Source organism: Macaca fascicularis, chromosome 7 (genome assembly GCF_037993035.2).
Source record: "Macaca fascicularis isolate 582-1 chromosome 7, T2T-MFA8v1.1".
Taxonomy (NCBI): domain Eukaryota; kingdom Metazoa; phylum Chordata; class Mammalia; order Primates; family Cercopithecidae; genus Macaca; species Macaca fascicularis.
This window is the reverse complement of record NC_088381.1, coordinates 117,686,489-117,830,322: the sequence shown is the minus strand read 5'-3', so window position 1 is coordinate 117,830,322 and position 143,834 is coordinate 117,686,489. Positions and strand designations below refer to the sequence as shown.

The following is a 143,834-nucleotide window of genomic DNA, read 5'->3' as shown; positions in this document are numbered from 1 at the left end:
GCTCCATCTCCCAACATTCCATTTTTGTAAACTCTAATACTGAAACCTTTACTAATCCTTACCATTTGATTAAAGCAAAAGGCTAGATACTATTGAATATTATACTCCAAATATATTATGTTCAGTGACTAATCACTTAAAAATTTCTTATAATTGCTGTATGTGGTTTTACACACACAGTTTTTACCTATAAGGAAAGATACAAGACTTACCTTACTTGTAATCCTGATACATATTTGGCAAGGTATTAAGAAAATAACTTTTGGAATTTTATAAGCTCCATCACCATTCAGATTATGGCTACTGTATTTCTAAGCTTATATTAAAGCATAAAAACTCATTAATGGGGAAAATATTTTCTACTGCTAGTACTGACAAATTGATACTTTGTCACAGTATCTTAACCACAGTACTAAATACATTAATAAATATTAACATAGGAATTAAATCATACTAGAGATCACATGAAGACATTCTAAAATCAAACTATAAAAATTGCTGATATAGGATAGGCTTACAAGAATGTCTTTCAAACTCTTTTATCCAACAAGTTATTCATCGTTTTCTTTCTTCCGACCTTATCCTGTATACTACTTTACATTTAAATGAATACAATTTTGCCATTTCTATAGGACAATTTGACCTCTAAAAGAAACTTTAAAATTCAGAAGTCTATAAAGAATTAAGACCTGAATTTAAGACTCAAGGCCAATTCTTTAGACACAATTCTGTACTTCTAAAAATGCTAAGGTTGTAATTTGGAAAAAACAGCAGAATAAAGACTGCTATCGGACCTCAAATTTTAAAAACTGTTTAACTGTTGTGTCCTAAATTATCAATCAGATTAAGTTGGTGGAACTAAAACAGGGCAAACTACCTCAAATAGCCAGCATTTACAAGAACCAAATTGATCTTTTTTGTTCTTACAAAAGTCAGGTAACTTCCAAATTAAGTCACCTTTTACCATAAACCCTGGAGAATAACATGGCCCAACACACCACATGTCCCACTTATCTAGTTCAAGCGAGTAACGTAACGTGAGAAACTGCACTGTGTAATTCCTTTATTTTCTGCATATTAGTGCTTTACCAACACTACAACCATAAACACAATTCCAAGTACTGTACTTTTTAGTTTGGGGAGATCACAGTCTACAGACTCATTTACTTATATTAAACAAGATTAACCTCATTCAAAACTTACTGCAGTTTATAAATTCACAAATACAGAAACTGATGCAATTAAACAACTTCAGGATCTTATTTTTTCAATTCTTAGATTATAATTTTTTCTGCAGGCTGTAATTACCTGCTCCAGTCACCAGTGGTTATTGTTCAATTTAACTACATCAATTATAAACCTTTTATATTCTTAAAGAAAATTTTAAGCGAAAATTACAATTTCTTACCAAAAGGTTTAGGGTTTTCCAAATTTCAAATATTTGCTTCCCCCTCCCCCCTTTCCAGTCAAACATTTCAAATAAACTAAAAATAACCACATCTCACCTGCAACATTCAATAATAGCAATCACTTGATGTATAAAATTTTAACTATGCCCCCAGTTATTTTAAGACACAAAAAAATGGCTGCCTACCAATCTGTCTTCACAAGTTAGAAATACTACATTTAAGATTTAACATGAGGGTTTCAAGTTTCCTCCAGTTTAGGCATTTATACCTTTGTGCTTGTTTTGTTTCAGGATGTTACTATAGCATTGATATTGGATAACCCATATTTATATACCTTAAAATGCAATCATTTAAAACACTAAGAATTACATTTATGATGGAGCTTTGGGAATTTTAGAAAGCAACCAGTATTCTTAGATGTGTTTATCAGCCTCATTTCTAGAGCTATTTCTACTAAAGTGAAACTGAGAACTTCGTACTTTAGTTGCATCTTGAAATCAAAAATCCCTCTGCACCAACAGGAGCCTACATGAGAATACCCTTTTGCATCTGCTTTAAGTAAAACGTCTGTCAAGAGTTTTACTTTGAATAGTTCATTTTTTTTATAGTCTTACACTTCTCATACATCTTTGGTAAAAGCTCCATTACACAATATGGCCAAAGCGTGAAGGACCAATACTGTCCAACTATACCATGATATCCCGCTCAATTTTAGTTTTCAGACACCCTCATAAACAAAACCCACTCCACCTTTTCCTGTATACTGCATTTGCAGTCTACATTTCTGAAATTCCCTATTTAATTCCTTGAGGATCACTAAAATTAATCCTTAAGGTTATATAGGAACCAGATGCTGCTTTACAATTCTGCATCAAGCATTAACATTTGGTTCAAAATATTATCATAGTGGTCGCAATCCAGTTACAGGTCCTAACCAGCTAACCAAGTAATCTTGTTAGGATCTGGATATCACCAGCGAGCACACTGCTTACATATGAAGAAAAATAAGTTTACATTCATTGTCATCTGTAGGTTCTTTCTCTTCATCCTACGTCCCCTTTAATAGTCATCCCTCAAGTCTACACATCATTCATTCATCACGCTTCCTTCCTTAAAGGAGACAGTGTACTATTGAACCAACAGGATATCTTCATTATTTGCATGAGTTAATCCTACAAACAAAATTAAATACCTTTTTTATAAAACATCTTTTCCAGTGTTCTAATTGATGGAGATGTGGATCACTCATCTATAAAAATGACTTATAGCTTCAGCTTTATCAGTTGCTATAATGTGAAAACAGGAATGTGTATTTTTTTCAACTAGGTAAAAGGTGCATATAATTTGAATTGCTAAATGCTTTATTAATGAACAAAGTAAACCTTTTAGTAATTTTTAAGTTACTGGTCTCAGGCGTTTGAAACAAGGTCAAAGTATACATTCCAGTTTTGCCCAAAAGTCACTTAAAATATCTACAAATGTTTAATCTGTGTGTGGTATACACCATTATTGCTCCAATTCCTGGAGTCTATTTTTAAAGTTTAAAAAAGAGGGAAAACAGCAAAGTGACTAACTTTGCAGTGGAAAAAAAAAGTGTCCTTCATGGGTTACACTTTCATATTTTTATGCAGCGTTAAGTTAGCTACCTTGTGGGGAACTTGGGTTTTATTCCTACTCATGCATGATGTATGTTTCAGAACTTATTTGCTGACATTTCAGAGAACCTCTTACATTACCTGTTTAACATACTGAGGTGCAACTGGAACATATTACAATGATATTACTCATTACTCGCCACTGTGGGCTAAGTTTACTATACTGGTCTTAGATATAAAAGGTCACATTTGAAATTACTAAGTTAGAACTCATAAGGAAGGGGGGAAAGGCCTTAAGTATAAAAGACAAACGGCAGTTTGATTAAGCAATAATTTTCAGTTTACTAGATGAAACAGACTTGCAACATAGTCTGCATGAATGCAAAATAAGCCATCTACAGCAAGTGATAAGGAAACTGGGCAAAAAAGGAAAAAAGCATACATAGGAAAATGAAAGATTCTCTCGAAATAAAAAAATCAAACTATTATTACAAAGGACTTTACCAGGAACTGCTGTATTTCCCCCATCCCATCTGCTGGAAGTCAATAAGAGCATCTAGCAACTTTGTGTTCATGTCAAATGTCAGATCAGAGCATCCTAATGCAAAGCCAAAAAAAAAAAAAAAAAGGGAAGAAGAGAAACAAACAAAAGAGAAAACCCCCAAGCCCCCTCCCCCCAAACTGTAGAACAGTAACTCCAGAGTTCAAATTCAAAAGAAGAGAAAGTGGCAATTGAAAGAGGTGATGGTGGCGATAATCCTATGAATGGGTTTTTGATTTCTCTCCTTCCAGGGGATGGGTGGAGAATGCTCATTAAGATTTGTAGTTAGAGGTTAACCATGTGAGCCCCTCATAGAGTCCGTCCCCTGAGGTGGCACAGGAGGGCTGCACATACCAGTTCCTGTCCCGAATCCGGGTCAGGCCCAGTTTCTCCTGGATCTCGTGGGGTTTCATGGCATCAGGCAGGTCCTGCTTGTTGGCGAAGATGAGGATTATGGCGTCCCTCATCTCCCGGTCATTGATAATGCGGTGCAGCTCCTGGCGAGCCTCATCGATGCGGTCGCGGTCGGCGCAGTCCACTACGAAGATCAGACCTTGGGTCCCAGTGTAGTAATGCCGCCAGAGCGGCCGGATCTTGTCCTGGCCGCCCACATCCCATACGTTGAACTTGACATTTTTGTAAGTCACCGTCTCCACGTTGAAACCCACAGTGGGAATGGTGGTCACCGACTGGCCCAGCTTCAACTTGTACAGGATTGTTGTCTTGCCGGCCGCGTCCAGGCCCAACATGAGGATCCGCATTTCCTTGTTCCCGAAGATTTTGGATAGCACCTTCCCCATCGCGTCGGAGGAGCCGGGGCCGGGGGCATTCAGGTGTCCCGGGTCCCGTCAGCCAACAACGCCGCCGCCGCCGCGAAACCGAAACGAAGCCTCCCGGCCGCGAAGGCGCCTTTGCGGCCTGCGTGGGAGGTGCCTCCTAAGGGCAGAGGCCCAGGACTGCCGCTCACTCGGGCATCACCGACCGCACAACTTGATTCCTCCACTCGCCGCTGCCACCCGGGCCCTGAGTCTGCGCCGGGAGCCGCCGCCCTGCTGAGGCGCGGCCCGGCCCGGAACTGCCCTTCCCCCCGCAGGCGCCGCGCGAGCGCCGCCGCGGTTCCCGCTCCTCCGCCTTCCTCTCACCCCGAGGGAGAATGCGGCCCTCCGGCCCGCCAGCCGGCCTGCAAACACTGGGCTCACCACCGACCCAGGACACCCGAGAGGCAGCACGACTCCGGGGCCCCGTCAGGTCATGGATCCTCGCGGGAACTCGGTACGCTGCCTGCAGAGAAACAGAGAGGGAGAGGGGAGTTACCGCCAGAGATCCAGAGAGGAGTGAAGACAGAGGTGGCCCGCCTTTCCAGCTCGGTGCAGGGGGTTACCTCCAGCCGCCGCCCCGAGCGCGGGCTCCCTCCGGCCTCCAACTCCTCCTCCCAGTTCTGCCGCCGCCGCTGCCGGAAAAGGCGCCGAGGAAACCGCCTCACTTCCCCTCCCAACCACGCAGGCGCAGCAGAGGCCGACCGTTCGGACAAGAGCGACCTCTGTAAGGAGAGCGGCCCGCGCGCCTAGCGTCATGGGCGCCACGCGCCGGAGGGGCGGGGCTACGGCGTCTCGGAGGGCCCGCAGGTGCGGTTGGCCCAGAGACCTGCAACCTCGGACTCTGACCGGCGCCCACCTGTGGCTCTTCTAGCGTCTCGTTCCCTGTTTTTCTCTTCTGCGCTCTGCCCTCCCCTGCCCACCCGAACCAAGGGACAGATCTACTGGGGGGGCTCCACAGGGTGGGGCCCACGGGCAGCCCACTTTCTCCACGAACAGAGCTGCCTCCAGGCCTGTTCCCAGACCTCGGTGCCCGCCAGATGCTGTGCGAGTTCCCTCCGCCCGCCCCAGCCTTCGCGCACTCTCCGCGCACCCTCAACTTCCCAGAGAAGCTCTGTTCGCTTTTTTTTTTTTTTTTCCTTTTTCTCATCCCCTTCTTGGCTTTCTTTATCCCTTGAATTTTGTGTGTTTTCTGAAAGACACGTGGGAGGCCAGTGTCTCGTGTGGAATCTGCCAGTCAGTGCAGCGCTTTCGGGGAGTTGAGTTTACTCTAGCTCTTTTGAATGTTTGAGCCCTGTCTGCCTATAGGTCTCGTCAAGACCAGCCCATGTTTCTTAAAAACTGCAGTATTTATCAAGAGTTCCTGTGCCTTGCCGCGTTTTCACCTTTTTAGAATGCGACATCTGTTCATCTTTAAATATCACTTTATTTTATATGGTTAGTAGTAGCTTCTCACCCACCTACCCATTCTTTTTTTTTTTTTTTTTTTTTTTTTTTTGAGACAGTCTCGCTTTGTCGCCCAGTCTGGAGTGCAGTGGCGCGATCTCGGCTCACTGCAAGCTCCGCCTCCCGGGTTCAGGCCATTCTGCCTCAGCCTCCTGGGTAGCCCTCAGCTTCCGGAGTAGCTGGGGGTACAGGCGCCCGCCACCACGCCTGGCTAATTTTTTGTAGTTTTAGTAGAGACGGGGTTTCACCGTGTTAGCCAGGATGGTCCCTATCTCCTGACCTCTTGATCCGCTCGTCTCTGCCTCCCAAAGTGTTGGGATTACAGGCGTGAGCCACCGCGCCTGGCCTCCCATTCTTTAAGAAGCCTAGGCGGTAAAATATAGGATTTAGAATATAGAACGACCGCTTGTATGGCCTGGATCTGGCACTTAACCTTACTAAGTTTATCTCATGTGTAAACTGACCTTGCTAACTCCCCCAGTGAGGCTTAAATAATACAATGTGGAAGACTTTAGGGCACATTTTTGGTTTTTTGGTTTTTGTTTTGTTTCTGTTGCAGTCCAGTGGCACAATCTCGGCTCACTGCAGCCTTCTCATCCCGGGTTCAAGCAGTTCTCCTGCGTTAGCTTCCGGAGCAGCTGGAATTACGGGCGCCCACCACCAGGCCCGGCTAATTTTTGTATTTGTAGCAGAGACAGGATTTCACTGTGTTGGCCAGCCTGGTGTCGAAGTCCTGACCTCAGGTGATCCACCCACCTCGGCCTCCGAAAGTGCTGGAATTACAGGCGTGAGCCACTGCGCCCTGCCCAGGACACATTTTTATATCAAATGGTTAATGATAAAATTAGACTTAGAGTAAAGTAACGTGAAACCTTCAAATATCAAGAGGAGAAAAACAGGAAATGGGTATCTTTGTTTAAAAAGGAAGATGCTATAAACAGCATATGGTAACATACTATTTTTATTTCACAAATTAAGAAAATTAGATAATGGTAGATAGGGTATATGATAACCTTATAAACGTCATTTCATCCGGAAATAAACTTATTAAATATTAATATTCTAACAATTATTTCATTTACTTTCCATGTACCTTAAGATGAAGCACTGTCATAAAACTGAAAAGCTTATGAGTCTAAAGATTGGGGTTCAAGTGTCATCCCCAACCCCACCTCTCTTTTTATTTTTGGGACAGGGTCTCGCTCTGTCACCAAGGCTGCAGTGCAGTGGTGCAATGTCAGCCCACTGCAGCTTCAGCCTCCTAGGCTCAAGAGATTCTCCCACCTCAGCCTCCCGAGTATCTGGGACTAAAGGCGTGCACCACCACACCTGACTGATTTCTCTAATTTTTGTAAAAACAGGTGTTGCCACTTTGGCCAGGCCACTCTCAAACTCCTGACTCTTAAGTGATCTGCCCACCTCGGCCTCCCAAAGTGCTAGGATTACAGGCATGAGCCACCGCACCCAGCCCTTTTTTAATTTTTATTTTTATCCAGGCATCTGGGTTATGTTTTTGTGTTTTGGGTTTTTGTTTTTTTGTTTTTGTTTTGTTTTTGAGACGGAGTCGATGTATTGCCCAGGTTGGAGTGCAGTGGCTCAGTCTCGATCTCAGCTCACTGCAACCTCCACCTCCTGGTTCAAGCAACTCTCCTGCCTCAGCCTCCCAAGTAGCTGGGACTACAGACATACGCCACCATGCCCGGCCAATTTTTGTATTTTTAATGGAGACGGGGTTTCACCATATTGGCCAGGCTGGTCTCAAACTCTTAACCTCAAGCCTCAAGTGATCCACAGGCCTCGGCCTCCCACAGCGCTGAGATTAGAAGTGTGAGCCACCAGGCCTGGCCTCGGTTATGTTTTAAATTTTAAACAGATGAATGCTCCAACAGCTAAGTATAGAAAAACCTCTACTTTTTGACTCAAAGCCTGTAAATGAAGAGATTTCTGGAATTTACATGCAAACCAGCCTTCCCTAGAGAATGCCATTTCATAATTTTTAATCCCTTCAACAAGCACATATGTTTATGATATTCCTGACTAAAATAGTATAAATAAAATGCCATAATTTTTATTCATTTATTTATCATTTTTTTGTAGACACAGGACCTCACTATAACCCAGGCTGGTCTCAAACTGCTAGACTCAAGCAATCCTGCTTCAGCCTCCGAAAGTGCTGGAATTACAGGCCTGAGCCACTGCACCCAGCCAATACTCTATCTCATAAGAAATATGCTTACTTGTAAAAAATGGCTTAGACCTTGTTTTTTTGTTGTTGTTGTTTTTCTTTCAGATGGAGTCTTGCTTGATCGCCCAGGCTGGAGTTGAGTGGCGTAATCTTGACCCACCGCAACCTCCGTCTCCTGGGTTCAAGTGATTCTCCTGCCTCAGCCTCTGAGCTGCTGGGACTACAGGCATGTGCCACCATGCCCAGCTAATTTTTGTATTTTTAGTAGAGACGGGGTTTCACCATACTGGCCGTGCTGGTCTCGAACTCCTGACCTCATGATCCACCCACCTTGGCCTCCCAAAGTGCTGGGATCACAGGCATGAGCCACCGTGCCCAGCCCTCTGCTTTTAAATTGAAATTAATGTATTCTGTAACAATAGTACCATACACTGTTTACCCTAATTTCTGAATTCTTATAGCTCTTAAAAATCACTCATTCCATAAGATCCTGTCGTGTATTTCTTTTTATCCCATCAAGGAGCAAGGATGACTCTGACCACGTGACAAAGGTGGTCTGACCATGTCCTTGTTTGATGATGACTTTATCCCATTTATCATTTCAAACCCTTAGGCAGAGTGACCCAGAATTGAACAGTATTTTAAAGAAGGAATAAATCCTGGGAAATCTATTAGCAGTAGCTATAAAGTGTAAATAAAAAGTTATAAGAAAGTGTATCTTTAGAAAAATTGCTAATCCTGCCAGGAATAGTGATTCATGTCTGTAATCCCAGCTATGCAGGAGACTGAGGCAGGAGTATCCCTTGAGGCCAATAGTTCAAGGTCAGCCTGGGCAACATAGCGAGACCCAATCTCTGCCAAAAAATTTTTTTAATTAGGTCTCAAAAATAAATACAAAAATATAAATAAATAAATAAATAAAAACAGAGCCAGGCGTGGTGGCTCACACCTGTAATCCCAGCACTTTCGGAGGCTGAGGCAGGCAGATCACGAGGTCAGGAGATTGAGACCATTCTGGCTAACATGGTGAAACTCCGTCTCAACTAAAAAATACAAAAAACTAGCCGGGCGAGGTGGCGGGCGCCTGTAGTCCCAGCTACTTTGGAGGCTGAGGCAGGAGAATGGCATGAACCCGGATGGTGGAGCTTGCAGTGAGCCAAGATCGCGCCACTGCACCCAGCCTGGGCAACAGAGCGAGACTCCGTCTCAAAAAAAAAATAAAAATAAAACATAAAAACAGAGAGGCTAAGTCATTCAGACTTCTTAATTGACTGACTACTCCAAACCTTGTAATTAGTAAAAGTGCACGTAGTGTTTACAGTAACAGTGGTTGGGCCTGGAGCGCAGTGGCACAATCACGGCTCACTGCAGCCTCAACCTCCAGGGCCCAAGGGATCCTCCCACCTCAGCCTCCCAAGTAGCTGGGACTACAGGTATGAGGCATTATGCCCGGTTAATTTTGTGTGTGTGTGTGGCGACAGAGTCTCCCTTTGTCACCCAGGCTGGTCTCGAACTGCTAGCCTCATTCGATCCTTCCATCTTTACCTTCCTGAATGCTGGGATTACAAGTGTGAGCCACTGTGCTCAGCCAGTTGTGATTTTATTATACAATAACATATCGTATAGCGATGTCTTGGTATAAATGTTATGATATTCAGGAAGAAACTTAAGGGACACCAAAGATCTGAGGGCTAAAATCCTTATCCTCTCTTCATAATGATTCCAGCTTAAAATGTTCTAATCTATAGGTTTTGTCATTGGTTTCTGTTTTTGCTTGTTTTCCCCTATAGATACATGAAGGAAATGGCATATAAGCAAAACACTGACTAATTGGTGAATGGATCACAATGGTACTAAACACATTAACTAATCTAAGCCATCACGCAATATTAGCTGTCTACATTACTTTTTGCTTCTAGCACAGTATTTTGCACTGTATCTGCCTTACTTCCTAACTTGCTGTTTAGAGGTTCTGCCTCTCAAGGGAATCCTTCAGATAGCTAGCTTGATGGCAAAAGCAAGGTAGAAGAACTTTCCATGTTACAGAACCCAAAGGAAAGAATCTTCCAAATCTGAAGAAAAAGTTGGTAAGCCAGCAAATTTACAACTGTTTGTATATTAGAAACTAAATAAATAAAATAACTTTAGGCCAGTCTCGGTGGCTCATGCCTGTAATCCTAGCACTTGGGGAGGCCAAGCCTGGCAGATCACTTGAGGCCCAGGAGATCGAGACCAGGCTGGCCAACATGGTAAAACCCTGTCTCTACTAAAAATACAAAAATTAGCTGGGCATAGTGGCAGGCACCTATAATCTCAGCTGCTCGGGAAGTTGAGGCAAGAGAATCGCTTGAACCCAGGAGGTGGAGGTTGCAGTGAGCCATGATCATGCCACTGCACTCCAGCCTGGACAGCAGAGCAAGACTCCATCTCAAAAAATAATAACAGGCCGGGTGTGGTGGCTCACTCCTCTCATCCCAGCACTTTGGGAGGCCAAGGTAGGTGGATCACCTGAGATTGGGAGTTCGAGACCATCCTGACCAACATAGAGGAACCCCATCTCTACTAAAAATACAAAATTAGTTGGGTGCGGTGGCACATGCCTGTAATCCCAGCTACTCGGGAGGCTGAGGCAGGAGAATCAATGGAGCCCAGGAGGCGGAGTTTGCATTGAGCCAAGATCGTGCCACTGCACTCCACCCTGGGCAACAAGAGCGCAACTCCGTCTGAAAAATAATAACAATAATAATAATAACTTTAGATGCTACATAGTGCTATTTCAAAGAGAGAGAATAAATGAATTAATAAAAAATGAATGGGGAAGAGAAAGAAACAAGAAGAAAGGAAGAAAAGGAAGGAAGGAAAAGAAGAGAGTTGTATTGAAAAGTAGAGCTTAGAGCTTGGCAGTGTTGTAAACGGTATCTTAATCCAAAACCCAGATTTAGGTTGGAAAGGTAAAATTCCTTAGAAAATTATAAACAGGTAGGTTCATGTGAAATTTCCTGCTCCATATCCTCTTTTTAAATTTTACTTTATAAACACACATAGTATATATACCAAGAACAAACAATGGAGCAGCTTCTATGCTATTCAGAACCTTTGAACCATCAGCATTTAATTGTCTGTAGTAGCTCCTACTTTAAGATACAGTTTTGAGCACAATGACCAAGATTTATGAGTGTGGAAATGGTTGTAAAATCCTAGGTAAATGTTACAACAGTTTTACAAGGACTAAGCCGGACACAATTTATGAGTTTCAAGTAAGAAAGATTTATCTTCCAGTAGAGTTAGAAACAGACTCTGTCTCAAAAATCGATTATATGTCCACAAATAATAGTCAAATAGTATAACCTGCTGAGTTAAAGACTGGCTTCAGGCCAGGTGTGGTGGCTCCCACTTGTAATCCCAGCACTTTGGGAGGCTGCGGCAGGTGGATCATCTGAGGTCAGGAGTTCCAGCCTGGCCAACATGGTGAAACCCCATCTCTCCTAAAAATACAAAAATTAGCTGGGTGTGGTGGTGCATGCCTGTAATCCCAGCTACACAGGAGGCTGAGGCAGGAGAATCGCTTGAACCCAGGAGGCGGAGTTTGCAGTGAGCTGAAATCACGCTGTTGCACCCCAGTCCAGCCTAGGTGACAGAGTGAGACTCCATCTCGAAAAGAAAAAAAACAAGACTGGCTTCAGAGGTAACATTACAGTTTCTTAAACGTGGGTCATTGGGGCTATGCCCCTCTCTGGTGAATTAGAGCAAGAGTTCCTCTGCTGTCACACTATGGGATGAAGGTCAGCTACACTGTGTGCCGACATTCCAAATTAACTGAATTAATGCCAGAAAAGGAAAGTTCTAGAGCCTTTGAAGCAGTTTCATTTCCAAATGTAAAAATGGGTCTTTCTACTGCTTATTATGTATTTTTAGCATTACAGGAAAAACAAATCATGAATAGTTATGTTAGAAGGTTGACCTGGAACATCGTAACAATTTTGATGTGGATAAATCTTCAACAGTGTATCAAAGATTCTAGGAGTAGAGCGAGTTATTCAATGTGTTTAACACTCTTAGGATGTCTTTAGAAACTGCCACCCCCATCCACAGGAATACAAGAGTAGACTCCTAGCAGTCGTGGATTTTCTGTGGGATTCCTCAGCATGTACATCTCTGGCCATACCAACTGGACCACAGGTAGACTCATTATCCTAATTGGCTAATTGGATTTTTTTTTTTTTTAAAGACTGGGTCTTACTGTGTTGCCCAGGCTGGAGTGCAATGGCGCAATCTCGGCTCACTGCAGCCTCCACCTCCTGGGTTCGAGCGATTCTCATGCCTCAACCTCCCAAGTAGCTGGGATTACAGGCACATGCCACCACACCTGGCTAATTTTTGTAATTTTAGTAGAGATGGGGTTCCACCATGTTGGCCAGGATGGTCTCGAACTCCTGGCCTCCAATGATCCACTTGTGTTGGCCTCCCAAAGTGCTGGGATTACAGGTGTGAGCCACCATACCCAGCCTGGATTTTTATTCCTAAGAATTTAGAATCAGATCTGAAGAAATACTGTACCAGTCCTTTTTTTCCTAATGGATGCATCTTACTAACTAGAGACTGTGTCACAGCCATATTCCTGTTTTGAGTACTGGGAGGCAGACAGAGGTTAGTTTTCAGGGAGAAAGAAAGAAGCAGATGTGTGGAGAAAGCAGAGATGAAGCAGAGACTATTCCTGACGCTCCAAGCCCTTACTAGGGTCTGTCTGCATACCAATCACTGAGTTTCATGAAACACCCCAGTTTTGGGGGGTTTTTTGTTTTGTTTTGTTTTGTTTTTTGAGACAGTCTCACTTTGTGGCCCAATTGGAGTGCAGTGCAGCGATCTCGGCTCCACTGCAACCTCCACCTCCCATGGTTCAAGCGATTCTCGTGGTTCAAGCGATTCTCGTGGTTCAAGCGATTCTCATGCCTCAGCCTCCCGAGTAGCTGGGACTACAGATGCGTGCCAACACGCCCGGCTAATTTTTGTGTTTTTAGTAGAGATGGGTTTTTGTCATGTTGGCCAAGTTGGTCTCGAATTCCTGCCCTCAAGTGATCCATCCGCCTCTGCCTCCCAAAGTACTGGGATTACGGGCATGGGCCACCGAGCCAGCCACATTACTTTTCTTTTCGCTAAAGCAAGCTCTAATTGGCTTCTGTTACATATAACCAAAGGCAATCGTTTTACAAAACATGTCAAGAAAAAGTAATGTGCAAGCAAAACAAAATTTTAAAGTAAATGAATCAAAGTCATAGATGTTAATGCTTCAAGAGAATTATATGTATATGACCACCATTAGAATTAAAGGGGTAGGGTGGGCTATTGATAAATCTAATTCAGTTTATAAAGAGCACTGAAGTCCTGGATTGTTTGTTTGTTTGTTTGTTTTTGAGATAGTGTCTGGCTCTGTCAACCGGGCTGTAGTGCAGTGGCACAATCTGCTCACTGCAGCCTCTGCCTCCCAGGCTCAAAGGCTCAAGAGATCCTCCCACCTCAGCCGCCCAAGTAGGTTGGACTACAGAAGTGAGCTGCCACATCTGGCTAATCTTTGTGGTTTTTGCAGAGACAGGGTTTCACCATGTTGCCTAGTCTGGTCTGGAACTCCTGAGCTCAAGCAATCCACCCACCTTGGCCTCCCAAACTGCTAGGATTACAGGAGGATTACAGGTGTGAGCCACCACTCCCAGCCTGACTTTGCCTTTTGACCTATGCTTGAATTGCTTTATAGAGCTCTTAGAATAACTTAATGTATTCCTCATACTATAACAATAGTTGTCTTAATGTGGGAATAGGAAAAAAAAATCAGAGTCACTGGAGTTTTTCAGCCAGTATCATTTGCCCTAAACAAAAGGTAAGCATAAAATTAATACAATAGAATTCACTTCCAGGGAGATAGAGTAGGCATACTTTTTCCAATTCTTTTTCTAAGTACAACTAAAAAACCCGAGGCATTACAAAGAAAAGAAGCATAAGAAGACTTTGCCAGCTGGAGAGAAGGAGGCAGGCTGGCTAGCGACCTGGAGACCCAAGGAATGACTTAGTGGTAAGTTTCTTGCTGCTCTTTTGTCTTCATATCTTCCAAACCTGGAACTTAAGAAGTTGAAACCTTGAAATATGAAAGAAGCTCCAAGAAAAGCCTTCTCTCTTTAGCCAAATGATGAGGAAAGGGGCAGGAAGACAGACAGCCAAAGGACCAGAAGACAGCCTAGAAAGGCAGAAAACTTTTAGAAAATAACCATGTCAGCCAAACACTAAAGAAAAATCTGTGGCCCCACTTCCACCAATGGTAATAAAGGCCAGGTGGAGAGCTATCAACCTAAAGAGAAAAAAACTGAGGCAATCTTAATGTAAGTAGAGAGTTTACTTGGGTCAAGTTTGAGAACTGCAAATCAGGAGTATAGATCCAGATTTCCCTGAATATACTCCGATTAGCAGTCATTACAAGTGTGTTTCTTTTTCTTTCTTTTTTTTTTTTTTTTTTTTTGAGACGGAGTCTCACTCTGTCACTCAGGCTGGAGTGCAGTAGCTCCATCTCGGCTCCCTGCAACCTCTGCCTCCTGCCTTAGCCTCCCAAGTAGCTGAGACTACAGGCATGTGCCACCATACCCAGCTACTTTTTTGTGTGTTTTTAGGTGAGATGGGGTTTCACTATGTTGGCCAGGCTGGTCTCGAACTCCTGACCTCAAGTGATCCACCTACCTTGGCCTACCAAAGTGCTGGGATTACAGGCATGAACTACCGCGCCTGGCCACAAGTGTGTTTCTAAAGGAAATAAAAGAGGCAGTTCCTAGATTGTTTACCAAGAATTTACATTAAAATAACTTAAGCTATTGATTGGCTATACATTGTTCTTTGTATCACAAGTTCCAGGAACATGAAGACAATGGGTGAGGCAGCTAATTAGGAACAAAATGCTAGTCAGGAACAATTGCCACCAGCCAAGAGTGGTAGCTCACTTGAACTCAGGAGTTTGAGACTTGGGCAACATGGTGAAACCCTGTCTCTACAAAATACGAAAATTAGCTGGGTGTGGTGGTGCATGCCTGCAGTCCCAGCTACTCAGGAGACTAAAGTGGGAGGATTGCTTGAGCCCAGGAAGTTGAGGCTGCAGTGAACAGAGATTGTGCCACTGCTCTCCAGAGACTCAAAAAAAAAAAAAAAAAATGCCCCCAGACATGGGTGGGGAGGTGCCTGAAGGCCCATACTCAAGTCTCTGGGCCCAGTTTCTTGCACAAAACTTTTTTTTTTTGAGACAGAATCTTGCTCTGTCGCCAGGCAGGAGTGCAGTGGCATAATCTCGGCTCACTGCAACCTCTGCCTCCTGGGTTCAAGCGATTCCACTGCCTCAGCCTCCCAACTAGCTGGGACTACAGGCATGCACCGCCACGCCCAGCTAATTTTTTGTATTTTAGTAGAGACGGAGTTTCACCATGTTGGCCAGGATGGTCTTGATCTCCTGATTTCGTGATCTGCCTGCCTTGGCCTCCCAAAGTGCTGGGATTACAGGCATGAGCACCCGGCCACAAAACTTCTGAGACCCTTGAAATTTCCTGACTGATAGATGTGAGGGGAACATCTTTTGTTATTCATCACGTTAACTAAAAATGAAATCCTAAGCCCCGCAACTGACTGAATGAACCACCTCTTGGCCAAGAGAACCCTAAAGAAACCTTAAAAACTGAGTTCCCGGCTATAATAAGATGGGAGGCCATACCTGCCTCTTTGTACCCCCTCCCTGTTGCAGCTTAGACACAACTGACCAGCATTAATGTTAAAATAGAGATCATAAGATTGACAGAACAGGTTGGGCACGGAGGTTCACGTCTGTAATCCCAACACTTTGAGAGCCAGAGGCAAAGGATTGCTTGAGCTCAGGAGTTAGAGATCAGCCTGTGTAATCGCCCAATGGATTCACCTTGCCCACTGTTTAGACAGAGCCAATTTATCAAGACAGGGGAATGGCAATAGAGAAAGAGTTATTCATGCAGAGCCAGCTGTGCCGGAGACCAGAGTTTTATTGTTATTCAAATCAGTCTCCCGGAGCATTCAGGGATCAGAGTAGGATTTTTGTTGTTGTTTTTCTTTTTCTTTTTTTTTTCTTTCGAGAGGTAGTCTCACTCTGTTGCCCAGGCTGGAGTGCAGTGGTGCGATCTCACTGCAGCCTCCTCCTCCCAGCAAGGGAGGCAAGCGATTCTCCTGCTTCAGCCTCTCGAGTAACTGGGATTACAGGCGCGCCATCAGGCCATACTAATTTTTGTATTTTTAGTAGAGATGGGGTTTTGCCATGTTGGTCAGGCTGGTCTCAAACTCCTGACCTCAAGTGATCCGCCCAACTCTGCCTCCCAAAGTGCTGGGATTACAGGCGTGAACCACCGCACTGAGCCCAGGATCGGAGTTTTTAAGGACAATTTGGTGGGTGAGGGGTAGCCAGTGAGTCACAAGTGCTGATTGGTCAGGTAGGAGATGAAATGAAGGGAGTTGAAGCTTTCCTCTTGCACTGAGTCAGTTCCTGGGTGGGGGTAACAAGATCACATGAGCCAGTTTATCAGTCTGGGTGGTGCCAGTTGATCCATCAAGTTCAGAGTCTGCAAAATATCTCAAGCACTGCTCTGCATCTTTACAATGGTGATGTTAGCTCCAGGAGCAATTTGGGAAGGGTCAGAATCTTGTCGCCTCCAGCTACATGACTCCTAAACCATAATTTCTAATATTTTGGCTAGTTTATTAGTCCCACAAAGGCAGCCTAGTCTCCAGGCAAGAAGGGGGTTTGTTTTTGGAAAGGGCTGTTATCATCTTTGTTTTATTTTATTTTATTTTATTTATTTATTTTATTTTTTTTTTTTTTTGAGACGGAGTCTCGCTCTGTAGCCCAGGCTGGAGTGCAGTGGCCGGATCTCAGCTCACTGCAAGCTCCGCCTCCCGGGTTCACGCCATTCTCCGGCCTCAGCCTCCCGAGTAGCTGGGACTACAGGCGCTGCCACCTCGCCCGGCTATTTTTTGTATTTCTTAGTAGAGACGGGGTTTCACCGTGTTAGCCAGGATGGTCTCGATCTCCTGACCTCGTGATCCGCCCATCTCGGCCTCCCAAAGTGCTGGGATTACAAGCTTGAGCCACCGCGCCCGGCCATCATCTTTGTTTTAAACCATAAACTAAAAACTAAGTTCCTCCCAAAGTTACTTTGGCCTATGCCCAGGAATGAACAAGGACAGATTGGAGATTAGAAGCAAGTTGGAGTTGGTTAGGTTCAGATCTCTTTCACTGTGTCAGTTCCAATTTTGCAATGGCGGTTTCACCTGAACACCATAGGGAGACCACCCTCCCACCCTCCGCATCTACAAAAGTACAATAAAATAAAGTTAGCTGGTTATGGTGGTGCACACCTGTGGTACCAGCTACTTGGAAGGGTGAGGATTGCTTGAGCCTGGAGTTCGAGGCTGCAGTGAGCCGTGATTGTGCCCTGGCACTCCAGCTTGGGTGACAGAGCAAGACGCTGTCTCAGAAAGGCTGACAGAAGGGCGCAGTAGCTCATGGCTGTAATCCCAACACTTTGGGAGGCCAAGGCGGGCAGATCACCTGAGATCAGGAGTTTTAAGACCAGCCTGACCAACATGGAGAAACCCCGTCTCTACTAAAAATACAAAAATAGCCGGGCGTGGTGGCGCATGCCTGTAATCCCAGCTACACAGGAGGCTGAGGCAGGAGTATCACTTGAACCCGGGAGGCAGAGGTTGCGATGAGCCGAGATCTTGCCATTGCACTCCAGCCTAGGCAAAAGAGCAAAACTCCATCTCAAAAACAAAAAAGACTGACAGAATGGATTATCTTTATGGTAATAAGATACAAATTATAAACAGGACCTAAGGCCATGCCAGGCAAGCATGAAGCCATGCACTCCTACACTTAAAGAAAAACCTATGTCCTAACCACCACAAGGTTTGTCTTTTTCTCTAGCAGCTAAATAAGCACTGGCCTTGAGATAAACAATGTTGAAGCAGTTGCAGTTTACAACCACCAGATGCTGACCAACTGACTCTGTTCCATAAGCCATAACTACAGCTCTGATTGGACAAGAGACTGATTTCAGTAACTTTCTCCTGATAAGGAGACTACTGACCAAGGACTGGGTCTGGCCAGTTCACGGAGACTGCGCACTTAAAAGTCCTTTTGTGTCCTGAAAAGACCTTTGATGAATAGGACCTAACTGTAATACGTTTAAATGTTAAGTCTCTACCCCAAGGTGAACATAGTTCATATGTAACATCCATGTTTATTCAACATGCATGCACCAGGACCACCTTCATGAATATTCATAGCTCCTCCTCTAGCCTGTTAAATATGTATGTTTAGCCAACTCCTTCAGCATAAAGCTCCTACCCCAGCCCCTCCTCCTTTGAAATGCCTGTTTCCAGGTCTCTACTGGAGGCTGCGCTTCCCAGCCTCTGGGATAGCCACCTTGCAGGCTATAACGCTTTACAAGAAATAAAGTCTCCATTTCTAAATTTATAGATCTTGTGATTTTTTTTTTAAGTTAACAGTAATAACCCCATTTAACCATTCCTGAATTTATGCTAATGAGGTGACTCTTAGAGGATGGGGGTTACTTGCCAGAGGAACCAACCCTGGATGGAATGTTCAGTCCCACACCTTGAACTCCAGGGAAGGGAGAGGATCTGGGGATTCAGCTAGTCACCAATGGCTACTGATTTAATTAATCATGCCTACATAATAGAACCTCCATAAAATCCCTAACCAACAAGGTTTGGAGAGGTTCTGGGTTGGTGAACACACTGAGGTGCTAGAAGGGTGGCACCTCTAGCAAGGGCATGGAACCCTCACACAACCCATCCCTGTACCTTGCCCAATGCATCTCTTTGTTTTTTTTGTTTTTGTTTTTGTTTTTGTTTTGAGACAGTCTCACCGTGTTGCCCAGGCTGGTCTCAAACTCCTGGACTCAAGCAATCCACCCACCTCCACTTCTCAAAGTGCTGGGATTACAAACATGAGCCACTGTGCCCGGCCCCAATTCATCTCTTTCATTTTGCTATTCCTGAATTGTATTCTTTATAATAAACCAGTAATTGCAAGTAAAGTGCTTTCCTGAGTTCCTCGAGCCATCCAGCAAATTATCAAACCCCAGGAGGGAGTCATAGGAGCCCCTGATTTATAGCCAGTGGGTCAGAAGTACAAGTCACAACTTGGAATTTGAGACTGACTTCTGAACTGGGATAGTCTTGTTAGACTGAACCCTTAACCTGTGTGGTCTGTGCTAATTCTGGGTAGTTACTGTCATAATTGTAGTACACCCGACTGGGATCTAGAGAGCTGGAGAATTGCTTACTGTGAGGGAAAACTCCACACATTTGGTGTCAGAAGCGTCATGAGTGTACAGGAAAACAGGTTTTTTTCTTCTTCTTCTTCTTTTCTTTTTTTTTGAGACAGAGTTTTACTCTTTTGCCCAGGCTGGAGTGAAGTGGTGCTACCTAGGCCTACTGCAACCTCCGCTGCCCCACCCCGGGTTCAAGCGATTCTCCTGCCTCACTCTCCCGAGTAGCTGGGATTATAGGCGACTGCCACCATGCCCAGCTAATTTTTTGTATTTTTAGTAGAGACGGAGGTTTCTCCACGTTGGCCAGGCTGGTCTCAAACTCCCGACCTCAGGGATCCACCCACCTCAGCCTCCCAAAGTGCTAGTATTACAGGTGCGAGCCACCGCGGCCCGCTGGAAAACAGGTTTTTTTCTCTTACTCCCTCACCCCCAATACCAGCCTCCCTTGTGGTATAGAGTCAGTGAAAACCCCGTGGGGAGCAGTAATGTACTCCTACGCTTTCCAGTCAGGGAGATATCACTGGAGGCCTAGTGGGGAGCCAGTACTCCCACCCTCACCTTGTAGTCACAAGGAGGCACTCCTAGGTTGTCAACAGAGGCCAAATGAGGAACCTGGACATCTGCCCCCATCTGGCAGTAACAAGGTAGTGCTCCTCTTTCCTTGCTGGGGAGGTGTTAGAGGAGGCCAGCTAAAACAGAAGTTTAAATAAGATCCAGATGGGTGTGGAGGCCAGGTGGGGTGGGTCACACCTGTAATCACAGCACTTTGGGAGGCTGAGGCAGTGCAGATCACCTGAGGTCAGGAGTTCAAGACCAGCCTGGCCAGCATGTTGAAACCCCGTCTCTACAAAAAATACAAAAAATTAGCTGGGCATGGTGGTGTGCACCTGTAGTCCCAGCTACTTAGGAGGCTGAGGCAGGAGGGTCACTTCAGCCCTGGGGGTGACAGGTGGCAGCTAGCGATGATCACGTCACTGAACTCCAGCCTGGTCAACAGGTCAAGACCCTGTCTCAAAAAATAGAAAAAGAAAAAAACAAGAAAGAAAAAGATGAAAATACAACATATCAGGCTGAGGCAGGAGGATTGCTTGAAGCTAGGAGTTTGGGACCAACCTGGGTGACAAGGTGAGACCCTACCTCTATGAAAAAAAAAAAAAAGAAAAAAGGAAAAGAAAAAGAAAACACAACATATCATAATTATAGGGACACAGCTAACATACTGCTTAGAGAGAAATTTTTAGCACTAAATGCATATATTAGAAGAGGAAAACTCACAAACTAATATTCTAAGCTCCCATCTCAAGAACCTACTTTAAAAAGAGAAAAATAAATCCAAAGCATTAAAAAGAAAGAAATAATAATAATAAGAGCAGAAATCAATAAAATTGAGAAGAGAAAAGCAATAGAGAAAATCAACGGGACAAAGAGCTTGTTCTTTGGAAATATCAATTAAAGCAACAACTGCTATCACGACTAACAAAGAAAAAAAGGAAGACATAAATTACCAATAACAGAAGTGAAACATGAGATATCACTATAGACCCTGCAGATATCAAAATAATAACAGAATGCTACAAACAACTGTATACACATACACTTGACAACGCACATGAAAAGACCAATTTCTCAAAAGCGCAAAGTATCCCAACTCACCCAATATAAAGCAGATAATTTTAGTAGCCTATTATTATTATTATTTTTTTTCTTTTTTTGAGACATAGTCTCACTCTGTGGCCCAAGCTGGAGTGCAAGGATGCGATCTCGGCTCACTGCAACCTTCGCCTCCTGAGTTCAAGTGATTCTCATGCATCACCCTCCCAAATAGCTGGGATTACAGTCACCTGTCACCACACCTGGCTAATTTTTGTATTTTTAGTAGAGACGGGGTTTTGTCATATTAGCCAGGCTGGTCTCAAACTCTTGACGTCAGGTGATCCTCCTGCCTTGGCCTCCCAAATTGCTGGGATTTACAGGCATTACAGGTGTGAGCCACTGCGCCCAACCTAGTAGCCTTTAATTATTAAGGAAACTGAATTTATAATTTTAAAATTGCCAAAAAAGAAATCTCATGACCCAGATGGTTATGGGATGCACCTTTATGTTCCAGGAGATTGCTACCCAACACTTTAATAGTTTCAGGATATAGAAGAGGAGGGAATACTTCTCGGTTATTTTGTGAAGTTGATACTAAAACCAGATAATTCAGTACAAATAAGTGCACACACACACACAAAGAAAATAAAACTACAGACCTATATTTCTTTTCTTTTCTTTTTTGAGACAGAGTCTCACTCTGTTGCCCAGAATGCAGTGCAGTGGTGGGATCTCGGCTCACTGCAACCTCTGCCTCCCAGGTTCAAGCAATTCTCCTGCCTCAGCCTCCCGAGTAGCTGGGACTACATACGTACACCACCATGCCCAGCTAATTTTTGTATTTTTAGTAGAGACGGGGTTTCACTATGTTGGCCAGGCTGGTCTCAAACTCCTGACCTCATGATCTGCCTGCCTCAGCCTCCCAAAGTGCTGGGATTACAGGCTTGAGCCACCCCACCCGGCTGGACCTATATTTCTTTTTTCTTTTTTTTTTTTTGAGACAGTCTCCCTCTGTCACGATCCTGCTCACTGCAACCTCCACCTCCCAGGTTCAAGCGATTCTCCTACCTTAGCCTCCCGAGGACCTGGGACTACAGGTGTGTGCCATCATGCCTGTTTAATTTTTGTATTTATATTGTATTCTTCTTCTTATTATTATTTATTTATTGAGATGGAATCTTGCTCTGTCACCCAGGCTGAAATACAGTGGCACAATCTCTGCTCCCTGCAACCCCTGCCTCCTGGGCTCAAGCAATTCTTTTGCCTCCTGAGTAGCTGGGATTATCGGCACCCCCCAACACTCCCAACTAATTTTCGTATTTTTAGTAGAGATGGGGTTTCACCATGTTGGCCAGGCTGGTTTCGAACTCCGACCTCAAATGACCTCCCAAAGTGCTGGGATTACAAGTGTGAGCCATCTATATTAATAATTCATACAGATACAAAAATCTTAAAATCTTAGCAAATAAAATTTAGCAATATATGAATATAATCATATACCACCATGAAATGGAGTTTATTTCAGGGATGCAAGAATGTTTGAATATTTGGAAATCATGTAATCCAATCAATCAATGGGATAAAGAAGAAAATTTGCCTGTAATCCCAGCACTTTGGGAGGCTGAGGTGGACAGATCACTTGAGGTCACTAGTTCAAGACCAGCCTGGCCAACATTGCGAAACCCTGTCTCTACTAAAAATACGAAAAATAGCTGGACTTGGTGGTGCGCGCTCGTAGTCCCAGCTACTCCAGAGGCTGAGGCACTAGAATTGCTTGAACCTGGGAGGCAGATGTTGCAGTGAGCCGAGATCACACCACTGCCATGCTCCAGCCTGGGCGACAGAGTGAGACTGTCAAAAAAAAAAGAGAGAGAGAGAAAGAGAGAGATAGAGAGAAAGAAGGGAAGGAAGGAAGGAAGGAAGGAAGGAAGGAAGGAAGGAAGGAAGGAAGGAAGGAAGTAAGTTAGTTCACTTGATCATTTATATTAAGGCCGAAAAAGTATTTGACAAAATTTAGCACCTACTCACGTTATAAAATTTTATGAAAAACAGGAATACAGAATAACTTCCGCAATTTGATTTTTTTTAATCTCCAAAGAAAGAAAGAAAAGAAAAGAATATCCCTACAGCTAACATACTTAATGGTAAAAAACTGAATGCTCTCCCACTAAGATCAGAACAAGGGAAGATGTTCAACCTCACTGGTCTTGTTCAACATGGTGCTGAAAGTTCTGGCCATGCATTAGGGCTAGAAAGTGAAATATTAATAAAAGGCATATAGATTTGGAAGGAAAAAATAAAACTGTTGCTACTTATAGAAGATGTTATTTCCTACCTAGAAAATCCCAAGAAATCTGAAAACACAACCTCCCACAATAATCAACTGTATTTCGGTCAGGCATAGTGGCTCATGCCTATAATCCCAGCACTTTGTGAGGCCGAGGTGGGTGGATCATGAGGTCAGGCATTCAAAACCAGCCTGGCCAACATAGTGAAACCCTGTCTCTACTAAAAATACAAAAAATTAGCCGGGCGTGGTGGCAGGCACTTGTAATCTCAGCTACTCAGGAGGCTGAGGCAGGAGAATCACTTGAACCTGGGAGGCAGAGGTTGCAGTGAGCCGAGATTGCGCCACTGCACTCCAGCCTGGGGGACAGAGTGAAACTACATCTCAATAATAATAATAATAATAATCAACTGTATTTTATATACTGGTAATAAACACATGGACACTAAAATTTTAAATACAGTATTTGTATTCACTCAAAAAATTGAAATATACAGAATGTATATATCTATATATCAAAAACTACAAAACAAAAATAAAATAATATCTAAACATATGGAAAGATACATTATGTTCATGGATTGGAAGATTCAGCATAGCAAAAATGTCAATTTCCTCCAGGTTTAGTGCAATTCCTATCAGAATTCTAGCAAGATTTTGTAGATATAGACAAGATTATTCTAAAATTTACATGGAAATGCAAAGGAACTAAAATAGCTAGAACAATTTTCTAAAATAAAAATGGAAGGAATCAGTCTACCCAATTTTAAGATTTATTACATAGCTAGTAATCAAGACTGTGTCATCTTGATGGAGGGATAAGCAGATCAGTGATACACAATGGAGAACCCAGAAATGGACCCACACAAACATGCCTAACTGTTAAAATGTATGTAACATAATATTTGCCATTTTAACCAATTTCTTTTTTTCTTTTTTCTTTTTCTTTCTTTTCTTTCCTTTTTTTTTTTGAGACAGTCTTGCTCTGTCACCCAGGCTAGAGTGCAGTGGCGTAATCTCAGCTCACTGCCACCTTTGCCTCCTGGGTTCAAGCGATTCTCCTGTCTCAGCTTCCAAGTAGCTGGGATTATAGGTGCCTGCCACCTCGCCCAACTAATTTTTTCATTTTTAGTAGAGATGGGGTTTCACCATGTTGGCCAGGCTGGTCTCAAACTCCTGATCTCATATGATCCACTCGCTTCGGCTTCCCAAAATGCTGGCATTACAGGAGTGATCCACCGCACCCGACCCATTTTAACTATTTTCAAGTGTATAATTCAGGAGCATCAATTACACTTACAATATTGTACATCCATCACTACTATTTCCAAAACTTTTTCAACACCTCAGACAGAAATTCTATACCCATTAAGTGGTAACTCCAGCCTGGGAAACATCGTGAAACACCATCTCTATAAAAAAATGCAAAAGGTAGCCTGGTGTGGTGGCACACACCTGTAACCCCAGCTACTTGGGAGGATGGAGGTGGGAGGATCACCTGAGTCAGAGATTTCAATGCTGAATGAGCCAAGATAGTCAGTCCCACTTCCCTCCAGCCTGGGTGACAGAGTAGGACCTTGTCTCAAAAAAATGAAAAATAAGATTAAAATTCCTAACTCCCTACCCTAATTCCCAACCTCTGTCTACTTTCTATCTCTACATATTTGCCTGTTCTACAGATTCCACATAAATGGATTTATTTGTCCTTTAGTGTCTGGCTTATTTCACTTTACATGTTTTCAAGGCTCATTTATGTTGCAGCATGCGTCAGAACCTTATCCTTTTTATGGCTGATTATATTCTATAATATCACATTTTGTTTACTTATTTCTGTTGATGGACAGTTGAGTTGTTTCCACCTTTTGACTATTGTGAATAATGCTGTGACAAATATTGATGCACAAGTATCTGTTTGAGTACCTGCTTTTGCTTCTTTGGGGGGTCTATACCTAGGAGTGGAATCACTCAATCATATGGTGATTGTATGTTTAACTTTTTGAGGAACCATCAAACTGTTTTTCATAGCAGCTGCACTATTTTACATTCCCACCAGCGATGTATGAGAGTTCCAGTTTCTCCACATCCTTGCCAACACTTGTTATTTTTTTCTTTGCTGTTTTTGTTTGTTTGATTGTTTGTTTTCAGATGAGGTCTTGCTATGTTGCCCAGGCCAGCCTGGAACTCCTCGGCTCAACAGATCCTCCCATCTCAGCCTCCTGAGTAGCTGGGACTACAGACATGCACCACCTGTATTCAACTTGTTATTTTCTGTTTCACTGTTGTTATTTTAGTGATCCTAGTAGGTGTGAAATTGTATCTCTTGTGGTTTTGATTGCATTTCCCTAATGACTAATGATGTAGAGTTAATGAATGAATGAATGAATGAATGCACAAAGGGACCTACTATTTTAATAAATCTTATGCTCAAAAGGGGATAAATCACTCTTCTAGTTTATATTATTATTATAATATATAAGAACATTAATATTTGTTTTTATAATGATAATAAATCATAGTAGCATTTGTATATAATGGTTTTGATTATACAAATACTCTTGTAATATGCAATATTGTTTATCCATACATTGCCGTGACTATAGACTGTCTCTTTCAACAATATTCTAACTAATGTGTAGTGGTTTTGCCTTTATTTCTTGCCACATCCCAGGCTATACTCCCCCTTGGAAAATGAGCTGTGTCACAAAATGAATTAGAGCCTTGTCAGCAAGGGGTTTCTGTTGAACAGACACAGGCAGCTTGTGCCTTCAGTATTCTCTGTATAAATTGGACTGCTTTTCCAGTTCATTAGCCCTAAAAGCAAACCCTGAGAAAAGTGTGAATTCCTTTGGTCATAAAATATCATACACATAGGCCAGGCACAGTGGCTCACGCCTGTAATCCCAGCACTTTGAAAGGCCTAGGCAGATGGATCACCTGAGGTCAGGAGTTTGAGACTAGCCTGACCATCATGGAGAATCCCCATCTCTACTAAAAGTACAAAAAAAAAATTAGCTGGGCATGATGGCACATACCTGTAATCCAAGCTACTCGGGAGGCTGAGGCAGGAGAATCGCTTGAACCCAGGAGGCAGAGGTTGTGTTGAGCCCAGATCCCACCGCTGCACTCCAGCATGGGCAACAACAGCAAAACTCCATCTCAAAAAAGAAATGCATCATACACATAAACTGCCTGGGCATGGTGCCTCACACCTGTAATCCCAGCACTTTGGGAGGCTGAGGCAGGTGGTTCACTTGAGGTTGGGAGTTTGAGACCAGCCTGGCCAACATAGTGAAACCTCGTCTCTACTGAAAAAAAAAAAAAAAATAGCCAGGTGTCGTGGTGCATGACTGTAATCCCAGCTATTTGGGAGGCTGAGGCAGGAGAATTGCTTGAACCCAGGAGGCGGAGGTTGCAGTGGGCTGAGATTGCGTCACCACACTCCAGCCTGGGCAGCAGAGTGAGACTCCATCTCAGGAAAAAAACAAATCATACACATAAACCATAGTGTAACAGAATATATTTTTAATTATTAATAATATGAATTGTGATGACATACTGTATGTGTAAAGCATCCCCTAGCAAGTACCTGTGGTACTATTTGTTTAACCACCACATCATAAACTCTCAACAAAGTAATATTTAAAAACTATCTAAACCACACACATGAAAGCTTAAAATTTCCGCCTCCAAAATAAAAGAAGTGAAAGTAGACTGTCATTTGAACCTCAAAAGGCCATTTACAGCCTCAATGTTCTTCCGTTTGTTCATAAGGGGAGGAGGTCTAGGGAAGATATTACTCTATGTGGAGGTGGTGAGGAGAGTAATATCTTTCCCTAGATCTAGAGAAACCCTAGGATTTTTATACTAATCATGGCTGGGGCCAGAGGACATGCAAAATTAGACATTAACCCAGTCATTCTTCTACTCAGAAATTATGTCCTCTCTTCCAGGTCCAAGATGAATACACATAAACCTATATATGATTAGAATGCTTGCATCATGTCAAGCATATTGTTTCTTTCTTACACTTTTATTCTCAAAACTATTATTTTTCCCCCATATTAACTAATAGTTGACACATTGGGACACCTAGCACATAGCAGATCTCAATACTTATTTGTTGAATGAGTAAATGAGTGGTTCAGGCAAATAATGTTATCCTGATCCTCTCTTAACTTAATCAGTGAAAACTGTATGCAATTTAAAGTATTTGTTTTCCTACCACAACCTAGGCATGTTCAAATATATATATGTGTATATACATGCACACGCACACACACACACATATATATGTTTTTTTTTTTTTTTTTTTTTTTTTGAGACAGAGTTTCGCTCTTATTGCCCAGGCTGGAGTGCAATGGCGCGACCTCGGCTCACTGCAACCTCCGCCTCCTGGGTAGCTGGGATTACAGGCGCCCGCCACCACTCCCGGCTAATTTTTTGTATTTTTAGTAGAGACGGGGTTTCACCATATTGGCCATGTTGGTCTCGAACTCCTGACCTCAGGTGATCCACCCACCTCCGCCTCCCAAAATGCTGGGATTACCAGCGTGAGCCACCGCGCCTGGTCGGCCAGTTCAAATGTATTAACCCCAGCATATAATCAGTTTGGAGAATAGAAAGTCAAAGAAAGGCAAATCAATTTGCCAATTATTCTGAATGTGTGACATTAGCCTAAATCTACAGAGTCCCCAAACAAAGGAAGCACTCTTCAAAGTTAGCTAATTAAAAAGAAGTATTTAAAATATTTTCAAAATGAATACATTAAATACAACGGAAAGCTTTTACCACATTGGTGTGAAGAGATAGAATCAATAGTTGGATAAAGTGCGTTAAATATCAGGATATTAATGTATGGAGGTTTGGATTGGGGACATGATTTATTACACGTCAGATCAGAATCAATGTAATAAATAGTCGTGCTGTAATGGAGTTCTATTAAGATCTAAGATGTCAAAACATTTCGGCAGAACTGTCATATGGAAATCAAAGCATACTCAAATGGGAGAAAATAGACCCCGCAAGTTTATTTATAGGCCTAGCAGTGTAACACTGGATAAGTAACTTCAACTGTTCACTCTTAGGATTTATTCTGATATTTAAAAGCCTGTCACAAGAAATGTGTTTCTGGATCGATTAAATAGTGTGTATCAACCATATTAAAGGCTCTTCCTACACGCAGGGTGTTGTCCAGAAGAAAACGTGTTTTCTGTCAAACCGTAATTCCGGTTAATCCACTGCTCCTTTATTAAATGTAATGGAATCAGGGACACCCCACGGGGTATGTCCTGAAATGCACATAACAACCCGTGGCAAAGAAAACCCTGCCAGGAGCAGATGACTCCGCTGCAGTGAGCTGCGAAGAACAGGCAGTGTAAGGGTGGGGGAACTACGGGTGCCGTGGGAGGACGCAGACCAGGGCGGAACCAGATAACCGAGCTCGCGCTGGGTGATTTGTCCGCCGGGCCCTCTGGTGGCCCCGCCTCTTCACCGTGCCCCGCCGGCGGCCCCGCCTCCCTCCCCTCCCACTTGCTGGCGGCCCCACCTCTTCCATACCCCGCCTGTGGCCCCGCCTCCCACCCGTCCACTTGCTGGTGACCCCGCCTCTCCCACACGCCGCCGGCAGCCCAGCTTCTCCCCCACGCTTCCGCTGGCAGCCCAGTACCTTGCCCTGGGACCCCAGCCTGTCGTGTTTGGAGACCGGGGCTCCTCTTCTATTTCTCTTGATCTGGGGTCTGGCTGGCGATAGTGTCGGCGGTGCGCCCCTTTCTCTTGGTCGTCTATGACCTCCACGTCGTCTTTTCTTCAGCTGCGTTTGGCTCCCTCCTCGGGTGTTCTCTCACGGCCCAGCAATTAGGGAATGTGCAGCTCAGGTTCAGCCTCAGCCTTGTCTGGTACCCCTTCCCTGGTGAAAGCTGAGAACTGAAGGACCAGGCTCAACCTGCCCACAAGCCTTCTTTCCTTACCAGGGCAGAAAGCCTTTTCGTATGACTCCATGCTCTTTGTTTAACGTCTCCAAAGGACTAATTTACAAACTTTTTAGCTCCATGGCATGGAGTTTTTTGTAGACAGAGACTTCCCATTTGAGATGAGGTTATTACCTACTTTGTTCAGTGCCACAAAATTAACTTTCATATAGGTTACTTTTTTTTTTTTTTTTTTTTTTTTTTGAGACAGTCTTGCTCTGTTGCCCAGACTGGAGTGCAGTTACACGTCTCGGCTTACTGCAACCTCCTCTTCCCGGGTTTAAGCGATTCTCCTGCCTTAGCCTCCTGAATAACTGGGACTACAGGCGAGCGCCACCACGCCAGGCTAATTTTTGTGTTTTTAGTAGAGATGGGTTTTTGCCATGTTGGCCAGGCTGGGCTCGAACTCCTGCCCTCAAGTGACCCGCCTGTCGGCGCCTCACGAAGTGCTGGGATTACAGGCGTGAGCCACTGTGCGCAGCTGTATAGAGGTTACATTTTGAACAAGCAAAGCCCCATACAGCCGGACACGGCCTTGTCCTTTCCACTGTTAAAAAGCAAACGGCTGGCCGAGCGCGGTGGCTCACGCCTGTAATCCCAGCACTTTGGGAGGCTGAGGCTGGGGGATCACGAGGTCAGGAGATCGAGAACATCCTGCTAACACGATGAAACCCCGTCTCTACTAAAAATACAAAAAAAATTAACCAGGCGTGGTGGCGGGCGCCTGTAGTCCCAGCTACTCGGGAGGCTGAGGCAGGAGAATGGCGTGAACCCGGGAGGTGAACCTTGCAGCGAGCTGACATCGTGTCACTGCACTCCAGCTTGGGCGACGGAGCGAGACTATGTCTCAAGAAAAAGCAAACGACTGATTCGAGGTTGTGCATAGCTGACTTAGCACTGGATATTATGCCAATCACTAATTCATAAAACAATACAGGTGAAAATATAGAATGGTAAAGTGGTGATTAGTGTGACTGATAGTGGTTCAATTTAAATAGTCACAAATTATGATGTATCAAGTCAAAAGATTATAGGGCCACCTGGCCGGGAGCGGTGGCTCACACCTGTAATCCCAGCACTTTGGGAGGCCGAGGCGGGCGGATCACCTGAGACCAGGAGTTCCAGACCAGGTTGGCCAACATGGTGAAACCCCCGTCTCTACTAAAAATACAAAAATTAGCTGGGTGTGGTGACGCCTGCTTGTAGTCTCAGCTACCCAGTAGGCTGAGGCAGGAGAATCGTTTGAACCGGGAAGGTGGTGGTTGCAGTGAGCTGAGGTCGCGCTACTGCACTCCAGCCTGGGAGACACAGCGAGACTCTGTCTCAAATAATAATAATAATAATAATAACGATAAAAGATTATACTGCCACCAAAAGCATAGTGACATGTGGGAAAGAAAAGCGAAACACAAATGTTTTATTTACAACATAATTATAAAAATAGGTATGCATGGCCGGGCGTGGTGGCTCACGCCTATAAGCCCAGCACTTTGGGAGGCCGAGGCGGGTGGATCACCTGAGATCAGGAATTGGAGACCAGCCTGGCTAACACGGTGAAACTAAACTACTAAACTAAGACACTAATAAACTACTAAAAATACAAAAACTTAGCCGACTGTGGTGGCACGTGCCTGCAATCCCAGCTACTTGGGAGGCTGAGGCAGGAGAATCACTTGAACCTGGGAGGCGGAGGTTGCCTTCAGCCGAGATCACACCATTGCACTCCAGTTTGGGCAACTCGAGCAAAACTCCGTCTCATAAAATAAATAAATAAATAAACAATAAAAATAACAATAGGTATGCATATAAATACAGATTGTAGAAGAATACAGAACTCAAACTAGAAAATCAGACTCTTCTTAGAGGATACTGAGGATGGTTCATCCCATTGGGGTGCCCTGTAGATACCTGGAGCTCTTTTGGTTCCTGCTCTTTTCTGCTTATCCAGGATTTTCTTCTGTGAACCTCCCTCTATTAGAGTACAGAGTATGCTGTAATAATAAAAAGACCCCAAAATATAGTGATTTGAGATGGAAACTTATTTCTCATCTAACAGTCCAGAGGTAGGAGTGGTGGAGGCTATAGAGTGGATCAGCTTCATTAATTCTTCCATGGACTCTGCTTTCTGTCTGTTTTGGTTTTATTTTGGTTTGGTTTCGTTGGTTTTTGTTTTGTTTTTTGTTTTGTTTTCCAATCCTGCCCCTTCTTTCCTCTTGACCCTTGGTATTTTTCCTAATTTGCATGGTTAAAGGTAGGGCACTGCAGTGGATCTGCACTGGCGCCACCTAGCGCTGGAGAAGGGCAAAAGAGCGAAAGTAGAGGGCAACCGATTTCTTTTTAAGCAAGCGATGCAGAGTGCACATACAACTTTCATTCATATTCCATTGGTGAGAACTTGACCACACTTGGTTGTAAGGAAATCCGGGCAATATGGTCTCTAGCTGGCATTTCACGTGCCCAAGTAGCAATGTATTAGCGTTGTAAAAGGGGAGAACCGACTTTGGGGGACAACTTACATTTCATTATCAGCCCATTTTCTTCTGACCAACTTGCTTGAGATAACTTACTTTCTTCTGAAATTTCCTAAAGAGAGGTTCGTTTACTTCAGTTTACAGACAGTCCTCGTTTGCAATCAATGTACCTTAACCGATGCCTCATTCTTCAGGCTCTAATTTAAATGATACCTCCTAAAAGAGGCTTACCTGACTACATTCTCGAAACCTGGTGCCCCACCTGCTTCCTACCACCATTGTTTATATCTCAGTACTGTGCTTCCTTCACCAGCACTTATCACAGTTTGAAATTATAATTTTTTTGCTAAATTTTTGTCTGTCTCTTCCACCGTGTCTCTTTTCTTCACCACCACATCTCTATCACCTAGTACAGTGCCTGTCATTGGATAAGTAAAAAGTAAATATTTGGTATTAAATGAATGAAACAGTAGTCAAGGATGACTCAGAGTTCTGAAGTAAGCAACTAAACATACTGATGGGCCAGGCACGGTGGCTCACGCCTGTAATCCCAGCACTTTGGGAGGCTGAGGCAGATGGATCACGAGGTCAGAAGTTCAAGACCAGCCTGGCCAACATGGCGAAACCCCATCTTTACTGAAAATACAAAAATTAGCTGGGCGCGATGGTGGGCACCTGTAATCCCAGCTGCTGAGGAGGCTGAGGCAGGGGAATCGCTTGAACCCAGGAGGCGGAGGTTGCAGTGAGCCAAGATCGCACCACTGCACTCCAGCCTGGGCAACAGAGCAAGACTCTGTCTCAATAAATAAATAAATAAACAAACAAACATATTGATAAAAAGGAAAATTGAACAAGTTTGGAGGAAGAAGAGAAGATCAGTTTTGTTTGCAAATACTGAAGTTTTGAATGATTTCGTGACATCCAGAAGGCAACTAAAAATGTGAATCTGAAGCTCTGGAAACAGCATCAGATTGGAACTATAGATTTGAAAGCCTTGAGAATTGATTAGATCACTCATGAAGAACATGGAGAACAGAGAACATTTATGAGGGAACTGTAGGGAACAAAAACATTTGCTGGGTGGGCAGGAGAGACAGCCTGGGAGGAAATATCAGGGGCTGTGAACAAGAACCAGGTAGAAGAAATGTTCAGGGAGGAAATAGCAGTCACAAGTGACAGAGATTGGTGGTAAATTATGTCAGCCAAGTCAGAAAGGGTTCCTTAGAGCTGCCAGTTAGGAGGCTTGGGTATTGCAGCCTTAGCTAGAATAGTTTCAGTGGATTGGTGGGCTATGGACTGACGACAGAAGGTTAAGAAGCGAATGTAGTTATTGTTGAACATGGTTTGAAGAAGTGCAGCCATGAAAACAGATTTCATTTAGAAAGACAGGCAAGGTCAAAGGCGTTTTTTTAAAGAAGAAACGCGGCTTGGAATCTGTATTAAGTGAAAGAGAGAGATAGGATGGGTGAAAATGATTGATGGAAGAATTTTGACCTATTGGGTTTGAGGTAGGAGGGGAAAACAGAAGGGTGCTCTTCTCTGAAGCTGTAAAGATAAATTTAGAGCGGGGAGAGTAGCAAGGAATTGAAAAATTTTTGTCTGATGGCCTTCAATTTATCCATGAAGGAGGGAGCAAAGTTATCTGCTACAAGGACGGAGGTGGAGGGGAAAGTCTAGACTGGTTTTTAGGAGACAAGGGGTAGGGGGTGAGGGAAAGACTATAGAGAACTAATAGAAGGTCTGCTTTTGCAGATCTACTATAGTCGAAAATTTTTTCTTTCCTCCTCTCTATCCCTTCCTAAGTTTGTCTCAAAAAAGACTTCGGGCTGCCAAATCCAAATTTTTCCACCAATATACCCGATACTAGTTTTTTCTCCAAAAACAACGGGCAACTAACATGCAGGGCAGAGAAAACAAAAGTTGCCCCAGGCTTCCTTCATTCAAATAGTGAAGACTGAGCTGGCCTCGGCACCATGCAGACTCCCAACCTCTGCTACTGTGGGTTATTCTCCTTATAATGCAGTCACCTCCTAAATGCTTGCTGAAAATAATGGAAGATTTCGAGCCAAATGGTTGCCCCTTAAGTAACGCCCCCCAAAAGATGAAGCATATATTTAAGGCCTGCTGAAGCAAGCAACGCTGAGGGACCAGGTTATTGCGTTTTTCTTTCTGTCGCTGCGTGTCCGGACGCCACACTATGAGCATTAAGCGCATACTGACCAATTTCTTTTAAGCAGGAACGCGGTATTCGGATCAAAACACCGTGAGCCGTGGCAGCAACTGCGCCTGTAGCTTCCGGGGTCCCAACCCTGTAAGGCTTAACGGCTCGCCAGCTCAGATGACGCCACACTATCGTAGCCTCCAGACCGCCCAGTGTGGGTGTGTCCAAGCTACGTCGCCGGGCTTGGGCCCCCTTCAACCCCTCCCCCGATGACGTCACCGCAGTGCAGCTTCTAGTAGCTTTTCGCAGCGTTTCCAACCGCCGGGCGCGGTGGCGCGTGCCTGTAGTCCCAGCTACTAGGGAGGCTGAGGTGGGAGGATCGCTTGAGCCCAGGAGTTCTGGGCTGTAGTGCGCTATGCCGATCGGGTGTCCGCACTAAGTTCGGCATCAATATGGTGACCTCCCGGGAGCGGGGGACCACCAGGTTGCCTAAGGAGGGGTGAACCGGCCCAGGTCGGAAACGGAGCAGGTCAAAACTCCCGTGCTGATCAGTAGTGGGATCGCGCCTGTGAATAGCCACTGCACTCCAGCCTGGGCAACATAGCGAGACCCTGTCTCTTTTGCCCTCCTCGCTCACTAAGGGTACCTTTGTAAGTGGATAGTGTCAAGAAGTTTGCTTCCATACGTATTAAGAAGCATACTAATGAGCGCATTTAAAGACGAACCCAGTCTTCCTCTAAAGACAAAAATATACGGAGAGATATTACTGAGGTTTATAGTCGGATTTCTCTCTCCACGCTTCTATTTATCCACTATTTTACGTTTCCTTTAGCGTTAAAACCCACCAGTTGACGGGATGCTCGGGGACTTGCAACCACCTCATCGCTGCCCCCTACCGGCGCATCTTCAAAACGTCTCTGCGAAAAGCTGTTATTACTCTCGGAGCCAACAGGGGCTGCTCGTTTACCCACAGCCAGTCGGAAAAAATGGCCGCCGGACCACAGAGAGCAAAAAGTACGTTCTCTTTAAGAATTTCCAAGATATTCCCACGGCGGTCCAGGATGGTGCTTGCAGTTACCAACACTATTCCCCTGCACTGAGCTGACCTGAGCTTCCCTCCCTACCTCCTGTCACGGATGTCACCTTCTTTCACCTCTGTCCTGTCAAGGTTTTTGCTTTAGAATGCTATCGACCAAAGACGGGCTGATCTAGTCTTTCACACAAATCTTTCGTTCTACTTTCCTACAAGCAGGGCTAACTTTCCGACGAGGAACCCCACTACTGCCTCCTTATAAGGGAAAAACTCGTCTCAGAGGAACCCATAACATCCTGTGATGACAGAGGTGAGGGGCCAGCGTGGCAGAATGCATCACCTTGTCTCCCTGCTCGCTTCGCTCTCCGTCGGATTGCCAAAAGGTAACGGCACCTAGACTCCGAAAAGTAATTGAAGCAAAGGGAGTTTAAAGAACGCGCCCGACGGCCTGGGTCTTGAACCCAGTGTTAAAGAGAGCAAAAACCTCTGCATCCTCCACTGAGCTGTGTTGAGCATGTCTCATAATCATGCTTCATTTTTAAAAAAGAAATAAGTGAATACGCTATGAAAGAAGACAGCCTTTAAATTTTTCAAAAGTTCTTGGTGGTCTGTGATTAGAAATTTCATCTATATGAAATAACAGTTTTGGAGGACTTACTGTTAAATTCAGGCGTTTTAGGGCCAGTGGAAATTGGTTAAGCATTCACATCACTCTTAACATTAATCTGATAATCTATTGGGAGTTTAAAGACTCTAAGTACTAAACACAGATTTTCCTCACTATCTATAAAATGAAAGAGGAAAGAAACATTGTACTCAATTGTGTATAAAGCTAATTGTATTCCTTTTTTTAAATTTTTATTTATATATTTATTTTGAGGTAGTTCACTGCATTTTGAACAAGGACAACTGTCAGAGAAGATCCTGTTTGAATCGAGCAGATATCTCCCCCATGGCTGCTTCTGGGTCTGCCCTCTGCAACCACGTGGAATAAGTCTTATTCCAGTTCTAGAGGACAACTTTTCAAGAATTAAAAAAATCACCTCCAAATGAATGCATTTTTACTAAATGAAAATAGCTAGAGATGCTATTTAAAAAAAAAAAAAAAACAACTTTACCTTCTCACCAACCTTAAAATAAGAAGCAAAATAATTTTGGCATATATATATATATATATATATTTTTTTTTTCTTTTCTTTTCTTTTTTGAGACAGAGTCTTGCTCTGTCGCCCAGACTGGAGTTCTGTGGAGCCATCTCCGCTCACTGCAACCTCTGCCTCCTGAGTTTAAGCGATTCTCCTGCCTCAAGCCTCCCGAGTGGCTGGGATTACAGGCACACACTACCACACCCGGCTAATTTTTGTATCTCTTTTGTTTTTCACTAAATGGATCCTTGAATTGGACCCAGAATGACTTAGCTATGGATGTAAGAACTGCTTTTGAGTAGCTGCCTGTATTAGTCCTGGGGTTCCTACTTCCTGAGTTTCTTCTATGACCTCTGGGATAACTCAGCTTTGTGGAACTGAGGTGTGATAGGCAGCATAATGACCCCCTCCCCAATGATATCTATGTGCTACCTAACCAAGGAATGTGGACAGCCCCCCTGAAGCTGGAAAAGGCAAGGGAAGGGATTCTCTTCAAGAGCTTCCAGAAGGAATGCAGCCCTACTCACCCATTTGGTACTTCTGATCTCCAGAACTCTTAAATAATAAATTTGGCTGGGTGCAGTGGCTCACACCTGTAATTCCCAGCACTTTGAGAGGCCAAGGCAGGTGGATTGCTTGAGCTCAGGAGTTGGAGAGCAGCCTGCACAACATGGTGAAATCCTGTCTCTACAAAAAATATGAAAATTAACCATGTGTGAAAGTGTGTGCCTGTAGTCTCATCTACCAGGGAGGCTGAGGTGGGAGGATTGCCTGAGCGCAGGAGATTGAGACTGCAGTGAGTCATTAGTGTCCCACTGCATTCCAGCCAGGAGGACAGAGTGAGACCCCATCTCAAAAATAATAGTAATACATTTATGTTGTTTAAGCCTCTAAATTTGTGGTAATTTGATACAGCAAATTATCACAGAATAGGACAGTAATACATGGGGGGAATCAAGCTCAGTCTATGCCTGACAAAACTCTGAGAGGTCAGAAAGGTATCCTTTCAGTAATTGTCTTCTTGAACTCCTGAGCTCAAGTGATGCGCCTGCCTCAACCCCTCAACCTGTGCCCAGCCAGTAACTGTCTTCTTTTTTCTTTTTTTTCTTTTTTGAGACGGAGTCTCACTCTGTTGCCCAGGCTGGAGTGCACTGGCCGGATCTCAGCTCACTGCAAGCTCCACCTCCCAGGTTTAGGCCATTTTCCTGCCTCAGCCTCCCGAGTAGCTGGGATACAGGCGCCCGCCACCTCACCTGGCCAGTTTTTTGTATTTTTTAGTAGAGATAGGGTTTCACCGTGTTAGCCAGGATGGTCTTGATCTCCTGACCTCATGATCTGCCCATCTCGGCCTCCTAAAGTGCTGGGATTACAGGCTTGAGCCACCGCGCCCGGCCGTAACTGTCTTGTTTAATGTACTTGTACTTAAAAAATAAATAAATAAATAAAAACTTTTAAGTTCAACGCATTTTCACATTGATATATTTTTCCGTGTGTGTGTGTGTGTGTGTGTGTGTGTGTGTGTGTATACTACACTTTTAAGTTTTTAATTATGTTTAGGGTTAAGATTAGGGTTATGGTGGAATATTTTGATATACAATGACTTTAAACTTTTATGGGCTGGGCACAGTGGCTCAGGCCTGTAATCCTAACAATTTGGGAGGCCAAGGCGGGCAGATCACCTGAGGTCGGGAGTTCAAGACCAGACTGACCAACATGGAGAAACCCCCGTCTCTACCAAAAATACAAAATTAGCCGGGTGTGGTGGTGCATGCCTATAATCCCAGCTACTCAGGAGGCTGAGGCAGGAGAATTGCTTGAACCCGGGAGGCAGAGGCTGAGGTGAGCCAAGAGTGAGCCATTGTGCTTCAGCCTGGGCAATAAGAGTGAAACTCGGTCTCAAAAAAAAACCACACACACACATCTTGAATGTATTCAGATCTGTTAATCTAATCATTTATGTTTTCTGCTTTTAGTGTTTTGCTTTGAAGGGTCTCACCCATGGCAAGAGCATATAAATATTCACATAAATGTTTATGACTTTTATCTTTTAGAGTACATACTTCACTGATTTAAAAATAACATTCCTAGGCCAGGCGCAGTGGCTCACACCTGTAATCCCAGCACTTTGGGAAGCCGAGGCAGGCGGATCACGAGGTCAGGAGTTTGAGACCAGCCTGACCAACATGGCGAAATCCCGTCCCTACTAAAAATACAAAAATTAGCTGGGCGTGGTGGTGTGCGCCTGTAATCCCAGCTACTCAGGAGGCTGAAGCAGGATAATTACTTGGACCTGGGAGGTGGAGGTTGCAGTGAGCCGAGATTGTGCCATTGCACTCCAGTCTGGGTGACAGAGTGAGACTCTGTCTCAAAAATATATATCAATCAGTCAATCAATAAAAATAACATTCTTTGTCCAAAACAATGTTTTCTTATTCTAAAACTCTAATTTTTTTTTTTTTTTTTAAAGATGGGGTCTCGCTCCATCACCAGGCTGCGTTGCAGTGGCGTGATCATATATCATAGCTCACTGCCGCCTCACTCCTGGGCTCAAGCCTTTTGCCACAGCCTTCCAAGCAATTAGAACTATACGCACATACCACCATGCCCAGCTTAAATTTGTTTACTAGTAATATGAGAAATGTTAAAAAAAAAAATTCAGACAAATTAAATTTTTCAGAGTTTTTTTGAGCAAAGAATGATTCATGAACAGGACAGCACTCAGAACCAGAAGAGATTCAGAGAGTTCCACATTGTGGGCAGAGAATATTCACAGATAGAGAAGGGAAGTGAGATACTGAAACAGCTTGATTGGTTACAGCTCAGTGTTTGCCTTATTTGGACATGGTTGGCTCAATTAGCAGCCTATGATTAGCTGAAGCTGGGCAGCTGTGATGGCTGAGACAGCTATATGTTACAAGAATATACTCGTAAGCTTTCGATTTGTTTACGTACCAAATTGGATTGTTGTTCAGTCTTGAGGGACTCAAGGTACAGCAGCAGCCTTAGGCCAAATTTAATTTAGCAGAACTCTTCTTTTCTTTTTTTTTTTTTTGAGATGGGGTCTTTCTGTGTCACCCAGGCTAGAGTGCAGCAATCTCGGCTCACTACAACCTCCGCCTCCTGGGTTCAAGCAATTCTCCTGCCTCAGCCTCCCGAGTAATGGATTATAGGCACCTGCCACCACGCCCGGCTAATTTTTGTATTTTTATAAGCAGAGACGGGGTTTCACCATCTTGGCCAGGCTTGTCTTGAACTCCAGGCCTTGTGATCCACCCACCTCGGCCTCCCAAAGTGCTGGGATTACAGGCTTGAGCCACCTCGCCTCGGCCCTTACTTTCTTTTTCAATGTATTTGCCTAAATCTGCCTATTTTTGTGTAATTTATTGCATGTAACAAACTACTCCAACATTTAGTAGTTTGAAAATACAACTAGGTTTTATTAGGTTTCATGACTTTGAGGGTCAGGAATTTGGAGCAAAGCTCTGCTGAACAATTCTTATGCTCCAAGTGAAGTTGATTGTGGTATTCAGCTGGTGGCTGGTCTAATTTGTAGGGCCCAAGATAACTTCATTCACATGTTGTGATCTTGACTCACTGCAACCTCCACCTCCCAGGTTCAAATGATTCTCCTGCCTAAGCTTCCCCAGTAGCTGGAATTACAGGCATGCGCCACCACACCTGGCTAATTTTTGTATTTTTAGTAGAGGCGGGGTTTCACCATGTTTTCCAGGGTAGTCTCGAACTCCTGATCTCAGGTGATCTGCGCCTGCCTCAGCCTCCCAAATTGCTGGGATTACAGGTGTGAGCCACCATGCCCAGGCTCTTTAATTTCCTTTTAAAATTTAATTTGTTTTGTTTTGTTTGAGACAGGGTCTCACTCAGTCACCCAGGCTGGAGTGCAATGGCATACTCACAGCTCACTGCAGCCTCAACCTCCTGGGCTCAGGTGATCCTCTCACCTCAGCCTCCCTGGTAGCTGGGACTACAGGTGCATGCCACCACGTCTGGCTAGTTTCTTATATTTTTTGTAGAGATTGGATTTCAACATGTTGCATAGGCTGGTTTCAAACTCCTGGGCTCAAGTGGTTTACCCGCCTCAGTCTCCTAAAAGGCTGGGATTACAGGTGTGAGCCACTGCCCCTGGCTGTTTTGTTTTTTAAACTTTGTAAGCTGCGTCGTACATATGAAACTGTGCATAAGACATACACAAAATGTAAGTTTAAGGAATTTATAAAGTGAGAAACTATATAATTGGCATCTAGAAATAGAACTTTGCCTGCATCCCAGAAACCAATACCCAAATACCTTCCCTCTTAGAAATAACCACTATTCTGACTTCGTGGCATTAGCTCATTACTCTTAATGGTTTTAATGCCTGAATATATCCCTAAATAGTATTTGAACAGTCTTGACTACTAAAAAGTTCTTCCTTATATGAAGATTTAATCCATTACCCTAAAATGTTCTCATTAGTACTTTCTTTAACCCATGGGCTTATAAACAATAAATTTAGCATTATTTTTACCCAGAAGAACCACAACTATTTCTTGCATTACATGGTTTCAATTGAATTTCACTATTCTGTTTGGTCAATTTGTATATCTTTCTGGGAAAAAAAGATTCACCAGTACACAACAAAGTATTCTATCTCTGATTTACTACATAAGCATAGGACTGAAAAATCCCATCTCTCATTCTAGATCCCAGATGTCTATTGATGAGGTCAAACAATCAATTAATGCTAAGCTTATGAGAGACTAAAATATCTTATATAAGACAGTGCCTGGGGCTCAGTTTAGGGGTACTGAAAAAATAAATGGGAATGGTTTCCTTATAAAAGGAACAGTGCCTGGGGCTCAATTTAGGGCTACTGAAAAAATAAATGGGAATGGTTTCCTTATAAAAGGATGAGTTTGGTCCTCTTGTCTCTCTCATTCTCTCGTTGCCATTCCACCATGGGATGTAACACCAAGAAAACCCTTTCAAAATGCCAGTCCTTTGATCTTGGACTTCCTAGTCTCCAGAACTGTGAGGCAATAAATTTATGTTCTTTATAAATTACTCAGTTTGTGGTGTTCTGTTATAGCAGTGTAAAATGAATTATGGCAACAAATAAAATTTCCATATATTTGAAGTGCATATTTGATTTTTTTTTTTTTGAGACAGGATTTCCCTCTTGTTGCCCAGGCTAGAGTACAATGGCACAGTCTCAGCTCATTGCAGCCTCCACCTCCTGGGTTCAAGTGATTCTCCTGCCTCGGCTTCCCAAGTAGCTGGGATTACAGACGCCTGCCACCACACCCGGCTAATTTTTGTATTTTTAGTAGAGATGGGGTTTCACCATGTTGACCAGGTTGATCTCGAACTCCTGACCTCAGGTGATACACCCAACTCAGCCTCCCAAAGTGCTGGGATTACAGGTGTGAGCTACTGCACCTGGCCTTTTTTTTTTTTTTTTTTTTTTTTTTTGACAGGGTGTTACTCTGAGGCACCTGCTGCAGTGTGGTGGCACAATTATGGCCACCATGCCTTGACCTCCTGGACTGAAGGGATCCTCCTATCTCAGCCTCCCATGTAGCTGGGACCATAGGTACATGTCATCACGCCCGGCTAATTTTGTTATTTTTTTGTAGAGATCGATCAGGGGGCCTCACTTTGTTGTCTGGGCTGGTCTTCTGGGCTCAAGCCATCTGCCAGCCTTGGCCTCCCAAGGTGTTGGAATTATAGGTGTGAGCCACCCAGCCCAGCCATGTGATGTTTTGATGTATGTATACACTGTGAGATGATTACTGCAATCAAGCCAATTAACACATCCATAACCTCACAATTTGCATGTGTGTATTTGAGATCCACTTTCTTAGCAAATTTCTGTTTTTTATTTTAATTTAACTTTTATTTTAAGTTCATGGGTTATATGTGCAGGTTTGTTATATAGGTAAATTTGTGTCATGGGGTTTGTTTTACAGGTTATTTCATCACCAGGTATTAAACCTAGTACCCATTAGTTATTTTTGCTGACCCTCTCCCTCCTCCCATTCTCCACCCTCTGATAAGCCCCAGTGTGTGCTGTTCCCCTTCCATGGGTCCATGTGTTCTCATCATTCAGCTCCCATTTATAAGTGAGAACATACGGTAGTTGGTTTTCTGATCCCGTGCAAATTTCAAGCATAAAATACATTACTATGAACTATAATCAGCAAGTTGTACATTAAGTCTCTAGAACTTATTCCACTTATAACCGAAAGTTTGTGCATTTTGACCAGTATCTTCCCATTTCCCCCACCTCCCAAGTGCTGGAAACCACATTTCTACTCTCTGTTTCTATGAGAAACTTCTAGATTCCACGTATAAGTGAGATCATGCAGTATTTTTCTTTTTGTGTCTGGCTTATTTCACTTAGCATAATGTCATCCAGATTCATCCATGTTGTTAAATCCATGCCAGTTGCAAACAGCAAGATTTATTTCTTTTTAAAAAACTGAATAATATTCCACAGTATGTATGTGTGTGTGTGTACATATATATTTGCACTCATTATCCGTTCATCCATTGATGAAAAGTAGATTATCCCTATATCCTGACTATTGTGAATAAAGCTGCAATGAACATGAACATGTATCTTCAGGATAGTGATTTTGTTGCTAGATCACATGGTAATTCTTTTCCTAATTTTGTGAGGAGCCTTCATACTGTTTTGTACAATGGCTCTACTAATTTACATTCCCATCAGCAGCATACAAAAGTTCCCTTTTCTCCACATTCTCGCCAATGCTTTCATATTTTGGGCCATTCTGTATGGTTTACTGTACCGTATGACAGTAATGCTGTGCAGTATGTGCTATAGTCATTTTTGCATCCTCTGGTACCAGTTCTGAAATAGCAGCGGCGCCCTTTCTGTTTAGAGTCGCCTTCTGGTGGTAGGAATTCTGGTTGCTACCGTGTGTAACCTGCAAGCCTCTAGAGGGCAGCTCTTTGCAGCGACGCCAAGCGCCGGGCGCGGTGGCGCGTGCCTGTAGTCCCAGCTACTCGGGAGGCTGAGGCTTGAGGATCCCTTGAGTTCAGGAGTTCTGGGCTGTAGTGCGCTATGCCGATCGGGTGTCCGCACTAAGTTCGGCATCAATATGGTGACCTCCCGGGAGCGGGGGACCACCAGGTTGCCTAAGGAGGGGTGAACCGGCCCAGGTCGGAAACGGAGCAGGTCAAAACTCCCGTGCTGATCAGTAGTGGGATCGCGCCTGTGAATAGCCACTGCACTCCAGCCTGGGCAACATAGTGAGACCCTGCCTCTTTTGAGTTCTCACCTTATAAAGTATCCTTTCTTCCCATACATCTATCCTAAGACAAAATAAATGCAAAATTTACATTCTTACAAGATTATTTTCCTCACTACACTGTGAATCCCCCCTCCCACCCCACTCCCGTTGGGAATCTTATTTTTATTTTTATCGTATTCACCATTATCTAGCTAAACACTTGCATATTCATGTTGCCAAGTGTTTATGGAGCACCGGTTGTATACCAGGTACTGCGCTGCGTCTCAGGGGTACCAAGACCGAGGTTTGAAGAGAATACTGTAAACAACTGCAGAATGCCCCTTCGGAGAGCAGGACCCATCAAAATAGGAACTCCGTTTTGAGAGTTCGCCTTGATAGTTGAGGATAATCTTAGAAGGACCGAAGCGGTTCCGTTTCGTTACATTTCAAAATCTTATGTCAAAGTAAGCGCGCAGGAAGGGGTCCTTGCTCTTCTGCACTGAGCCCTACAGCCCGCCTGTGGGGAAATACTCCTGTTAATTGTCTCGAAAATTGTTTCGACCAGCAGGGGTCACTATGAAGGCTGGCTTGAGCCCGAAACACAAGGGGGCAAGGTAACCAGACTGGCCCGTGAGGGTTCCAGGAAGGAATGCACAGTTTCAGGAGAACAGTTTGGATCTTTATTCGAATTGTTTTGGTATAATGAAGAGAGTCAACTACAACTTGACAATAGAAATCTTCAGAAAAGGGACACAAATACGTTCGCCTCAAGGAATATTGGGTCTTCTGCGCGGCCGTAGATCTCCGCCAAGTGCGCCTGCGCGGAAGAGAAGCGGTGTCGAGTCCGGCCGGGCAGTAGAGGAAATTGCGGTAGTGACCCTCGGACCTCGCCATGAAGACCCGCTTTAGCACCATTGACCTCCGCGCCGTACTCGCGGAGCTGAACGCTAGGTACAGTCCCCTAAGTGACCAGGCTCGTGCGGGGATTGCAGGAGGCAGAGGCCGGGGTCCCATGGCGCAAACAGACCAGCTTGATGTGTTTCCTTATTTCTTAGTGCGTCTGTGGACCTGTCTAGGCCTGAGTGGGCAGGCGTGTGGTGTATTTCCTTTGGCCCTTAGGATACCCTGGGGGTCCCAGGCACCTCGTGCCCCGTCCCCCGCGTCCTTCCAGCTCTCTGGCTTGCCCCACTAGCGCGACGTTCTTGCATTGTTGGCCTGGGTTGTCCGGGTCGGGCAGGAAACGTTTGGTAAAACGTGAGACGCCAGAGTGGTCGTTTGCTCCAGAGGTTTCCAGACTGGAGGCTTGGTTTCTTGAACACCTCCCGCCCCTCACCCAAAAGAGAGAGAACATCGCCGTTTTAGCTGGGTTGAGCAGATTTGGACTGAGATCTGGATTCTAGTCTGGATTCTATTATTCAGCCGTGTGAGCTTTGTCATGTTTTCGAGGCCCTCTTATCTTTTTTTTCTCCCTTGTAATAAATTAATTGGATTATATTTCACTGTATTTCTCTCCCAGAATTGGGTCATTTGGAAGACGCAAGCTATAGTGTGGTGTTCCTAGAGCTGATAGACCACTTTTGTTTTAAAATCGTTACTCTTAAGCTTTGAGCTGAATGCCCAGATGGCTTTCAGACTCTGCTCCCCGGCTGACTCCGTATCCTTAGAGACTGAGATCCGCTCTTTGGAAGCTTTTATTAAATTATGTGTAGTTTTATGTTTCAAACAATAGTGTGGTATGTTACATGTTTCCTTTATCTTTGCAGCTTGCTAGGAATGAGAGTAAACAATGTTTATGATGTGGATAATAAGACATACCTTATTCGTCTTCAAAAGTAAGAACATTTTATAGGCTTATTTTCTCTTTGGCGATTAAGTGTGAGATTACTGATTTTTTTTTTTTTACCTACATTTTAAGTCTTGTTTCAGTTAGCTTTGGCGTATACCCTGAAGAAAAATTTGACTTTTTTCTTCTACAGGCCAGACTTTAAAGCTACACTTTTACTTGAATCTGGCATACGAATTCATACAACAGAATTTGAGTGGCCTAAGAATATGATGCCGTCTAGTTTTGCCATGAAGGTAAACTTGTTACACTTGAAGCTAAATTTTAAGATTGCTCAAAGTTTTTAATTGGGGTTTCCTTCACTGTTACGAATAAAGTGCAGATGAAATGAAGGTAAAGGGAGTGGTTGACAGATAATGGGTTGAATAAAGTGAATATTTATTGGTTGACTTCTCCCCATTACCTTTCACATCCTGTTCTGCTCCAGATCTTGTTTCCACAGTCACTATTAGAGTTCAAACTTTTATCACATTCAGCCTTACAGTTCCTTAACTGTAGTCCACTTTTCCGCGTCAAAACAATTCTAAATTAGACCAACGTTAATGTTTTGTTTTTGTTTGTTTGTTTTTTTGAGACGGAGTCTCGCTCTGTCACCCAGGCTGGAGTGCGGTGGCACAGTCTTGGCTCACTGCAACCTCTGCCTCCCAGGTTCAAGTGATTCTCCTGCCTCAGCCTCCTGAGTAGCTGGGATTACAGGTGCATGCCAGTAGGCCCGGCTAATTTCTGTATTTTTAGTAGAGATGGGGTTTCACCATGTTGGCCAGTCTGATCTCGAACTCCTGACCTCAGGTGATCCGCCCACCTCAGCCTCCTGAAGTGCTGGAATTACAGGCATGAGCCACCACGCCTGGCCCAACATTAATTTTTTTAAAGTATAATTTTCATTAGTTATCTTTTATGGTTTCCTAATTTCTAAATCCATATTCTATAGCCTAACATTCTTGGCTTTCTGTGTTCTTCCTCCTCCCTGCCCCACCTTTTTTTCCTAGTCTTATCTTCCAGAGCTTACTTTTGTGAATCGTATTCCTCTACCCAGGGTTTTTTTTTTTTTTTTTTGGAACACTCACTATCATTAATATGTTACTAAGTCTTTTTACTTTCCTCTTTTGTTTTTTCTATTAAAACAGATTTTTACATGTGTGGGCATGCTACCCATTCTTTTATTGATGTAACATATAGATTGAAAATTCATGTGGTACGCAAGACTTTTGAGTCAGATATACTTAACTTTGAATTAATGGCTTTGTCAGAAAGTAATTTTATAACCTGGAAAAGTTAATTAACCTCTTGGAACTTGGTTTCTTTAAATGTAAAATGTGGATTGTAGCTCCCTCATGAAATTATTGGATTAATTGAAATGACATATAAAACACCTAAAACAGGCCGAGCACGGTGGCTCATGCCTGTAATCCCAACACTTTGGGAGGCTGAGGCAGGTGGATCACTTGAGGTCAGAAGTTCAAGGCCAGCCCAGCCAACATGTTGAAACCCTGTCTCTACTAAAAATACAACATTAGCCAGGCGTGGTGGCACACACCTGTAATTCCAGCTACTTGGGAGGCTGGGGCAGGAGAACCACTTGAACCTGGGAGGTAGAGGTTGCAGTGAGCCAAGGTCACACTGTTTCACTCCAGCCTGGGCGACAGAGTGAGACTCTGTCTCAAAAAAAAAAAAAGACCTGAAACAATACCTGACGCATATTAGAATTCTATACTTGTTCATTTCCTTCTTGCTCTACTCCTTACTTTGGAAATGTATCTGTTATGGCATTGAGTTATTTCATTAGAGGCTTTACAGAGAAGAGCTTTACCCCCCCAGCAATTTATAGAGTCTGTTTTGGATTACAAATTAGGTAAGTGTTCCCATATCACAAGGGCTTTCACAAAATTCTCAGATTATTAAAGTTTAATTTATTTAATAGTAACCCAAAATAGTTCTTTTGGGATCTGTCCTTAATAATAATGACAATAATAATGCTATGTGTTGTGTAGCACTTTTAAAGGCAGATGAATACTATGTATTTCATTTAAGTTGTTTAACAACTCAGTGGAATGTGAAAACAAATACAATTTCAGTTTTGTGGTTGAGGTAACAGGCCAGTGAGATAGGACACTGGGATTGTGTAAACATCTCCAAATGAGGCTACACTAATAGGAGGTCAGTCATTTTAAAAAATACTTAGAATTCTATGGGTTAGGTGTACATGTCAATCTAAATGTATAAAAAGATTTCCTCAATGGAGCAGACAATGTTAAGCACTTTATAAATAAAACAAAGAGCTGTTACTGTTGCATGGCACAGGTAGAGTTATGTCCATTATATGGTAAATCCCAGTGGTTGTTCCAGTATTCACATTTGGGGATGACAGCTATAGCTTTGTGGCACACAGCAGAAGGTTGATTTCACCAAGCTGTTGATAGGGAAATGAAACAAGCTTTAAATATGTACTGTGTGTCCATCTGTACTCTCCATGATAAATAATCCCCTTTTTACTGTTCCTTTATGTGAACTTCTGTCCTGTCAATGATGTCTTTTATCTTTATTTTTCTTGAATAAAATTATTACTGAGGGACTCTGGAAGAACTGATTGTGATTTTCCTTTAGGGATTTAAAGATATCCCTACGTGTAGGTTACTGTTTAATCAAATCAGTATAGTTCATTCTTAAAACTACTGAGTTAAGGAGGAGCAGATTGTTTATTCTAGGAAGTTATTCTGCCTAAGTATATAAGTACATAAAATGAGAATTTCAGTTAATTCTCATTTTATTGAACTATAAGATCTGGAGAAGAACTCTTCTTAGTTATGAAAATGTTAGCATTTTAATAATGAATTTATGTGTTTCTTTTTTTTTTCCAGCCTTTGTCAAAGAGTGGATTTTTTTTTTTTAAAGGTGGTTTTAGATTAACTTACATAAAATTTGTTTTGTAGTTAAGTCCTTTTTTCTTTTTTCTTTCTTTTTTTTTTTTTTTTTGATGGAGTCTTACTCAGTCGCCAGGCTGGAGTGCAGTGGCATGGTCTTGGCTCACTACAACCTCAGTCTCCTGGGTTCAAGTGATTCTCCTGCCTCAACTTCCCAAGTAGCTGAGATTACAGGCATGTGCCATCATGCCTGGCTAATTTTTGTATTTTTAGTAGAGATGGGGTTTCACCATGTTGGCCAGGCTGGTCTTGAACTCCTGGCCTCGTGATCCACCCGCCTTGGACTCCCAAAGTGCTGGAATTACAGGTGTGAGCCACCATGCCCAGACTGTATTTGAGTGTTGAAGAAAGCATTCTTTCTTACTGGTCTTGACTAAGGGGTCTTTTATATTAAAAAATTAGAAACAATTGTAAGATATTTTAGAGGCTACAGAGTAGTCTTGTTACCAGTCCATGACATACTTAAATATTTGTACAAAAAGACGGTACATGTAATCTAAAAGAATCGGTATTGCCAAGTAAATTGTATTTGGGTTTGACATGCTGATATTATTTTAATTGTTAATAAGAAAAAGAATCTTATGTCCAGGGATAGGAGGAAGGGGATTTAATAAAGAGAGAGAGTTATTACATTGGATTGAAATAGGTTAATCAAAAGCTTAGAGACGATACCAGGAAAATTCTCTTTGGGTTATATTAGTAAAGTTTGTAGGAATAAGCTGGGCACATTGGCAGGGCACTTGTAATCCTAGCTGCTTGGGAGGCTAAGGTGGGAGGATTGCTTGAGTCCAGGAGTTTGAGCCCTGCCTGGGCAATAGAGCGAGACTCTGTCCTTTGTTTTTTTTTTGTTTTGTTTTGTTTTGTTTTTGAGACAGAGTCTCGCTCTGTTGCACAGGCTAGAGTGCAATGGCGCCATCTCGGCTCACTGCAATCTCCGCCTCCTGAGTTCAAGCGATTCTTCTGCCTCAGCCTCCTGAGTAGCTGGGATTACAGGCATATGCCAGCATGCCCAGCTAATTTTTGTATTTTTAGTAGAAATGGGGTTTCACCATATTGGCCAGGCTAGTCTTGAACTCCTGACCTCAAGTGATCCACCCACCTCGGCCTCCCAGAGTGTTGGGATTACAGGCCTGAGCCACTGCTCCCGGCAAAGACTCTCTCTCTTAAAAAGAAAAAAGAAAAGAAAAAAAAAAGGAAGAATTAGTAGGGGTAACTGGATATAAGGTAGTGGACTAATTTACAGGATACCATAAGCCATAAGCTCATGGTCCATAGTTGATATATATTGGAAGCAGAAGATTAGTGGAAACCATTATTTAATTTTGAACATAAATGAAGCACACAAAAGGGAAATTTGGCATACTTAGAAGTGTCATCAAAGAGACTTAAAAAAAAAAAAAGGGACCGGGCGTGGTGGCACACGCCTGTAATCCTAACAATTTGGGAGGCTGAGGCGAACAGCTTGCCTGAGCTCAGGAGTTCGAGACCAGCCTGGGCAACATGGTGAAACCCCATCTCTATTAAAATACAGAAAATTAGCCGGGTGTGGTAGTGGGTGCCTGTAGTCCCAACTACTTAGGAGGCTGAGGCAGGAGGATTGCTTGAACCCAGGAGGCAGAAGTTGCAGTGAGCCGAGATTGTGCCACTGTACTCCAGCCTGGGTGACAAAGTGAGACTCCGTCTCCAAAAATAAATAAATAAATAAAAATACATAAATAAAGGTTGGTGGGCGCAGTGGCTCACGCCTGTAATCCCAGCACTTTAGGAGGCTGAGGTGGGCAGATCACAAGGTCAGAAGTTGGAGCTTCAGCCTGAGCAACATGGTAAAACCCCGTCTCTACTGAAAATATAAAAATTAGCCAGGCGTGGTGGCACACACATGTCATTTCAGCTACTCGGGAGGCTGAGGCAGGAGAATTGCGTGAACTTGGGAGGCGGAGGTTGCAGTGAGCTGAGATTGTGCCACTGCATTCCAGCCTAGGTGACAGAGCGAGACACTGTCTCAAAATAAAATAAAGGTGGTGGCTTTGAGTGAGGTCATTAGGACAACAACAAGGGATTTAGCAGTGGTATAAAGCAACAAAACAAATTTTGCTATAGGCCTGTCATTCTCTACTTAAAAGTTGAAAATAAAGACCTGGCTCAGTGGCTTACCCTTGTAATCCCAGCACTTTGAGAGGCCGAGGCAGGAGGATTGCTTGTGCCCAGGAGTTTGAGATTAGCCTGGGCAACATAGTGAGACCCTGTCTGTGCAAATAATGAAAAAATTAGCTGGGGATAGTGGCATGTGCCTGTGGTCCCAATCCTTAGGAGGCTGATGCAGGAGGATCACCTGAGCCAGGGAAGTCAAGGCTGCAGTGAGCCATGATCACACCACTGGGTTCCAGTTTGGGTGACAGAGCAAGACCCTGTCTTAAAAAAATGCAAATAAAACATCGTTTTGGAGTTAGCAGTGTTTATAATGTTTTCCCTCTTTTGTTTCTTTTACTTTATGACTATACTATTATTTACAATGTTTTAGATATTCCTGATGATAATGAAAAGAAGCTTATTTATAAACCAATACCAAATGGTTAGGAATTCACTTTTACTAAATGAATGCCTTTTTCTTTCTCTTACTAGTGCCGAAAACATTTGAAGAGTCGGAGATTAGTCAGTGCAAAACAGCTTGGTGTGGATAGAATTGTAGATTTTCAGTTTGGAAGTGATGAAGCTGCTTATCATTTAATCATTGAGCTCTATGATAGGGTAAGTTAAATTTGTGGGATTTGGTGAAGGAAAATTCATTATTAATCATTTTGCAATAGTGCTATATAACATGAGTGGGGAACATTTTTTTCTGTGTCAAAGGCTATTACTACTCTGGGAAATGGGTGCCACACAAATAAAATAAAATTTTCCGGTAATAACCTTCATTTTATCTGTAGGTCTGAGTTTAGGCAGACTTTAGCCATTTAGAAATAGCCTTGTGAAAATGTAGGAGATGAAGATCTGAGAAGTAAAGTATTTGGTACTTGACATTTCAGGACTAATACCATGCAACCAGAAAATAGTCAAATACAGTCATGCACTGATGCGCTGTATGTATAATGATATTTCAGTCAACAACAGACTGCGTGTAAACGTTGGTCCCGTAAGATGCTAATGGATCTAATATACTCTTACTGCTTAGTGACATCTTGATCCTGACCCTGTGTAGGCCTAGGCTGGTATGTGTGTTTGTGTGTTAGTTTTTAACAAAAATATTAAAAGTAAAAACAAAACAAAATTTGAATGGAAAAAAGCTTATAGAATAAAGATATAAAGAAAATATTGTACAGCTGTACGATACGTGTTTTAAGCTAAGTGTTACTACAAGAGTCAAAAAGTTAGAAAGTTTAAAGTTTATAAAGTAAAAAAGTTCCAGTAAGCTAAGGTTAATTTATTATTGAAGAAAGAAAAACATCTTAAAAACAAATTTGGCTGAGCACAGTGGCTCAGGCCGGTCGCACTGGCTCACACTTGTAATCTAGCATTTTGGGAGGCTGAGGAGGGAGGATCACCTGAGGTCAGGAGTTCAAGACCAGCCTGGCCAACATGGCAAAACCCCGTCTCTACTGAAAAATACAAAAATTAGCCGGGCGTGGTGGCGGGTGCCTATAATCCCAGCTACTTGGGAGGCTGAGGCAGGAGAATCACTTGAACCTGGGAGGCGGAGGTTCCAGTGAGCTAAGATTGCGCCACTGTGCTCCAGCCTGGGCTACAGAGCAAGACTTGGTCTCATAAATAAATTAACTAACTAACTAACTAACTTAATCTGGGCCAGGTGCGGTGGCTCACACCTGTAATCCCAGCACTTTGGGAGGCTGAGGCGAGTGGATCACCTGAGGTCAGGAGTTTGAGCCTAGCCTGCCCAACGTGGCAAAACCCCATCTCTACTGAAAATACAAAAATTAGCCTGGTGTGGTGGTGCGTGCCTGTAGTCCCAGCTACTCAGGAGGCTGAGGCAGGAGAATCACTTGAACCTGGGAGGCGGTGGTTGTAGTGAGCCGAGATCACGCCTTTGCACGTCAACCCAGGTGACAGAGTGAGATTCAGTCTCAAAAAACAAAAACAAAAACAATTTATATATAGAAATAAATACATAAATTTCATCTGGTCTGAAGTAAGCATAATTTTTTTAAAAATTAAAAAATTTTAAAAAAAGCAAATTTAGTGTAGACCAAGTGTGCAGTATTTATCAAGTCTATAGTAGTATACAGTAATGTCCCAGGCCTTCATATTCACTCACCATCACTCACCCAGAGCAGTTTTCAGTCCTGCAAGCTGCATTCATGGTAAGTGCCCTGTACAGGTGTTCCATTTTTAATCTTTTATACCAGGGGTCTTCAACCCCTGTGCCGCAGACTGGAAACGGTCTGTGGAACTGGACCATGGAACCGGGCCAGATGGCAGGAGGTGAGCAGTAGGCAAGTGAGCATTACTTGCCTGAGCTCTGCCTCCTGTCGGATCAGTGGTGGCATTAGATTCTTATAGGAGCGTGAACCCTATTGTGAACTGTGCATGCAAGGAATCTAGGTTGCGTGCTTCTTGTGAGAATCTGATTCCTGATGATCTGAGGTGAAACGATTTCATCCGGAAACCATACCCCTGCACCCTCCATCCATGGAAAAATCATCTTCCATGAAACTGGTCCCGGGTGCCAAAGGTTGGGGACTGCTGTTTTTGTTTGTTTGTTTGTTGGTTTTGTTTTTTTTTTTTTTGAACCAGAGTCTCACTCTGTCGCCCAGGCTGCAGTGCAAGGGCATGATCTCAGCTCACTGCAACCTCCGCCTCCTGGGTTCAAGCAATTCTTGTGCTTCTGCCTCCCGAGTAGCTGGGATTACTGGCATGTACTACCATGCCCAGCTAATTTTTGTATTTTTAGTAGAGACGGGGTTTCACCATGTTGGCCAGACTGTTCTCAAACTCCTGACCTCAGGTGATCTGCTCGCCTCGGCCTCCCAAAGTGCTGGGATCACAGGTGTGAGTCACTGCGCCTGGCCTGGAACTGCTGTTGCAATACTATATTTTTACTGTACTTTTTGTGTATTTAGATATGCTTAGATACACAAATACTTGGCATTGTGTTACAATTGACTACAGTATTCAGTAACATGCTATACAGATTCCTAGCCTAGGAGCAATAGGTTATATTATATCCTTGGTGGATGTAGTAGGCTATACCGTCTAGGTTTGTGTAAGTATATTCTGTTATGTTCACACAACATGGAAGTTGCCTAAATGCATTTCTCGGAATGTATCCCCATTGTTAAGCAATGCATGACTGTACTGTTCATTTTTGGGTCTACCTTCTTTTATGCAATATTTTTTATTTTTTATTTTTTTGAGACAGAGTCTCGCTCTGTTGGCCAGGCTGGAATTCAGTGACATGATCAGGGCTTACTGCAAACTCGGCCTCCTGGGCTCAAGTGACCCTCTTGCCTTAGCCTTCCATGTAGCTGGTACCACAGATGTGCACCACCACGCCTGGCCAATTTTTTGATTTTTTGTAGAGACGGACTCTCACTTTGTTGCCCAGGCTGATCTTGGACCTCTGGCTCAAACGATCTTCCCACCTAAACCTCCTAAAGTGTTGGGATTACGGGGGTGAGCCACCGCACCTGACTCTTTTATTCAATATATAATGTCTGTGAGATTCATTGATGTTGAGAATTCCCTTAGCTCCACATCCTTAGCAACCTTTGATAGGATCTCTTAGAGGTCTTTTATCTAATCTGATTATGAGCCCTTTGCTGATTATTTGTGTTGTAAATGTCCTTTTCTACTCTGAGTTTTTATTCTTCTTTTCTTTTCTTTTTTTTTTTTTTTTAACTCTTTTTGAGAATAAGTCTCGCTCTGTCACCAGGCTAGAATGCAGTGGTGCGATCTCGGCTCACTGCAACCTCCGCCTCCTGGGTTCAAGTGATTCTCCTGCCTCAGCCTCCCGAGTAGCTGGGATTACAGGCGCCTGCCACCACGCCCAGCTAGTTTTTGTACTCTTAATAAGACGGTTTCACCATGTTGGCCAGGCTGGTCTTGAACTCCTGACCTCAGGTAATCTGCCCGCCTTGGCCTCCCAAAGTGCTGGGATTACAGGCATGAGCCACTGCACCTGGCCTGGTACTATTTTTTCAACACTTAGTAATTTCTAGTTATCTATCTCTCTAATCAAGGTAAATGGTGGCTACATTTACTGAAGCCACTTATGTTGCAATCTGTCATTTCAGATAAATTTGGGATTACTCCCACTGTATTCTATGACTATGTTGTAAGCAGTTGTAAGGCATTTTTGACTATTTTTGTGGATGCTTCTTTGTATTTTAATTACACCTGTAGAGTAACTCTTATCTTCACTGTAATAAATTTGGAAGGTGATATTCTTTCATTAGCTTTATTTTCATTATGTTCCCCCTTCTTTTTTATTGAAAAGGTTATCTAGCAGTATTAAATTTTAAAGTCTTTAATTCTAAATTTTTAAGAAGTAATTTCATTTTAACCTACATATGCCTTCCATTTTCTAGAATACAACTTTTTTGTGTGTCTTGCTATGTTTTACCTAACATTATTTATATTTTCCTTTTTTTTTTTTTAACATAGTTTCCATTAGGTAACCTCTTTTTACTGTTTTGTTGTGTTGATCTATCATAATTAAATTTCCCTAATTTTTACATCTAGGCTGTTTGGGTTTTTTTTTTTTTTTAAACTGTTGTAAATAAATTTCAGTGATCATCCTTAAGCATATTGCCTTTGGTTTTACTGGAGTGTTGGAGTTACTTCATTGGGCTACATTACCAAATGTGGAAATACGTGGGCAAAGGGTATAACTAACTGTATTGCTCTTGCCACGTAACTACTACTATTAAAAGACAAATTGCAAGTGAAAGGATAATATGTTCCTTGCCTGGCTGGCTTCTGAAATTGACCACATTTTCTTTCTCAATTTTTTTTTTTTTTTTTTTAAGACAGAGTTTCGCTCGTTTCCCAGGCTGGAGTGCAATGGCGGAATCTCAGCTCACTGCAATCCCCGCCTCCCAGGTTTAAGCGATTCTCCTGCCTCAGCCTCCTGAGTAGCTGGGATTACAGTCATGTGCCACCACACCTGGCTAATTTTGTATTTTCAGTAGAGACAGGGTTTCTCCATGTTGGTCAAGCTGGTTTTGAACTCCCAACCTCAGGTGATCCTCCCGCCTCAGCCTCCCAAAGTGCTGGGTTACAGGTGTGAGCCACCATGCCTGGCTTCTTTCTCAATTTTTAAGTAGTTTCAAAAATGATTTGATTTGTTTTTTTCTGTTTTGTTTGTTTTGTTATTTCCTTTTTTTTTTTTTTTTTTTTGGAGACAGAGTTTGCTCTTGCTGCCCAAGCTGGAATGCAATGGTGCGATCTTGGCTCACTACAACCTTCATCTCCCAGGTTCAAGTGATTCTCCTGCCTCAGCCTCCCAAGTAGCTGGGATTACAGGCACCTGCCACCACACCCAGCTAACTTTTGTATTTTTAGTAGAGATGGAATTTCACCATGTTGGCCAGGCTGGTCTCAAAGTCCTGACTTCAAGTGATCTGCCCCCCTTGGCCTTCCACAGTGCTGGGGTTACAGGTGTGAGCCACCGTGCCCAGCCTCAAAAATGATTTGAAAGAGCACTAAATTATATTTTATTCTATTGCAGGGGAACATTGTTCTTACAGATTATGAGTACGTAATTTTAAATATTCTAAGGTTTCGAACTGATGAGGCAGATGATGTTAAATTTGCTGTTCGTGAACGCTATCCACTTGATCATGCTAGAGCTGCTGAACCTTTGCTTACTTTGGAAAGGTAAAGTGTTTTGTTTTTAAACCCTTTTCATATTGTATTAAAATGTGCTGGGCAACATAATGAGACTCTGTCTCTTAAAAAAAAGGTAAAATGGGTCATATGTCAGAACATGAAATAAAATATTTTGTTTTACTTAGATAATGTAACTCAATTTAGACTATTTGAACTACGTAAATATGCATGTAAGCAATTAAGCCTTATTTGGGAGAGGCAAATGTATGTCTTTAGGTGCTGTTTTTTTTTTTGAGACGGAGTCTTGCCTTGTTGCTCAGGCTGGAGTGCAGTGGCATGATCTCAGCTCACTGCAACCTCTGCATCCCAGGTTCAAGTGATTCTGCTGCCTCAGCCTCCCAAGTAGCTGGGACTACAGGTACGCGCCACCATGTGCAATTAATTTTTGTATTTTTAGTAGAGATAGGGTTTCACCATGTTAGCCAGGCTGGTCTTGATCTCCTGACCTCAGGCAATCTGCCTGCCTCGGCCTCCCAAAGTGCTGGGATTATAGGCATGAGCCACCACGCTCAGTTGTCTTTAGTTTTTTTAGAGGTGGTGTCTCACTCCTCCTTCCCTGAGGCTACAGTGCAGTTGGCGTGATCATAGCTCACTGCAGTCTTGAACTCCTGGGCTCAAGCAATCCTCCTGCCTCAGCCTCCCAAGTAGGTGGGACTACAGGAGCACACCACAATGCCTGACTAATTTAAAAATGTTTTTTGTAGAGATGGGGTCTTGCTTTGTTGCCCAGACTGATCTCAAACTTGTGGCTTTAGCAATCCTTCCACTTCAGCCTTCTAAAGTGTTGGAGTTACAGGCATGAGTGATCGGGCCCAGCCAATGTCCTTCTTTTTCATTTTAATTTTTTTTAATTTTAAATTTTAAATTAAAAAATATGGAACACTTAAATTTCCTGTCATCCTTGTGCAGGGGTCGTGCTAATCTCTGTATCGTTCTAATTTTAGTATATATGCTGCTGAAGCAAGCCCAATGTGTTTTTTAGCTAAGTTTTGGGTTACTTCAAATGGTTATGATTTCTTGGTAAATTGGGGAGACTTACTAGCTACTCTGTGAGAAGACAGATGGATGTGCAGAGGACAAAGGGAGATAAATTCTGGTTTACATAAGAAAAAGGGAAGTAAGGTGAGGTAAAGTGATGATTGTACCTGTATTCATCACTTATTTTGTATTTCAGCTGTATTCCTGCTAGCTGGAAGGCCCTGCTGACTGATATTCTACAGCAGTCGTTCTTAAAGTTTAACATACATCATTTCTTTGTTCCTTCTTTACTCCCGCTGCTTCACTTAACTAGCCTACATTACATAAATAAATAAAGTTGGTCAGGCGCGGTGGCTCACGCCTGTAATCCCAGCACTTTGGGAGGCCGACGTGGGTGGATCATGAGGTCAGGAGATCGAGACCATCCTGGCTAACATGATGAAACCCCGTCTGTACTAAAAATACAAAAAATTAGCCAGGTATGGTGGCGTGCGCCTGTAGTCCTAGCTACTCAGGAGGCCAATGCAGGAGAATGGCGTGAACCTGGGAGGCGGAGCTTGCAGTGAGCCGAAATCGCACCACTGCACTCCAGCCTGGGAGACAGAGGGAGACACCGTCACAAAAACAAAAACAGAAGCAAACAAAAAAGGTTATTAGATACTTAATTAGGTAAAGCCATTTTGAATATTAAGATATGGCATGAAAATTTACAAACTTTTAACTTTTATAGAAAAATGTCAGTTTTATGTCATTTATATGTGGGCACATTGCTGATGAACAATATGTCTTGGTCAAAAAAATACTGGCTGCTTTTAGAAAACTGCTGTTCAAGAACCTGGTAATCTTGGATAAATTACTTTTATGATCCATTTTCTCACAACAGAAGAACAAATTCCTGTTACATTTCAGATTATTGTAAAGATCAGGTGAACTGGTAAGATGAAAGTAGTGTGAATATGAAGATTGCTATAAGGTTTATTTAATATATGATAGTAAGAGACATGTCAATTTTGTTTCACAGCTTGACTGAAATAGTAGCCAGCGCACCTAAGGGTGAACTGCTGAAGAGAGTGCTTAACCCATTGCTTCGTGAGTATTCCTGCGAATAGCAGTGAACTGTTTGCAAGACAGTGTGGTGTTCAGGAATGTATTGAAATCTTTTATGCTTTTATTAGAAAATTTGAACAAAAAGCTTAAAGTGATTCTGGAGTAAGTAGGAGTTTATTGTCAAATAAAGAGAAGTTAAACCACATGAAGTCTGAGCTTTATCTATTAGATTTTATTTCAAAGCAACACAGATTGTGTTATCTGGTACTTCAGTGCTAATGGTAGTATTCTAAGACATCAGATTTTTTCATTGTGAGTCTTTGATTTAATAACCACTTAGCTTAGCTTTTTTTTTTTTTTTTTTTTAATTGGTGGGCTTCAGGGCATCCCAGCATCTGACAGGTCCTTTTGATCCCAATAAGCATTTTTGATCCCAATATACTTTATACTTAAGAAGATCATCACTTAGCCCTATATTAAGGAATCTAGAGAAGACATAGAGGGAGGCAGGTACCATTGATTACTGAGCACTAGAGAGTTACTCTTCCTCTCTTATGAAATTGGAATGCATTCAAAAGTTATCTTTAGAACTTTCCAACTGTTAGTATAGCATGTATAAAATTTGTGTGTTTCATTTAAGCCAATGTCTCCCTGGCAAATGCAGATTTCTTTTTTAATTTAATTTTTTTTTATTTTAGAGGTAGGGTCTCATTATGTTGCCCAGGCTGGTCTCAAACTCCTGAGCTCAAGCAGTCCACCCACCTCGGCCACTCAGTTGCTGGGATTATAGGTGTGAGCCCCCACACTTGGCCTTCCCCTGGCAAATTTCTGTAATGTTTGAAATCAGATATTACAGGTTGAACATTCCTAATGTGAAAATCTTAAGCCTAAAATTATTATTTTTTTTGAGACAGAGTCTCTCTCTGTCACCAGGCTGGAGTGCAGTGGTGCAATCTCGGCTCACGGCAACCTCTGCCTCCCGGGTTCAAGCAATTCTCCTGCCTCAGCGTCCCGAGTAGCCGGGACTACAGGCGTGCGCCACTACGCTCAACTAATTTTTTTTGTATTTTTAGTAGAAACAGGGTTTCACCATGTTGGCCAGCATGGTCTCAATCTCTTGACCTCATGATCCACCTGCCTTGGCCTCCCAAAGTGCTGGGATTACAGGCGTGAGCCACCATGCCTGGCCTGAAGTCTGAAACTTTTTGAGCACAGACATGATGCCACAGGTGGAAAATTCCACACTGACCCTATGTGACAGCTATACAGAATTATTTAAAATATTGTATAAAATCACCTCCAGGCTATATTGTGTAAAGTTATAAATGAACTTTGTGTTTAGACTTGGGTTGCATCCCCAAGATATCTCATTATGTATATGCAGATATTCCAAAATGTGAAAAAATCTGAAATCTGGAACACTTCTATCCCAACACATCACATAAGGGATACTCAACTTATATGTCCTCTAACTGTTCACTTTTTTTTCAAAGGAGTTTTGGCATTTGGCATTTCAAAAGATCTTTTGCATTTCCCAAGTGTCTCACTCTGTTGCCCAGGCTGAAGTGCAGTGCCACAAACACTGCTCACTGCAGCTTCAACCTCCCAGGCTCAGGCCATCCTCCTGCCTCAGCCCCCCAAGTAGATGGGATTACAGGGATGCACTCCTGGCTAATTTTTCTATTTGGTAGAGACAGAGTTTTGCCATGTTGTCCAGGTTGGTCTCGAACTCCTGAACTCAAGCAATCTGCCCGCCTCAGCCTCCCAAAGTGCTGGGATTACAGGCGTGAGCAACTGCGCCCAGCCTGCATTTCCTTATAAAATTTAGAGTTGACTTGTTACTTTCTACGAAAAAAGCCTCGTAGGATTTTGATAAGGATTACGTTATTACTATTATTTGAGACAATCTCATTCTGTTGCCCAGGCTGGAGTGCAGTGGCATGATCTCAGCTCACTGCAACCTCCACCTCCTGGGTTCAAGTGATTGTCTTGCCTCACCCTCCCATGTAGCTGGGATTACAAGTGTGCGCCACCACACCCACTAAGTTTTGTATTTTTAGTGGAGATGAGGTTTCACCTTCTTGGCCAGGCTGGTCTTAATTACAGCTGTGAGCCACTGCCTGGCCTGGTAAGGATTACACTAAGTCTATGGATCAGTTTGGGGAGAATTGCCATTTTAACTACATTGAGTCTTCTATGAAGAGAGAATGTCTGACTGTTTATTTAGATCTTTAATTTCTCTCAGTTAGATTTATTCCTAAACATTCTATTCTTTTTGATGCTATTCTCAGTGGAATTGTTTTCTTAATTTCATTTTTGCATAGAAATACTATTGATTTCTATATATTGGTTTTTGTATCCTACAAACCTGATAAACTTGTTTATTCATTCTAGTAGGTTTTTTTTTTTGGGGGGTTCCTTAGGATTTTTTAACATACGGGATCATGTCATCTGTGAATAAGGATGCTTTACTTCTTCCTTTAGAATCTGAATGCTATTAATTAATTTGCCTTATTGTGCTAGCTATAGCCTCCAGTACAATGTTGAATAGCAGTGTGAGACTGAATATTCTTTCCTTGTTCCTGATCTTAGGGGGATAATATTCAGTCCTTCACCAATAATTATCATGTTAGCTATAGGTTTTTCATAGGTGTCCTTATAAGGTTGAGAATGCTCCTCTATTCCTAGTTTATTGAGAGTTTTTATTAGGAATTAGTGTTGAATTTTGTCAAATGCTTTTTCTGCATCTACTGAAATGATATATGGCCTTTTTCCTTTATTTATTAATATAGGATATTAACCAATTTTTGGTTGCTAAACCAACCTTGCATTCTGGGGATAAGTCCTCATTGTGGTTGAAGCCCATTAAATTCCTATAACTTGCACTGACTTTTGTAAGTTAATTGTAGTCTCAAATTTCTTTAAGGACTAGAACTGTCATTTCTTTTTTTGGAGGGGGGGCGGGAGGGGCGGGGAATGGAATTTCACTCTTGTTGCCCAGGCTGCAGTGCAATGGCGTGATCTTGGCTCACCACAACCTCCGCCTCCCAGGTTCAAACGATTCTCCTGCCTCAGCCTCCCTAGTAGCTGGGATTATAGGCATGCGCCACCACACCCGGCTAATTTATTATATTCTTAGTAGAAACGGGGTTTCTCCATGTTGGTCAGGCTGCTCTCGAGCTCCTGACCTCAGGTGATCCTCCTGCCTCAGCCTCCCAAAGTGCTGGGATTATAGGCGTGAGCCACCACACCCAGTCTGAGAACTAGAATTGTCATTACTAAATAACACTTCAAAATAAATAAACTTATTGTTGTTTTCGCTGGCTACTGTTATTGAGTGGATCATTGATATTGGGATATAAATTTGTGCTATATTTTGAATGTTAAATTTTAGGCTGGGTCATGGTGGCTCACACCTGTCATCTCAGCACTTTGGGAGGTCAGGGTGGGTGGATCACCTGAGGTTAGGAGTTTGAGACCAGCTTGGACAACATGGTGAAACCCCGTCCCTACTAAAAATACAAAAATTAGCTGGGCGTGGTGGTAGGTGCCTGTGATCCCAGCTACTCGGGAGGCTGAGGCGGAAGGTGGGAGGCGGAGGTTGCAGTGAGCCAAGATTGTACCATTGCACTCCAGCCTGGGTGATGGGTAAAACTCCATCTCAAAAAACAAAAACAAAAAGAAACAATTTATGGGAAAATACTAAAAGTAATATCCTCTGCATTTATAGCCTATGGACCAGCTCTCATTGAACACTGTCTTATAGAAAATGGATTCTCGGGTAATGTCAAAGTGGATGAAAAACTTGAAACTAAAGGTATGTCTGCATGGTACATTTTCATTTATTTCGTTTTTTTTTTTAACGATTTTTTGTGGGAAAAATTTTTTATGGGAAAGTAATAAGGGAGCAGGTGGTTCTAGAATGAAAAACATTTGACCAAGCACAGTGGCTCATGCCTGCAATCCCAGCACTTTGGGAGGCTAAGACAGGATAATCACTTAAGCCTGGGTGTTTCAGGCTGCAGTGGGTGGTCACTGCACCGCTGCACTCCAGCCTGAGCAACAGAGTGAGACCCCAATCTCAAAAAAAACCCCACAAAAACAAATATCACCACCCTCAAAAAAAAAAAAAATTGAATGAGATTTTAGTGAATGTTTTAGTTTTGGCAGTATATGAAATCAGTGCAGCCATAAAATGACAACAGGTGCTGGTGGTGATGTTTTGTTTTTGTTTTTATAAAATGACTCTGATGTTTGTGTGGAGCAAAAGCATGTGAAAATGTTCAGGATAACTCTGGAAAATACTAGTAATGATTTCCTATTATTACTGTCTGTGTAACCCTTCACAGATTAAAATACGAAGCTATAGTAATTAAAACTGTAAGTTTTTGAAGAAGGAATGGCATAAAGAATCCAAAAATAGTTGGAAATAATTTGGGAATTTAGTTTATGAACAAAGTTCCTTTCAGGTCATGGAGGGAAGGGTGGATGATTCAATAAAAGCTGCTTGGACAATAGTCTGGTCAAAACGTAACCATATACCCACATCTACTGATTACAAACATGAAATCACTATCTCTAATTTTCTTGAACACTACATTATTTCATAAGCACTTTCCTGTTTTTCTGCATAGTTGTTTAGCCATGATTGATTGACTTAATTGGCACTCCTTTATTCTTTTTTCCCCCACCATTAGATATTGAAAAAGTACTTGTTTCTCTGCAGAAAGCGGAAGACTATATGAAAACAACATCCAACTTCAGTGGGAAGGTAGCACCATGTATACTTACTATATATTGTGATTTATTTGGGTTTTCAGAAATTAAATGTTCATTAAAGGATCATTATATATAAATTTTATTTTAATTTGGAAGATTGTTACCTGTAATATACTTATTCCAGGATTTGTTTTGTTTTGTTTTGTTTTGTTTTGTTTTTTGAGACGGAGTCTGGCTCTGTAGCCCAGACTGGAGTGCAGTGGCCGGATCTCAGCTCACTGCAAGCTCCGCCTCCCGGGTTTACGCCATTCTCCTGCCTCAGCCTCCCGAGTAGCTGGGACTACAGGCTCCCGCCACCTCGCCTGGCTAGTTTTTTTTTGTATTTTTTTAGTAGAGACAGGGTTTCACCGTGTTAGCCAGGATGGTCTCGATCTCCTGACCTCTTGATCCGCCCGTCTCGGCCTCCCAAAGTGCTGGGATTACAGGCTTGAGCCACTGTGCCCTTGTTTTGTTTTGTTTTGAAACGGAGTCTCGCTGTGTCGCCCAGGCTGGAGTGCAGTGGCGTGATCTCGGCTCATTGCAAGCTCCGCCTCCCGGGTTCACGCCGTTTTCCTGCCTCAGCCTCCCGAGTAGCTGGGACTACAGGCGCCCGCCACCACGCCTGGCTAATTTTTTTTTTTTTTTGTATTTTTAGTAGAGACGGGGTTTCACCATGTTAGCCAGGATGGTCTCGATCTCCTGACCTTGTGACCCACCCACCTCAACCTCCCAAAGTGCTAGGATTACAGGCGTGAGCCACCGCGCCCGGCCAGGATGTTTGTTTTGTTTTGTTTTGTTTTTTGAGACAGTCTTGCTCTGTTACCCAGGCTGGAGTGCAGTGGCACGATCTTGGCTCATTGCAACCTCTACCTCCCTGGTTGAAGTGATTCTCCTGTCTCAGCCTCCCGAGGAGCTGGGACTATAGGCACGTGCCACCATGCCTGGCCAGTTTTTATATTTTCAGTAGAGATGGGGTATCACCATGTTGGCCAGGCTGGTCTCGAACTCCTGACCTCAAGTGATCTGCCCACCTCAGCCTCCCAAAGTGCTGGGATCATAGACATGGGCCACTGCACCCGACCCAGGATAGTGTTTTAAAAATTTCTGTTGGTTTGTAAGTTTTTTTCTGTTCCCTTTTATAGAAAGTACAATGACAGGTTAGTATTGGCTCTTCAGAAAAGTTGAGGAACTTACAATTATTTCTTTAGTTGTTTTAGATAGAGAAGCACATTTTCATTTGTCAGCCCTTTTCAAAAATGTTGTGATTTACAGTTCCCAGCCATTAAGCATTTTCTGAATTACCTTGGAGCTTATGATTGTTTTTCTTCCCTTTTCAAAGTATAACTCTATTTATAGAAAATTAAAATTAATACCAGTCATAGAAAGTAAACCTTTGGGCTAGGTGCAAATTAATATCAGTCACAGAAACTAAATCTTTGGGCCAGGTGCAGTGGCTCACACCTGTGATCCCAGCACTTTTGGAGGCCAAGGTGGGCGGATCACTTGAGACCAAGAGTTCAAGACCACCCTGGCCATCATGGCAAAACCTGTGTCTCTACTAAAAATACAAAAATTAGCCAGGTATGGTGGTGCACACCTGTAATCCTAGCTCCTTGGGAGGCTGAGGCATGAGAATCGCTTGAACCAGGAGGCAGAGGTTGCAGTGAGCCAAGAATACACCACTGCACTCGAGCCTGGGTGACGGAGCGAGTGAGATTCTGTATTGAAAAATAAAAAGAAAGAAAGAAAGTAAATCTTTGTTAATTATGAATAGGAATGATTTTAATACTGGATTTTTGTAGGGATATATCATTCAGAAAAGAGAAATAAAACCAAGCTTGGAAGCAGATAAACCAGTTGAAGACATACTCACGTAAGCATATAGGCATGGGTCGATTTGCTTTGGATGTTTGTTAATGTTCTTGATTGTGATATAATAAATTTGTTTTACAGGTACGAGGAATTTCATCCTTTCCTGTTTTCTCAACATTCACAATGTCCATATATAGAATTTGAATCATTTGACAAGGTGGGTTTTCCATTCTGTTTCTTTACCAGTTAGTTAGCATGATATGAGCTGTTAATATCAACTTGCTTCTATTGAGGAATTGAAACTATACTTGCTTTACATTCACTATGAATCTGGGCATTAAAGATCAGTGTAGTCACAGATACAGCTGTTGGAAATAATTGTTGCCACTTTATTTTAGGATGAAGGACCAGAGATTTGAACTTCGTTTGATTCTTGATACTGTTTAGCCAAATAATACATTTACTGGAAATCTGTTCAAGTTCTTTGAGTGGTGGTATGAAACACAATGGAATCTAAAATTCTGTGTATGCAGCTGGGCATGCTGGATCATGCCTATAATCTCAGCATTTTGGGAGGCCAAGGCAGGCAGATCACTTGAGGTCAGGAGTTCAAGACCAGACTGGCCAACACAGTGAAACCCTGTCTCAACGAAAAACTACAAAAATTAGTAGTATGTGGTGGGGTGTGCCTGTAGTCCCAGCTATTTGAGAGGCTGAGGCAGGAGAATCACTTGAACCTGGAAGGTGGAAGTTGCAGTGAGCCGAGATCGCGCCACTGCAATCCAGGCTAGGCAACAGAGCAAGACTCTGTCTCAAAAAAAAAGTAAAATAAAATTCTGTGAATGCAAGTTCAAGTAGAGATCGTGCTTTTTTTTTCAACTAGTTGTTTGTCTGTTTTTTTAATAAGGCCGTGGATGAATTTTATTCCAAGATAGAAGGCCAGAAAATTGACTTAAAAGCTTTACAACAGGTATGTATTATTAAAAACACATATTAAACCAGGTAATCTTTAGTGGTTTGATGGGTAGATGATATAGGAAAGGGTAGCCTTTCAGAAAGAGTGTAAGAAGTAGTATAGGAACTCTCTGACCTGCCTCTTTATTTGTGATAGAGGTTTATGAAGAAGGTCCATGGGGGATTTTATTGTTGAAAAGTATGTCCTCATTTGTTTCATGAGTGTTTCAGATATTATGTAAAAAAAGGAAAATACAGTGGGAAGGTGAGGCCTGTTCTTTACACCTTAATGTGGTTTGCTCAGAACAACCCAAAGCTTCTCAAAACATTGCTGTTAAGGAGATACTGTTCTAGGGAGATTTTAAATAGGCCAGAGGAGGAGATATTGTTTATCATTATATTGTTTCTTTTTTAAATGGACTTTAAAGCTAGGTCTTAATATGTTTTCTGTGTATCATGACTCCAAAAGAAGTGACGTACAGTATTTTCCCAGCATATTTAATCATGTTTTTAGAGCATTTGCTGCAGAACAGTTTCATAAATTGTTAATAGTCACTCTTGATTTGAAGGGGATTTGATTTTTTCAAAAGTAGTCTTAAAATATGTGTGCAAAAATTTCAAATTATTTGAGGCTGGGCGTGGTGGCGCACACCTGTAAATTCCAACACTTTGGCAGGCCGAGGCGGGCAGATCACTTGAGATCAGGAGTTCGAGAACAGCCTGGCCAACATGGTGAAACCCCGTCTCTACTGGAAATACGAAAATTAGCGGGGTGTGGTATGGGTGTCTGTAGTCCAGCTACTCAGGAGCCTAAGGCACGAGAATTGTTTGACCCTGGGAGGCGGAGGTTGCAATGAGCTGAGACCGTGCTACTGCACTCCAGCCTGGGCGACAGAGTGATACTCTGTCTTAAAGAAAAAAAAAAAATCAAATTGTTTGAATCCCTGTACTACTTCTCCTTCAGTTTTAAAAAATTAGTTGATCATAAGCCGGGCGCGGTGGCTCACGCTTGTAATCCCAGCACTTTGGAAGGCCGGGGTGGGTGGATCACCTGAGGTTAGGAGTTAGAGACCAACTTACCAACATGCAGAAACCCCGTCTCCGCTAAAAATACAGAAAAATTAGGCAGGCATGGTGGTGCATTCCTGTAATCTCAGCTACTCGAAAGGCTGAGGCAGGAGAATTGCTTGAACCTGGGTGGCGGAGGTTGCCGTGAGCTGAGATCGCGCCATTGCACTCCAGCCTGGGCAACAAGAGCGAAACTCCGTCTCAAAAGAGAAAAAAAAAGTTAGTTAATCATAGCACAGTTTCAAAGCAGGTAGGCCAGTCAGATGAATTATATACATCATGTAATTACCACATGGTGTCAGCACTTTGGCTAGTAAACTGAACCCCATGTTTTTATGGGTGTCTTAATAGTCACCATCCTTACTATGTAAATTTTAAAAAATATTTCGTCTAGCATTTAAATACTTCATCTAGCATTTAAATACTCATTAATTGATGATTTTTTTTTTTTTTTGAGACAGAGTCTTGCTCTGTCGCCCAGGCTGCAGTGCAGTGGCCGGATCTCGGCTCACTGCAAGCTCCGCCTCCCAGATTTACGCCATTCTCCTGCCTCAGCCTCCTGAGTAGCTGGGACTACAGGCGCCCGCCACCTTGCCTGGCTAGTTTTTTTGTATTTTTTTTAGTAGAGACGGGGTTCCACTGTGTTAGGCAGGATGGTCTCGATCTCCTGACCTCGTGATCCGCCCATCTCGGCCTCCCAAAGTGCTGGGATTACAGGCTTTAGCCACCGCTCCTGGCCTAATTGATGATATTACTAGTGTTAGAAATTTTGCCCCCAAATTGATAACCTTGAAATGTAGATTATATATGATAAAATGCCATATAGAAGGTCAAATAACTACCATGAGCCTTTGTCTTACTAATTTACGGGAAAAAGCTTCTGTAAAATACTGGAAATAGTTCTGAGAAAATCAAAAGCAGCAAAAAATAAAAGTTATTTAGTAGTTTATGCTCTTTAAGAATTCATTCCCTGCCAGGTGCTGTGGCTCAGGCCTGTAATCCCAGCACTCTGGGAGGCCGAGGTGGAAGGATTGAGCTCAGACGTTCAAGAGCAGCCTGGGCAACATAGCAGGACCTTGTCTCTGTTATTTAAAAAAAAATAAAGAATTTGTTCTCCAAAACTTTACTTTTGTGCCATAGGAAAAAATGTCTTGATTTCTGCCTGTTTGAATAATGCCAAGGGTATTAAGGGCGTATCTTATATACACAGTAACCTGTAATCAAAGTACCTTTCTATATAGGGACTGGGAGTTAGGGAGACAGGAGAAGTAATTTTGGGGCATGGAACTCGTTGTAGTGGGATCGGCCGAGGGTGGTAGACTATGGGAACTTTAGCCAGCTAGATAACAGCATAGATGGGGTCAGGATAGTGAGTGTTGGGAAGTAAAAGAGGAGTGTCATGAGGTAGGAGAAATCTAATTTTTAAAAAATCTGTTTTGCCAATAAAAGGAAAAACAAGCATTGAAGAAATTAGATAATGTTCGAAAGGATCACGAAAACAGATTGGAAGCTCTTCAGCAGGCTCAGGTATTATGTTTGGCTTTCTCAGTGCTTTTTCAAAAATGTTAACTTTAACTGACAATGTAGTAAATGTGTGTGGTTTGTTTCTTAAGGAAATAGACAAACTGAAAGGAGAGCTCATAGAAATGAACCTACAAATAGTTGACAGAGCCATTCAGGTAGTTCGAAGTGCTTTAGCTAACCAGATAGATTGGACAGAAATTGGGTTAATTGTGAAAGAAGCCCAGGCTCAAGGAGACCCTGTTGCAAGTGCAATCAAAGAATTAAAACTACAAACAAATCATGTTACAATGCTGCTAAGGTAAGTTTGACTCCTGGTCAAGCAGTTAATGCTTGTCTTTATTTTGTTAATTGTTCACTGTATTAAACATTTTTTCTTCATATTTTCAAATTCTCAGAGAAAGGGAAAAAACTAATTTAGATTAAATAATGAAACTTTCAGTACTGTAAACCATTTATAATTTTTTCAAAGAAGAAAATTGAAAATAAAGTGATGTCATTGACATTAGTGAAATACTATTGAATATTTTTAATAGAAATCCATACTTGTTATCAGAGGAGGAAGATGATGATGTTGATGGTGACGTCAATGTTGAAAAAAATGAAACTGAACCACCAAAAGGAAAAAAGAAAAAACAAAAGAATAAACAGCTGCAGAAGCCTCAGAAAAATAAGCCCTTACTTGTAGATGTTGATCTCAGCTTGTCAGCATATGCCAATGCCAAAAAGTAAGTCATTTAACTTTAAATTTTAGGCCAAGTATTATCTGCAGCAAATTAAGGATGTTAAAAAAACTTTTACATTTCACCTGTATATGCATACTTTTTTTGGGTAAAAATACTTTTTTAAACTTAGTTTTGTCAATTATACAGTTTGTTCTGATTTGTTCTGTATAATTTGAGAATTTGTAAAGTTAGAACTAAGTAGAAAACTAAAGAATAAATATTTTACTTAAAATTTAAGAGAAATGTGCTTTTCTAGGTATTATGATCACAAGAGATATGCTGCTAAGAAGACACAAAAAACAGTTGAAGCTGCTGAGAAGGTACTGAGTATTTCTTAGAGTGAATGTTAGTTGGTTTTGCCTGCTTAATTTAATGGACAATATTGTTTCTTCTGTTTAAATGAGATTTTCTAATTCAGAAGTATATTTAAAATTTAACTTTGCTTTAAATGTATGTATTTCCAGTATTTTTCCCCCCACGCCTGCTCCTCCCCCATTCTTCATCTCAGTAAATAGCACCTTCATTTTTCTGTTCACTCAGGTTAAAAACGTTTGTGATATCCTGGACTCGTTTCCCATAAATCATGCAATCCATCAGTAAATCATTTTGGTTCTTCCTTTAAAGTATAGCCAGAATCTAGCTACTGCTCATTATTTCTACTGGTCAGTCCCCTATCATCTCTTTGTTCACATGGACTATGATAGTAGTGTCTTATTGGGTCTCTCTCCTTCTCCTCTTTTCCCACTACAATCTGTTCTCCACATAACCACCATTGTGATCCCCCTTTTTTTTTTTGAGATGGAGTTTCACTCTTATTGCTCAGGCTGGAGTGCAATGGCTTGATCTCAGCTCACTGCAACTTCTGCCTCCCAGGTTCAAGCGATTCTCCCACCTCAGCCTCCTGAGTAGCTGGGTGCCCGCCACCACGCCCAGCTGCTTTTTGTAATTTTAGTAGAGACGGGGTTTCGCCATGTTGGTCAGGCTGGTCTCAAACTGCTGGCCTCAGGTGATCTGACCGCTTCGGGCCTTGACCCTTGGTCTCCCAAAATGCTGGGATTACAGGTGTGAGCCACCACACATAGGCCCGTTGTGATCCTTTCAACTGGATGTGATGGTTCACGCTTGTAATCCCAGCACTTTGAAAGGCCGAGGCCGGTGAATCACTTGAAGCCAGGAGTTTGAGACCATCCTGGCCAACATGGTGAGACCCCCATATGTATTGAAAATACAAAAATTAGCCCAACATGATGGCGGGTACCTGTAATCCCAGCTACTCAGGCGGCTGAGGTGGAAGAATCAAATGAACCCAGGAGGTGGAGGTTACAGTGAGCTGAGATCATGCCATTGCACTCTAGTCTGGGTGACAGAGCGAGACTCTGTCCCAAAAAATATATTAAAATAAATAAATCAAAAGTGAAGTCCTTTTTCTCTGGACAAAATCTTCCAGTTGCTCCCTGTCTTAATGCAATTCAGAGCCCTTCTCCTATCCTTCAAGAACAGGAGACCTGCTCCCCTCTGACCTCATCACCTGCATTCGTCCTCTCATATACTCTTTCTGGCTACACCGGGATCTTAGCTGTTCATAAAATAACGGCACATGCTCCACTCTCAGGGTCTTTGCCCTTGCTGTTCTCTCTACCTGGAATTTTCAGTTTGACGTCTCTCTTCATTTACATATCTACTTAAATGAAATTTAATCAGAGAATCCTTCCTTGACCACTCATTGCTAACAATAGTACCACCCTGAATCTCTGTCTTTATTTTGCCATATTTTTTTCTTGAAAAACACTCCCCCCAGCCCAACATATATTTATTTTTTCTGGATTCCCTCTAGAATATAGATTGCACGAAAGTAGAATCTTTGTGTGGTTCGTTGCTGCATCCCAATCCCTGGAATATTCCCTGGTACAGAATAGGCACTTTAATAGCTGTTAAATGAGTGGCCTTCATGACTTGGCCCTCTTTCTACTGCTTCAACCTCATTTCTTGACATCTTTCCCTTGATTACTGCTTGCTGGTCCTTTTATAATACCCTTTTTCCTATTCTCTGCCTGATAACCCCATTAGTCATTGAGGATTCAGCTTAAATGTCATTTCCTCAGAGATACCTTCTTTGACCATAATCCAATATAAATCGGGTTTCCTTGTTACACTCGTATAGCATCTTTAGAAGCACTTACCATTATATGTTTATTTAAAGGATTATATGATTAATAGTTGTCTCTTCTAGACCTAGTGGGGTGGGAGTGGGGGCTTTGTCCATCTTGTTCACTCTTGTATCTCTAACGGCATCTAGCCTAGAACCTAGCACATGATAGGTACTCAGTATCTAGAAAATGGCAATGTATTTATTAATTTGTAGGTCTTGGGCAAATATTTTCATATAGTAATTCTTTGGTTTGGATTATTTTAATACTTAAGGCAAAAATATTTTCATTTATTACTTTCAAATATGCATATTTGTGTGTGTGTGTGTATGTGTGTGTGTAGATTGTGCCATTTTGTGACATTTAAAAAATTTCTTGCCCCGTTATTTACTTTGGTGTTATTTAAATAAATTCTTAGCAAATTATTTTTAAAACTCTTTTCTATAAATAGGCATTCAAATCAGCAGAAAAGAAAACAAAGCAAACATTAAAAGAAGTTCAGACTGTTACTTCTATTCAAAAAGCAAGAAAAGTGTATTGGTAAGTGTTCTGTCTCTTTCAAATTTAGTTTTTGTTTTTATTAAAATTATCCGTGCACATTGTTTAGAAAAGTCAAACAGTTCTACAAAGCTTGTTACAAAACCAGTAGCTCTGCAATTTTTTGTTGGTTTGTTTGAGACAGGGTCTCTGTCACCCAGGGTGGAATACAGTGGCGTGAACATGGCTCACTGTAGCTTTGACCTCCTGGGCTCAAGCAGTTCTCCCACCTCAGCCTCCCAAGTAGCTGAGACTACAGGCACATGGCACCGTGCCCAGCTAATGTTTAAATTTTCTGTAGAGGCAGGGTCTCAGTTTGTTGCCCAGGCTGGTCTCACACTTCTAAGCTCAAGAGATTCTCCTGTCTCAGCCTCAGTGCTGGATGACAGGCATACGTTTCTGCACTCAGCTAGCTCTCTAGTTCCTCACCTTTACTCCTATTGCCTGCTCTCTGAAGGAAACTACTTTTAGCTCTTTTAGTTGATTGTTTTGATATTTGCCTTTATTTATCTTAGTAGTGTGCTTATATTGCTGCTGCTTAATTTTTCTGTTTTACACTCTTACTAACTTCCCGCTGGGAAAGATGAGGATTTCCCTCTTTCCACTTGTGTTCCATTACATACACACACAGTTGCAGCATAGTTTTGTCAAGATTAATAGCATTGGCATCATTATAAATATTTAAATTAGTCGTAATTATATTAAATTAGTCATATTATAATTTATATGTTATAGCTGACCCACATAGAATTGTTTTCTTTTTCCTTCCTTGCTCAGTTTTAAAAATCTTCCCTGAAGTTACTAATTGTCATTTCATTTGCTCTTTATTTTTGTTCTTATCACTAATTTATCTAAATATTATCTTCCAAGTGTGTTCAGACACATTGGAATTCAATCAGTATTATCTTGCAGAGGTCAGAAGTCTCTCCTGTAGCTTTTTGACTGACTTAATTTTAGATTGGTTCTCTCTAAGCATCATACAATTTCCTTTTATTGTTATCTTGGAAGTTATCTTTACCTTCTCTGTTTTGGAACCTCTTTTCTGGATCTGTTTCTTGGTTGAAAGAGTGTGTGTTCCAGAAGCTTCACAAGAAATGGTGTATAGAAAGCAAAGTTTTTGAGGTCTCCAATGTATAAAACATTTTACTCTTATAGTTTGACTGGGCTGGGCATGGTGGCCCATTCCTGTAATGTCAGCACTCTGAGAGGCTGAGGTGAGTGGATCTCTTGACCTCTGGAGTTCGAGACTAGCCTGTGCAACATGCCAAACCCCATCTCTTAAAAAAAAAAAAAAAATTAAATATAGAATTCTACTATAAAAATACGTTTTCCTCAGACATTTTTTTTTTTTTTTTTTTTGAGATAGAGTTTCACTTTTATTGCCCAGGCTGGAGTACAGTGGCGCAGTCTTGGCTCCCTGCAACCTCTGCCTTCTGGTTTCAAGTGATTCTCATGCCTCAGCCTCCCAAGTAGCTGGGATTATAGGCACCCACCACCACACCCGGCTAATTTTTGTATTTTTAGTAGAGATGGGGTTTCACCTTACTGGCCAACCCTGGTCTCGAACTCCTGACCTCGTGATCCACCCGGCTCGGCCTCCCAAAGTGTTGGGATTATAGGCGTGAGCCACCACACCCTGCCTCCTCAGACTTTTAAAGGTATTGCTTCATTATAGTAACTTGAGAAATCTGGTATTATTTTGATAGTTGATATTTTATTTTATTTTTTATTTTGTTTTTTTGAGACAGAGTCTCACTTTGTTGCCCAGGCTGGAGTGCAGTGGCATGATCTTGGCTCACTGCAACCTCCGCCTCCCAGGTTCACGTGATTCTCCTGTCTCAACCTCCTGAGTAGCTGGGATTACAGGTGCCCGCCACCATGCCCAACTAATTTTTGTATGTTTAGTAGAGAAAGGTTTCTGCCATGTTGCCCAGGCTTGTCTCTAACTCCTGGCCTCAAGTGATCCGCCCGCCTCAGCCTCCCAAAGTGCTGGGATTACAGGCATGAGCCACCACACCTGGCTGATAGTTGATATTTTACATGAAACTTGTTTTTGCCTTTCTACAAGCTTGTTGATTTTCTCCCCTCCCAATTTTTTCTCCAAATTTTTCGAAATTTTACAATTGGGGTTGGTGGTGATGTTTTAATCCATTATGTTGGATACTTTGTGGGCTATTTTAATTCAGAAACTTTCAGTTCTGAGACATTTTCTGGAAATAGTTCTTGAAAAACTGCCTGACCTCTGCTTTCTTTTTTCTTTTCCTTCTGGAAATCTTGTTTTTAAGATATGGGACCCCCTAGACCAGTCCTCCAATTTTGTTGTATTTTCTCTTATCAAATCTATCATTTTGCTCTACATCCTGGGAGTTTCCTCAGCTTTATCTTTCACCAAATCCTTCCCCTGAATTTTTTATTACTTCCTATCATGTTTTTAATTTTAAGAACTCTCTCCTCAACATAGTGTTCCTGGCAAAAAAAGAGAGGACTTTTTTTGGTTCTTGGAATATACCTTTTTAAAAAAATAAATACGTTTCTGCTTTAGTTTCTTTTAGCTCTCTGAGAATAGTTTTGATGTATTAAATTTTTTTAGTATTCTTTTTTGCAAGTCTCTGTCTTCTCTAAGTTGTTTCTTTTTAAATTTTATTTAATTATATATATTTAGGCTGGGTGCGGTGGTGCTTATGCATGTAATCCTAGCACTTTGGGAGACCAAGACAGGTAGATCACTGGAGGTTAGGAGTTCGAGACCAACCTGGCCAACATGGTGAAAACCCATCTCTACTAAAAAAATTACAAAAAACATTAGCTGAGTGTGGTGGCGGATGCCTGTAATCCAAGCTACTAGGGAGGCTCAGGAATGAGAATCACTTGAACTTGGGAGGCAGAACTTCAGTAAGCCGAGATCCAGGCACTCTAGCCTGGGTGACAGAGCAAGACTCTGTCTAAAAAAAAAAAAAAAAAAAAAAATTATCTAAGGGGACTCCAATAATGTAGACCTCTGAAAAACAAAAAGTTAAAGTCATGCAGTCCCCCTACCCCTCCAATACTGATTGGAGACCAGAAGTTAATCTGTTCAGCAGATGTACTCCCTTTCTTCACTTAACATGGCGGTAGTCTTTCCACAATCTATCACACACATAGACATTGTTATCCTTTTCATCCCTGGAGTGTGTTAATGAGAGGAAGGGAGCCACCATTACCTCTTTTTTTTTTTTTTTTTTTTTTTTTAGTAGAGATGGGATCTTTCAGTATTGCCCAGGCTGATCTCGAACTCCTGGGCTCAAGCGATCCTCCCACCTCAGCCTCCCAAAGTGCTGGGATTACAGACAAAAGCCACCATGCCTGGCCCTGCCATTATTACTTTTTTTTCTTTGAGACAGAGTCCTAGCTCTGTTGCCCACACTGGAGTACAGTGGCGCAATCTCGGCTCACTGCAGCCCTCACCTCCTGGGCTCAAGGGATTCTCCTGCCTAAGCCTCCCAAGTAGCTGGGACTACAGGTGTGCACCCCCATGCCTGGCTAACTTTTGTATTTTCAGTAGAGATGGATTTCACCGTATTGGCCAGGCTAGTCTCAAACTCCTGACCTCAGGTGATCCACTCTACTTGGCCTTCCAAAGTGCCAGGCTTATAGGCATGAGCCACCACACCCAGCCCATTATTACCTCTTGATACAATACTTTCAGAATCTGAAACAGAGAGGGTAAGGAACTTAAGCAAAGTCATGCAGTCATGCATACCAGAGGACAGCGCATAAGTGCTGACAGCTTTGAGGAATGACTCTGTCGTGGCACCAAACTCAAAAGATATTCATTAACTTTTCTTCGAGCCTTAAAAAGGATCAAATGGGCCGGGTGCGGTGGCTCAAGCCTATAATCCCAGCACTTTGGGAGGCCAAGACGGGTGGATGACGAGATCAGGAGTTCGAGACCAGCCTGGCCAATAAGGTGAAACCCCGTTTCTACTAAAAATACAAAAATTAGCCAGGTGTGGTGGCTTGTGCCTGTAGACCAAACTACTCTGGAGGCTGAGGCAGAAGAATCGCTTGAACCTGGGAGGCGGAGGTTGCAGTGAGCCAAGATCGTGCCACTGCACTCCAGTCTGGGCAATAGAGCGAGACTTTGTCTCAAAAAAAAGCAAATAGATGGCTGAAATAGCACTCTAATGCTCTGAAATCATTTCCCAAAGGTAATTAGCTAATGATTATCACAACATCCTATACCCTTGGAGCAAGTGAAGGGAGGGCACTGGACCAGATGCTCACAGACGAAAACACACAGATTTTGGGTACATGCAATTGCTCTGTCTCAGGGACATCAACATTCAGAACTCTCTGCTTTTCAAGATTTTTCTGTAAAGACAGGGTGCAGTGGCTCACTCCTGTAATCCCAGCACTTTGGGAGGCCATAGGCGGGCAGATAACCTGAGATGAGGAGTTCGAGACCAGCCTGGGCAACATGGCAAAACCCCGTCTCTACAGAAAGTACAAAAATTAGCTAGGTGTGGTTGCGCACACCTGTAGTCCCACCTACTTGAGAGGCTAAGGTGGGAGGATCACTTGAGCCTGGGAGGCATACGTTGCAGTGAGCCAAGACCGTGCCACTGCACTCCAGCCTAGACAACAGAGCGAGACTCCATCTCAAAAAAAGAAACATATATATATATATATATATATGGTTTTTTATATATATTTATATATATATTCATATATTTATATATATATAAGGTCTATAGTATGTTTTTATTATATACACATGCATAATGAAATGAAACAGTCAAGCACATTAACGTATCCATCATCTCACATACTCTCTCTATTTTTCATGTGTGTGGTAAGAACACTTAAAAAATCTACTCTCAGCAAATTTCCAATATATAATACAGTGTTATTAACTGTATTCCTTGTGCCATATATTGGATGTCTATAGTTACTCAGGTTACCGTAACTTGTTTTTGACATACCCACATCAGCCCTACCGCACCCTCTTTTTTTTTTCTTTTTTTTGGAGACAGAGCCTTGCTCTGTCGCACAGGCTGCTGAGTAGCTGGGAGTACAGGCACTTTTTAAAAAATGTTGCTTTTTATCTCCAACTTTCACATTAGAGACTTTCATTAATGTCTGGTGCTCCTTGATTGTCTGTTCAATGTTTTACATTTTATGGTAGGGTATTAAAATGCTGACTGGAAGTTCCCTGGGTGGTTGGGCTTGTGAAATGATCTGTGTTGGCCATTTTGTGTAGAATCTTCATTGTCTTTAGCCCTTTTCCTCTTGAGCTAGTCTCATTTCCCGGAAAAGATTCTTTTTCTCTCCTGCTTGTAAGGTGAAGACCTGGCTGCTGCAGCATTTGGGGAGCCCAGTGAAAATAATAGACTGAGAGTCTCAGGATCCAGTAATTCATTTACTTACTTGCTGTGTTTTACATATATTACTCCTGGTTATATAGCTGTGCCACATTTACCCTTGTCCAGAGATGATCTTTATACCCTTTCTAGATAAATTAACCTCTGGCCTTCTGTTAGGAAATGGAACAGGAATTAACTGGAAAGAACGTATGTGGAACTAACTGCTTCTTGAACAGACTCTCAGCCAGTCCTCCTGTTTTCATTCCCATCTTAAACTCTTACTTCCTTGTTTGTGCTGCCATTTGTTTAGCCTTTTATGAGTTTTACATTGTAAATTTAGTTGTTGCTTTTTTCACCGTTAGCTTAGGATTCAGCTTCTTAAGTCTGATCACTTGTCCATTTGTTTTCCACCTTTCAAAATTTGGTTGTATTTGTCTCCTCTCTCTCTCTGTTTTGTTTGACATCTCTGTTGTTGAATAGGATCATCCTGTAATTATCATTTCTTGTAATGTTCTTGTTGGGTATTGGTATCAAGGTCATATTGCGTCATAAACAAGTTGGAAAGTGTTCCTTTTTCAGTTGTTCTTTTTTTTTTTTTTTTTTTTTTTTTTGAGACGGAGTCTCGCTCTGCCGCCCAGGCTGGAGTGCAGTGGCCGGATCTCAGCTCACTGCAAGCTCCGCCTCCCGGGTTCACGCCATTCTCCTGCCTCAGCCTCCCGAGTAGTTGGGACTACAGGCGCCCGCCACCGCGCCCGGCTAGTTTTTTGTATTTTTTAGCAGAGACGGGGTTTCACCGTGTTAGCCAGGATGGTCTCGATCCCCTGACCTCGTGATCCGCCCGTCTCGGCCTCCCAAAGTGCTGGGATTACAGGCTTGAGCCACCGTGCCCGGCCAGTTGTTCTTAAATATCTGATGAAATTCACCTGTGAAGCTGAGTAGTCCTGGAGTTTTCGTTGGGGAAGCTTTTCATTGCAGATTCAAATGATTTAGTAAATGCAAGGACTGTTCAAATTTCCTAGTTTTGGTAAGCAGTGTTTTTTTTAAAGACTTTGTCTAAAGTTTAAAATATATTGGCAGAAAGTTTATAATATTCTTCTGCGAATTTGTCCATTTCTCCTTTTACTTTTGCCAGTGTTTGCTTTTTTTATATGAGACAATGTAATTCGATGATACAACTATGTAACTGTTGTATCTTTCTAATGAATTGAGCCTTCTATCAACTTTAATGAAATGTCCTTCTAACTTGTAATTATTTTTTCCTTCTTTGTCAGGTGTAACTAGTTCAGCTTTCATTTGGTTAGTGTTTACATGGTATATCTTTTTTCTTTCTTTCTTTCTTTTTGTTTTTTGTTTTTTGAGACATAGTCTTGCTCTGTCACCTAGGTTGAAGTGCAGTGGTGCAATCTTGGCTCACTGCAACTTCTGCCTCCTGGGTTCAAGCAATTCTGCCTCAGCCCTCTGAGTAGCAGAGATTACAGGCGTCCACCACCATGCCTGGCTAATTTTTCTATTTTTAGTAGAGATGAGGCTTCACCATGTTGGCCAGGCTGGTCTCAAACTCCTGACCTCAAGTGCTCCACCTGCCTTGGCCTCCCAAAGTGCTGGGATTACAGGTATAAGCCACTTTACCTGGCCTATCTTTTTTCATCATTATATTTCAGCCTTTCCATCCTTGTATTTTAAAGGAGCATCATATGTATCATTGTCATTGTTTTCCAGTCTGACAGTCTTTGCCGTTTTCCTGGGCATTTAATGCATTTATATTTAATGTAATCTCTGATATATTTGGGTTTAAATCTACCCATCTTACTATTTGCTTTTTACTTGTCCCATTTATTCTGTGTCCTCTTTTGTCTTCATTATTGCCACCTTTTGATTGACTACTTTTTATTAACTTGTTGGCTGTACATTCCTTTACTAGGATGATTACAGAATACATCTTTGATTTTTCTCTCCCATTATTTTTGTCCCTATATCTTTGTCTTTTTACAGACCTCATTACTATCAGTAGGGGAATGATTAAGTAAGTGTAGTGTGTCCATTCAGCAATGAAGAAAATGTACTTTTAGGTGAAAAAAGCAATATGCAGTACAGTTTGTGCTCTGTCTAAAAATGTATTGGGGGAACCCACCCCCAATATTTCAACATAGTTTCTTTCTATTTTCCATAAGTGCTGGCAGGCTGAGAAATAAAGAGAAAGAGTACAAAGAGAGGAATTTTACAGCTGGGCTGCCGGGGGTGACATCACATATCGGTAGGACCATGATGCCCACCTGAGCCTTAAAGCCAGCAAGTTTTATTAAGGATTTCAAAAGGGGAAGGGGTGCAAGAACAGGGAGTAGGTCACAAAGATCACATGCTTTAAAGGGCAAAACGGAGAACAAAGATCACATGCTTCTGAGGAAACAGGACAAGGGCACAATCAAAAACTCCTGATAAGGGTCTAAGAAAGATCACAAGGCAAAGGACAAAAGCAGAATTACTGATAAGGGTCTATGTTCAGCAGTGCATGTATTGTCTTGATGAACATCTGAAATGACAGAAAACAGGGTTCAAGAGCAGAGAACTGGTCTGACCACAAATTTACCAGGGCAGAGTTTTTTCCGCACCCTAATAAGCCTGAGGGTACTGCAGGAGACCAGGGCGTATTGCAGTCTTTATCTCAACTGCATAAGACAGACACTCCCAGAGTGGCCATTTATAGACCTCCCCCCTGGAATGCATTCCTTCCCCCAGGATATTAATTATTAATATTCCTTGCTAGGAAAGGAATTTAGCGATATCTTCCCTACTTGCTTGTCCATTTATAGGCTCTCTGCAAGAAGGAAAATATGACTCTATTTTGCCCGACCCTGCAGGCAGTCAGACATTATGGTTGTCTTCCCTAGTTCCCTGAATATCGCTGTTATTTTGTTCTTTTTCAAGGTGCACTGATTTCATATTGTTCAAACACACGTTTTACAATCAGTTTGTACAGTTAACACAATTATCACAGTGGTCCTGAGGTGATGTACGTCCTCAGCTTACGAAGATAACAGGATTAAGAGATTAAAGTAAGGGCTGGGTGCTGTGGCTCATGCCTGTAATCCCAGCACTTTGGGAGGCTGAGGCAGGGGGATCACGAGGTCAGGAGATCGAGACCATCCTGGTTAACATGTCTCTACTAAAAAAAATACAAAAAATTAGCTGGGCATGGTGGCAGGTGCCTGTAGCCCCAGCTATTTGGGAGGCTGAGGCAGGAGAATGGCATGAACCTGGGAGGTGGAGCTTGCAGTGAGCCAAGATTGCGCCACTGCACTCCAGCCTGGGTGACAGAGCGAGACTCTGTCTCAAAAAAAAAAAAAAAGATATTAAAGTAAGACAGGTGTAAGAAATTATGAAAGTATTGTTTGGGAACTGGTAAATGTCCATGAAATCTTAACAATTTATGTTCCTCTGCCACAGCTCCAGCTGGTCCCTCCATTCGGGGTCCCTGACTTCCCGCAACAGAAAAGAGAAGATTAGGATAAATATTTTAACTTTTCTATGTGTAAAGAATCTCGAGAGGGATGCTCAGAAAACCAATCACAATGGCTCCCTCTTTGGTGTAGTGACAGGAACTGAAGGGATGCAGGATCTCTCACTACCTTTATTTTTTATTTTTATTTTTTATTGAGACGGAGTCTCACTCTGTCGCCTGGACTGGAGTGCAGGGGCGTGATATCGGCTCACTGTAAGCTCTGCCTCACAGGTTCACGCCATTCTCCTGCCTCTGCCTCTAGTGTAGCTGAGACTACAGGACCCCGCCACCATGCCCGGCTGATTTTTCGTATTTTCAGTAGAGACGGGGTTTCACCGTGTTAACCAGGGTGGTCTAGATCTCCTGACCTTGTGATCTGCCCGCCTCAGTCTCCTGAAGTGCTGGGATTACAGGTGTGAGCCACCGTGTCCGGCTGACCTTTTTTATATAAGTAAAAAATTTTATTCAACTGTGAGTATGTGTTACCCAATAAAAAAATCAGATTAGAAAATAGTAATAAAATCCTTTCACTATTGTATTAGGGAGTTTAAGTTAAGTATCTGTGCTTAGTCTACCTTTTTTTTTTTTTTTTTTGATTTATAAAGAAAAAGAGGTTTAATAGACTCACAGTTCCAAATGGCTGGGAAGGCATCACAATCATGGTGGAAGGTGAAAGGCACGTCTTACATGGCAGCAGGCGAGAGAGAGAATGAGAGAACCAAGCGAAAGGGGTTTCCCCTTATAAAACCGTCAGCTCTCATGAGACTTATTCACTACCACAAGAACAGTATGGGGGTAATCACCCTCCCTCCTCCTGTGATTCAGTTATCTCCCACCGGGACCCTCCCACAACATCTGGGAATTATGGAAGCTACAATTCAAGATGAGATTTGGGTGGAGACACAACCAAACCATGTCAATGCCTAATCCTGCTGCATGTTAATAGTTAGCCCTCAGGACATACCTGGGCCTCATTCAGAATTCCCTCTGACTAGTTGAGGAAAAAAAATGAAAAACAAACCTCAAGTCTGGCTTACAGATGGTTCTTCATAGCATCCTGGCACCACACAAAACTGGATCGTTACGGCTCTGCTTTTACCATTTTGAGTGGTCTGGAAGGTCAATGGGAATGGAAACACCTTCAAGTGGGAAGAACTTCAATTACCATATTCCTTATCTGTTGTGTTATCTAGGGTAAATGATTCTTACTATCAAGGAGAGAGGTAGGATTGCTGACGTATGACTGGAGATAAGGAGGAGAATGTCTATCATTCAGGAAATCCTGCTAGTTCCTTCCTAGTCTGCCCACATGCAGTTGAAGGAGTGAAGGAAATAAGTCAGCATCTTATAAAGGCAGAATCCACAGTGCAAACTTCTCAGGGATAAATTTCAAATGAACTGTCAGCTCAAGAAACTTTCCAATAAAGGTGTTGGCTGAAAACAAAGGAAATATGAAATGAGTAGTTAAAACAGAAATTTAGTCTACCATTTTTAACCAAAAGTTTTAAAAATTGTGGATTAAAACATACGGAAGATAATCTCTGTAGTCATATATCATGTAGCAAGTATTTATTTTCATCTGTCTTGCATGTCATTTTCTAAATGTCCTACAAATAATATACTCTATACTTTTTATCTTGCAGGTATTAATCATGAAAACCCAAGTTACTTTGTCTTTTGAGAAAAGTTATAATTTTACCCTCCTAAAGACAATTTTTGGTCTTTTGTGTTTAAAACAATGTAAATAATATCATATATAAAGATTAATTACGTTCATTTATTGAGAACAGAGTGGGAAAACAACATTTCTTTCTTATCAGTGGTCTAAAGCCTATTCAGTACCTCACTAAAAGAAAGCTAAACTTAAGGACCATATGACATTTTATACTTTTGCTTTATGTAATTTATTGTTAGAAGTTACTAGTTTAAGAAGGCTATATGGAGTAAGAAAGTAACTTTTTTAAATATAGAATTTAATTTCTTTTTTCTAAGACTGTCTTAAGAATATCCTAGGGCAATTTGTATTATAGGTTTTTAGTCAAATTCAGCTTGATGCCTTAAAAAAAATTAAACCATCAACTTGTCTTAAACTACACAGGCAGGATAGCTTCCTGTTGTGTTTCGTTTGCAAAAAGGGTATGAATTCAGGCAGCTATAAAGAAAAATTAACTTTTTTTCTTTCATCTTGGTAGGTTTGAGAAATTTCTATGGTTCATTAGCTCAGAGAACTATCTAATTATAGGTGGACGAGATCAGCAACAGAATGAAATAATTGTGAAAAGATACTTGACACCAGGTAGGTAAGATTAAAATTTGGAAGAATTTTCTCTTAAATGATTGGATCAGTTATCTCAATATTAGGCATTCATTTTCTTGTTATACTCTTTTGTTTGATAGATTTAACTAGTAGAAAGATTTGATGCATGATGCTTTATGGTTTGTTGAATATGTGTTTTGATGCTTTTAGTTTTTAAGTGAATATTCCTAAAATGGTATTGCTGAGCTAATCTGCAGTGTTGGACTTTCAATACTCTATTACATTAGAGTATTGAATAACTTTCAGTCTTCAGAGTCATTGTAGGTCAAATTTTTAAAAGGTTACTGTTGCGGTGTTAAAGTTTGCAATCATTTTTCACACTTAGAGTTAGGACTTGGCCGGGTGTGGTGGCTCACGCCTGTAATCTCAGCCACTTTGGGAGGCTGAGGCAGGTGGATCACCTGAGGTCAGGAGTTCAAGAACAGCCTGGCCAACATGGTGAAACCCTGTCTCCACTAAAAATACCAAAAAAATTAGCTGGGCATGGTAGTGCGTGCCTGTAATCCCAGCTACTCGGGAGGCTGAGGTGGGAGAATTGCCTGAACCTCAGGGGCGGAGGTTGCAGTGAGCCGAAATTGCACCACTGCACTCCAGCCTGGGCGACAGAGTGAGACTCCATCTGAAAAAAAAGAAAAAGAAAAAGAAAAAGAGAATTAGAACTTAAAGTGTCATTTTTTTTTTTTTTTGTCTGTATTTAAGGAGACATTTATGTACACGCTGATCTTCATGGAGCTACTAGCTGTGTAATTAAGAATCCAACAGGTAACATATTTCTTTCTATTCAGAATTTTTATTCCTTTCTTTAAAATATTTTTAGTGTAAGACAAAAATTTAATAGAGGGCCAGATGTGGTGGCTCATGGCTGTAATCCCAGCACTTTGGGAGGCTGAAGTGTGAGGATTATTTGAGGCCAGGAGTTTGAGACCAGACTGGGCAAGACAGTGAAACCCCACCTCTAGAATAATTTTTAAAAATCTGGGTGCAGTGGCATGCACCTGTGGGCCCAGCTACAGAAAGTTGAGGTGGGAGGATCAGCTTGGATGAGAGAATGAGACTTCATCTCTAAAACACAGACACACACATACACACACACACACACACACGCGTGTAATAAAAAAAGATATAGTGATAAAAGGATCAGTCTATCAAGAAGATATAACAGTTATATGTGCTGCTAATAACAGAGCCCTAGAATACATGAAGCAGACCTGACAGAATTGAAGGGAGAAAGAGAGAATTCTACAATAATAATTGAGGACTTTAATACCCAACTTTCAGTCATGGAATAACTGGACGCAGAATCAGCAAGGAAATGAAGACTTGAACAACACTATAAACTAAATCTAACAGACACCTCTAGAATACTCTATCTAACAACAGCACAATACAGGCTGAGTATCCTATCTGAAATGCTTGGGACCAGAAGTGTTTTTATATTTTGAAGTATTTGCATTATACTTACCAGTTTAGCATCCCAAATCCAAAAATCAGAGATTCAAAATGCTCCAAAACATTTCTAGCAAACGCCAGTGGGCATTTTCTTTAGTCGTCATGCTGCACTAGGAAAGTTTTAGATTTTGGAGCATTTTGGATTTTCAGATTTGGGGTGCTCACCCTGTATTCTTAGGTGCACATGAAATCTTCTCTGGGGTAAACCATAGGATAGTCTCTAAAACAGGCCTTGGCGATCTAGTGGCTCACGCCTGTAATCCCAGCACTTTGGGAGGCTGAGGCAGGCAGATTATGAAGTCAGGAGGTTGAGACCAACCTGGCTAACATGGTGAAACTCTATTTCTACTAAAAATACAAAAAATAAGCTAGGTGTGGTGGCACACGCCCGTAGTCCCAGCTACTTGGGAGGCTGAGGCAGGAGAATCGCTTGAACCCAGGAGGCAGAGGTTGCAGCGAGCTGAGACAGCGCCATTGCACTCCAGCCTGGGCGACAGGGTGAGACTCCCATCTCAAAAAAAGAAACAAAAACAAGCCTCAATACATTTAAAACTCTTGAAATTAGACAAAGTAAGTTTTCTGATTATAGTGGGGTGAAATTAGAAACCAGTAGTAGAAGAAAATGTTTTAAATTCATAAGTATGTGGAAATTAAATACCACAGTTACAAATAAGCAATGGAACAAAGAGGAAATCACAAAAGATGCCACAAAACACTTTGAGATGAATGAAATGAAAATACAGTATGTCAAAACTTATGAGATGCAAGAAGAGCAGCCCTTAGGGGGTAATTTATAGCTGTAAATACCTATATTTAAAAAGGAAATTTCTGGCCGGGCGCGGTGGCTCAAGCCTGTAATCCCAGCACTTTGGGAGGCCGAGACGGGCGGATCACAAGGTCAGGAGATCGAGACCATCCTGGCTAACATGGTGAAACCCCGTCTCTACTAAAAATACAAAAAAACTAGCCGGGCGAGGTGGCGGGCGCCTGTAGTCCCAGCTACTCGGGAGGCTGAGGCAGGAGAATGGCGCAAACCCGGGAGGCGGAGCTTGCAGTGAGCTGAGATCCGGCCACTGCACTCCAGCCTGGGCGACGGAGCGAGACTCCGTCTCAAAAAAAAAAAAAAAAAAAAAAGGAAATTTCTATCTCAAATCAGTAACCTAACTTTGCACTTTAAGAACTACAAAAACAACCCAAAGCAAGGAGAAGGAAGAAAATAGTAAATATTAGAGTAGAAATGAATAAAACAGAGAATAGGAAAAAAATAGAGAAAATGAACAAAACCCAAGTTGGTTCTTTGAAAAGATAAACAAAATTGATAAACCCTTGGCTAGACTGACCAAGAAAATAGAGGACTCAAATTCCTAAAATCAGGAATGAAATAGGGTACATTACTACTGACTTTACAGATATTGAAAAGATTATAGGGCAATACCATGAACAATTATATGCCAGCAGATTATGTAACCTAGATGAAATGGACAAATTCCTACAAAGATATAAATACTAAAACTGACTCAAGAAGAAATAGAGAATTGAAATAAACTTGTAAGTGCAGAGATTGGATTAATAATAAAGAAAAATATTTAAAAAATACTCATCAAAGAAAACCCTAGGCTAGATGGATTCACTGGTGAATTATAAGGAAGGTTGAATGCCAGTTCTTCACAAACTCTTCCAAAATATGGGATCAATGGGAACACTTCCTAACTCATTCTACAAGGCCAGTATTACAAAAACCAAAGATAACACAAGAAAACTATAGACCAATACCAGTTATAAATATAGACAAAAATATTTGACAAAATATTAGCAAACTGAATCTGGCAGCATATTAAAGTGACTATATACCATGACAAAGTGTGATTTATCTCAGGAATGAAAGGTTGGTTCAGTATATGGAAATTAATGTAATACAGTCTACTAATAAAGGACAAAAAACACATAGATTATCTCAACTTACGAAGAAAAACCATTTGACAAAATTCAACATTTGTATGTGATAAAAACACTTAGCAAACTAGGAATAGAAGGGATATTCCTCAACTTGGTAAACAAGCACTTATGAAGAACCCGCAGCTAACAATCATACGTACTGCTGAAAGATTGGGTACTTTCCTCCTCCCATCAGTAATAAGACAGATATGTTTGTTTCTTGCCATTTCTATTTAACATTATACTGATGGTTCTATATAGGTCATTAGGCAATAAAAAGAAATTTAAAAATCCAAATTAGGCAAAAGTAAAACTATGTTTACAGTTGATATGATCTCACACATTTAAAAAACCTAAAGAATCCACCAGAAATTATCATAGCTAATAAACAAGTTCAGCAATGTCCAGGATATGAGATCAATAAACAAAAATCAGTTGTATTTCTATACACTACCAATTAACAATCTGAAAAGGAAATTAATAAAACAAGTCAATTTATAATAGCATTAAAAAGAATAAAATACTTAGGAATCAATTTACCAAAAGACTTAACAACACTTACAGATAATAAACTATAAAATTACTTTAAGGAATTAAAGAGCTAAATTGGACATCCCATGTGCTTGTATTGAAAGTCTTAATATTGTTGTGATAGCAGTACTCCCCAGTAATCTATGGATTCAATGTAATCCCTCAAAATTGCAGCTGCTTTTTTTGTTTGTTTGTTTTGAGACAGGGTCTCCTGTCACCCAGGCTGTAATAAAGTGGTGTGATTGGCGCCCTGCAGCCTTGACCTTCCAGGTTCAAGCGATCCTCCCATCTCAGCCTCCTGAGTAGTTGGGACCATAGACACATGCCACTGTGCCCAACTAATTTTTGTGTTTTTTGTAGAGATGAAGTTTTGCCATGTTGCCCAGACTGCTCTCGAGCTCCTGAGCTCAAGCAATCCACCCACTTTGACCTCCTCAAGTACTGGGATTACAGGCATGAGCCACTGCCCCTGGCCCAGCATTTTTTTTTTTTTTTTTTTTTTAAAGAGATGGAGAAGCTGATTCTAAAATTCATATGGTAATGCAAGGGGACTCAGATTAGCCAAAGCAGTATTGAAAATGAAGAGCAAATTTTGAAGCAAATAAAATCATATTTCCTGATTTTAAAGCTTTCTACAGAGTAACAGTAATCAGGACACTGTGGTACTGGCATGAAGATGGACAAATAGATCAAGGTATAGAATTGAGATTCCAGAAATAAACCTGTAGATTATGATCAGTTAATTTTCAGCAGTGGTGCCAAGACCAATGGGGATAGAATTTCCTGTTTCTTTTTTCTTTCTTTCTTTTTTTTTTTGTTTTTGGTTTTTTGAGATGGGGTCTTGCAGTGTCGCCCAGGCTGGAGTGCAGTGGTGCGATCTCTGCTCACTGCAAGCTCTGCCTCCCAGGTTCACACCATTCTACTGCCTCAGCCTCCTGAGTAGCTGGGACTACAGGTGCCTGCCACCACGCCCGGCTAATTTTTTGTATTTTTAGTAGAGACAGGGTTTCACCGTGTTAGCTAGGATGGTCTTGATCTCTTGACCTTCTGATCCGCCTGCCTTGGCCTCCCAAAGTGCTGGGATTACAGGCGTGAACAACTGCGTCCAGCCTCTGGCCTCTTTTTTTAAAAAGACAATTTTTTCGACCAGTTTTAGGTTCACAACAAAATTGAGCAGAATGTATAGAGATTTCCCACATACCCCCGCTGCATACATGCGTAACCTCCCCTATTATCAATATCCCCTACCAGAATGGTACATTTGTTACAACTAATGAATCTACATTGACACATCATTATGACCCAGAGTCCGTAGTTTGTATTAGGATTCACTTTTTTTTTTTTGAGATGGAGTCTTGCTCTTTTGCCCAGCTGGAGTGCAGTGGCGTAATCTTGGCTCACTGCAACCTTGCCTCCCCGGTTCAAGCGATTCTCCTGCCTCAGCCTCCAAAGTAGCTGCAATTACAGGCACACGCCATCACACCTGGCTAGTTTTTGTATTTTTAAAAGAAACAGGGTTTTACTGTGTTGGCCAGACTGGTCTCGAACTCCTGACCTCAAGTGATCTGCCCACCTCGGCCTCCCAAAGTGCTGGGATTACAGGCATGAGTCACCAAGCCCAGCCAGTATTCACTCTTGATGATGTGTAGTCTTCAAGTTTGGACAAATGTATAAAACATGTATCTGCCATTATAGTATCATACAGATTTAGTTTGCTGTGCTAAAAAAAATCCTCTGTGCCTTGCCTGTTCATCCCTCCCTTCCCCTAACCCCTGACAACCACTGATCTTTAAAGGCTGGCTTCTTCACTTAGTAGTATGCTTTTACCTTTCCTCCATGTCTCTTCATGGCTTGATAGCTCATTTCTTTTTATCCCTGAGTAATATTCAGTTGTCTGGATGAACCACAGTTTATCCATTAATCTACTGAATTTGGTTGCTTCCAAGTTTTGGCAATATGAATAAAGCTACTGTAAACATCTGCGTAGGTTTTTGTATGGATATAAGTTTTCAGTTCATTTTGATAAATACCGAACATCAAGATTGTTCAATCACATGGTAAGAGTATTTTTAGTTTTTTTTTTGAGATGGAGTCTCACTCTGTCGCCCAGGCTGGAGTGCAGTGGTGTGATCTCGGCTCACTGCAAGCTCTGCCTCCTGGGTTCATGCCATTCTCCTACTTCAGCCTTCTGAGTAGCTGGGGACTACAGGCGCCTGCCACCAGGCTGGCTAATTTTTTGTATTTTTAGTAGAGACAGGGTTTCACTGTGTTAGCCAGGATGCTCTCGATCCTGTGATCCACCTGTCTCGGCCTCCCAAAATGCTGGGATTACACGCATGAGCCACCGCACCCAGCCATATTTTTAGTTTTGTAAGAAACCACCAGACTCTCTTCTAAAGTGGCTGTATCCTTTTACATCACCACCAGCAATGGGAGTTCCTGTTGTTCCACTGCCACCAGAATTTAGTGTTGTCAGTGTTTTGGATTTTGGCCGTTATCATTGATGCATAGTGTATTTCAGTGTTGTTGTAATTTGCATTTCCTTAATGACTTATTAGATATCCATATGTATATCTTTGATGTAGTGTCTGTTAAAAGTGGCCTAGTTTTTAATTGGGCTGTTTGTGTTTTTACTGTTGAGTTCTAAGAGTTTTTTTTTTTTTTTTTTTGAGACAGAGTCTTGCTCTGTCACCCAGGCTGGAGTGCAGTGGCCGGATCTCAGCTCACTGCAGCCTCCGCCTCCCGGGTTCACGCCATTCTCCTGCCTCAGCCTCCCGAGTAGCTGGAACTACAGGCGCCCGCCACCTCGCCCGGCTAGTTTTTTGTATTTTTTAGTAGAGACGGGGTTTCACCGTGTTAGCCAGGATGGTCTCGATCTCCTGACCTTGTGATCCGCCCGCCTCGGCCTCCCAAAGTGCTGGGATTACAGGCTTGAGCCACCGCGCCCGGCCAGAGTTCTAAGAGTTTTTTGTATATTTTAGATAATAGTCTTTCATCTGCTATGTCTTTTGCAAATATTTTCTGCCAGTCTGTGGCTTAGCTTTTTAACGGTAGTGTGGACTACTAGATATCGACATGCAAAAAGATTGAGGATAGACCTGTTCATCACACTATTTATAAAAATTAACTTAAAATGCATCCAAGACCTAAATTTAAAAGCCAGAAGTATAAAGCTGCTAGAAGAAAACAAGGCATAAATTTTCATGATCTTGTATCATGCAGTAATTTCTTAGATATGATACCAGAATCATAAGTAATCAAACAAAAAACAGATAAGTTAGACATGAAATTAAAAACCTTAATTCAGCCTGGACACGGTGGCTCATGCCTGTAATCCCAGCACTTTGGAAGGCCGAGGCAGGTGGATCACCTGAGGTCAAGAGTTCAAGACCAGCCTGGCCAACGTGGTGAAACCCTGTGTCAACTAAAAAATATGAAAAATTAGCCTGGCATGGTGGCAGGCATCTGTAATCCAAGCTACTTGGGAGGCTGAGGCAGGAGAATCGCTTGAACCCAGGAGGCGGAGATTGCAGTGAGCTGAGATGGCATCATTGCATTCCAGCCTGGGCAATGAGCGAAATTCTGTCTCAAAAAATACAATAAATAAATAAAACCTTAATCCAAAGAACATTATCAAGAAAGTTAAACGACAACCCACAGAATAAGAGAACATATTTGCAAATCATTTATCTGATGAGACTAGTATCCAAATAATTCTTAAGTTTCAACAATAGAAAGGGAAGTAACCCAGCTGAAAAATGAGCAAGAGATTTGTATGGATATTTCTGCAAAGATATGTGAATGGCCAACAATCACATGGAACAATTCTCAGTATCATCAGTCATTAGGAAAATTTAAATCAAAATCACAAGATACCAGTCAGGCGCTGTGGCTCATGTATGTAATCCCAGCACTTTGGGAGGCAGAGGCAGGTAGATCATTGAGGTCAGGAGTTTGAGAACAGCCTGGCCAGTATAGTGAAACCCATCTCTAGTAAAAAAAAAAAAAAAAAAAATATATATATATATATATATATATATATATAAAATTAGCCGGGTGTAGTGGCACATGCCTGTAATCCCAGCTACTCAGGAGGCTGAGGCAGGAGAATCGCTTGAACCCAGGTGGCGGAGGTTGCAGTGAGCTGAGATCACGCCAGTGCACTCCAGCCAGGGCGAAAAGAGCACGACTCCGTCTCAAAAAAACACAAGATACCACTTTATACCCACTAACACATGTTGGTGATGATGCTGGAGAAAACAGTAACACGTGTTGGTGATGATGGTGGAGAAAATAGAATACTGCTATGGGAAATGGTTTGGCAGTTGCAAAAAATGTAAAACATAATTGACCCTGCAATTCCTCTCTTAGGTATATACCCAAGATAAGCAAAGGTATGTGTCCATACAAAACTTGTTTGCAGATACTGATAGCAGCATTATTTATAATAGCCAAGAAATGGAAACAATTCATATGTCATTCAATTAATGAATAAACAAAATGTGGTATATCCATATAATGGAATATTATTCAGGCTTACAAAGAACAGAAGTACTTATATGTGCTTTTAACATGGAATGACCTTGAAAAACATTAAGCTAAGTGAAAGAAGCCAAACCTAAAATGCCATGTATGATTACATTTGTATAAAACGTCCAAATTAGGCAAAACCATAGAGACAGAAAATAGATTAGTAATTGCCAGGGACTGGGTACAGAGGAGAAAATGGGGAGTGGCTGCTAGTGAATATAGGGTTTCTTTTCTGGGATGATGAAAATGTTCTGGAATTAAATAGTGTTGATGGTCATGGTCACACAGCATTATGAATATACAAAAAGCCATTGAATTGTGCACTTTAAAGGGGTGAATTTTATGGCAGGTGAATTATACCCCAATTTAAAAATATTTGAAATCTAACCATAAGGGACATATTATTCATGTATGCTCTTCATGTTCATGATTCCGCCAATCTATTTTAATTTTGGAAGTCTTCAAACTTTAAATGGATTTCTCTAAATTATCTTTTCTGGAGTGAAGTTAGAATTATTGATGTGAGAGGATATTTCTTCTCTGACATGTTTTATTTACATAGGTCATTTAAAAGCTTGCTCTGTAAATAGCAATATTAAAAATATATTTTTAGTAACTTTTTATAATGATGAAGTAAAAATGTATTAGTATTTAAGATATATGATTGACTGGCCGGATGCGGTGGCTTATGCCTGTAATCCCAGCATTCTGGAAGGCTGAGGTGGGTGGATCATGAGGTCAGGAGTTCAAGACCAGCCTGGCCAAGATGGTGAAACCCCGTCTCTACTAAAGATACAAACATTTAGTGGGGAATGGTGGCGGGCGCCTGTAATTGCAGCTACTCAGTAGGCTGAGGCAGAGAATTGCTTGAACCCAGGAGGTGGAGGTTGCAGTGAGCTGAGATTGTGCCACTGCACTCCAGCCTGAGTGACAGAGCAAGACTCTGTCTCAAAAAAAAAAAATATGATTGACCCTGTCATGCAGCATGTAATTTTCATCTTTGGAGAAAGTCCATACTTTGGTATTGAAACATTATGCATTGTTATTCCAGGAGAACCCATCCCCCCACGGACCTTGACTGAAGCTGGCACAATGGCACTTTGCTACAGTGCTGCTTGGGATGCACGAGTTATCACTAGTGCTTGGTGGGTGTACCATCATCAGGTAATAAGGGCTCTTGTCCTTTTTCTTATTAAGAGCTACTGTGTGTCAAATTTTGAGAGTATAGAAATAAATAAAGCAGACAAGGCTCTAATAGAGCTAACATTTTTTTGGTAGAGGAAAATATGTACATAATGTCAGGTAATAAGTGCCATAAAATATGTATTTTTTAAAGTATGAAAGGGGATAGAGAGTGATAGGGGATACCATTTTGGATGAAGTATTGGGGAAACCTTTCTAGGAAGGTAGGATTTGAGCAGAGAGGTAAATGAAGAGAGAGTGATCCATACAGTTATACAGGATAAAGAGTATTCCAATTATTATTGATTATTATTGGCATACTGACCTAAAAGGCCTTTCTCCTGTTCATCTTTGTTGGAATATTCTGAATTCTCTTGGGCCCTTCCAGAAAAGTAGGCATATCCTCATTTGTTTTTAGTAATTGCCCTTCTTGGTGGTTAATGATGATGTTGGGTTTTTTTTTTGCATTTTTTTTTTCTTTGTAGAGATGGGGTTTCACCATGTTGGCCAGGCTGGTCTCGAATTCCTGACCTCAAGTGATCCTCTTGCCTCAGCCTCCCAAAGTGCTGGGATTACAGGTGTAAGCCATGGTGCCTGGCCAGTGCTGTTTAGTTTGGTGATACTTCATTCCATATTTGACCTCACATTGCTATTGATTTCTTATCATACTTTTGAGAATTATAATTGATGATGATGTACTTTTATAAGTTCATAAAGCTGTACAGTAGGATAAAAAGAGTTCAGTTTCATTATACTCCCTTAGATTTAGTTTCATTTTTGTATCTTTTTATATTTATTATATGCTGTGCTGTGATATTGTCATTATAGGGGGATTATAAATTGCTACCTCAGTGCTGTTATAAAAGTGGTTTTAATTCTTTTATTAAGAAATTTTTTAGAATGAAATTTAGTGTGTTTTTAATCCCTTGCTGGTTTTTTGTGTTTGTTTTGTTTGTTTTGAGATGGAGTCTTGCTCTGTTGCCCAGGCTCGAGTGCAGTGGTGCAATTTCAGCTCACTGTAGCCTCCGCCTCATGAGTTCAAGCGATTCTCCTGCCTCTGCCTCCTGAGTAGCTGGGACTACAGGAGTGTGCCACCACACCTGGCTACTTTTTCTGTTTTTGTAGAGATGGGGTTTGGCCATGTTGGCCAGGCCAGGTCTCAAACTCCTGGCCTCAAGTGAACTCCTTCCGCCTCCCAAAGTGCTGGGATTACAGGTGTGAGCTAGCACACTTGGCCCCTTGCTATTTTAATAACTATGACTAATAAAGATACTCTGAAGATTTGGGGGTTTCAAAGATTTATAATTTTTTATTTATTTATGTATATATTTTTGAGATGGAGTGTTGCTCTGTCACCCAGGCTAGAATGCAGTGGCATGATCTCGGCTCACTGCAACCTCCGCCTTCTGGGTTCAAGCAGTTCTCTGCCTCAGCCTCCTGAGTAACTGGGATTATAGGTACCTGCCACCACGCCTGGCTAATTTTTGTGTTTTTAATAGGGACAGGGTTTCACTGTCTTAGCCACGCTGGTCTTGAACTCCTGACCTCATGATCCACCTGCCTTGGCTTCCCAGAGTGCTGGGATTACAGGCGTGAGCTACCACGCCTGGCCCCAAAATTTTTTTAAATTATGGGATAAGTTTACTCACTTTCTTCTGTTTGCCGAAATAGGATATATTTTTTAAAATTTTCCTATAATCTTTATTTCATATAGTGAAAAGTTACTTTTGCCTCATGCCTGTAATCCCAGCACTTTGGGAGGCCAAGGTGGGCAGATCATAAAGTCAGGAGTTCGAGGCCAGCCTGGCCAGTATGGTGAAACCCCACCTCTACTAAAAAAATACAAAAATTAGCCGGGCGTGGTGGTGCGTGCCTGTAGTCCCAGCTACTTGGGAGGCTGAGGCAGGAGAATCGCTGGAACCTGGGAGGCTGAGATTGCAGTGAGCCAAGATTGGGCCACTGCACTCCAGCCTGGGTGACAGTGCAAGACTCCGTCTCAAAAAAAAGAGAAAAAAAACTTTATTATCAAAAACAGTATCTTAGACAAGGATTTTATTTAATAAATAGAGCTTTATTTTAATAAACATAGCTTTATGATAAGCTCATTGACCTAGCATTAGTTTTCTCATTACATCTCACGCTGGAAGAGATGAGTGGACCAGTTCTGCTGTCGTCCATGGCATTTGAAAATTATTGCCGGGCATGGTGGCTCACGCCTGTAATCCCAGCACTTTGGGAGGCTGAGGCAGGTGGATCACGAGGTTAGGAGTTCAAGACCAGCCTGGCCAACATAGTGAAAGCCCGTCTCTACTAAAAATACACAAATCAGCCGGGCATGGTGGCGGGTGCCTGTAGTCCCAGCTACTCAGGAGGCTGAGGCAGGAGAATCGCTTGAACCCAGGAGGTAGAGGTTGCAGTGAGCCGAGATTGTGCCACTGCACTTCAGCTTGGGCAACAGAGTGAGACTTCGTCTCAAAAGAAAAAAGAAAGAAAATGATTGATGCTGTGGATTCTTTGTTTTTCTTTGTTACTTCCAGAGGCTTATCTGTCATGAAAGGGCTATCTTTCCCTTCAGTATTGAGAATTTATACGAAATTACAAACTTTTCAGGAGACAGTGTGGCTTACTTGACTCTGACTTTACTTTCTCAAGTGGAAAAAGAAAACCCCGGAGTATTTTTAAAATAAGAATACAATGTATTATTGTGTTCTTCAGGTATCTAAAACAGCACCAACTGGAGAATATTTGACAACAGGAAGCTTCATGATAAGAGGTAATGTCTTGACAGGAAAAATATCCCTAGACTTGTCAATAGATTATGGAGACAGGTTTGAGGACAGTTTACAGATACTCTTAGAACAGAAACTAATTACTCGGATTTCTTATATAAAGTCTGCTATGAAGTAAAGAAATTTTTGCCTTGGTGGGACAAGTTTAGTGTTTGTCATATCTTCATGTATATTTTTTTTGAGGGCAGTGCACTTTCGTGTAGTTTAGTTATAAGGTTAAGAAAGTATAGCCTGAACTTATTTCTGAAAATAGAATATTCAGGGTCTGACTGACCCAGAATATCAGAGCAAGCATGTATTTTTTTTCTTCTTAATAACTGTTCCTATACATACTGCCCAGTTCTATAAATGGGAAATGTTATTCATGACATAGTAAAAGACAAAATGGATATGACCATTCCTGTCATCTGACACTAATTTTTTTTTGTTTTGTAAGCAAAAAGTGGAGAAACCTGATTTTTAAAGCATTAATGTACGTTATCTTTTGTAGGAAAAAAGAATTTTCTTCCTCCCTCATATCTAATGATGGGGTTTAGCTTCCTTTTTAAGGTACTCTTCAGCTTCTTGGTTATTTATTTATTTTTTTCCTGATTTTCATTAGTCTTGTTTAAAGCTCCGTCACTGACAAGTAACTATTTCTTTAGGTAGATGAGTCTTGTGTTTGGAGACATCGGGGTGAACGAAAAGTCAGAGTACAGGATGAAGACATGGAGACACTGGCAAGTTGCACAAGCGAACTCATATCAGAAGAAATGGAACAATTAGGTAGTTTATAGATTTTAAGAAATTAGTTTGTGATGTTTTTTGTTACCAAGTTTTGCTTCTAAATCCTTAGAAGATCATGTCTCTTTTGGGATAATCTAAATTTCAAAAAAAAAAACCCAAAGTACTTGCTGTTTTACTGAATTTTGTTTTTGGAAATGCTAAATATACTTATTCTAGTGAATTTAAAAGTATTTATCAGGCCGGGCGTTGTGGCTCATGCTGTAATCCCAGCACTTTTGGGAGTCCGAGGCAGGTGGATTGCTTGAGCTCAGGAGTTTGAGACCAGCTCCTGGGACAACCCAAGGACGAGCCTGGGCAACATGGCAAAACCCCATCTCTACCAAAAAAATCAGCGCCTCTAGTCCCAGCTACTGAAGAGGCTGAGGTGGGAGGCTTGAACCTGGGAGGCAAAATATTTGTTTCAAGTAGAGAGTAATTATAGTTGCTAGAATAAATTTACCTGCCTACCTAAAGGAACTACGGAAAATATTTCCACTAAACTATTTTGTAGTTACTCTCTCTGCCAAGGTCATTCCTTTTTACAGGTAATATTGCATTGTTTCATTTACTATTACTGTTGTGCTGTAAGATTCTATTGATTGAGGCTCACCATTTCCCTGGGACTGTATAAAGTGCCTTATTTACATTCTTTTCTTTTTTTTTTTTAATCCCTGAGACGGAGTTTCAGTCTGTTGCCAGACTAGAGTGTAGTGGCGCGATCTTGGCTCACTGCAACCTCTGCTGCCCAGGTTCAAACAATTCTTCTGCCTCAGCCTCCTGAGTAGCTGGGATTACAGGCACCTGCCACCACGCCTGGCTAATTTTTGTATTTTTAGTAGACGGGGTTTCACCATCTTGGCCAGGCTGGTCTTGAGCTCCTGACCTCGTGATCCACCCACCTCGGCCTCCCAAAGTGCTGGGATTACAGGCGTGAGCCACTGCACCTGGCCTATTTACATTATTTTCTATTCTTGTAACCATCCTTGTCAGATGAGTGGTGGCATGTCATTTTGCAGGTGAGGCAGTAGACCCTATTACTACTATTAGTTCCTTTGCAAAAGAATGAGCACCTGTTATGTGTGTTATGTAATATGTATTTAAGTTTTATGTGCAAATTATAATAAAAGCAGCAAAAGTTATACAACTAATTTTGCTGTCTTGCTTTTTGGAAATACTCAACTAAGGCAAAGTTGTGGTTTTGTATGTTGAAAGGGTAGCAATGTCCAAGAAATTTGTTGTGGTAAAGGATCTTGGAGATCATTTAGTTCAACCTATTCATGATACAGGTTATTCTTTTGTCTAAGAGTACCCTTTGGGAACGATCAGGCATTTTTCTGGTGATTTTTTGGAGAAATATGGGAGAAACAGTCAGTGGAATATTTTTATGACGTTTTCAGGAAATGACCTGGCATGGTTGGTAGTCCCACACTGACTTTCCTTATGGTAATTCTACAGATGGAGGTGACACTAGCAGTGATGAGGATAAAGAGGAACATGAAACTCCTCCTGTAGAAGTAGAACTCATGACTCAGCTTAACCAAGAGGATATCACTGTTCAGAGTGGTAGAGATGAACTGAATGAGGAGCTCATTCAGGAAGAAAGCTCTGAAGATGAAGGAGAATATGAAGAGGTTAGAAAAGATCAGGATCCTGTTGGTGAAATGAAGGATGAAGGGGAAGAGACATTAAATTATCCTGATACTACCATTGACTTGTCCCACCTTCAACCCCAAAGGTAATTAAAAAATAAAATTTTACATATTATTGTGTAAGCCGAGAATGATGATGAGGTGTAATCCTTACCAAGAAAATACCAAGATTGACATCAGTACTTTTACCCTCCATTGTTTTACTGCTTTTTCACCATTTGATTGGGTCTCTCTGCAAAGGAATTCCCAGGACCAGGGTAGAAAAATACAGTGCATTTAGAGTGGCCAAACTAGATCCAAAGAGAAACAACTAAATGGTTATAAATGCTAAAAACATAACAAAGGCAGTTCCATCAAAGAAATGTGTTTTAGTTTACATAATGTTTTACAGATCATCAGGTAAATAGTCCACAGTTATAAATGCACAATTAACGATGTAATTCAGAACAGTCTAGGAGTCAGACAGACCAGTGTTGGGTCTTAGGGTGTGTCCTTGGTAAAGTTACTTTGTGCTTAAGCTTCAGTTTCCTTCTTGGTGAAACAGAATGGTATCCCTTTCATGGGGATTTATGCATGTATACCACCTGGCAGTGCCTGACACACAGTAAGTTTTCAGTACACGTCACCTATTTTAAAATGTATATGGAAGTGTGGAGAGAGGAGCAATTTGGTTGTATGTTTTTCTCACTTTACCAAATGTGAAAATCTGTTGGATTGCCAGTACTTAAGAGTATGGTGTGGGAACATCTGGGGGCTTTGTAAATGAGTGTCTTTTACAGGCTGGTAGAGACTCCGTTCTGTTTATTTTCATAGGTCCCTCCAGAAATTGGCTTCAAAAGAGGAATCTTCTAATTCTGTAAGCTATTTTCAGTTTTATGAAGAACATCCTATTCTCAAGGAATCATTTTCTACTTTTTAATACTTTTCAAAAAAATTAATAATAGTGATGTTTGCATTTGCCTGTTTTTTTGTTTTAATAGAGTGACAGTAAATCACAGAGCCGGAGACATTTGTCAGCCAAGGAAAGAAGGTAAACACATCTGTGTTATCTAACTACAAAGCATGATTTTCTTTTTTTTTTTTAATTGATAGCTCAGCTACCACAGATTACTTAGCTGTTTAAAGACTTCCTTCATTAAATTGACCAAGATTTAGCAGAAATTTTTCGTTGTTAATATTAAGCTCTAATACATTTTTCTGTTTAAGGGCCCTAATCTGTCACTGTAATCAATGAAATAGACCTAGTAGGGTAAGTCCTCACTTAACATTTTCTTTTCTTTTTTTTTGTTTTTTTTTTTTTGAGACAGGGTCTCGCTTTGTTGCCCAGGCTTGAGTGCTAAGGTGCAGTTGTGGCTCACTACAGCCTCAAACTCCCAGGCTCAGGCAGTCTCCTGCTTCAGCCTCCCAAGTAGCTGTAGTGGCACATGCCACTACAAAAATGTTTATATTTTTTGTAGAGATGGGGTTTCATCATGTTGCCCAGGCTGGTCTTGAACTCCTGGGCTCAAGTGATCCTCCCACCGTGGCTGCCCAAAGTGCTGGGATTACAGGCATGAACCATTGATGCCCGGCCTTCACTTAACATTTTCTTTTTTTTTTTTTGAGATGGAGTCTCACTCTGTCGCCCAGGCTGGAGTGCAGTGGCGCGATCTTAGCTCACTACAAGCCCCATCTCCCGGGTTCACGCCATTCTCCTGCCTCAGCCTCCCAAGTTGCTGGGACTACAGGCACCGGCCACCATGCCCGGCTAATTTTTTGTATTTTTAGTAGAGATGGGGTTTCACCGTGTTAACCAGGATGGTATCGATCTTCTGACCTCGTAATCCAAGCACCTTGGCCTCCCAAAGTGCTGGAATTACAGGCGTGAGCCACTGCGCCCAGCCCACTTAACATTTTCAGTAGGTTCTTGGAAACTTGGACTTAAGAGAAACAATGTGTAATGAAACCAATTTTGCCATGGGCTAATTGATATAAACAGGAGTTAAGTTCCTCTGGCATATTTTTGGTCACAAAACTATCACAAAACTTCTAAATAAAGACTGAAAACACTTCTAATACTAAACATTAAAATAAATATAAACTGTACATATATTTAAGAAAGATTAATGAAAGCAAGCACGATAATTATTTACCCAATTTTTGGTAAATCAATGAGTGATGGTAGTTGTGGTAGTGGGTTAAATCAAGGACTATTTGCAAAGTGAAAATTGTAGAGTACCTCCTACTACCATGAGGTTCAAAAACAAAAATATGGCACGTTCTTTAAGCACTTTCATACTACATTGTTTATTGTACATTTGTATGACTATTGTTTAGTTTATGAATTTTTGACAATCATTTATATTGTCATTCATTCATTCATTCGTTTTTCAACCGCTTATTCCAGTTAAGGGTCATTGGTGGCAAGAGCCTATCCTGGCAAATCAGGGCAACAGGCCAGAACCAACCCAGAACAGGATGTCATTCCATTGCAGTGCACTCATTCATGCTGGGATAATTTAGACACGCCAGTTAACCTAACATGCGCATTTTGGGATGTGAGAGAAAACCTGAGTACCTGGTGAAAACCCACACAGACATGGGGAAAACATGTAGACTCTGCACAGATGGTGGCCATGGCCAGGAATCAATTTTGTTTTTCATTCTCATCAAAGTTACAACAATGATGTTGAATTAAATTATGTTATTTGAGGACTTGCTCTAATAAGACAGAGCTTTTACTACATAAACATGTACAATAATGATTTCAGTGTATTACATAGACTAGTTCTAGGGTAATATTGTCAGGAATAAATAGGAATACCTGAAATTAGGAAAGTTTTACATAAGGCAGAAGACTTGATTTTTTATTTTTTATTTTTTTTTGAGATGGAGTCTCGCTCTGTGGCCCAGGCTGGAGTGCAGTGGTGTGATCTTGGCTCACTGCAAGCTCTGCCTCCCAGGTTCACACTATTCTCCTGCCTCAGCCTCCCGAGTAGCTGGGACTACAGGCGCCTGCCACCACGCCTGGCTAATTTTGTTTTTGTATTTTTAGTAGAGATGGGGTTTCACCATGTTAGCCAGGATGGTCTCGATCTTCTGACCTTGTGATCTGCCCGCCTCAGCCTCCCAAAGTGCTGGATTACAGACGTGAGCCACCATGCCAGGCCAATTTTTTTTTTTTTTTTTTTTTTTTAGCAGGTCTCAGGAAGCAAGTAGAAGCAAGGCAAGGGCAGAAGGGAAGGAAACGACTACTGTAGGGTGGGAAAGACTAAGACAACTAAAGCATTCCAGGAAGAGGCCCTAAATCGGAATGGACAGTAAAGCCTTTTCATTTGAGAAAGATAATCATTAAACAATTACAGAGAATTCTGAGCATATAGCACTGTGCTAGATACTTACGGAGTATACAAAGAGGTAAAGTATAAAGCTCCTGCCTTAAAGAGGCTTTTGAGTCCTGGATTCAGGAAGTAGTCATAAATATGTAAATAGTATCTGAAAGTGATAAAGTAGTTCAAGAGTAAGAGATTGCTATGAGTTCAGATGTTTGGGGAAATAACATCAGAAGTACACCTTGAAAGATATGTTAGCGGTTAAGTAAGTGAAGGAGGGAGACTCCAAGGAGAATTAGCATTAACAAAGAGGAGTGCTTCTTTGGGGTAATATGCATAGTGCTTTGGGGAAATGATAAATAGACTCAGTGGGAAGGAAGAGAAAGTTTGTTTATTAAATGGTAGATGATATGATTGGAGAAGTAAATTTGAACTAAAAATGGAGTACTTAAAAGCTAAGGATTTTGGACTGTACCCTTTAAAGTGATACGAAGAGAATGTGACATAGGCAAATGATTAAGGAAGATTAAAACAGAAGTTAATGGCTGGATGTGGTGGCTCATGCCTGTAATCCCAGCACTTTGGGAGGCTGAGGCGAATAGATCACCTGAGGTCAGTTCAAGACCAGCCTGAGCAGCATGGTGAAACCCTATATCTACTAAAAATACAAAGTTAACTGGGCGTGGTGGCACAAACTCTGTCTTAAAAAAAAAGTTCAGAATATGTAGACTCTGGAAGAAGTCTGGGTGGGATGTAATGAGGACCTGAACTAAGACGTTGGCATTGGGAACAGAAAGAAGAATACCACAGTAATAAAATTTACCCTTCCTTCTTAACCTGTGTATTTTTTAATCCATTTAGTCCACCAACCAGTCAAGAAATGTTTTATTAAATGCCTAAGACCTCCCAACGCTATGTTGATACAAAGAGTACAAATCCCAGTGCCTGGCCATTAAGGTGTTCGGGGGCTAAATGTGCCTAGTGAGTAAGGATGACTCAGGGGTGACAATATGTTGAGCTTGGATGATAGAAAGAAAGATAAATCCATGAGAGATGAAAAATTTTCATCTTTTTCCTACGTGATGATTTTGAGCATCTTTGTATTTTCTAACTTGGTGATTAACAAGTGAAGCAGAAGGCATGACCATTTATATACTGTATATGTGCCCTTTCCCATGGAACTTTTTTAGGGCACTAAGAATTGAAATTCTAAGAATGAGATGTTTCCATGTCTTTTTTATTCAGGGAAATGAAAAAGAAAAAGCTTCCAAGTGACTCAGGAGATTTAGAAGTGATAGAGGGAAAGGATAAAGAAAAAGAAAGTACTGTACACATTGAAACTCATCAGAACACAAGCAAAAATGTTGCGGCTGTACAGCCAATGAAACGAGGACAAAAGGTAAACTTCAGGATGATCTATATGGTTCACAGTTAAGTTGTGAGGTTCCTTTTTAATTTTTTAAAGTTGAAGTGAAATAGAAAATGTAGGCCAAAAAATAATCCTTTGTGATATCCTTTGACTAAAAATTAGTTGAGTAGATATAGCATTTGGGGAACATAGAGATCACTACTAGAAGTTATTTAGACTTTCAAGATCATCTGCACAGAAGCTTTCATTTTATCTGGAAGAGTAATAGGAGATTATGGTTTGCCAAAGTCGCCCAGCTAGTTAAGTAGCAGAGCTGATATTTATTGAGAATTTAGCTCAGTAATTTTTCGATGTTGTTTAGAGTTCTTAGATATTTTGCTAAAAGTGGATGATGAAGAAAGAAGTACTTGTGATAGAACATACTCTTTCCACACCGCCCCCGCCAGCTCTCCCAAGATAGAGTCTTGCTCTGTCACCCATGCTGGAATGCAGTGGTGCAGTCAGGGCTCACTGCAGTAGCCTTAACTTCTAGGCTCAAGTGATCTTCCCATCTCAGTCTTCCAAGTAGCTGGGACCACACAGGTGCATGCCACCATACTCAGCTAATTCTTTTTATTTTTTGTAGCGATGGGGTCTAACTATATTGTCCAGACTGGTCTCAAACTCCCAGGCTCAAGTGATCTTCCTGCCTCACCCTCCCAAGGTGCTTGGAACTAGACGTGTGTTAGCCACCATGTCTGGTTACAATATAATACACTCTTCAAAACGCTGTAGCAGCCAGGTGCAGTGGCTCATGCCTGTAATCTCAGCACTTTGGGAGGCCGAGGCAGGTCGATCACTTGAGGCCAGGAGTTCAAGACCAGCCTATCTAACATGGTGAACCCCATCTCTACTAAATATACAAAAATTAGCCAGGCATGGTGGTACATGCCTATAGTCGCAGCTACTCAAGAGGCTGAGGCAGGAGAATTGCTTGAACCCAGGAGGCGGAGGTTGCAGTGAGCCAAGATCACGCCACTGCACTCCAGCCTGGGTGACATGGCGAGACTCTGTCTCAAAAAAAAAAAATGCTGTAGCAGTATAAAAGTGAGGGGATTATGGACTTAATTTATCAGTGTACTTCTTTTAAATTTCTTTGCAATCTTTTTTTTTTTTTTTTTTTGAGACAGAGTCTCGGTCTGTCACCCAGGCTGGAGTGCAGTGGCCGGATCTCAGCTCACTGCAAGCTCCGCCCCCCGGGTTTACGCCATTCTCCTGCCTCAGCCTCCCGAGTAGCTGGAACTACAGGCGCCCGCCACCTCGCCCGGCTAGTTTTTTGTATTTTTTAGTAGAGACGGGGTTTCACTGTGTTAGCCAGGATGGTGTCGATCTCCTGACCTCATGATCCACCCACCTCGGCCTCCCAAAGTGCTGGGATTACAGGCTTGAGCCACCGCGCCTGGCCGCTATAATCTTTATAAATATGTTTTGTGATCTTTCCTTCATCCATAGAGGTCAGATTTTCCTATGCTTTTTTCCAGTGAGCTGCAAATAAATGAACATGTGCATAAGGAAGGGAAGACTCAACATAATAAAAATATAAATTCTCCTCATATATAATTTCAACATGACTTTAATCAGAATTGAGATTTTAATGCTTGATAAAATAATTCTAAATTTATTTTAAAAGGAGTAAATGCTTGAGAATAGCTAAGAAATTGAGGGATTTCCCTATGAGGTAGTAAAATAATTAACGCTAGAATTTTTACAACAGCATGTTATTAACATAGGAATAGCTAGACAGAAAAAAGTGAGACAGAATAAAATCTAGACACAGGACCACTACCTGATATTTAGCGTTTTAGTATGTGATAAAATAATATTGCAGATCATTTGAGAAGATATGAAATATTCAGAATGATGGCTAACCATGTGAAAACGGTACCACAGTGCATTGCAGGTGGAGAAAGTAAAGAACCACCAATAAAAAAACAAATGGCCAATCTGGAAAAAAAAAAAAAAAGTGATGAAAGAAATGCTGTGTAAACCTGGGGAATTTTTTTTACCCATCATTTTAATAGATGCTACATTGTCAGTCGTTCAGTAAATGTTTGAGTGTACAACATGGGAATTCCAGTCAAAAGTCTTAACAGTGCTTCTGCCCTTTGACTCAGCAATTCCTCTTATAGGAATTTATCCTAAAAAAAAAAAAATGATGGGTATGCACTGAGGACGTTGAAGTTTATATTTGTAGTAGCACAAAAACTGCAATTAATCTTAAGTGTACAACAATATGAAATAATAAATGATGCATTTTTACAATGAAATATTCTGCAGATAGGTTAAGTTTCAAGGCAAATCCTGATAGAATTTTTATTAAAATACATTAGATTTTTAGATTATTTTCTGGGGAATTGTCATTTTAACCACTTTGAGTCTTCTTATGGAAAACCATAATTGTGCAATTATAAAACTATAATTGAGCAATCTGCCCGCCTCAGCCTCCCAAAGTGTTGGGATTACAGACGTGAGCCACTGCGCCCTACCTATTTTTAAAACTTTCATTTCCTAGTTGTTATTTGCTGGTACATGGGAAGACACCATTCGTGTTGATCTAGTAATGAGCAATCTTACAGAGCACTTACTAATTTTAATACTTCATCTGTAGGCAGTCATATCGTCTGCAAATTATGGCTTTTCTTCTAGTCTTAATACCTTTTTATTTTCCCCATGTTTTTTGCAGTGACTGAAAAGCAAAAGTATTGTGTTTCATAGAAGTAGTAATTGTGTATATCTGTTAATGCCATTAAAGGAACTGTTTCTAAGATTTTATCATTGTGGGATGTTTCCTTTGGGTTGTTGGAGGATACCTTTTTGAAAGTTTTTTTTAGTAATGATGAGCTAAATGTCTCTGAATGGTTTTTCTGTATCTATTGGATTCTTTTTGCTTGTTTTTTTGTTTTTGAGACAGGGTCTCACTCTGTCGCCCAGGCTGGAATGCAGTGGTATGGTTATGGCTCACTGCATCCTCAACCTTCTGGGCCCAAACCGTCTTTCTACCTCAGCTTCCCAAACAGCTGGGACCACAGGCGTGTGCCACTATGCCTGGCTAATTTTTCCTTTTATTATTTTTAGAGACAGGGTCTTCCTATTTGCCCAGGCTGGTCTCTAACTCCTAGGTTCAAGTTATCCTCCTGCTTGGTATCTGAAAGTGCTAAAGTTACAGGCATGAGCCACCATGCCCAGCCTATGGCATTATTTTCTCTATTAATCAGTCAGTATGGTATATTACTTGAGCAGAATCTATTAATTGGCCTCTAATTTCTCATACTGTCTCTGCCTGGTTTTTGTGTTTACACATTATATCAGTTTCATAAAATAAATTTAGGACCTCTCCCGCTTTTTCTGCTCTCTAGAACTTTGTATAAAATGGAGATTGTGGCCGAGCACGGTGGCTCATACCTGTAATCCCAGCACTTTGGGAGGCTGAGGTGGTTGGGTCACCTGAGGTCAGGAGTTTGAAACCAGCCTGGCTAACATGGTGAAACCCCGTCTGTATTAAAAATACAAAAATTAGCCGGGTGTGGCGGGACCTGTAAGGTCCCAGCTTCTTGGAGGCTGAGGCAAGAGAATTGCTTGAGCCTAGGAGGCAGTGGTTGCAGTGAGCCGAGGTCATGCACTGCACTCTAGCCTGGAGCAAGACTCTGTCACAAAATGGAGATTGTTCCTTGAAATTGGATAGCATTTGCTTATAAAACTAGACCTAATGTTTTGGGTTTTGTGAGGAGATTTTTTTTTTTTTTTTTTTTTAGACTGAGTCTTGCTTTGTTGCCCAGGCTGGGATGTAGTGTTGCAATCTTGGCTCACTGCAGCCTTGACCCCCTGGGCTCAAGCAATCCTCCCACGTCAGCTTCCCTAGTAGCTGGGACCACAGATGTGTGCCACCATGCCCGGCTATTGTGAGGAGATTTTTAAGAACTATTTTCAGTTTATTTAATGACTTTAGGTTTATTCAGGTTTTCTGGGATTTTTTTTGAAGTTGGTTTTCCGAAGTTGTATTTTCTAAGAAACTCTGTTGTCATCAGGTTTTCCATTTCTCAGTCCAGTTTATTGGTAACAATAGTTTTTCTCAATTTTTTTGAGGTACAGTGTACATAATAGTAAAATGCACAAATCTTTGGCTCAGTGAATTTTTTTTTTTTTTTTGGAGACAGAGTCTCGCTCTGTTGCCCAGGCTGGAGTGTAATGGCCCGATCTCGGCTCACTGCAACCTCCACCTCCCGGGTTCAAGCAATTCTCCTGCCTCAGCCTCCCGAGTAGCTGGGACTACAGGCGTGCGCCACTATACCTGGCTACTTTTTGTATTTTTAGTAGAGACAGAGTTTCACCATGTTGGCCAGGATGGTCTTGATCTCTTGACCTCGTGATCCGCCTGCCTTGGCTTCCCAAAGGGCTGGGATTACAGGCATGAGCCACCGTGTCCGGCCTCAGTGAATTTTTGTAAGCACACACATCTGTGAAACCACCACTCAGATCCAGATACTTTACTTGGAATGTTTCCAGCATCCCAGAAGGCTCATGCTTGTTTGCCAGTTTCTTTTTTTTTTTTTTTTGAGACAGGGTCTTGCTATGTTGCCAGGCGGGAGTACAGTGGTGGTGTGATCTCAGCTCACTGGATCCTTCTCCTCCTGGGTTCAAGTGATTCTTCTGCTTCAGCCTCCTGAGTAGCTGGAACTACAGGCACACGCCACCACACCCAGCTAATTTTTGTATTTTTAATAGAGACGGGGTTTCACTTATGTTGGCCAGGATGGTCTTGCTCTTGACCTTGTGATCCACCCGCCTCGGCCTCCCAAAGTGCTGGGCTTACAGGCGTGAGCCACTGCGCCCAGCTGGAAGGCTCATGCTTGCCACTTTCTAAGAATATCCCCACATGACTTCTTGTTTTTTGAGACAGAGTTTTACTCTTGTTGCCCAGGCTGGAGTGCAATAGCATGGTCTTGACTCACTGCAACCTCTGTCTCCCAGGTGCAAGCGATTCTCCTGCCTCAGCCTTCCAAGTATCTGGGATTACAGGCATGCACCACCACGCCTGGCTGTTTTTTTTTTTTTTGTATTTTTGGTAGAGATGGTGTTTCACCATTTTGGTCAGGCTGGTCTTGAACTCCTGACCTCAGATGATCCACCCGCCCGGACCTCCCAAAGTGTTGGGATTACACGCGTGAACCACCGTGCCAGACCCTCACATGACTTTTGGATCCATAAGTATGCATTTCTGTTCATATACATATGAGTGGAATTTTCTGGGTTGTGGCATACATGTTGTTTGGCTGTATTAGATACTGCCAGTCAGTTTTCCAGAGTACCTGTGTCAGTTTCCCACCAAGCAGTGTATGAGAGTCCAGTTACCCCCCATCCGTAGTAACACTTAGTATTGTCAGGTTTTCTTTTTTCAGTCATTTAAGTGTGTATATATGCTGATAGCTCATTTGGCTTTTATTTCATGTCCCTGATGACTAATGATATTGAGCACTTTCTCATGTTTTTTGGATCTCGAAGCACCTATTTTAAAAATTGGTTTGTCCTATCTTTCTAGTTGATGTATACGAGTTCTCTCTAATCCTGAATACAAGTCCTTTCTTGGATATATGTATTGCAAGTGCTTTTCACACTTTGGGGCTTGCTCTTTTTCACTTTTCTAATAGTCTTTTTTGATGAGTAGCATTTTAAAATTCTAATTAAGTCTGATTTATCAGTCTTCTTTTACGGCGTTTGTGTCCTGTTTAGGGAAGTCTTCACAATTTTCAAAATGTGTTATTTTGGTCCCAGCTAATACAATTAATCAAGACAAACATCTCTAGGGTGGGGCCTAGATGTTTATAGTTTAAAACCCCTAGAGTGATTTGGGGATGTAATCAGGGTAAAGAATAACTGGTTTATTTAATAAAATACAGAGTCTTGAAAGCCTCTAGAATAAGTGCCTAGCCTAGCTTTGCTGCTTTATTTCTTATTCTTCCTCCATGTGTACCCTGACTCCAACCAAATGTGATGACTTGCTATTACTATTCTCTTTCTTTTTAGACTTGCTTTTCCAATACTGTTTTACTTTATTTCTTCCTCGCAGTTCATTATGTTGTGTTAATTTATCCTTACTTCTCTGTGTATCTTCTCTCCACCCTATGGTACATTCCTTGAGGATGAGGACTTCGGTTATCCAACTTTGTAGACTTCATATTGTTTATTATAATAGTGCCTTATTCAGTAAGCATTTTTGACAGAGAATATAAAGTAACACCATTTCTTTGCAAGTATTTGTTGACATTTTTTTGCTGCTGAATATTTCCAACCAAAATCTTCTGATTTTGTAGAGTAAAATGAAAAAAATGAAAGAAAAATACAAAGACCAGGATGAAGAAGACCGTGAACTTATCATGAAATTGCTGGGGGTAAGTAACATCTAAAAACATTTTTTCTTTTGCTTTTCAAATGGGCATCTAGTCCACTGCTGGCATTCAATACATTCTTAACACTGACTAATGTTTCCTCTATGAATTAAAGTCTGCCGGTTCAAACAGAGAAGAAAAAGGGAAGAAGGGGAAGAAAGGAAAAACAAAGGATGAACCGGTGAAGAAACAGCCCCAGAAACCCAGAGGTGGACAAAGGATCTCTGACAACATTAAGAAAGAAACTCCGTTCCTTGAGGTTATAACTCATGAGTTACAAGACTTTGCTGTAGATGATCCACATGATGACAAGGTAAGGCTACTATACATGTGGGCTTCTGCTTCTTAATTAGGGTGATTAACCATCCTGGGGTTCCCAGGACATGGGACTTTCAGTGCTAAAACCAAGACAAGTGGGTAACCCTATTCTTAATGGAATGTCGTCTCAGAAATATAACCTGAAAGACTAAAATTGCAATATCTTATCTAAGCATGAAATGATAGTATTGATAGCTGATAAAAATTTTGTTACAAGCCTTTAGGAAGTAATCAGTTTTATGGAGAGGCTTTGATTCTGATGGGAACTGAGTTAAATTAAGACAGAGAGGCCGGGCGCCGTGGCTCACGCCTGTATTGCCAACACTTTAGGAGGCCAAGGCAGGCGGATCACAAGGTCAGGAGATCGAGACCATCCTGGCTAACATGGTGAAACCCTGTCTCTACTAAAAAAATACAAAAATATTAGCCAGGTGTGGTGGCAAGCGCCTGTAGTCCCAGCTACTCAGGAGGCTGAGGCAGGAGAATAGCATGAACCCAGGAGGCGGAGCTTGTAGTGAGCCGAGATCGCACCACTGCACTCCAGCCTGGGCGACAGAGTGAGACTCCGTCTCAAAAAAAAAGGAAAGAGAATCGGGATTGTCTTGAAGATGAGTAGAAAATAAATTTTCACTTTCTCTAAGCTTTTCTGTAGGAATCTATGCTATATTGTCTCATATAATGTTGAAAATGGGTACACCATTTAAGAGCCAAGTACCCTGGTTACAAAACCAGTGAGAAGTTTGTATTTTTCCAGCTAAGATGATTGCCTAATTGTTCTATTAAAAGTACAGCAAGCTCAGCCTTCTGTATATCTTCTTACATGAATATGTACATCTTCTTGCTTTTTTTTTTTTTTTTTTTTTTGAGGCAGTCTTGCTCTGTTGCCCAGGCTGGAATGCAGTGGCACAATCTCGGCTCACTGCAACCTCCGCCTCCCAGATTCAAGCGATTATCCTGCCTCAGCCTTCCAAGTAGCTGGGATTACAGGCGTGCATCATCATTAGCACCTGGCTAATTTTTGCATTTTTAGTAGAGATGGGATTTCACCATGTTGGCCAGGCTGGTCTTTAACTCCTGATCTCAGGTGATCCGCCTGCCTTGGCCTCCCAAAGTGTTGGGATTACAGGCATGAGCCACATGCCCAGCCTGTTTATTTTTTAATAACTTGGTTTAAAACAGGCCAAATAAAAAAATTTTACTTTTGTCTCCAGCATTTTTATGTAAAGCTTGAGTTATAATTGTGTGCTCAGTTTAGTGCAGGTAATGCTTACAGGGATTCTATATTACTATTTTCTTTTTTTCCCTGATGAACAGTTGTTGTTTAGTAATACTAAAACTCATTTTGGCTCTTAAAATTTGTACATTATTCTTGTGTTCTGTAAATCCTAGACTCAAAACTGCTCACTAGAGGTGTTAATTATTAATGTTCTTTCATGAGTAGGTGCTGTGGTCTAAATGTTAGTACCCCCCACAATTCATATATGGGAACCTAAATTCCCAGTGTGATGGTATTAAGAGGTTGGGCCTTTAGGAAGTGAAGTCATGAGGGCTCTTCTGTCATGAATGAGTGCCCTTTTGCCATATGAGGACACTGCAATAAGGTGCCATCTTTTTTTAAGATGAGGTCTCCCTATGTTGCCCAGGCTGGTGTTGAACTCCTGGGCTCAAGGGATCCCCCAACCTCAGGCTCTCAAAAGTACTCGGATTACAGGTATGAGCCACCACATCCAGCCTAAGGTGCCATCTTTGAGGCAAGCCCTTATCAGACATTGAATCTGCTGGTGCCTTGATGCTGGACTTCCTAGCCTCCAGAACTGTAAGAAGTAAAATTTCTGTTTATAAATTATACAGCCTAAGGTATTCTGTTACAGCAGCGAGACAGTCGGTTATCTCCAGATAGATTTTTCTTAAGTAAGCAAACAAAATTAAGCATATTTTATGGGATATGGGAAAAATTTATCCAAAACTGTTGAACAAATATTTAAAAATAAAAGTTATGTTTACCAGAATTCTCCATTTGCTTTTCTCCTGGCAAACTTATCAACCTTAGTTGTCATTTTAAATTCTCCCTGTAACTTTTGCTGCTTTAACATATACTTTATATGAAAGTTTCAGTTCCCACCTCCTCTACCTCAGAGAACTACCCTTCTTCTCTTGAATGACATTACTTTCTTAATACACACACACACACACACACACACACACACACACACACACTCTTCAGAGTCTTAGGAAGAATACAACCTTGAGGCCCCCTATCCTGGTTATATCACTGTTTCTTTCTCCTTATGGTTTAATGGTGAGGCCCCCTATCCTGTGGGTCAGAAATGACAGTCTGGTTATATCACTGTTTCTTTCTCCTTATGGTTTAATGGCGTGGAATTTCATTTTACATTATAGCTGACATTTTTATTTTTATATGTTCGGAACAGGAGGAGCAAGATCTGGATCAACAGGGAAATGAGGTATGATTTTATGTTGGGGTTCCTAATGCAACACTGTGATTACAATTCAGTTCCCAGAATGTTTGAAACACAACTTATTAAAACTTAAAAACTTAAGACTGCAGGTCTGGCCGGGCGCGGTGGCTCAAGCCTGTAATCCCAGCACTTTGGGAGGCCGAGGTGGGTGGATCATGAGGTCAGGAAATCGAGACCATCCTGGCTAACATGGTGAAACCCCGTCTCTACTAAAAATACAAAAAACCGGACGTGGTGGCAACGCCTGTAGTCCCAGCTACTCGGGAGGCTGAGGCAGGGAATGGCGTGAACCCGGGAGGTGGAGCTTGTAGTGAGCCGAGATCGCGCCACTGCACTATGGCCTGGGCGACACAGCGACACTCCGTCTCAAAAAAAAAAAAAAAAAGACTGCAGGTCAAGAAGTCAAACTTTCAGGGTCTTAATCCCACCTCTGCTGTATGTAACTGTACCAACTTGGAAACACTATTCTTTGTGCCTCAGTTTCCTTATCTGAAGAATGGGGATAATGTCCCTACCCAGGAGAGGGTTGTTTTGATAACTAATATATGTAAAGGGTATTTAGAAAAGTTTATGGCACATAGCAAACACTCAAATATCAGTTATACTTCAACACCAAGTATTCTGTCCTAAATCTATAAGTTTATTCATATTGTTAAATAAATGGGGGCAATCTCACAGGTAGCACAGCAAATAAGAACTCTAAGAAGCTCTGGGATTTCTCCTTAATAATGGGGAAGAGAGAAGGCTGTTCTAGCCTAGGGTTTCTCAGCTTTGGCACTATTAACATTAGGGGTTGGTTAATTATTTGTTGTGGGGTCTGTCCCATTCATTATAAAATGGTTAGCGACATCCTTGGCCTTTACCCACTAGATGCCAGTAGCAGCCCCTACCTCTTCCTTCTCACCCCTCATCGTGTCAACCAAAACTATCTCCAGACATTGCCCATTGTCTTCTGAGGGCAGAATCTCCCCAGGTCGAGAAATAGTAGTGTAGCCAAGGTATTAGTCCCATTTCCATATGATGGGACTTAAATCTACTTGTGGTTATTACTGCATCATTTAAATCCATAACAGGTTTCTGCAACTCAGGTAATATACAATAGTTTTTTCTTTTTTGAGACAGGGTCTCTGTCACCCAGGCTGGTGTCACTCAGTGCAGTGACAGGATCATGGCTCTCCACAACCTCTACTTCCTGGACTCAGGTGATCCGCCCCCCTCAGCCTCCCAAGTAGCTGGGACTACAGGCACCCACCACTATGCCCAGCTAATTTTTGTATTTTTTTAGAGATGGGGTTTCTCCATGTTGCCCAGGCTGGTCTTGAACTCCTGGGCTCAAGTGATCCACCCACCTCAGCCTCAGTCTTCCAGAGTCCTAGGATTACAGGTGTGAGCCACTGCTCCTGGGCCTTCTTTCTCTTAAATGGAACTGTAGGTGGTATTTTGAAAATTATTGTTCTCATTACTTATTATGCTAGGCAAAAATTAAGTAGTAAAGAATATATTTAAACATTGGTCTTCAACTCTTTGGAACTATGAAGCAGAGTTTAAGCACGACTGTTCCAGCTTAGATGGTATATGTATCAGAAAAAGATAAAAAATATGTTGAGATATTAATTCAAGTGTTTTTGCATTTTTTTTAAAGAGTGGTATAAATTGCTTTTGTAACTGTTATTTTCCCTTTTTAGGAAAACCTATTTGATTCTTTGACAGGCCAGCCACATCCTGAAGATGTACTACTGTTTGCCATTCCAATATGTGCCCCTTACACCACCATGACAAACTACAAGTAAGTTACCATTAGTTGACAGAATGGCTTTTGTGAATTGTTTTGTAATGTCTATTTAGTAACACATGTAATTCCTTTTTAAAGATATAAAGTGAAACTTACTCCTGGAGTGCAGAAAAAGGGAAAAGGTATTTAAATTTGTTTTTTTGAATTATGATTTTAAACAGTTCAGTGACTTAACAGGAGTAGATTATTCTTACTTTTTTATTTACAGCTGCAAAAACAGCCTTGAATAATTTCATGCATTCCAAAGAAGCAACAGCAAGAGAAAAAGACTTATTCCGCAGCGTAAAGGTAAAGTTCTCCTTCAGAAAAGGAATGTGGAGACTGACAGTACAATTTAAAATGTTAGCAGTTTTTTGTTATTTTAGTAGAAAATGCTGTCTTATTAGAAGCAGTAATACCATTTCAGCTAAAAGTTTGGAAATGTTTTTCTTTTTTGTCATAAAAGAAACATGATTGACTATATAGGATGTGAAGATATTCAGCAATTTTCTTTTTTTAGGACACAGATTTATCAAGAAACATTCCTGGCAAAGTGAAAGTGTCTGCACCCAATCTTCTGAATGTAAAAAGGAAATAGCTGAAATGAAATTCTAAAATATTTGAGAAGAGCCAATTTTATAGCCTTTTGGAAGTTCAAAGATGAAAACACCATGTATCAGGACTTCTGCATTATAAAAATGAACTAAACATTGCCTTGCTCTATTCACCAAAAGGACTTAATTCTTGTTTTTTTCCCAGTTTTATATAGAGGAAACACTGTCTATGATAGGATTTCCTAAAGTATTTGTGGATAGTTAAATGCTAATTATATACATCTGTAATTATTCTACATTTTCTTGACATTTGGGAGGTTAATACCAAGTATTCATTTCATGATGTAAAGAAACTGAACAGTGAAGTGGCTTGATTGCTTAGACTACTGACTTGTTAAGTCTACTGTATATAACATCTAATATATATATTACGGGCCAGCCACAGGGGTGTATTTAGGATTGTGTCTTGAAAACTAAGTATTGGAGTGGATTTTCTTCTGCTTTCATCTATACTTGTCAAAAAATATATTAGACCAAAATGTAAAATGTAAGTAATAATTCTCATGACTCAGCTTAGTAAGTCCTAGAAGAAATTGGTGTTAATCATTTCTATTCATTTGTAGACCTTCAGGTTTGATCTTATTTTTTTCCTTGTAGTCTCATTCAGTTCTGTACCATTTTAATTTCCACCTTTACTAATTAATTACCAATATAGCACGTTACAGAGCATCTTAACCTATAATACCAGAAGTGCATTTTAAGGCTTACCACTAAAGACTCTGACCCACTTTTCCTGTCTCTTAACAGAATGGAAAATGAAATCATTATTTCCATTCCTTCATGAGCTACAAAACTTTTTAATTAATTAAAAAAAAAACTTCGTGGCCGGGCGCGGTGGCTCAAGCCTGTAATCCCAGCACTTTGGGAGGCCGAGGCGGGTGGATCACGAGGTCAGGAGATCGAGACTATCCTGGCTAACATGGTGAAACCCCGTCTCTACTAAAAATACAAAAAAAACTAGCCGGGCGTGGTGGCGGGCGCCTGTAGTCTCAGCTACTTGGGAGGCTGAGGCGGGAGAATGGCGTGAACCCGGGAGGCGGAGCTTGCAGTGAGCCGAGATCACACCACTGCACTCCAGCCTGAGAGACACAGCGAGACTCCGTCTCAAAAAAAAAAAAAAAAAAAAAACTTCGTAATTGACTGGAGAACACCTGCCTGTATTCAGCATGACCACCTGCTCCAGCCGCTGCGCTGGAGCGTTAAGGTCAAAGTACTACATAGTTGTTGGTCCCTCCACACTTTGTTTTCCCAGCCTCGTCATAATGTGAATATTAATGTTTAAAAAAAAAAAAACCCTTTATTATGTTGTATTTACAACACTAGGTTACATGATTATAGACTACTCTTGCCATTAAAAAAAAATCTATAATGTTTTTAAAAAATGACTTCAGCATTTTGATGATGGTAGGACTATTTAGTATAATGTTTCTACAGATATATATCCTGAAGTTACCGAAAAGGAAATGTAACAACCATTCTCCAGGGTAAAAAGCCCAACCATTACTTTTCTTTTACTTTAATAGAGGACAGCTACTGGTGTTAAATACATTTATTGTAAACTTTATAGACACAAAAATAGGTTCTCTAGGCCATTCACATGCACATTAAAACCAAAAGCTGCAAACTACAACAATGCATATAATTATACAAATGATGCCACTCTGTGATGTTTACAGGATTGCTGTCCATGCAAGGTGATCATAGGCATTATTTATGAAGCGTTAAGATCCAGAAGTGTTGTTACTACCAAACCTCTGATTAACACTGTGAAGTAAGTGTTTTGGAAGGCAGTTCCATGAGTTGGCTAACATTTCTTTAAAGCAAATGACTGCTTCTAAGCTTAGCCTGAAAGTGGACAAGCAAAGAGAAAAGTAATTTCACTTTACTGTTTAGAAGTACATTCACTTGAAAAACTACATAAAACATCCCTCTTTCTTCAAAGATTTTCATAGGAACTGGTTATCGCAATGAAGTTTTATTATTGCCCTAAATAATCCATAAACCTGGTTTTTTGAGAGTGCTAAGTCTTAGGAAACAATTTTAAATAATCTAAGTGCCAAGTACAAAGTTAACTTACCGTACAAGAGATTTTGGTTGAACTGAAAATATTAGTATTTCATTACTGTGTGCCTGAAACATAGGAAGAACACATTTAAAAGCAAATGCTTTTTTTTGCAAGTAAGTTTCAGTAATAATATGAAGGTAGTATACTTACAGCTCTGTGATGGACAAGCAGGTTGTTGGCACATCCACCAAAAACAATTACTTCTCCTTCATCACTGGCACAAGCTGTGTGCCATAACCTGCATTTAAAACAAAAACTTGAGTTTGAAGTCACCCAGAACGCCAGCTGGTCATTTGAGCTATGAAATAAAGACTAGAGATCTTAAGGTAGTTCATACCAAAACATCATAGCGAGAAGTAAAATCTTTTTTTGTTTGTTTGTTTTAGAAGTAAAATCTTAAGGGAAAGTAGCAAAAGCAGATCAATCAATATCTATTTTATCTGGATATTATTTTATCTCTCTGGTCAGTTCTCATTTATGCAATGAGGAGTTTGAACTGAACGATCTGTTCTCTAGGTCTTTGTTAGCAATAAAAGTTGTATGGGAGCTGAGTGGTATATGCCTTCTTCCATAGGTAGGGCCAACTGGCCTTACACAGAACATCTGAGGGATGGTGAAAGCCCTGCTTGAGTAAACTATAAAGTCTCAGAAGGCCTGGTAGTGTTATGGAGAGATCATTTGTGCAAATGAAGTCTTACTGGCATGACTATACTTGGTTTAGAGGCTTGGGGAAAAAATGCAGGCTTTGAACACTAATTCTGACTGTATCATTTCTTTTAGCATTTTGTTTTGAGATTAACAAGAGAAAATTATTGGTGTTTAATAAGCTTTTCTTTTTGGATGATTTGATTTCTTCATCTTTGTTATACAGTGCTACTGTAAATCGAATGGACAGTTCTTGTTTTTTCCCCATGTAGTGTTTTTTTTTTGAGACAGTCTTTCTCTGTCACCCAGGCTGGAGTGCAGTGGTGCAATCTCAGCTCACTGCATCCTCTACCTCCTGAATAGCTGGGACTATAGGCATATACTACCACACCTAGCTAATTTTTTCTATTTTTTATAGAGATGGGGTTTTGCCATGTTGCCCAAGCTGGTCTTGAACCCCTGGGTTCAAGCAATCTGCCTGCCTCAGCCTCCAAAAGTGCTGGGATTACAGCTGTAATCCTGCAATCCCACTGCACCTGGCCTCCCATGTGATTAAGGTTTAAAAATTTTACCCATTCCAGCACCTCTACCCTTTTTATTTTTTTGAAGACAGAGTTTTGCTCTTGTTGCCCAAGCTGGAGTACAATGGCACGATCTCAGCCCACTGCAGCCTCTACCTCCCTGGTTCAGGCGATTCTCCTGCCTCAGCCTCTCAAGTAGTTGGGATTACAGGCATGTGCCACCACGCCCAGCTAATTTTGTATTTTTAGTAGAGATGGGGTTTCACCATGTTGGCCAGGCTGGAACTCCTGACCTCAGGTGATCTGCCTGCCTCGGCCTCCCCAAGTGCTAGGATTACCCGTGTGAGCCACCACACCTGGCTGACCCTCATTTTTAATAAACTTAGATGCAGTTCAACTCATTGAAGTGAAAAGCTTGATTGTATATTTTAACTATGTGTCAATTTTATAATGGAAGGAAGCAGCAAAAATAAAATTCCACCCCTGTTCTTCATACACAGATGATGGAAAGGAGAGCATTTAATACTAGGATAACATTGGTTTTCTTTTCATTAAGAAGTATTTCAAGCCTTAGTGAATGCTAAGATTTTTATAAATAAGAATGCTGGATATAATGCAGCCAAAACCTCAATTCTTACATCTTGTGCATATTCAGTATAAGAATTGCCTTTAAATACCTTGGTTTTTCAGTATATGGATGATTAAATTGTATCCATTCATTTTTACTGATGCAGTAAGTCCAGGCATCACCTGATTAAAGCAAAGAAAAAAGAGCTATGAAGTATATTAGTCTACCAATATGACATTGACATTTAAAGGGCACAGTTTTGGCAAGAAAGGTAATAAATCAGATCATGAGTAGATACAGAGCGTATATTTTCTTTTCTTTTTTTTTTTTTTTCCTGCAATTAACAAAGTAAGCCCTTTGCATGTTATAGCCCTTCAGCAGGGCTCTTAAGTGCTCCAGGTTCTTTATTGAGCAGAAGTATGCCATATAGTACAATTATAGCTATGTTACAGGATCAAAGTTAATTTCACACCTTCCAACCAACCCTATAAGCCCTCTCGTTAAGTCTCTAATAGACTCATTTTCAGCTATTATATATAGATGATATATGATGATTTTGTTATCATATTTTTCAAGGACTTACTTAGTGGCTGTTTATCAGTGGTAAATCCTCCAAAGAGAAAAAGATGATCTGAAGAAACTGGTGTTAGTGAGTGCCAAGATCGGCCAACTGGGCATATGCCTTGTGGAATTCTGAAAATAACAGCTAAGTTACAATATCTGCATTTAGAAGCAGCTACTGTATTTTTAAGTTTTCTTTTAAAATGTATATGTACATGTTACGGAAAAAGAGACCTTAAGTTTAAAAAGGCTTCTTAGTATAAACTACATGCTTTATACTGAAATATTTTCTTTGAAGATAGAATCGACTTCAGACCTTTTATTTTCAACAAACACTGAGCACATGCTATGTACTAGGCACACAGTTACGGGAACTGGAAACAGAAAACTAAAATTCATTCCTTAAGGACCTAGTAATTATGTTTTATTTAATTTCATAGTTACAGAAAAGTTAAGCAAGGACATTATATATCAATAGTAGGGAATATAGGGTAAAAACAATCTGAATTTTGGAAAAACTTATCTAAAGCGATACCTACAATTCATTCCACTCCCATGTATCCAGATTAAGATAGTGAAGATCATTCATTCTAGCATCCTAGAAAAGGATAATTAAGTTATCATTTTGAAGAATTCAAAAGCAAGTCATTGAAGTTGTTTAAATACTTACTCGATATCTGCCTCCAAACACAAAGCCTCTATTTCCGACAGTTGCACAGGCATGGGCAGCACGAGGTGAAGGTGTTTTACCCTATTAGAGTCACATAAGCAAGTCAGTACATAAGTGAACTTTTTATAAACAGAGGGAAAATACCAGACTCGACTCTGGATATGGGATAAGAATATGTAAGGCATTGGCCGGGCGCGGTGGCTCAAGCCTGTAATCCTAGCACTTTGGGAGGCCGAGACGGGTGGATCACGAGGTCAGGAGATCGAGACCATCCTGGCTAACACGGTGAAACCCCGTCTCTGCTAAAAATACAAAAAATTAGCCGGGCATGGTGATGCATGCCTGTAATCCCAGCTACTCGGAGGCTGAGGCAGGAGAATAGCGTGAACCCAGGAGGCGGAGCTTGCAGTGAGCCAAGATGGTGCCAATGCACTCCAGCCTGGGCGACAAAGCGAGACTCCGTCTCAAAAAAAAAAAAAAAAAAGAATATGTAAGGCACTTGAGCTTTTAAAAGTTGGAGTGTAGACTTAGAGACAACAGCAGTACTACAAGCTGACTACCAAAACTTGGCATTTTAATTTTCTATTTTTGAGATGTGCTACTGAATGGGCTGGCTAACATAACAGGCTGCTTTATTTTTTCTCTTTTAAAATAAAGGCTGGCATATTATATAATATCTGTGTCAGAGGGAAAAGAAATATAATATCTGTGTCAGAGGGAAAAGAAATCTAATATTTAAGTAATACAAGTTCCTATCTAGTGCAGAGTTATTTAATTACAGGTTGAGTATCTGTAATCAGAAAATCCAAAATCTGAAATGCTCCAAAATCTGAAAATTTGAGTGCCAACATGATACTGAAAGGAAATGCTCATTGGAGCATTTTGGATCTTTGGATTAGAGATAGCTGTTAAGTATATAATACAAATATCCCCAAATCTGAAAAAAAATCAAACACTTCTATCATGTAAAATGTATTAGATAGGTTGGGCATGGTGATTCATGCCTGTAATCCCAGCACTTTGGGAGGCCGAGGCGGGCGGATCACGAGGTCAGGAGTTCGAGACCATCCTGGCAAACACGGTGAAACCCCGTCTCTACTGAAAACACAAAAAAATTTGCCAGGTGTGGTGGCAGGCGCCTGTAGTCCCAGCTACTCTGGAGGCTGAGGCAGGAGAATGGCGTTAACCCGGAAGGCGGCGGAGCTTGCAGTGAGCGGAGATCGCGCCACTGCACTACAGCCTGGGCAACAGAGCAGGACTCCGTCTCACAAAAAAAAAAATTAGCTGGGCCTGGTGGCGGGCGCCTGTAATCCCAGGTACTCAGGAAGCTGAGGCACGATAATTGCTTGAACCCGGGAGGCAGACGTGGCAGTGAGCGGAGATCCCGCCACTGCACTCCAGCCCAGGCAACAGTGTAAAACTGTCTCAAAAAAAAAGTATTAAATAATAGATGCTGCATTAGTCATTTCATACATTCATTAAACTTCTGTGTTCTAGATTCCTTGGAAATCATTAAAGTTATGGATCTTATCCCCAGAAAACAAGAATGAACTGTCACTTTTACAGTATCTTCCAACTCTGGTATACCTCTCTCCGCACCCCAACCCTCCCCGTTTTATTCTTTAGCAACTCACAGTAGTTATAGGCTGGCTCCAGGTAAATGTTTCAGTATCTAAAATATGTACATGATCATTCCATCCTCTTGGATGACTTGAATTCTACAGAAAATAAGAATCTGAGTTATTTTACAAATGATATTTATAAAATTAGATGGCCTGCCTGATTACCAAAGAAAAGTGCACAAAACTTATTAGCAAACATAAAATGTATTATTTCAATATACTAAGGAGGCCATATGCAAATACAGAACTTCACTTACCCAAAAAGATGTTTCATCAAATTCAAAAGTTCCCAATACTTTATCTTCAGGCAAATATCCATACCCTCCAAAAAATATTAACCTGTTTGATGAAAAACCAAGACACTAAAAATTCAAATACCCGTAGGATAGGATACAAGCACTTTATCTTAAGTGCTGTGTTAAATGCTTTCATGTATTTACTCAGTTAATCTTCATATGGGCCCTATGAGGTATGTTCTGTGCAAATGGTCACTGGTTAAGGATACTTGAATGGTAAAGCACTTTACACATAAAAACCCAAACCTGTAATGCTACCAACTCACTTGTTTTTATATACCCAGACTCCAAGTTTGTCCTTTGATGATGGAGGAATTCCTTGGCAATCAATTCTTTCCCATTGTAACACTCTGTCTGTAGACCTTGAATCCAGCATGTAGAACTGTCAGAAGCAATGGTTTCCGTTAGATTTGGTTATATGAAAGAAATTCAAGTTTAGCATTTAATTTTACTATGATTTATGATAAGAGTACCATCTAATTCAGTGCTACTGGAATTGTGACTGCAGACTGGCTGCCAGACTGCTCAGAGTCCAGATTAGGACTCTGTGACTGAATACCAATCTCCTAAGTCACTAAGCACACAGTTAGCTCGACTAATTTTTTTTTCATAGCCGCACTTTATTTTTTTTTTTAAGAGACAGGGTCTCTCTTGCCCAGGCTGGAGTGCAGTGGCACAATCATAGATTACTATAATCTCAACTCCTAGGCTTAGTTATCTTCCCACCTTAGCTTCCCAAGTAGATGGACCACAGGCATGGACCACCATACCTGGCTAAGACAGCCATATATTTTCTTTTCCCATTTTTATTTTTTTATTTTTTATCTCAATAGGTTTTTGGGGAACAGGTGGTGTTTGGTTACATGTCTAAGGTCTTTCGTGGTGATTTCTGCGATTTTGGTGCACTCATCACCCAAGCAGTGTACAGTGTACCCAATGTGTAGTCTTTTATCCCTCATCCACCTATCACCCTTTCCCTCTGAGTCTCCAAAGTCATTGTATCATTCTTATGCCTTTGCATCCTCATAGCTTAGCTCCCACTTACGACTGAGAACATACGGTGTTTGGTTTTCCATTCCTGAGTTACTTCACTTAGAATAACGGTCTCCATTTCCATCTAGGTTGCTGCAAATGCCATTATTTTGTTCCTTTTTATGGCAGAGTAGTATTCCCTGGTATATGTATGCACTACATTTTCTTTATCCACTTGTTGATTGGTGGGCATTGGGCTGGTTCCATATTTTTGCAATTGCAAAACTGTGCTGATAGCCATATTTATTTTATTATTATTATTTTTGGTGGGGACAGAATCTCACTGTCACCCAGGCTGGAGTGCAGTGGCATGATCTTGGCTCACTGCAATTTCTGCCTCCTGTAGCTGGCATTACAGACATGCACCAACATGCCCAGCTAATTTTTGTATTTTTAGTAGAGACAGGTTTTTGTCATGTTGGCCAGGCTGGTCTCAAACTCCTGGCCTCAAGTGATGTGCCCACTTGGGCCTCCCAAAGTGCTGGATTGTAAGCATAAGCCACCACACCTGGCCCTGATATAGGGACTCTGAATTGTAGTTATTTAATTTATGGGTATCAGAATGGTATTACCCAAAAAAAATTAGGTTTAGTAATTTTACCTTTAAATTCAATTTAACAAATATGTACTTGGTGCCTCTTTAAGATTAAAGAGTTAATTGAGTTAATCTTTAAGATTAAAGAGATTAAGGATCAATACTTAAATTAATTAACTTTAATTAATTAAGGATCTTTCCTTTAAAGGGTTCACATCCAGGCAACTGAATATATCTGACCACAATATATGTATTTCTTCTCTGAGACACTCAAGCTTCCACTGAGTCAAACTTAAAACACACAGCCCTAGCCACTCGACATACTACCATTGTTTCTGTAACTACCTCCATAAAACCACAGCTTGTCTCCTTGTCCATAAAACCTTGTCCATAAAACCACAGCTTGTCCCAAGCTTTTAAGTTGTGTCAGTTATTGTTCTCCCCCTTGGCTCTGAAATATATATGGCTCAATGATAGCCTATAGATGTGCCTCACAATCTTTCAGGCATAGAACTCTTTCTTCAAGCAAAATACAAAGCAAAAGCCCAATGTATACAAACAAAAGTGGAGCTACACATGTTAAAACGGAGGAGGAAGGGGCAGCTTGGAGCCTACCTAACACCATATGCTCCTCCCACAGGTGTCCCAAGGCATCTGAAATCCCTAAAGTTTCTAAGAACATAGTTTGAAACCATCTCAGCCACATGTTCCATCCACTTGGAATTTCCATAATTAAGACATTTGCTGCCGGGCGCGGTGGCTCACGTCTGTAATCCCAGCACTTTGTGAGGCCGAAGCAGGTGGATGACCTGAGGTCAGGAGTTCAATACCAGCCTAGCTAGCATGGTGAAACCCTGTCTCTACTAACAATACAAAAAAATTAGCCGGGCACGGTGATGCATGCCGGTAATCCCAGCTACTCAGGAGGCTGAGGTACGAGAATCACTTGAACCTGGGAGGCGGAGGTTGCAGTGAGCCAAGATTGTGCCACTGCATTCCAGCCTGGGCGACAGAGCAAGACTCTGTTCCCCACCCCGTCCCACCCCAAAAAAAGGCATTTGCTTATATCTCTTTATCTTGGCTACTCCTTCCAGTTTTTTTATTCAGTTCAAGCATCACCTCTTCGGTCAAGATTTTTCTTGTTCTGTTCCCTCATCCCACCAAACACAATGTCAAAGACTTTTTCAGATTCAACAATACTTACTGAGTTACTTTCTATATGCCAGGTGCTGTGTATCTCTCTAGCAGATGCTACTGCAGTGATTTACTTACTATATGTGTCCCTTCTAGAATGAGTTCCAAGAGGTGAGAACTGTATCATTCTTCTGTCTCCAGTGTCCAGTCAAGTGCTCAGCATATAAAGTGCTTACTAAGTTGCCCACTTAGTAGACTCCTATCGATTCATTTATTTGGCAACTCAATAAGCACTAATACATGGCATATGTATCATTTCTGATTGACTTAATCTGTCTCTTATTGGTCTGAAAGAGAAGAAGTGATGTCTTTTTCCTACTTGGAACAAAATACGGCAAAGTCTGAACAGCAGTATCTTTGGCACCACTTTATAGGAATGTTAACATGTAGTTTTGTCAGTTTTAATTTATCCTTATGGCTTTCTGACTGGTTGGCCTGCTCATTTTTACCCTTCCCTCCATTACATCTTGTCTTTATTTTGTCTGCAATTTTATTACTAATGTTCATCTAACATTTAAGGGTTCTAAGAGAACAAGTAGCTGCAAAAAGCACAAAGAAAAACCACTCAGGAAGTTACTGCACACAAGTTACCAGCAAAAGTTGATTTTACATAATGCCTAGGTAAATACAGATTGACAAACAAAATACTAAAATGCACATTCATATCATAATCAAGTACAAATCATTTTTAACTGGGACACAAATAAGTCTTGGGCTAACCTTAGAAATTTGCAGTTGTTTGAAAGATAGTAAGAATAAAAATGCCTCCAGCCATAATCCTTGGAAACACTAACCTTATTGGTATTGCCTCTTGAATGGTGTCCTCCAAACAAGTACAGCACCCTGTCTACACACACAGCACAGCTTCCTGACATAGAAGGAGGAACATCACCTTCAGTGTTGATTTTTTTCCTAAGGGGGAATAAATTAAATGTATGTAAGTTAAAGGGAAAAAATGCAGAAGTCTATTTTTCTTCTACTTATATCCTCACAATAAAGGAATAAAACGAGAAGGCAGAGTAGACAGTGCCTCTAGGGTCTCTTCTAGGTCTAAACTTAGTTCAAGGAATGTGTTTTTCCCTCTTTACCTATTCCACAGACAGTGCCAGCTGGCCCCATTGTACAGGCATAATGAGAGATTCTGAAAGCCTAAGTCATATTTTACTATTCTAGGAGCATACCATTTTATGTTTCTCAGACTAAATTGTTTGCTATTTATTTACATGGCCATAAGTTGTTTTGTTTTTGGGTGGGCCAGGAGCCCAGAAGGAAAACCTCAACATTCCCAGTCCTGATAGATTAATTCAGTGTTTTTTCTTCAGTCGCCTTTTAGCTGTTCATATGCATCAGATTCAGTCCTTTATGTAACACTACAAACAGGAAGTGCCATGTGCCAGGCATTCCTGAGTGCTTTGTATGTATTAACTCATTCTGAATCTAAAAATTGATCTGAATCAACCTAAGGAATCTAATATTCAAAATTCTAACAGTATACTCAAGGTCTTCTGCTAAAACTGTCAGATATAATATTTATCTTTGCTAAACTTAAAGTTTTAGAAGGCTCACTTTTTAAAAAGTTACTATTTTTGGCTGGGCACAGTGGCTCACGCCTGTTATTGCAGCACTTTGGGAGGCCGAGGCAGGTGGATCACAAGGTCAAGAAACCGAGACTATTCTGGTTAACATGGTGAAACCCCATCTCTACTAAAAATACAAAAAATTAGCCGGGCGTTGTGGCACATGCCTGTAGTCCCAGCTACTAGGGAAGCTGAGGCAGGAGAATGGTGTGAACCCAGGAGGCGGAGCTTGCAGTGAGCCGAGATTGCGCCACTGCACTACAGCCTGGGCAACAGACAGAGCGAGACTCCCTCTCAAAAAAAAAAAAAAAAAGTTATTAATTTTAAATAGAAACAGGGTCTCACTGTGTTGCTCATGCTGGTCTTGAACTCCTGGGCTCAAGTGATCCTCCCACCTCAGCCTCCCAAAGTGCTAGGATTACAGGTGTGAGCCACCACACCTGGCCTTAAAAATTATTTTTTAAAATATGTAGCATTCCGCTTTTAAGAGAATTATAAATTCCCAATTCTCTAGAAAAGGATTAAGAAACAGCTTCATATTAACACCAATTTGTTATATACAGAAATACTCATGACTTATTTTTAGTTTGTAACTTTTTTTTTTTTTTTGAGATGGAGTCTTTTTGTCACCCAGGCTGGAGTGCAGTGGCACTATCTCTGCTCACTGCAAGTTCCACCCCCTGGGTTCATGCCATTCTCCTGCCTCAGCCTCCCGAGTAGCTGGGACTACAGGCGCCCACCACCACGTCCAGCTAATTTTTTCGTATTTTTAGTTGAGACGGGGTTTCAGTGTTCGCCAGGATGGTCTTGATCTCCTGACCTCGTGATCCACCTGCCTCAGCCTCCCAAAGTGCTGGGATTACAGGCATGAGCCACCGTGCCCGGCCTAGTTTGTAAATCTTAAACTTTTTTGTTTTTTGAGATGGAGTCTCACTGTATCAGCCAGGCTGGAGTACAATGCCGTGATCTTGGCTCACTGCAGCCTCTGCCTCCCGGGTTCAAGTGATTCTCCTGCCTCAGCCTCCCTAGTAGCTGGGATTACAGGCACCTGCCATCATGCCTGGCTAATTTTTGTAGAGACGGGGTTTCACCGTGTTGGCCAGGCTGGTCTTGAACTCCTGACCTAAGGTGATCTGCCTGCCTCAGCCTCCCAAAGTGCTGGGATTACAGGCATGAGCCACAGCATCCCGCCTCTTAAGTGGGACTACTATGGTAATTTTGAGATCTACCAGTAAGTAAAATATTTAAAGCACAAAGTTCTCACAAAGCACACCATGGGGAAAACTACTTTGTAAATCCCCAACCATGGCTAACCCAGCATTTTGAGAAACACCTAAATTCTACCAGGGACATGCTTTTGACTACTACTACTATGAAACTGGCAAAAGATCATTTCAGATTATCTCCAGTTTTCAAAAAGGGCAAACTGGAGGTCATTTTGGTTTTTAAACAGAACAACACTCTTTTTAAAAAGATTTGCGCCGAGCGCGGTGGCTCACGCCTGTAATCCCAGCACTTTGGGAGGCCGAGAGGGGTGGATCACGAGGTCAGGAGATCGAGACCATCCTGGCTAACACGGTGAAACCCCGTCTCTACTAAAAAATACAAAAAACTAGCCGGGCGAGGTGGCGGGCGCCTGTAGTCCCAGCTACTTGGGAGGCTGAGGCAGGAGAATGGCGTAAACCCGGGAGGCAGAGCTTGCAGTGAGCTGAGATCCGGCCACTGCACTCCAACCTGGGCGAGAGAACTAGATTCTGTGGCAAAAAAAAAAAAAAAGATTTGCATGCAAATTTTGAGAGCTCATTAAAATAGAATACCACCTTTATTTTTAGGAGATAAAATTCTATACAATCTAAAATCTAACAACCATTTAAAATCCTTTCCTTATTCAAGATAGAAGACTTAGTATCTTGAAAAAAATGGAACATTATCTTTCCATTCTAGATCTGAAGCCTCTACATCTATTTTAAATATTACTATGATACTTGGGATAGAAATTTATTCTAAGTTATCAGAAGTATCTAGTAACTACAGAACAGGTGCTAAATTAAGCTTAGCAGCTAAGCTAAAGTAGCAGAACAGTGTTTTTAGAATATATAAATAGCTTAAAATGGGTTTTACATTTTTTTCTTTGCAGCCACATCTGATTTGTTTGTTTGTTTTTGGAGACAGTTTTGTTCTGTTACCCAGGCTGGAGTGCAGTGGTGCAATCTTGGCTCACTGCCACCTCTGCCTCCCGGGTTCAAGAAATTCTCTCACCTCAGCCTCCCAAGTAGCTGCAATTACATGTGCACATCACCACACCTGGCTAATTTTTGTATTTTTAGTAGAGATGGGGTTTCACCATGTTGCCCAGGCTGGTGTTGAACTCCTGACCTCAAGTGATCCGCCCGCGTCGGCCTCCCAAAGTGCTGGGATTATAGGCGTGAGCCAGCCACCATGCCCAGCCCTTATCTGAATTTTTTAGTCCCCCTTATAATATCCATATTTACCATCTTCCAGTCTCCATGTTGTAGATCCATAGTTCTTCTCTAGGCAGATAAAAGTCATATAATCCTCTGACTTGATTACTCTAAAAATAAAAAAAAATTATAAATATAAAAACTGATTTTAAAGAGGCACTACTGTATTTTTTAAATCGATCTTGACATACTAATTTGATGAAAAGTTAAATAGGTATTATAGTACACAATCCTCCCCCCAACCCATGCCACACACTCAAGGTAAAGCTCAATATAGATAGCTCTTAATTCAGAATTTTGATACAGCAGTTACAATAGGGCAAGAAGAGATCTCTGGGAACTTTTTTTTTTTTTAATCCAAGTCTCTATCGCTCAGGATGGAGTGCAGTGGCGCGATCTCTGCTGGCTCACTGCAACGTCCACCTCCTGGGTTCAAGCAATTCTCATGCCTCAGCTCCTGAGTAGCTGGGACTACAGATAGCTTGCCATCACACCTGGCTAATTTTTGTATTTTTAGTAGAGACAGGGTTTCACCATGTTGGCCAGGCTGGTCTCAAACTCCCGACCTCTAGCAATCCACCCACCTCAGCCTCCCCAAGTGCTGGGATTACAGGCTGTGAGCCATTGTGCCCAGCCAAGAGATCTCTGGGAACTCTCTAAGGCAGCTTTATCCTGAACAGAACCATGCACCAAATTTCAGCTGCAAGACTTCGGGAGACTACCTGTGCCATCGTCAGCAGGCTGTTACTGAAATTGCCTGATCCACACTGATCCACACTAACACGATGCGTGGTTTTCTAGGCACGCCTTCCTTTCACCTATTCATTCTCTAAGCAGCAACAGAGAGGGCAGAACTGCAAATATGCAAAATATTAAATCCTCATGCAGAATTTTAAGTTCTTTGTTCTGCTCCATTTCCCTTCAGGTATTAATTCCTAACACAGACTGAGCCTACCATATGCTGCAGCTGAAAGCTATCCATGGATTGCTTTATGTAATCCTTACAACAACCCTAAAAAATAGCTGATTTTATGAGAAAATGAGTTTAGAGTTTAAGTAATTTGCCCAAGGTTATTTATGAAGTAATGGTGGCGCCAGGATTCTATCCTTTCCCTGAACTTTAACAACTGCTTGACATTCCCTGCCTTTGACCCTCCCTAGCCACTTTCCAAACAATGTTGATACAGTACACGACTGCGGCTAGCCAAAAATGGGTGTCAAAGTCCAGCAAGCTTGAATAATAAACATACAGAAACAGAACAGTTGACCATGTAAACACTTCTTTTTCCACCCCACCGGTGATGAAGGGAAAGGCTGGAAGTGGGCTGACCCAGAGGTGACCAGCCTGTCCTGGGGAGGAAAACTGCCTACTATGTAGGAAGCCAAGGTTTATTGCCTTTGAAACAGTCTCCAAGGGCTTCTGTGCCTACCCTCAGAGTTCCAGCCACCAGCCATAAATGGGGAGGGCAGTCTGTTTCAGAACCATCCAATTCAGTGATTGTGTGCTTCTCCCTGAATCAGTCCCAATCATCCAGGCCTTTTTAAATCCACCACAAGAAATACTCCACATTGAGAATCCTCCCCTGCCCCACTCCCAAAGTCTCATTCTTTCATGCTGTCATTTTAAAAATACAATTATGAATTAGGTAGCTTAGACAGAAGTGTAATTGACAGGTTTCTCCAGGGGAATTAATTTACATTTTTATAAGGGTGACTACATGCTTGCCCCCCTCCTTGCAATTCCCTACCCCTTTCTAAAGTATTTTTGAGACAGTTTCCTTCTTGTTGCCCGGGCTGGAGTGCAATGGCGCCGTCTCAGCTCACTGCAACCTCCGCCTCCCAAGTAGCCAGGATTAGGGCGCCCGTCACCACGCCCGGCTAATTTTTTTTGTATTTTTAGTAAAGACGGAGTTTCACCATGTTGGCCAGACTGGTCTCCAGCTCCTGACTTCAGGTGATCCACCTACCTTGGCCTCCCAAAGTGCTAGGATTAGAGGAGTGAGCCACCGCGCCCAGCCCCCCTTTCTATTTTCTAACCACATTCACCGGAGACTGGGAAAAACACTGCAGATTAATTAGGATTGGCAAAAAATTACTTCTGCAGTTAAACCAAATTAAAGTATCAGGACAGCTATCTTTGAAAGCTGTCTCAAAAATGGTCAACTATGATCAAATCAACTGTACCATAAGCTAAAAGCAATCACAAGGCATGGGCATAGGGAGGGCGGAGAACATTTTCAAGACCAAAGAGGAATTTTGTGGTAGGACTGGATCAGAGCCATCCCAGCAAATAAAATTTTAGATTTCCGAGGTAGCAGGGTAAAGAAGGGCAACTGGCTTTAAACTGCTAACTAATCACGTTGTTTATAACCAGGGGATCGGAGAGTCAAAGAGCTGCACTCTGTGTTCATTTGATGCTGTGGATTTTTTGGTTACTGGTGGAGCTTTTCCATTATCTTTAATACGGGTGTCTGCTGAAAAACTTCACCCAGCTGAAGCCAGAAGGAAAATAGTCCTGAGAGGTTCAAACAATAGTATGATGGCCATTTGCACAGGCGAGAAGGCTGAATAAGGTGATTCCTGTAACCTTTTGGAATTCCAGTTTTCCTACACCTCGGACTCCCCGTTAAGTGGGCAGCGGTTTCTAGCTCCAGAGGGTAAAGTCCTCGTAGGCCGTCCTGATAACGCGTCTGAGTGATATCACACACCGTCACCTTACACACCCCAACCCTTCCGAATGCACCGCCCAAGCAACATTAACAGGGCCTTCCCCGGAATAACGCTCCAATGGCAACAACGGGGGTGGGAGTGAGTTGGCTTTGTGAGCACCAGGTTGACGTGCCAGCAGCCCTGGAGGTTCGAGACGGGTTGGGGGACTCGAGAGAAGGAAGATTCCCGCGCGCAAGAAAAACCAACCAACGGGCAGAGTCTGAGGTGGGGCGCGCGACGGAGGCGGGGAGCGCCCTTGGCGGGCCGCTCTGGCCTCCCCGCCTGGCCGCGAACCCAGACCCAAGTCACAGCCGAGCGACGTCTGCCGCGGCCCGGCCACTCACTGACCTTGTAGCCGCCCCAGACGAACATGTGGCGCCCGTCGCTGACGGCTACGTGGCCGCTGCGCTCGGCGGGGCAGGCGAGCTCCATGGACTCATAGCTCTCGAAGGCTGGCCCCGGCAAGTCGTCCGCCCGCATATCCTCGTTGCCATCAGCCATCTTGAGGCTGCACTTTTGCTCACCAGGAATGCCCACACCCGCGAGGGGCCAAAGAAACAAAGGAAAAGGAGAGAAATGCACAGTGGCGCGCGGCAAAAAGAAGGCGGCGGCAAAAGGGACGGCGTTAAGGCCTCTTTGCCGCCTGCGCTCGCGTTTACCAGCCTCCTCGGCCGAGGACGGCTCTCCGCCGCCGCCGGGGCACGCCTGCAGACAGCGGGGCCGCGAGCGGAGCCAGGCGGCGGCGGCGCGGGCCCGGGACCCGGAGCACGGCGGGGAAGAGATCCGGGTCTGGCCGGCTCCCTCTTGCAGCCCGTCCGCCCCGCCTCCTGCAGCCCACGGCCTTGTTTACGCCCCGACCGGAAGCCGCCCGTTCCTCTGACGCCGCCCGCCGAGCTCCGGAAGCGAGGCTGCCGCTCAGCGCCCCCAGCGCCGAGTCCTCCCGCTGCCGCTGCCGCCGCCGCCGCCGCCGCCGCCGCCGCCTCCGCCCGCGCCACAGCCTACGGCCTGGGCACCGCAGCTCTGTGGGGCCCGGCGACTTCCAGTCGCGCTTCGAGTCTCCTTTCGCCGAGGGAACCACAGGGATAATGCCCTGAATCGGTCCCTGAAAGCTGCTGAATTTTAGCCGGATTCCTGCAATTTTTTTTTTTTTTCTTCCCGAGAATTTCTATTCGTTTGATTGAGGGATGATCTCAGAGGGTTCACAGCCCTGGCAGGGGCACCAGAATTGCTCCACTAGCAAGTTTCTGGTCTCGCCTTAGAGTCGATGCAGGCCCTGCTGTCCTGCGGGCGCGAGGGCAGGCGCTTAGCTCTCACGCGGGGCCCCGCCCTATCCCCGGCGGCCTCTCCCGAGCTCCCGCCGCCCCTGCCGGGCGCCGCTTCTGCAGGAATCTGTCGTTGCCGCCGCCGCCGTTGCCGCCAGCCGGGCAGCAGTGTTGGGTTGAAAAGCGTTTCCGAAGCCGTAATCACCCTTTTCTTCAGAGAGGAAGGCGGATCCTTTTCACGCATACACAGCTTTCTTTTGTTTTATATGATACCTTTCGATTGGGCCAAAAGAAAATTACGAGTTACCGTACTTGATACCTCACCTGTAAAACAGGGTGGGACAAAAATACACCTTAAATTCCTGATCTCACAGTGCCTCTAGAATTTATCGTGTTTGGTAGGAGGGGCGTGCTTCATTATCTCCATTTCCCTCATCTTCTGGTTGGGAGCACTCCATAGAAAATGAATACTTTGACCAATTAAAGCCTTTTCTTTTTAATTATTAAAATGTTTATAGCCTGACACTCCTCCCCTAGTGGACCAGTGTGTTTACTTGAACTCAAGAACTTGAAAGTTACTTAAGAGGATTAATTAAAGCCTTCAACAAGGAAGCAAATCACCTTGAGGCTGTTAAGACCTTATCTGCCACCCATCCTGGTTGGTGCCCTCATCTGTCTGGCTCACAGGATTCTTGCAGCAGTGCCTTCTCCCAGTGCAATTATGCTCACTAGACTGCGATTATCGAAGTTCCTTGTGAACCAACCTTGGGAATCTGATCAAGTCACTTGAAAACCTTGTGCTGGCTCCCGTCGTCCTTAGTAGAATCCAAATTTCAAATCTCGGCTGGGCGCGGTGGCTCACGCCTGTAATCCCAACACTTTGGGAGGCTGAGACAGGAGGATCACCTGAGGTCAGGAGTTCGAGACCAGTCTGGCCAACATGGCGAAACCCCTTCTCTACTAAAAATACAAAAAAATTACGCAGGCGGGGTGGCCGGTGCCTGTAATCCCAGTTACTTGGGAGGCTGAGGCGGGAGAAACTCTTGAAGCCCGGAGGTGGAGGTCACAGTGAACCGAGAGGGCATGGTTGTACTCCAGACTGGGCAACAAGAATGAAACTCCGTCTCAATAATAATAATAATAATAATAATAATAATAATTCATATCACAGTGCTGTGCAAGAAGACTCAGCATGGTCCAGCCCCAGCTTGCCTTTCCAGCTTCAATTCCTGGCTGGGTCCTCCTTCCAGCTACAGCTACATTACCCTTCTATCACCTTTTTGTTTGTTTGTTTTTGTATTTGAGAGCAGTCTCACTCTTGTCCCCCAGGCTTGAGTGCAATGGCTCGATCTCGCTCACTGCAACCTCCGCCTCCCAGATCCGAATGATTCTCCTGCCTCTGCCTCCCGAGTAGCTGGGATTACAGGTGTCTGCCACCACTCCCGGCTAATTTTTGTATTTTTAGTAGAGATGGGTTTTGGCCGTGTTGGCCCGGCTGGTCTCGAACTCCTGACCTCAAGTGATCCTCCCACCTCGGCCTCCCAAAGTGCTGGAATTACAGGGCCACTGCACTCGGCCATAACTTATTCTTCACCTCTCAATTCAGTTGAAACTTCCTTGGGGAAACCTTTCTGGATGCCCCAGTCTACTTTTAGGTTCCCTATTAGATGCTGTTAGCATCCTTGGTACTTCTCCATACCACTTATTAAAACCATCATGTAATTAATTACTTGTCTATTGTTAGTTTCCCCTGTTAAATTCTAAGCTTGAAGTATGAGCTTAACTTCAGTGGCCTCTTGCGCATGTTGCAAAACCACCTTCTGTCAAAGATATGAGAAGTTTGCTTTTCCTCTGAATACAGCTAATCAGCTAACACAGTCACCTTATCAGGTGAATCTAGGATGAACTGTGTGTGACAAGTGGTACTGTTAAGTCCTCTTACTGGAAGACTAGTTATTGTTTTTCTTGAGACCGTGTATGTAATGCTTTGTATCTGCTTGGCTATATGAAAAGGTGAGATTTCTTTGTCCTTGCAATCTCTTAGCAGATTGCCTGTGATGGACATCACATTCTGGTTTAATGCTTATTCAACAAATGAAAGCGCTTTCTCAACTACCTTTGTGGAAAGGCTTTCTGGGTTGGGAAAATATTTTGTTTTTAATTCTGTTTCCCCAACAGAGGCACTCAGAAAATATTTGTCACAGGTATGAGTGGGTTACCATGGTAATGGAAGAGATTACCATTATCAGGATTAGACTGAGGAATATTTTCTAATATCATACATTCAAAATCCTTATAAAAGAGTCCCTCTTTGAATCAGATCATTGCTTCACTCCTGTGGCATTTTAAATATAATAATAATCACTAACATCCCCTAAGTTTCTACCCACTACATTCTATCCTTAGAACCATAGGGGCCACAGCTTCTAAGGGACTAAATATAGTACCATAAACATTTCTGGATGCATAAATCAATACATCTTTACCTAGAGTCAAAGATATGTTGAATATGTGTGTGTGTGTATTTATTTATTAATTTATTTTAGGTGCAGTCTCGCTCTGTCACCTAGGCTGGAGTGCAGTGGCACGATCTTGGCTCACTGCAACTTCTGCCCCCACCAGGTTTAAGTGAGTCTCCTGCCTCAGCCTCCCGAGTAGCTGAGACTACAGGCTAACGCCACCTTGCCTGGCTAATTTTTGTATTTTTAGGAGAGATGGGGTTTCAACATGTTGGCCAGGATGGGTCTCAATCTCCTGACTTCGTGATCCACCCACCTTGGCCTCCCAACATCCTGGGATTACAGGTGTGAGCCACCGCGCCCAGCCTATATTTCATATATAAATGCCATTTAATAAAATACTATAATATCCACTTTGATTTACTATTTATGTTTCAAACCATACTTTTATCCTACTTAGAACAGTAACAACAAAAAGAGTCTCTGAAACACATTAATTAGTTTTATTATAAGCAGAGTTTCTCATTGTATCAAAGTATAGTTCCAAGCCCTGTGGGTACCTGGAGATCTTTTCAGGGGCTCCTTAAGGAACTCTCTTTTCTAACTATGTACCTGTGTGAGGCCAGATTTTCTTCACTTAAGTCAGCCTGGCGCACTGTCTCATGCCTATAATCCCAGGACTTTGGGAGGCCGAGGTGGGTGGATCACTTGAGGTCAGGAGTTCGAGACCAGCTGATTGACATGGTGAAACCCCATCACTACTAAAAAAATACAAAAATTACCCGGGCGTGGTGGTGGGCGCCTGTAATCCCAGCTATTTGGGAGGCTGAGGCCGAAGAATTGCTTGAACCCGGGACATGGAGGTTGCAGTGAGCCGAGATAGTGCCACTGCACTCCAGCCTGGGTGACAGAGCGAGACTCCGTCTCAAAAAACAAACAAAAAAACCCTCTCCCTGAGACAGAGCACCTGGGGGAAAGGGCGGCTGTGGACACAGCTTCAGCAGACTTAAAGGTCCTTGCCTGATGGCTCTGAAGAGAGCAGCGGATCTCCCAGCACAGCATTTGAGCTCTGCTCGGGAACAGACTGCCTCCTCAAGTGAGTTCCTGACCCCCGTGTCTCCTGACTGGGAGACACCTCATACAGGAGAGCTCTGGCTGGCATATGGCGGGTGCCCGTCTGGGACGAAGTTTCCAGAGGAAGGAACAGGCAGCAATCTTTACTGTTCTGCAGCCTCTGCTGGTGACACCCAGGCAAACAGCATCTGGAGTGGACCTCCAGTAGACTTCAGTAGACCTGAAGCAGAGGGGTGTGACTGTCAGAAGGAAAACTAACAAACAGAAAGGAGTAGCATCAATATCAACAAAAAGGGTGTCCACTCAGAGACCCCATCCAAAGGTCCCCAACATCAAAGACCAAAGGTAGATAAATCCATGAAGATGGGGAGAAACAGCGCAAAAGGGCTGAAAATTCCAAAATCCAGAATGCCTCTTCTCCTCCAGAGGATCATAACTCCTCGCCAGAAAGGGAACAAAGCTGGATGGAAAATGAGTTTGACAAGTTGACACAAGTAGGCTTCAGAAGGTGGGTAATAACAAACTCCTTCCAGCTAAAGGAGCATGTTCTAACCCAATGCAAGGAAGCTAAGAACCTTGAAAAAGTGTTAGATGAATTGCTAACTAGAATAACCAGTTTAGAGAAGAACATAAACAACCTGATGGAGCTGAAAAACACAGCACAAGAACTTCATGAAGCATATACAAGTATCACTAGCAAAATCAATCAAGCAGAAGAAAGGATATCAGAGACTGAAGATCAACTTAACGAAATAAAGCATCAAGACAAGATTAGAGAAAAAATAATGAAAAGGAACGAACAAAGCCTCCAAGAAATATGGGACTATGTAAAAAGACCAAATCTATGTTTGATTGATGTACCTGAAAGTGACAGGGAGAATGGAATCAGTTGGAAAACACTCTTCAGGCTATTATCCAGGAGAACTTCCCCAACCTAGCAAGGCAGGCCAACATTAAAATTCAGGAAATATAGGGAACGCCACAAAGATACTCCTCGAGAAGAGCAACTCCAAGACACATAATTGTCAGATTCACCAAAGTTTAAATGAAGGAAAAAATGTTAAGAGCAGCCAGAGAGAAAGGTCGGGTTACCGACAAAGTGAAGCTCATCAGACTAACAGCAGATCTCTCTGCAGAAACCCTACAAGCCAGAAGAGAGTGGGGGCCAATATTTGACATTCTTAAAGAAGAGAATTTTCAACCCAGAATTTCATATCCAGCAAAACTAAGCTTAATAAGCAAAGGAGAAATAAAATCCTTTACAGACAAGCAAATGCTGAGAGATTTTGTCACCACCAGGCCTGCCTTACAAGAGCTCCTAAAGGAAGCACTAAATATGGAAAGGAAAAACTGGTACCAGCCACTGCAAAAACATACCAAATTGTAAAGGCCATTGATGCTATGAAGAAACTCTATCAACTAACGGGCAAAATAACCAGCTAGCATCATAATGATAGGATCAAATTCACACATGACAATATTAACCTTAAATGTAAATGGGATAAATGCCCCAATGAAAAGACACAGACTGGCAAATTGAATAGAGTCAAGACCCATCAGTGTGCTGTATTCAGGAGACCCATCTCATGTGCAAAGACGCACATAGGCTCAAAATAAAGGGATGGCGGAATATTACCAAGCAAATGGAAAGCAAAAAAAGCAGGGGTTGCAATCCTAGTTTCTGATAAAACAGACTTTAAACCAACAAAGATCGAAAGAGACAAAGAAGGGCATTATATAATGGTAAAGGGATCAATTCAACAAGAAGAGCCAACTATCCTAAATATATATGCACCCAATACAGGAGGAACCAGATCATAAAGAAAGTTCTTAGAGACCTACAAAGACACTTAGACTCCCACACAATAATAGTGGGAGACATTAACACCACACTGTCAATATCAGACAGATCAATGAGACAGAAAATTAACAAGAATATTCAGGACCTGAACTCAGTTCTGGACCAAGCAAACCTAACAGACACCCACAGAACTCTCCACCCCCAATCAACAGAATATACATTCTTCTCAGCACCACATCACACTTATTCTAAAATTGACCACATAACTGAAAGTAAAACACTCCTCAGCAAATGCAAAAGAATGGAAATCATAACGGTCTTTCAGACCACATTGCAATCAAATTAGAACTCAGGATTAAGAAACTCACTCAAGGCTGGGTGCAGTGGCTCATGCCTGTAATCCCAGCACGTTGAGAGGCCGAGACGGGTGGATCATGAGGTTAGGAGTTTGAGACCATCCTGGCCAACATGGTGAAACCCTGTCTCTACTAAAAATACAAAATTAGCTGGGCGTGGTGGCGGGCACCTGTAATCTCAGTTACTTGGGAGGCTGAGGCAGGAGAATCACTTGAACCCGGGAGGTGGAGGTTGTAGTGAGCTGAGATCGTGCCACTGCACTCCAGCTGAGGTGACAGAGCAAGACTTTGTCTCAAAAACAAACAAAAAACAAACAAACAAACAAACAAACAAAAACCTCACTCAAAACCGCACAACTACATGGAAACTGAACAACTTGCTCCTGAATAACTACTGGGTAAATAATGAAATGAAGGGAGAAATAAAGATGTTCTTTGGGCCGGGCGCGGTGGCTCACGCCTGTAATCCCAGCACTTTGGGAGGCCGAGGCGGGCGGATCACAAGGTCAGGAGATCGAGACCACGGTGAAACCCCGTCTCTACTAAAAATACAAAAAATTAGCCGGGCGCGGTTGTGGGCGCCTGTAGTCCCAGCTACTCGGGAGGCTGAGGAAGGAGAATGGCGTGAACCCGGGAGGCGGAGCTTGCAGTGAGCCGAGATCGCGCCACTGCACTCCAGCCTGGGTGACAGAGCGAGACTCCGTCTCAAAAAAAAAAAAAAAAAAAAAAAGATGTCCTTTGAAACTAATGAGAACAAAGACACAACATACCAGAATCTCTGAAACACATTTAAAGCAGTGTTTAGACAGAAATTTATAGCACTAAATGCCCACAAAAGAAAGGAGGAAAGATGTAAAATTGACACTCTAACGTCACAATTAAAAGAACTGGAGAAGCAAGGGCAAACAAATTCAGAACCTAGCAGAAGAGAAGAAATAACTAAGATCAGAGCAGAACTGAAGGAGACAGAGACACAAAAACACACAAAAAATCAATAAATCCAGGAGTTGGTTTTTTGAAAAGATCAACAAAACAGATAGACTGCTAGCCAGACGAATAAAGAAGAAAAGAGAGAAGAATCAAATAGATGCAATAAAAAATGATAAAGGGGATATCACCACTGATCCCACAGAAATACAAACTACCATCAGAGAATACTATAAACACCTCTAGGCAAATAAACTAGAAAACCTAGAAGAAATGGATAAATTTCTGGACACATACACCCTCCCAAGACTAAACCAGGAAGAAGTCAAATCCCTGAATAGACCAACAGCAAGTTCTAAAATTGAGGCTGTAATTAACAGCCTACCAACCAAAAAAAGTCCAGCACGAGATGGATTCACAGCTGAATTCTACTAGAGGTACAAAGAGGAGCTGGTACCATTCCTTCTGAAACTATTCCAAACAATACAAAAAGAGGGAATCCTCCCTAACTCATTTTAGGAGGCTAGCATCACCCTGATAGCAAAAACTGGCAGAGACACAACAACAAAAAAGAAAATTTCAGGCCAATATCCCTGATGAATATCGATGCAAAAATCCTCAATAAAATACTGACAAACCGAATCCAGCAGCACATCTAAAAGCTTATCCACCATGACTAAGTTGGCTTCATCCTGGGATGCAAGACTGGTTCAACATATGCAAATCAATAAACGTAATCCAGCATATAAACAGAACCAATGACAAAAACCACATGATTATCTCAGATACAGAAAAGTCTTTTGATAAAATTCAACACCCCTTCAAGGTAAAAACACTCAATAAATTAGGGTTTTTTTTTTTTTTTTTTGAGACGGAGTCTCACTCTGTCGCCCAGGCTGGAGTGCAGTGGCCGGATCTCAGCTCACTGCAAGCTCCGCCTCCCAGGTTCACGCCATTCTCCTGCCTCAGCCTCCCGAGTGGCTGGGACTACAGGCGCCCGCCACCTCGCCCGGCTAGTTTTTTTTTTTTTGTATTTTTTAGTAGAGACGGGGTTTCACCGTGTTAGCCAGGATGGTCTCGATCTCCTGACCTCGTGATCCACCCGTCTTGGCCTCCCAAAGTGCTGGGATTACAGGCTTGAATAAATTAGGTATTGATGGAACGTATCTCAAAATAATAAGAGCTATTTATGACAAACCCACAGCCAATATCATACGGAATGGACAAAAACTGGAAATATTCCCTTTGAAAACTGGCACAAGACAAGGATGCCCTCTCTCACCACTTCTATTGAACACAGTATTGGAAGTTCTGGCCAGGGCAATCAGGCAAGAGAAAGAAATAAAGGGCATTCAAATAGGAAAAGAGGAAGTCAAATTGTCTCTGTTTGCAGATGACATGATTGTATATTTAGAAAACCCCACCGTCAGCCAGGTGCGGTGGCTCACACCTGTAATCCCAGCACTTCGGGAGGCCGAGGCAGGTGGATCACCTGAGGTCGGGAGTTCAAGACCAGCCTGACCAACATGGAGATACCCCGTCTCTACTAAAAATACAAAATTAGCCGGACATGGAGGCACATGCCTGTAATCCCAGCTACTTGGGAGGCTGAAGCAGGAGAATAGCTTGAACCCAGGAGGTGGAGGTTGCAGTTGGCCGAGATTGCGCCATTGCACTCCAGCCTGGGCAACAAGAGCAAAAACTCTGTCTCAAAAAAAAAAAAAAAAGAGAAAGAAAAGAAAGAAAACCCCATCATCTCAGTCCAAAACCTCCTTAAGTCGATAAGCAAATTCAGCAAAGTCTCAGGATACAAAATCAATGTGCAAAAATCACAAGCATTCCTAGACACCAGTAACAGACAAACAGGGGGCCAAATTATGAGTGAATTCCCATTCACAATTGCTACAAAGAGAGTAAAATACCTAGGAATACAGCTTACAAGGGATGTGAAGGACCTCTTCAAGAACTACAAACCACTGCTCAAGGAAATAATTGAGGACACAAATAAATAGAAAAACATTCCATGCTCATGGATAGGAAGAATTAATATTGTGAAAATGGCCATACTGCCCAAAGTAATTTACAGGTTCAATGCTATCCCCATCAAGCTATTATTGACTTTCTTCACAGAATTAGAAAAAACTACTTTAAATTTCATATGGAACCAAAAAAGAGCCCATACAGCCAAGACAATCCTAAGCAAAAAGAACAAAGCTGGAAGCATCATGCTACCTGACTTTAAAATATACTATAAGTCTACAGTAACCAAAACAGGATGGTACTGGTACCAAAACAGATATATAGACCAATGGAACAGAATAGAGGCCTCAGAAATAACACCACACATCTACAACCATCTGATCTTTGACAAACCTGACAAAAACAAGCAATGGGGAAAGGATGCCCTATTTAATAAATGGTGTTGGGAAAACTGGCTAGCCATATGGAGAAAACTGAAACTGGACCCCTTCCTTACTTATTATACAAAAACTAACTCCAGGTGGATTAAAGACTTAAATGTAAGACCTAAAACCATAAAAACCCTAGAAGAAAACCGAGGCAATTCAGGACATAGGCATGGGCAAAGACTTCATGACTAAAACACCAAAAGCAATGGCAACAAAAACCAAAATTGACAAATGGGATCTAATTAAACTAAAGAGCTTCTGCACAGCGAAGCAAACTATCATCACAGTGAACAGGCAACCTGTAGAATGGGAGAAAATTTTTGCAATCTATCCATCTGACAAAGGGCTAATATCCAGAATCTACAAAGAACTTAAACAAATTTACAAGAAGAAAACAAACCACCCCATCAAAAAGCGGGCCAAGAATATGAACAGACATTTCTCAAAAGAAGACATTTATGTGGCCAACAAACATATGAAAAAAAGCTCATCATCACTGGTCATTAGAGAAATGCAAATCAAAATCACAATGAGATACCATCTCACACCAGTTAGAATGGCGATCATTAAAAAGTCAGGAAACAACAGATGCTGGAGAAGATGTGGAGGAATAGAGACACTTTTACACTGTTGGTGGGAGTGTAAATTAGTTCAACCATTGTGGAAGACAAATGTGGCAATTCCTCAAGGATCTAGAACTAGAAATACCATTTGACCCAGCAATTCCATTACTGGGTATATACCCAAAGGATTATAAATCATTCTACTATAAAGACACATGCGCATGTATGTTTATTGTGGCACTATTCACAATAGCAAAGACTTGGAACCAACCCAAATACCCATCAATGATAGACTGAATAAAGAAAATGTGGCACATATACACCATGGAATACTATGCAGCCATAAAAAAAGGATGAGTTCACATCCTTTGCAGGGACATGGATGAAACTGGAAACCATCATTCTCAGCAAACTAACACAAGGACAGAAAACCAAACACCACCATGTTCTCACTCATAAGTGGGAGTTGAACAATGAGAACACATGGACACAGCGAGGGGAACATCACATACCAGGGCCTGTCGGGAGTGGGGGGCTGGGGGAGGATAGCATTAGAAATACCTTACATAGATGATGGGTTGATGGGTGCAGCAAACCACCATGGCACGTGTATACCTATGTAACAATCCTGCACGTTCTGCACATGTACCCCAGAACTTAAAGTATAATAAAAAAAGAAAAAAATTAAATTCTGAAGGAAAAAAAACCCTTTTGCCCTAGAATAGTATGTCCAGTGAAAATATCCATCAAACATGAAGGAGAAATAAAGACTTTTCCAGACAAACAAGAGCTGAGGGATTTCATCAGTACCAGACCTGTCCTACAAGAAATGCTAAAGGGAGTACTTCAATTCAGAAAGAAAAGGATGTCAGTGAGCAGTAAGAAATAATCTGAAAGTACTAAACTCACTGGTAATAGTAAATACACAGAAAAACACAGACTATTATAACACTGTAACTGGTGTGCAAACTACTCTTAAGTAGAAAGACAAAAATGAACTAGTCAAAAATAATCACTACAACAAACTTTCAAGACATATATAGGACAATAATAAATAGATGAGATAAAAAGTTAAAAAGCTGGGGAATGAAGTTAAAATGTAGAGGTTTTATTAGTTTTCCTTTTGCTTGTTAGTTTATGCAAGCAGTGTTAAGTAGCTATCAGCTTAAAATAATAGGTTTTAAGACAGTATCTGCAAGCTTCACGGTAACCTCAAATCAAAAAACATATAACGGAAACACAAAGAATAAAAAGCAAGAAATTCAATCATACCACCAGAGAAAATCATCTTTACTAAAAGGAAGACAAGAAAGAAGAGAAACAAAAGAACCGGAGAACAAATAACAAAATGGCAGGAATAAGTCCTGACTTATCAATAATAACATTGAGTGTAAATGGACTAAAGTCTCCAATCAAAAGACATATAGTGGCTGAATGAATTAAAAAAAAAAAACAAAAAACAGACTCAATGATCTGTTGCCTGGAAGAAATGCACTTCACCTATAAAGACACACAGTCTGAAAATAAAGGGATGGAAAAAGATGTTCCATGCCAATGGAAACAAACAAACAAAAGAGCAGGAGAAGCTATGCTTATTCAGACAAAATAAATTTCACGACAAAAACTGTAAGGGACAAAGTCATTATATAAATGATAAAGGGGTCAATTCAGCAAGAGGATATAACAATTTTATTTTGTTTTATTGAGATGGTCTCTTGCTCTCTTGCCAGGCTGGAGTGCAGTGGCACCATCTCGGCTCACTGCAACTTCTGCCTCCCGGGTTCAAGTGATTCTCCTGCCTCAGCCTTCCAAGTAGCTGGGACTACAGGCATGTGCTACCATGCCCGGCTAATTTTTGTATGTTTACTAGAGACAGGGTTTCACCATGTTGGCCAAGATGGTCTCAAACTCCTGACCTCAGGTGATCCACCTGCCTCAGCTTCCCAAAGTGCTGGGATTACAGGCATGAGCCACCACGCCCGGCCAACAATTAAAGATCTATGCACTCAACACTGGAGCACCCAGATGTTTAAGGTAAATATTAGTAGAGCTAAAGAGAGAGATAGACCCCAATACAATAATAGCTGGAGACTTTAACACCCCAATTCTCTATAATCTCTTTCAGAAGATTAGAGTCAGAGAAAACACTTCTTACTACTACTACTTCTTCTTCTTTTTTTTTTTTTTTTTGAGATGTAGTTTCGCTCATCTCCCAGGCTGGAGCGCAGTGATACGATCCTGGCTCACTGCAACCTCTACCTCCCGGGTTCAAGCAATTCTTATGCTTCAGCCTCCTGAGTAGCTGGGATTACAGGCGTCTGCCACCACACCTGGCTAATTTTTTGTATTTTTTGTAGAGACGGGGCTTCACCATGTTGGCCAGGCTAGTCTCGAACTCCTGACCTCAAGTGATCCACCCATCTCGGCCTCCCAAAGTGCTGAGATTACAGGTGTGAGCCACTGTGCCTGGCCTGAGAAAATATTTCTTAACTAATTATATGAGGCCAGCATTACCCTAATATCAAAGCCAGGCAAAGACAGTGTAAGAAAGCTACAGACTAATATCCCTCATAAATATAGATGCAAAAATTCTCAACAAAATACAAACAATCCCTAACTTACTATGGTTCTACTTAAAGATTTTTGACTTTATGATGGTGTGACTGTAATAACCATTAAGTAGAAATAGTACTTCAAATTTTGATTTTTGATCTTTTCCTGGGCAAGTTATATGCAATATCATACTTGCTTACACTGGGCAGCTGTGGTAACCTGCAGCTCCCAATCAGCCATGCGATGATGAGGGTAAACAACGAATACTGTACTATACTGTATTCAATATATTCAATA

General features: G+C 41.8%; 3 protein-coding genes, 2 long non-coding RNA genes and 1 pseudogene across 15 annotated transcripts; 2 read left to right on the top strand and 4 right to left on the bottom strand.

Moving 5' to 3' along the window:
- Nucleotides 1-1,046: 1,046 nt before the first annotated feature.
- ARF6 (ARF GTPase 6) lies at nt 1,047-4,988 on the bottom strand. Its single transcript, XM_005561198.3, has 2 exons — nt 4,927-4,988; nt 1,047-4,826 (listed from the first exon to the last, which is right to left on the bottom strand). The coding sequence occupies exon 2, from the start codon at nt 4,343-4,345 to the stop codon at nt 3,818-3,820; it is 528 nt and encodes a 175-aa protein (XP_005561255.1). The 5' UTR covers nt 4,346-4,826; nt 4,927-4,988; the 3' UTR covers nt 1,047-3,817.
- A 29,149-nt stretch (nt 4,989-34,137) lies between these two features.
- On the top strand, nt 34,138-35,962 carry LOC102131817 (uncharacterized). Its single transcript, XR_006699543.3, has 3 exons — nt 34,138-34,831; nt 35,070-35,233; nt 35,735-35,962. It is a non-coding gene; the product is annotated as an uncharacterized lncRNA (long non-coding RNA).
- Nucleotides 35,963-44,054: 8,092 nt separating this feature from the next.
- On the top strand, nt 44,055-114,352 carry NEMF (nuclear export mediator factor). Of its 10 annotated transcripts, none has more exons than XM_073997342.1 (33): nt 44,055-44,199; nt 45,012-45,080; nt 45,225-45,327; nt 50,635-50,760; nt 55,747-55,845; nt 57,857-57,924; nt 61,613-61,699; nt 62,609-62,653; nt 64,443-64,513; nt 64,594-64,669; nt 65,360-65,422; nt 67,924-68,001; nt 68,088-68,296; nt 68,532-68,723; nt 68,977-69,040; nt 71,319-71,407; nt 82,438-82,541; nt 83,262-83,324; nt 92,059-92,171; nt 94,905-94,962; nt 95,469-95,527; nt 95,623-95,743; nt 97,199-97,478; nt 98,206-98,248; nt 98,373-98,422; nt 101,949-102,102; nt 108,420-108,497; nt 108,610-108,807; nt 111,245-111,277; nt 112,978-113,078; nt 113,163-113,206; nt 113,293-113,372; nt 113,584-114,352. In XM_073997342.1, the coding sequence occupies exons 7-33, from the start codon at nt 61,652-61,654 to the stop codon at nt 113,659-113,661; spliced, it is 2,592 nt and encodes an 863-aa protein (XP_073853443.1). In that variant the 5' UTR covers nt 44,055-44,199; nt 45,012-45,080; nt 45,225-45,327; nt 50,635-50,760; nt 55,747-55,845; nt 57,857-57,924; nt 61,613-61,651; the 3' UTR covers nt 113,662-114,352. The 10 variants fall into 10 exon arrangements, with proteins under 10 accessions (XP_073853443.1, XP_073853441.1, XP_045252311.1 ...); XM_073997340.1 differs by having other exon boundaries at nt 62,580-62,653; XM_045396376.3 differs by having other exon boundaries at nt 55,697-55,845.
- On the bottom strand, nt 56,726-56,821 carry LOC123574765 (U6 spliceosomal RNA; annotated as a pseudogene).
- LOC135971975 (uncharacterized) lies at nt 78,959-81,679 on the bottom strand. The gene is made up of 2 exons (XR_010588468.2): nt 80,874-81,679; nt 78,959-79,276 (listed from the first exon to the last, which is right to left on the bottom strand). It is a non-coding gene; the product is annotated as an uncharacterized lncRNA (long non-coding RNA).
- An 859-nt stretch (nt 114,353-115,211) lies between the features above and the next one.
- Nucleotides 115,212-130,956, bottom strand: KLHDC2 (kelch domain containing 2). Of its 2 annotated transcripts, XM_005561196.4 has the most exons (13): nt 130,483-130,956; nt 127,456-127,535; nt 124,181-124,298; nt 120,892-121,007; nt 120,587-120,668; nt 120,342-120,425; nt 118,708-118,788; nt 118,577-118,635; nt 118,060-118,169; nt 117,586-117,658; nt 115,893-115,980; nt 115,755-115,807; nt 115,212-115,522 (listed from the first exon to the last, which is right to left on the bottom strand). In XM_005561196.4, exons 1-13 carry the CDS (start codon nt 130,633-130,635, stop codon nt 115,399-115,401), a joined length of 1,221 nt encoding a protein of 406 aa, XP_005561253.1. In that variant the 5' UTR covers nt 130,636-130,956; the 3' UTR covers nt 115,212-115,398. The 2 variants fall into 2 exon arrangements, with proteins under 2 accessions (XP_005561253.1, XP_073853450.1); XM_073997349.1 differs by lacking the exons at nt 124,181-124,298; nt 127,456-127,535; nt 130,483-130,956 and adding an exon at nt 123,465-123,701.
- Nucleotides 130,957-143,834: the final 12,878 nt, after the last annotated feature.

Bases quoted from the DNA above. Each gene is read 5' to 3' on its own strand.
- ARF6 (XM_005561198.3), bottom strand. From the start codon at position 4,345: ATGGGGAAGGTGCTATCCAAAATCTTCGGGAACAAGGAAATGCGGATC.
- NEMF (XM_005561197.5), top strand. From the start codon at position 44,141: ATGAAGACCCGCTTTAGCACCATTGACCTCCGCGCCGTACTCGCGGAG. The intron at 92,172-94,904 runs GTAATAAGGGCT...TGTGTTCTTCAG, and splicing joins GGTGGGTGTACCATCATCAG to GTATCTAAAACAGCACCAAC. The intron at 94,963-95,468 runs GTAATGTCTTGA...TATCTTTTGTAG, and splicing joins AGGAAGCTTCATGATAAGAG to GAAAAAAGAATTTTCTTCCT.
- KLHDC2 (XM_005561196.4), bottom strand. From the start codon at position 130,635: ATGGCTGATGGCAACGAGGATATGCGGGCGGACGACTTGCCGGGGCCA. The intron at 127,536-130,482 runs GTCAGTGAGTGG...TTTTATTTTTAG, and splicing joins TCGTCTGGGGCGGCTACAAG to AGTAATCAAGTCAGAGGATT. The intron at 118,636-118,707 runs GTAAGTATTTAA...ATCCTTTTCTAG, and splicing joins TGTTTGGAGGCAGATATCGA to GATGCTAGAATGAATGATCT.